At 37.0% G+C, this 144179-nt stretch overlaps 1 protein-coding gene and 1 pseudogene across 2 annotated transcripts; one reads left to right on the top strand and one right to left on the bottom strand.

The window, feature by feature from the left end:
• The first annotated feature begins 24870 nt into the window (after window positions 1-24870).
• On the top strand, window positions 24871-29843 carry LOC149848683 (secoisolariciresinol dehydrogenase pseudogene; annotated as a pseudogene).
• A 12007-nt stretch (window positions 29844-41850) lies between these two features.
• LOC149848682 (TLD-domain containing nucleolar protein) lies at window positions 41851-128830 on the bottom strand. 2 transcript variants are annotated; one of them, XM_089996876.1, is made up of 8 exons: window positions 128672-128830; window positions 128472-128574; window positions 115037-115141; window positions 114548-114633; window positions 95594-95829; window positions 90787-90973; window positions 44046-44229; window positions 41851-42431 (listed from the first exon to the last, which is right to left on the bottom strand). In XM_089996876.1, exons 1-8 carry the CDS (start codon window positions 128722-128724, stop codon window positions 42123-42125), a joined length of 1263 nt encoding a protein of 420 aa, XP_089853002.1. In that variant the 5' UTR covers window positions 128725-128830; the 3' UTR covers window positions 41851-42122. The 2 variants fall into 2 exon arrangements, with proteins under 2 accessions (XP_089853002.1, XP_089853006.1); XM_089996880.1 differs by having other exon boundaries at window positions 95594-95694.
• Window positions 128831-144179: the final 15349 nt, after the last annotated feature.

Below are 144179 nucleotides of genomic sequence, written 5' to 3'. Positions count from 1 at the left end.
TTAAGAGTCCCAGCGTGGGTAGCATCATTCAACTAAATGAGTTGTGGATCCTGATTCAGAATTTTTACCCTTACAAGAGAGGGGTCTGAGGGCTCCTCCCAGCGTGGGTAGCATCATTCAACTTGAAGAGTTGTGGAGCCTGATTCAGATTTTTTACCCTTACAGAAGGGGGGTCTGAGAATTCCTCCCAACGTGGGTAGCATCATTCAACTTGATGAGTTGTGGAGCTTGATTCAGAGTTTTTGCCCTTACAGGAGGAGGGTTTGGGGGCTCCTCTCAGCGTGGATAGCATCATTCAACTTGAAGAGTTGTGGAGCCTGATTAAGAGTTTTTGCCCTTACAGAAGGGGGGTTTGGGGGCTCCTCCCAGCGTGGGTAGCATCGTTCAACTTGATGAGTTGTGGAGCCTGATTAATAGTTTTTGCCCTTATAGGAGGGAGTTTGGGGGCTCCTCCCAGCGTGGGTAGCATCATTCAACTTAATGAGTTGTGGAGCCTGATTCATAGTTTTTGCCCTTACAGAAGGGGGTTTGGGGGCTCCTCCCAGCGTGGGTAGCATCATTCAACTTGATGAGTTATGGAGCCTGATTTAAAGTTTTTGCACTATAAATCGTTGAAGACCCAAAAACACTACAAATCACTATAATGATTTGCGGAAGACACTACAAATCGTTGTTGAAAGGCCGGATAACACTATAAATCGTTGTGGGGCTCGTTGGACACCCGAAAATACTATAAATCGCTGTAGGAAAGCCCGACAATACTACAAGTCGCTGTTGGAAGGCTGGATAACACTATAAATCATTATGGGGCTCGTTAGAGACCCAAAAACACTACAAATCGTTGTAGGAAGACCCGACAATACTATAAATCGTTATTGGAAAACCGGACAACACTATAAACCACTGTGGGGCTCATTGGAGACCCGACAACACTAAAAATCGTTGTAGGGGAGTCATTGAAAAAATCGTGTGAAAGAAACAGAAAAAGAAAAATTGAAAAGATGTGGGAAGGGGTATTACGAAAACCTCGATCAAGAAACAACCGAAGGAAACATGAGCCCCACGATTAAACAGAACGCTTTATTGCTCTTTTTATATAGTTAAAAGAGGGAAAGAAAATAAAAATATTATACAAGGCCCCAAAAAAATTTGGTCCGGGGGGGCGCTGCCCCTCGAGCCCCCGCCATAGGCGCCCCCCCCTGGACCCCCGCCCGCTGACCGCGCAGCAGGACCCGCGCCGAGGGGGGGGAGCCCCCGGAGCCCCCTCCTATAAGGGCAAAAACTCTAAATCAGGATCCACAACTCATCAAGTTGAATGATGCTACCCACGCTGGGAGGAGCCCCCAAACCCCCTCCTGTAAGGGCAAAAACTAAGAATCAGGCTTCACACCTCATTAAGTTGAACGATGCTATAGTCAGTGTGCAGGTCAGTCGGTGTTTGATGGAGCAATGCAGGATCGTATGTTGGATGTACATAGAAGTAGAAAGAGAAGGGAGAGAGAGTGAGAGGGTTGATGTTCATGGCCTTCTCCAGGGGGAACTCTTTGCCTCCCTTGATTTCTTCTCTAAAGAGAGAGAGAGAGTTTTACAGTGTTTTACGGAGAAGGAAGAAAAAGAAGATGACGATGAAAAGTTCAAACAAACATTTTTTATGGCTCAGGTTCGTTTCGTCGGATGACCATCGGATCGCCGACTCACCATCGGATCGTCGGCTCACCATCGTTTCGCCGGATCACCATCGGATCGTCGGCTAAGATTCGTTTCGCTGTGTAGACTTTGAAGAGTCAACATCATCCTCGACTTTTTGGATGAATGACATGTTTGTGCTTTTTTTGAACCGTTTGTTTTCCTTTTTTGAATGAAAGACATTTTTGTCATTTTCTCAAACCGTCGTTTTATAGCAAGAATAGCAAGAAAGAGTAATTAAGTCTTTGCAACCGCACCAGACTCCAATGCTGAGTGATGTCAGCATACACGGTAATACGAGCCCCATGTGCTTATATACGTAGTGCTTTTTGGGACCCCCGAACAAGACGTGGGATTCAGTGAATCATCGGGGGTGAACATACACCACCCTCTCCTTCAATTGGAAACCCCAGCTTGACTATTAAAAATAAAAAATTAAACTGAATGATTGCTTGGAGAAGGCGAAAGTTGTAATAAAAAATAAAAAACCCCAAAAAGTGGCCCCCTCTTACCATGCTTTTGTTTTTTATATTATTTGGAATCTGCTTTGCTTAATACAGAAGACAGCTTGGTTGTTGAGTTACCAAACATGAAACGTCTTTTCTCTCGTCCAATTTTGCCATGCTTCATGGATTAGTAATATAGAATTACCAAACATGAAACCCAACAAACTGACATTTCCTTGAATCAAGGATTATTAATACAGATGGAAGGGGGCGGGGTGTGTGGATGTGAAATTTGAACGTCACCCAGCGTTTGAATCTGACCCATTGTGGAAATCAGATATGGAGAATCCATTATCGAATCCAGATAAACATTTGTCAGTCGGTCAATATCCAAACCATACCAATCCATTTGACATATCTAAATCCAGTAATTAACTTAGTTCTTAACAAGCAATTGTCCAAGATTATAGCCTAGAAGCACTTTTAAGATGCTAAAATTTTAATTTCTCATGAACCAATCAAGGCCGATTCATGCTGATTGTTGGAAAATTTGATAGTAACAACACCACCAACGGCAAGAAGTAAACATTTGAATGGGAATTTGGTAATGACTTTACATTATAGGCAGCGACCTGCCTGACAGCTATGCATCTTGGCAATTTTCCAGATGTGTGTGTTCTCCATCTCAAGAAATGTTGAGATGGATGGTCAGCAGTAGTGGAGCTGCATGCTGCAAAACAAAAATTGGCCTCTTTTCGGTAATAGCGACAAAGGCCTTGTTGGACAGCGGGTTATATATCCACGGAATGGTCAGATGGGTTGAAGGGTAAAATATTAGTAGTTTCATAGAGTAAAAGCAATTCACGCGGTCATCATTGAAATTTCTTGAAAGATTAGGCGTCTCTTTTAAATATTTGAAACCTGAGGCAGCTGAACATCAATTCTCCATAGGCGCCTATGCGTGAATGACCTTTAAAACTTCTTGTTTTGTTGTTTTTGCTCCTCGACTTCAACTATTATTACAGTTAGAGCGATATAGTGATGCTGTGCTGTACTAGAAACTAACCAAACATCATGTTCTCATCATGGTCAAGCTGCCATTTGCTGAAAACAGGATTACATTTGAAATGAGAATTGTGATAACTTCATATATAGTTGGCATAAAACACAGATGTGGAAGCGTTTCTTTTCCAAACTCACCAGCGTGTGAACATCTCATTGAATTTCCTTGTAGTAGTGTTGTATATAGTACTGTTGCAAGTAGTATATATATCATTAGTATAGTAATCATCTAAGATTGCATGAACTGCAGATTGAAAGGCAAAATAGTACTAATAACCGGAGCTGCAAGTGGGATTGGTCGCGCTGCTGCCTAATTGTTCCATCGCCATGGAGCCAAAGTCTCAATCCTGGACATCCAGGATGAACTAGGCCAAAAGGTTGCCAGCGAATTAGCTTCGATTGATGATGATGGCATCTATATTCATTGCGACGTCACAAGTGAGGATGACATGCGTTCTGCTGTCGATACTGTCATCACCAACTACTGAAAGATTGATGTCATGTTCAGTAATGCAGGCATTTCAGACAAATCAAGATCCCGGCTGCTCGAGTACCAGAAGTTAACTTTGAGGAAATCATGAACGTAAACACAACTGGCATGTTCTTGGCTGCCAAACATGCAGCAAGAGTGATGATTCCAGAAAGGAAGGGCAGCATAATTTTCACATCAAGTCTGTGCTCGGTGATGGGTGGTATTGGTGATCATGCTTATGTTTCATCAAAACATGCAGTGGTAGGCCTGGCTAAGAACTTGGCTGCAGAGCTAGGGCAGTTTGGGATAAGAGTGAATTGTTTATCACCACATGTGATCAAGACTCCATTTTCCATAGGTAAAATGGTTTGAGTGATGAAGAGTTTGATGAGTGGAACAAAAATCTTTCATATTTACAAGATTAGTGCTGCATGCTAGAGGATGTAGCAGAGGCTGCGCTTTATTTGGCTAGTGATGAATCAAAGTTCACAAGTGGGCTCAATCTTATGATAGATGGGGGCTCTTCAGTAATTGATGCAACATTGAAACAAATCTAATGGTTCCTATCCAGGAAGGTCACAAGTTTAGTACTACTTGTAATTAAAGTGAGTGTTGGTTGCTTGCTTTCACCATTGCAACCAAGCTTACCAATCAATTGTAGTCATGTTGTTGTAGCAATCAACCATGTGTCTATGGCATGCTGGACTTAGACTTTCTCTTCTACGAGTTATTACCAAATAAACTGCTTCACAAGATGTCTTGTGAGATTTCCTTGTCTGTCTATCAAACATTTGAAAAATGATTGGTGGAGAGTGGATCGGTAATTGAAAATTTGCATCCAATTCAGCCTCCGAATTGATTATGATTATGCTTCCATGCTATCTTTTTCTCAAACAAATGGTGATCAAAAGTTGTTACATTCATACTCAGGTAACCTATAAACTAATAAAATTTATATATTATAATGGATATTATTAATTGATCATGGTGGATCACTTTCTTTTGTGAAAAAAAATCACCTCTCTTTTTTTTTTTACTTTTCTTTTATGAGAAATAATCATATTTATGAGAGAATTTATGAACTCATACATGGTTATATGACGACAATTTAAATATGCAAATGCAATCTCCATGCTCAAATCAGTATTTTAAATTGATATATTAGACTATCTATAATCGGTTAAAACATATAAGCATATTTAAATGGATCTAGTTTCAAATCATCTATACTATATAATTATATTATCAACAATAATTAAATCAAACCATTAAATAATTAACAGTATTTTAATTAAAATTATAAATTAGATTAAGCTCACTTAAATGAGTAACTTAACCTGCTAAAATATAAATCATTTAATTGTCATGCATTTTGGGATATAAAAGAACATATTTTGTTTTCCATGTAAATAATACAAAATTTAGATATTATTGAATAAGCTTTCCAACACGTCAAAAATCATGGAATTTTGATATATGGTTACAAGGTTATAGCTTCTGCAAACTAGCTATGTTAACTGCAACCCGATTTCGAGTTATGATCTGACCCAAATTTAAATATAAGTTTCATGAACAAATTTGTACATGTAATATACTTAAATTAATAATGGCATCAAAAGATAAAAAAAAGTACATCTTTCAACAGTTAAGGCTCACCAATCCATGTTGATTGAAATGAAAGAAAAATATTTGACACAATAATAGATTTACTTACTTGAACTTGTATTAAAAAAAGAATCGAACTCAAGTTTTTATGTCCACCTTAAGTTTAAGAGCATACCAAATGCGCAAAATTAAGCTTACATCTTGAATACATGGTACAAGGCTATCTATGTTAATTTTTAGGCTCCTCACTAGGGTGAAACCCTTTATTTATAGAGTATAGAGACCTCAATCTTCCATTAAGAAACAAAGTCTTAGTTGATGCCAACCTCGACAATACCTTCCTTTTTTTAATAAGACCATTCTTCATTAAGTAATATTTTATTTAAAATAAGACTTTTTTTAGATTGTAGAGACTTTGAAGATATCAAAAACAAGGTTTAACAAATACAAATTTTATAAATATATCTTGAAAACAATATTTGCAGAGAACTTGTTTGGCAATAACATGTTTTTTAACTCAATATATACATATTTATTACTATATTAACATGAATCACAATGGAAGATGCAATAGAGGTCTAGTTTTTGTATAATGTGGTCACACTAGTCACCATAATGAAAAGTTTTGCTCACCTAATATATAGACATATGGTATTAATAAAGAACATGATGATTGTCTATGACCAAATTTTGCATAACTAATCTTATATATCTTGAAGACTATTAGCGAGTGTCATTATTAATCATTGTTTCTCATTAGAGCTACCCACCTTTGCGTATATCAAATTGTCTAATCATTATGGAGAGACAATATTGGTTTTGCCGCAAGCATGTGTGCCGCATGTTTCATGGTCTCCATTTGGTCCTCAAGTGATTTCTCCATACTAACACCTCAAATAAGTTCATCTCTATAACCTGAGTAATATGCAGGCTAGATTTGGGGTATGATTTTCTCCAGATATCTTATCTGACCCATCTTTTTTGTCAGATATTCAACCTTACCCAAGTGTTTTATATGATCGACTGGGGCTCCACTTGTCTGGCAGGAGCAGTTAGTGATTGTCACCTTGTGTTGGGACGTTGCAAGTTCGAATCCCAAATGGTATGGTTGTATAACTGGTATGGGTCTGCCTAACCCAAGCTTTCTCTGTTGAAAAAAAAATCTTATAAAAGTAGAAGCAAGGGTAATAGGTAGAAAAACTTAGATGCTTCAATAGTTTTTTTTAATGACATTCTTGCCATATGTTCCTACAGTGTAATTCAAAATTTGTTTGGCTTATCTCTATATAGTTTAAAAAAAAAAAGTCTTACATAGCATTTTTGAAATCCTCATGAGTTACAACAACAACAACAACTACGCCTTCATCCCAAAATAATTGGGGTCGGCGATATGAACCAAAAAAGAAAATCATTATGGGTCTTCCACATGAATCCTTCTCCTTCAATCATTTTTATCCAATGCCATGTCCTTGGTGAGGTTCAAAGCATTCATATCCTTTCCTATCACCTCCATCCATGTCTTCCTAGGCCTACCCCGACCTCTTTTAACTAATATATTTTCCCATTTCTCCATCCTTCTAACTGGAGCATCATTAGGCCTTCGCTGAATATGTCCAAACCACCGTAAACGATTCTCTCTCATCTTATTTTCAGTGGGTGCAATGCCTACCTTCTTACGTATCTCCTCGTTCTGAATCTTATCTTTTATTGTATTTCCACACATCTATCTCAGCATACGCATCTCAGCTACACTCATTTTTTGAATATGATGTCTCTTGGCAGCCCAACATTCTGTACCATATAGTAAAGCATGCCTAATAGTCGTCCTATAAAACTTTTCCTTCAACCGCAATGGCATTCTACGATCGCACAACACTCCAGTTGCACTTTTCCATTTCATCCACCCAACCTTTATCTTATGATTTACATCTCCATCAATTTCTCCATACTTTTGAATGATAGATCTCAAATATTTGAAACAATCATCCACCGGTATTTCTTACTCACCAAGCTTCACTACACTCTCATCATTACTTCGTGCTTACTAAACTGACATTTCATGTATTTTGTCTTACTCTTACTCAACTTAAAACCTCTTGCTTCTAATGTCTGTCTCCATAATTCTAACTTAGCATTAACCCCAGCTCTAGACTCATCAATCAAAACAATATCATCAGCAAACAACATACACCACGGCACATTTTCTCGAATTGATCTCGTAAGCTCATCCATCACTATAGCAAATAGGAAAGGGCTTAAAGCAGATCCTCCTTGATGTAACCCAACCGTTATAGGAAAATTGGTTGTCACCCCTCCACAAGTGCGGACATTGGTTACTACTCCTTCATACATATCTTTAATTATAAATCCTCATGAATTCTCATTTATAAATCTTCTCCCTCTTAATTGTTAAGATAAATTCACATTAACAATAATAATAAGACATGAAATGGGTGAGCACACCTTTGCTTTCTCTCTGTCACCAGTAAAAATCCTTTTGCGCAAAAAAGATGTTGCGTGCTGGACACTCAACGTGAGTGACCTTTGTTTGAGCACCTAACGACTGAGCAGCTAAGCATCACTCTATATGTATATTTGTGTGTGTGTGCAATTGAATTTATGCAACCTGGATCTTTTTTCAGATTGTTAGGTAAGGTGGTGTTAATAACCGGTGCGGCTAGTGGGATTGGCCTAGATGCTGGCAAACTGTTCTATCGCCATGGTGCCAAAGTTGTGATTGCTGATATGCAAGATGATCTAGACCTGAAAGTTTGCCATGACATGAACTCCAATGGTGACCGAGCCACCATGTATGTGCATTGCAATGTAAGCGACAAAGATGGAATCCACAAAGCTGTCGAAGCTGCAACCAATGAGTATGAAAAGCTTGATATCATGTTCAGCAATGTGGGCATCACCGAAATAACAACGCCAATGCCTAGCTTAGCAGACTATGATACATCCACATTTGAGAGAATCATGCATGTCAATGCAGTTGGAATGTTCCTAGCTGCGAAACACGCTGCGAGGGTCATGATGCGAGCAAAGAAAGGCAGCATAATCTTCATATCAAGTTGTGCATCATTGCAAGCTAGCCTTGGGGGATATGGCTACTGCACCTCTGAGCATGCAGTAGTGAGCTTGACAAAGAGCATTGCTACAGAGCTGGGCAAGCATGGGATTAGAGTGAACTGCATTTCACCATATGTAACAAATCACATTCACGTGGATATTGATCTGACTCACGCTCACACAATGTAGAGAAATACAAGCACAATAAGAACACCGTTTTTCGTGGTTTAGTTAGAAAATAACTCACATCCACGGTGCTTCTGTTCAATCTTGTATAGAGACTATTTTCTTCTTCTTATTTATATTTTGATTACAAGGTGGGTTGTTCTCTTCACGATTTTTACATTTGGAAGTTTGTTGAACTTCCTTAATTGTAGGATTCAATAATCCTGACGGCTTCAACAACTTATCATTTTCCTTGAATTTAGGTGAGTTACCATCCTTTCTTTGATCAGCTTTAGGTAAGTTGATATCCCTTCCTTGAACAACTCCATCATTTAAGTTATCTTGAGAATCCATTTTGGATATCTTCTCACGAGAGGCACATACCATATCCATACTGTTAACATACCCCTGCAAACTCAATGGTCTAGGGCGAACATTGAGATTGTCACGTAACATAGAAAATCGCTGAGTAGATAACGATTTGGTGAAAATATCTGCAAGTTGATCATTAGTGTAAAGATATTGCACTTGAAGTTCCTTCTTGGCCACCTTATCTCTGTTAAAATGCACATCAATTTCAATATGCTTTGTCTGAGAATGAAAAACAGGATGTGAGGCAAGATATGTTGCTCCAATATTGTCTCACCAAATAGTTGGAGAAGAGCCATATAATCCTAGTTCTCGCAAGAGATAACTAACCCACGTAACTTCGGCAACAAAATTTGAAAGAGCACGATATTCCGCCTCAGTGCTTGAACGAGAAACTGTGCTTTGTTTTTTCGAACTCCATGAATCCAAATTATGACCAATGAAAATCTTATATCGACCAGTGGATTTCTGATCATCAAGGCATCCTGCCCAATCTACATCGGTATATACATAGACATCAAGATTGTTGGAGTGAACGATAGTGAGGCCATAGTGAATAGTAGCTTTGAGGTAGCATAGGATCTTTTTGACAGTTTGCTTCTGTTCGGAAGTTGGCCTATGCATGAACTAACGTACCTTATTGATAACAAAGGTGAGATCCAGCTTAGTCAACGTGATGTATTGAAAAGCACCAACAATACTACAATAGAGTGTGGGATCTTCAAACGTAGAACCAAAAAATGCTTATAGAGATGTGTTAGTAGCCATAGAGGAATTGATAGGTTTGGATCCAGTCATATGAACACGATTTAAGAGGTCCAAGATATATTTTCGTTTACACAGAAGTAGACCATGTGGAACAGAGAGCACTTCATTAATACCCAAGAAGAAGTGGAGTGGACCCAAATCGTTGAGCGCAAATTTTTTACTCATATCAGTGATCAGCGATCAAACTTGAGAAGTAGAGTTGCATGTTACTATGATATCATGAAAATATATGAGCACAAAAATGACCATCGAGGATCCACGATAAATAAACAAAGAGGCATCCAGCGTGGAGTCGACGATTCCAAGTCCCAAAAGAAGCAAACTGAGTTGGTGAAACCGGGCACCTGTTTAAGACCATATAAGGTTCTCTGAAGTTTGCAAACATAGTGTGGAAACTGTAAATCTTGAAAACCTGGAGGCTGAGACATATATACCTCTTCATTTAAAAGTCCATGAAGGAAAGCAAGTTGCCTGATAGGCCGATTATTTTTAATGGCTAGAGCAAGAATGATCTGGATGGTGGTTGATTTGACAACCATGCTAAATGTTTTGAAGTAATTCACATCCACTTATTGACTAAAACCATTGGCTACAAGGCAAGTCTTGTACCATTATAAACTCCTATCAGAACGATGCTTGATCTTATAAATCCACTTGCAACCAATAACATTATGCGATGGCAGAGGAACAAGAACCCATGTGCCATTTTTTAGAAGAGCATTGAATTCTGAGTATATTGCTTGACACCACTTGGAATATTTATTAGCTATGGAAAATGAGGTGGGCTCATTATCCTGATACAGTTCAGAAAGAAGAACCATAGGTATCAGATGCTTGGTAGAGAGATAGAGTTTAGGTTTAAGGATTCCATCCATACCCCTGGTTATCATATGATGAGTGCAGGCAACTGATGGGGGAGGAGACAGTATAGATTCAAAAGTAGTAGTCGGCAAAGGTAATGGGGCTGGAACAACAGGAGAAGGAGGCGAGATCTGTATAGGGATGGGTGAGGCCGATATGGGGTGGGGTGAGACGTCTATGGGTGATGACTGCACATATTCAGTTCCACATGGCTGAGACGGGTTGGGTGGGCATATTGGAAGTAAGGGTGGTGAAGGAATAGTCATTGGGACATATTTAGAGGAGGAAAAGAGGGTTGAGTGATAGCAGTTTTGAAAGAAAATCGAGTCTCATTGAATACCATGTGTCCAGAGATAAGGACTTTGAAGGTGGACATGTTGAGTCGCAAGTATCCTTTGTGACACAAACTACATCCCAAAAACACGCAGAGGGTTTACCTGGCATCCAACTTGTGACGTCTATAAGGTCTTAAGCAAGGAAAACAAGCACAACTAAATATGCGCAAAAAATTATAATCGGCAGCCACCTTAAACAATAATTCAATAGGGATCTTTGGAGCATTAGCCACCACGCCATTTTTTATTTTGATGTGTAGAAAGATTAACCGATGGGCTGGTAGCGTCAGTAATAGGCTCACTCTCACTCAGTTGGACTTCTTGTATTAAGAAATGAAATTGACATTCAGGGTCAGGTAATGATTGTAATAGGGAGAGTGGTGATTGTTTTAGAGATAATTAGAATTGTGGAAGGTCGTCAAATGCGCAATAGTGCTCTTGCGGATCTTGTGGATAAGTTTTTCAATTATAAAAGAATACAGATTAAATACAGAAAATGTAAACCTAAATTCGTGCGTAAAATGTTATCTAAGTTAGCCAAAGTTGGTCTCGAAAAATCTTAGAACCCCGATTGGCAACCAATATTGTATACAGATTTGTAAAGCCTTCAATTGGAAACCCCAGCTTGACTATTAAAAATAAAAAATTAAACTGAATGATTGCTTGGAGAAGGTGAAAGTTGTAATAAAAAAAAAAAAAAAAAGTGGCCCCCTCTTACCATGCTTTTGTTTTGTATATTATTTGGAATCTGCTTTGCTTAAGACAGAAGACAGCTTGGTTGTTGAGTTACCAAATATGAAACGTCTTTTCTCTCGTCCAATCTTGCCTTGCTTCATGGATAATTAGTAATATAGAATTACCAAACATGAAACCCGACAAACTGACATTTCCTTGAATCAAGGATCATTAATACAGATGGGCAGGGGCGGGGTGTGTGGTGGTGAAATTTGAACGTCACCCAGCGTTGGATAGTATCCGCTCTCTCAGATAACAGCAAGCACAAGAAAGAAAAAAGGTTCAGTATCTTGACTGAGAATGAGCAGCAGCAAGCTCCCTTGCATTGCCCAAAGGTACCTACCGATGTATGCTACTTGAATTCTCTTGCTTATTCTTAGTGATATTACTCCAATTGCAACATCTTTTTCTTTTTCCTTCTATTTTGGTTTTAAGATAATCATAATTAAGGATCCCTACCAAAACATTGAACTATTGAAATTTTTGCAATATCTCAACGGCAATTTGAATCTCGCATGATGTCATGTTGACTAATCAGATGAGAAATGGGATGTGGAAGGGAAAGGCTAATGCTGACATTTGGATCCAGACAGCTAGTTATGCTAATCAGATACACTTAAATATTTATGTAGTTTTAAGTGTACGTACGTAATGGATAAAACTCTAAAATTGAATCTGACCCATTTAGGCAATCAGATATGGAATCCATTATCGAATCCAGATAAACATTTGTCAGTCGGTCAATATCCAAACCATAGCAATCCATTTGACATATCTAAATCCAGTAATTATCTTTGTTCTTAAGAAGCAATTGTCCAAGATTATAGCTTAGAAGCACTTTTAAGATGCTAAAATTTTAATTTCTCATGAACCAATCAAGTCCGATTCATGCTGATTGTTGGAAAATTTGATAGTAACACCACCACCAACGGCAAGAAGTAAACACTTGAATGGGAATTTGGTAATGACTTCACATTATAGGCAGCGACCTGCCTGACAGCTATGCATCTTGGCAATTTTCCAGATGTGTGTGTTCTCCATCTCAAGAAATGTTGAGATGGATGGTCAGCAGTAGTGGAGCTGCATGCTGCATAAAAAATTGGCCTCTTTTCGGTAATAGCGACAAAGGCCTTGTTGGACAGAGGGTTATGGGGGTATATATCCACGGAATGGTCAGATGGGTTGAAGGGTGAAATATTAGTAGTTTCATAGAGTAAAAGCAATTCAGGCGGTCGTCATTGAAATTTCTTGAAAGATTAGGCGTCTCTTTTAAATATTTGAAACCTGAGGCAGCTGAACATCAATTCTCCATAGGTTCCTATGCGTGAATGACCTTTAAAACTTCTTGTTTCGTTGTTTTTGCTCCTCGACTTCAACTATTATTACAGTTAGAGCGCTATAGTGATGCTGTGCTGTACTAGAAACTAACCAAACATCATGTTCTCATCATGGTCAAGCTGCCATTTGCTGAAAACAGGATTACATATGAAATGAGAATTGTGATAACTTCATATATGGTTGGCATAAAACACAGCTGTGGAAGCTTTTCTTTTTCAAGCTCACCAGCTTGTGAACATCTCAATGAATTTCCAGGTAATAGTGCTGTATATAGTACTGCTGCAAGTAGTATATATATCCTTAGTATAGTAATCATCTAAGATTGCATGAACTGCAGATTGAAAGGCAAAGTAGTCGTAATAACCGGTGCTGCAAGTGGGATTGGTCGCGCTGCTGCCCAGTTGTTCCATCGCCATGGAGCCAAAGTCTCAATCCTGGACATCCAGGATGAACTAGGCCAAAAGGTTGCCAGCGAATTAGCTTCCATTGATGATGATGATGGCATCTATATTCATTGCGACGTCACAAGTGAGGATGACATGCGTTCTGCTGTCGATACTGTCATCACCAAGTACGGAAAGATTGATGTCATGTTCAGTAATGCAGGCATTTCAGACAAATCAAGATCCCGGCTGCTCGAGTACCAGAAGTCTAACTTTGAGGAAATCATGAGCGTAAACACAACTGGCATGTTCTTGGCTGCCAAACATGCAGCAAGAGTGATGATTCCAGAAAGGAAGGGCAGCATAATTTTCACATCAAGTCTGTGCTCGGTGATGGGTGGTATTGGTGATCATGCTTATGTTTCATCAAAACATGCAGTGGTAGGCCTGGCTAAGAACTTGGCTGCAGAGCTAGGGCAGTTTGGGATAAGAGTGAACTGTGTATCACCACATGTGGTCAAGACTCCATTTTCCATGGGTAACAGTGGCTTGAGTGATGAAGAGTTTGTTGAGTGGAACAAAAAGCTTTCATATTTACAAGGTCAGTGCTGCATGCTAGAGGATGTAGCAGAGGCTGCACTTTATTTGGCTAGTGATGAGTCAAAGTTCACAAGTGGGCTCAATCTTATGATAGATGGGGGTTCTTCAGTAATTGATGCAACATTGAAACAAATCTAATGGTTCCTATCCAGGAAGGTCACAAGTTTAGTACTACTTGTAATAAAAGTGAGTGTTGGTTGCTTGCTTTCACCATTGCAACCAAGCTTACCAATCAATCGTAGTAATGTTGTTGTAGCAATCAGCCATGTGTCTATGGCATGCTGGACTTAGACTTTCTCTTCTACGAGTTATTACCAAATAAACTGCTTCACAAGATGTCTTGTGAGATTTCCTTGTCTGTCTATCAAACATTTGAAAAATGATTGGAGAGTGGATCGGTAATTGAAAATTTGCATCCAATTCAGCGTCCGAATTGATTATGATTATGCTTTCATGCTATCTTTTTCTCAAATAAAGGGTGATCGAATGCTGTTACATTCATACTCAGGTAATTCAAAAGTTAGTTGTGTATATATTTGTTGTTTTTATAACAAAGGAAACCACCCGTGCAATTTGTAATTGATTCACCAGCTCACCCTCTTAGAGACCTCAACCGTCCCTTTGCCAACTCTCATAAATGTAAAACCTTCTGAGTACCCTGGTCCTGCCTAAAGTAAGCATAGATTTTCACCTTGATTTGGCCTTGCAGTAAGGGATGCACACCTCAAGTATTGGAAAACTTGGTAGGTTAGGATACTAAAGGAAACCTATAAACTAATAAAATTCATATATTATGATGAATATTATGAATTGAGCGTGGTGGATCACTTTCTTTTGTGAAAAGCAATCACATCTCTTTTTTTTTTAATTTTCTTTCATGAGAAATTATCATCTTTGTGAGAGAATTTAAGCACTCATTCACGGTTATATGACAACAATTTAAATATGCAAATGCAATCTCCATGCTCAAATCAGTATTTTAAATTGATATATTGGACTATCTATAATCGGTTAAAACATATAAGCATATTTAAAAGGATCTAGTTTCAAATCATCTATACTATATAATTATATTATCAACACTAATTAAATCTAACCATTAAATAATTAACAGTATTTTAATTAAAATTACAAATAAGATTAAGCTCACTTAAATGAGTAACTTGACCTGCTAAAATGTAAATCATTTAATTGTCATGCAATTTGGAATATAAAAGAACAGAGCTTGTTTTCCATGTAAATAATACAGAATTTAGATAATATTGAATAAGCTTTCCAACACATCAAAAATCGTGGAATTCTGACATATGGTTACAAGCCTATAGCTTCTGCAAACTAGCTATGTTAAGTGCAAGCCGATTTTGAGTTATGATCTTACCCACATTTAAATATAAGTTTCATGAACAAATTTATACATGTAATATACTAAAATTAATAATGGCATCAAAAGATAAAACAAAGTATATCTTTCACCACTTAAGGCTCACCAATCCATGTTGATTGAAATGAAAGAAAAATATATGACACAAGGATAGATTTACTTACTTGAACTTGTCATAAAAAAAGAATTGAACTCAAGTTTTTATGTCCACCTTAAGTTTAAAAGCATACCGAATGCACAGAATTAAGCTTACATCTTGAATACATGGTACAAGGCTATCTATGTTAATTTTTATGCTCCTCACTAGGGTGAAACCCTTTATTTATAGAGTACAGAGACCCCAATCTCTCATTAAGAAAAAGAGTACCAGTAGATTGATGCTAACCTCAACAACACCTTCCTTTTTATGATAAAGCCATTCTTTGTTAAGTAATATTTTATTTAAAATACGAATCTTTTTAGATTGTACAAACTTTAGAGATATCAAAAGCAAGGTTATCTATGGATTAGGACCCGAATACAACGTTATCTATACTATCTTATCTTGTTTTGATGAACTACCAACTTTTGAAGCTTTACGTGCTATGTTGCTGCAATTTGAAATGAATTTTGGAGGAGGCTCTATTGAGAATCCTATAGGGGCAACAGACAATCATCTGGTATTTATTTTAAGTACAGTTTGGGAAAGGAAGATCTGACATGAGAGGACAAGGCTGAGGGCGAGGAAATAATCAGGAAGGATCTGGGCTGCTCACACATTATAATACACCTCCCATTTTTTAGTAGGGAAATAAAATACCCACATGCTACACTTGAAAGAAACCTTAACATCTTAAAGAAAATTTCTAGTGTAAAGATGATCCCAAGTATGTTGGAGAGCAAAGCTCACAGAGTAAAAGTGTACCAAATAAGACTGAGGGATCTGGGACAAAACCGGTGGATAGACAACTTCTATTGGTCACCTTAGCAGGGTCGAATTTAAAGAAAAATGATCAAGGAGTTTGGTACATTGAATTCGGAGCAGCAAATCGTATTACTGTAGATAAAGATAATCTTAAAAATGTGTTTTACTTTGGTAGAGATAGAGTTATTATCGGAGATGGCACTCGTCACCTCATCACACACTGAAAATGATTTCATTCCCATGTTCAATTTAAATCTTTGCTTATCGAATGTTTTTCTTGTTCCCAATATAAAAAGGAGCATTATTTTTATTTCTAAACTTGTTGATGATACAAATTCATGTATCATTTTTACTTTTTATGTTTGTGTGAATGATCTTCACATAAAAAGGACATTCGTTGAAGGAGAAAGATGAGGAACATATATCTCTTGAAAGAGAATTCATTGGCTTGTGTTCTAGTTGAAGTTGATGAAAAGTCACGTTTGGTCAATGAATTAGAGTCCAATAGGTCAAGTGTCTGGCATAATCATTTAGCCCATTGTAACAAGGCCTTAATTGAGAGGCTTGTTTCCAATGATTTGATTACAGCATCTAGTTTAAGTCTTGAGTTAAATAAAATTTATCCTACTTGTCAAGTGTCTAAGAGTCATGTACTCCCATTAGTTTCGAAGAATGAAAGAACTTCTAAATTGTTTGAAATTATGCACTTTGATGTATGGGGACTGACTCCAACTGTTTCTTCTTCTGGGAGTCGATACTATGTCACTTTCATTGATAATCATTCTCGATATACATGGATATTTTTTCTGAAACATAATCATGAAGTTTTCATAATTTTTAAGAACTTTCATGCTATGGTTCACACTCGGTTTTCTTTACCCATTCTTAATTTTTAGTATGATGGTGAGGGTGAGTACTTTTTAAATCACCTAATTTGATATCTTGAGGAGAATGAAGTTAATAGAAGGTTATCTTGTCGCCCAGACACCTCAGCAAAATGAACTTGCTGAGAGGAAACACAGGCATATTGTTGAAAGTGCACTAGCCATGATCCTTTATTCCTTTGGAGAGAGGCTTTCCATATAACAATGCATACCATAAATATGTTGCCTATAAAATTGATGCAATATAAATCTCCATATTATGAATTGTTTGGCTAACACACTGATTATAATTATCTAAAGGCATATGGTTGCACGTGTTATGTTTACATTGATGCCTCACTGCAGATGAAAATAATTAATTATCTAAAGGCATATGGCTGCACATGTTACTTTCACCCTGATTATAATTATCTAAAGGCATATGACTGCAAGTTTGACAAAAGGGCTCATGTTTACAAATTTATTAAATATGCATAGATCTATAGAAGATATAGATGCTATGACATTGAAAATAAATGCATTCGTATATCTAGAAATATTGTTTTTTATGAATCTGATTTTGTTTCAAAAGACAATAATGTACAAAGTGTTCAACTACAATCAAAACAACTTTATCAGCCTTGGTTAGATGACGGTATGTTCTCTATCCAGGCAACAACAACAAATAATGCAAACAATGATAGATTAGAAGGTGCACATGTGGGGTTAGACTAGCCAAATGTTGAGGGACAACAAGTTGATCATGTTATTGGCATACATAAAAGGTTCAATGGAATTACATATAGTTGCAGGATTCAAAGTATTAAGTCTGAAAATACATCCAAGTGCAGTTTAGAACAAGAAAATGTTGAATCTAAAAATGATCCCAATGAACAAGGACAAATAATCAAAAGATCTGGAAGATTGCGGCACCTCATTGATAGATGGGTAATTTATTAAAATTTCAGCATGGACCATCAAATATTTATAACTGCAATCCCACCATGAAGAACCTCGATCATATAATCAGGCCTCAAAATCCAACAAATGGATTAAGGCAATGAATGGAGAAATGCAGGCTTTATATGAATGTAAAACATGAGATGTCTAGGAACCCTTTTTCAAAGGGTAGTGGAAGTGGTGACTTGTTGACTATACTCCACTCAGATATCGGTAGCCCTTTACCTATTGATACCCATGAGAAAAAATCGTATTTTATTACTTTTATAGATGACTACTCGAGATATGGGTATGCTTATCTGATTTTTAGGAGATCAAAAGTTTTGGAAAAGCTCAAGGAGTATAGATACAAAGTAAAAGGGTTGTTAGGTAGGAAGATAAAGGTCATTAGATTGGATCGAGGAGGTGAATACAACTCTAATGAGTTTAATACTTTTTTCTATGACAATCATATTACTTGTAATACTACTATGACACCCCTTAATAGAATAGTATAGCCGAAAAACGAGATTGAACCCTGGTAGACATGACTCGATCCATGTTGTTACATGTGAAACTTTCAAAGACGTTTTGGGGAGAAGCTATTCGCATTGCCATATATGTTTTGAATAGGGTTACCTCAAAGTCTGTTAAGTTAACACCTTATGAGTTATGGACTAGAAGGAAACTAGATTTGACTCATCTTCACAAGTAGGGTTAGTTTCTCATGCATTAATTCTGAGATGTCTAAGGAACATGTTAGACAACAAAACACTAAGGTGCATTTTTGTGGGTTATCTTGAAGGTTCAAAGGGTTATAGATTGTATAACCCTTAAAAAGGTTTTATAGAGAGTAGGAATGTTGAATTCTTAGAAGATAAGAAATGTGAATTTGATCATCAATAAGGTGATGTACCACTTGACATCTTACATGATGATGGTATATCATTAAGTGAATCAGAGATCTCTATGCCATCTATAGAGGATCAAGAGACAACTATAGATATTGAGTAGTCTCCACAGTATATAATTGGACATAAAAGGTCTAGAATTCCTCCATCCTATTTGGATGTCTATTATGTGTTCTTGGCAAAAGAATTATGTTACTCCATTGATTTGGATGAAGCTATTGATAATCTCAGCTTTCAGGATGTGATTAGTTCGCATGAATTCAATGAATAGATTGGGGCAATGAAAGATGAAATTGACTCAATAAGAAAGAATAGAGTATGAGAACTCGTAACATTGTCTGATAATCGTAAAGCAATTGGTTTGAAATGGGTCCTAAGAAAGAAATATAAAATTGATGGGATCATTGGCAAATTTAAAGCAAGATTGGTTGCAAAAGGTTATACTCAACGTGAAGGCATCGATTATGATGAAACTTTCTCACCAGTGGAGAAATTTGCTTTTATTTTAATTATATCAGCATTAGTGACATTTTATGACCTTGAATTGCATCAAATGGATGTAAAAATAGTCTTTCTGAATGGTGAACTAAAAGAGACTATATACGCAACAACTAGAGTTTTTTATTGTAGAAAGTAAAGAGGATAAGGTGTACAAGTTGAAAAAAACCTTGTACAGGCTTAAGTAATCATCCAGTCAATGATACATGACCTTTCATAAGGCAGTTACCAAATTGGGTTATGTTACAAATAAGTTAGACTACCGTGTGTGTATGTCAGAAAAATTGGGAGTAATTTCACCATTCTATTCTGATATGTTGACGTTGTGACTAGGCTCGAGTCTCCGAGAAGGTCAACGTAACAATGTGCTTCACTTTGATCTGTCCTTATCGAAGGTTTTTAGTGCACAATCTAACAACAAGACTTGGCTTTCAACAAAACTTGATGTTTGAGGGGTTTTCTTTGCCAAGCCAAGTGCACACACCATGTTCAATGGTGTTGCTTGCTCTTTGTTGTGGTAACATCCTTGGGTGATAAGAGAAATTTTCTCGATTATAGAGGTCCCACGCATTGGCAAATCGAATTGCCTTTTTCTTGGTAAGATGTAATTCCATTTCCTTGTTTTAGTTTTAGAAAAATACAGTAAGGAGCACAAAATAAATTTTACCTTTAAATGTCACTTCTAAAGTTTTTTTAGCAAAAATGGGAAAGGAGTAAATAGAGAATTTTTTTTATACAAAAAATGCCAAATTGCAAATAATTGCATCATATTGCACATTAATGTAACATTTTTGCTATATTTTTTATAACTTAGTTTTATGAACTTCCATATTGTTTTTGGTTTCATTGTTATTTATTTTAACAATTTGCAGACCTGCAAGAAAATCCATTATTTCGACTTCTTTTGAGAAAAAACTTCTCGGAGAAGACAACAAATGTATATTTAAAGTTGCAATCCCATGTATAATGATTGGTAGCAGTAAATAATTTCAATATAGGCAGTGCTAGTCCAATGAGTTTATTACAGTTTTGAGTAGAGGATTGTAGTTTAGAGTTATCTACACCATGCATGGGTTTTCACCATTATCCATATGTCTTGATTTTAAATGCTCCCTTAAAATGTAGTTTCAAAGGCATTTTTGTGTGTGAAGCTCCATGTTTGTGTTGCATTATGGGGGCCCGAGGACCTATGCATTTCTATGTATAACCTCTATTTTCTGTCACATGCAAATGGGCCCCATGTGTATATACAAATAAAAATACGTTTTTGCTATAGTTGCATCTATATTTAGGTTAGTTTCGAAAAAAAAATTTATTCTTTGTTAGACTCATATATAAAGTATTTGCTTGGCATACATTTAATTTCCAGAATTTTTTATCATGATAATTTCTTGTTTGTTCATTAATTGTTAGTAATTGTATCTGCTAAGTGAAATGAAACATTAATGTGTGGTTGTCTCATATTAATAACAAAATATGACTGTATACGACAAATTTGATGTTTTTTTCGAAATGCTCTATAATTTACCAAATTTGTCAAATGGACAAATTTGCAGGTTCTTAATTTTTTTTTTAACCTTTTTACCCTTCTCATGTGCGGACCTCATGAATTTCGTAACCCCCATTCGAATTTTTTCAAAAATCTGGATAACATCCTCTGTTCTCATTCCTATATCTCAGTCATTCGACATTAAAAACCTATATTTTTATAACCGTTGAAAAACTGAGACACATATCTCGAGCTTTCTTGTTTTGAGTTAGAACCGAAAACCCCTCTAGTGTTATCGTTTCTGAGATCCAAAACTAGAACAAAAAAATATTGTACAGACTGTTACAACCGAAAAGTCTGTGTTCCAAAAGGCATTTCTTTCCAATTGTTCATTAGGCTGATGTGATCTTGGTGGCATTAAAAAAATTAACGTCTTGATCTTCCTCAAATTCTTGGCACAAGTGGCTAGAAAATAGCATACAATCACCATGATAGGTGCAACTATGCTTGTTTATCTCCTATTTTAAGAAGGTTTTCATGGTTGTGTCTTCATTTTCTTTAGTTATTTTTAATGATTGAAATATCATTTGAAAGATGTTTTCATCTAAAATCTCTATTCTTTTTTGTGCTTTTTCATATTCCATCATTTTTGGGGTCAAAAATCAGGGACAAGGTGAAGTACCACTAATGGAGTGTCGTTGATGTGTGTTTCACTGGAAATAGCTATTGAAAACAAAACATTGCATTTAATATGGCAGTAATTTGGTACGCTGAAAAGAAATTTTGCATCACTACATGCTAAACTTTGTAAATTTAGTAAATATTTCAAGAATTTCACAAACTTTTCCAGAATTTTGCAACCAACAATGTGAAACTCTTGACGAACTTCACAAGTAGTATCATGATTTTTGTACTATAAATGAAAAAATCGCGAGGAATTTCGCAATTCTTGTGCGAAATTAAGAAGTTGTGCATGAGGGTTGCAAAATTTCTTTTTCGTCTCCACCACCTGCATGAGATTCGCCAAAAAATTTGTTGATGGGGAGTTGAAATTCCACCACCATTATTTCTACCAAACCCACAATTTCCACCACCATTATTTCTACAACTATAACCACCACGCCATTTTTTATTTTGGTGTGTAGAAAGATTAACCGATGGGCTGGTAGCGTCAGCAATAGGCTCACTCAGTTGGGCTTCTTGTATTAAGAAATGAAATTGACATTCAGGATCAGGTAATGATTGTAATAGGGAAGAGTGGAGATTGTTGCAGAGCTAATTAGAATTGTGGAAGGTCGTCAAATGCGCAATAGTGCTCCTGCGGATCTTGTGGATAAGTTTTTCAATTATAAAAGAACACAGATTAAATACAGGAAATGTAAAGCTAAATTCGTGAGTAAATTGTTATCTAAGTTAGCAAAAGTGGGTGTCGAAAAATCTTGGAACCCCGATTGGCAACCAATATTGTATACAGATTTGTAAAGCCTTCAATTGGAAACCCCAGCTTGACTATTAAAAATAAAAAATTAAACTGAATGATTGCTTGGAGAAGGTGAAAGTTGTAATAAAAAAACAAAACAAAAAGTGGCCCCCTCTTACCATGCTTTTGTTTTGTATATTATTTGGAATCTGCTTTGCTTAAGACAGAAGACAGCTTGGTTGTTGAGTTACCAAATATGAAACGTCTTTTCTCTCGTCCATTGTTGCCTTACTTCATGGATTAGTAATATAGAATTACCAAACATGAAACCCAACAAACTGACATTTTTTGAATCAAGTATTATTAATACAGATGGGCGGGGGCGGGGTGTGTGGTTGTAAAATTTGAACGTCACCCAGCGTTGGATAGTATCCGCTCTCTCAGATAACAGCAAGCACAAGGAAGAAAAAAGGTTCAGTATCTTGACTGAGAATGAGCAGCAGCAAGCTCCCTTGCATTGCCCAAAGGTACCTACCGATGGATGCTACTTGAATTCTCTTGCTTATTCTTAGTGATATTACTCCAATTGCAACAACTTTTTCTTTTTCCTTCTATTTTGTTTTTAAGATAATCATAATTAAGGATCCCTACCAAAACATTCAACTATTGAAATTTTTGCAATATATCAACGGCAATTTGAATCTCGCATGATGTCATGTTGACTAATCAGATGAGAAATGGAATGTGGAAGGGAAAGGCTACTGCTGACATTTGGATCCAGATAGCTAGTTATGCTAATCAGATAGACTTACATATTTATGTAGTTTTAAGTGTACGTACGTAATGGATAAAACTCTAAAATTGAATCTGACCCATTTAGGCAATCAGATATGGAATCCATTATCGAATCCAGATAAACATTTGTCAGTCGGTCAATATCCAAACCTTAGCAATCCATTTGACATATCTAAATCCAGTAATTATCTTTGTTCTTAAGAAGCAAGTGTCCAAGATTATAGCTCAGAAGCACTTTTAAGATGCTAAAATTTTAATTTCTCATGAACCAATCAAGTCCGATTCATGCTGATTGTTGGAAAATTTGATAGTAACACCACCACCAACGGCAAGAAGCAAACACTTGAATGGGAATTTGGTAATGACTTCACATTATAGGCAGCGACCTGCCTGACAGCTATGCATCTTGGCAATTTTCCAGATGTGTGTGTTCTCCATCTCAAGAAATATTGATATGGATGGTCAGCAGTAGTGGAGCTGCATGCTGCATAAAAAACTGGCCTCTTTTCGGTAATAGCGACAAAGGCCTTGTTGGACAGTGGGTTATGGGGGTATATATCCACGGAATGGTCAGATGGGTTGAAGGGTGAAATATTAGTAGTTTCATAGAGTAAAAGCAATTCAGGCGGTCGTCATTGAAATTTCTTGAAAGATTAGGCCTCTTTTAAATATTTGAAACCTGAGGCAGCTGAACATCAATTCTCCATAGGTCCCTATGCGTGAATGACCTTTAAAACTTCTTGTTTCGTTGTTTTTGCTCCTCGACTTCAACTATTATTACAGTTAGAGCGCTATAGTGATGCTGTGCTGTACTAGAAACTAACCAAACATCATGTTCTCATCATGGTCAAGCTGCCATTTGCTGAAAACAGGATTACATATGAAATGAGAATTGTGATAACTTCATATATGGTTGGCATAAAACACAGCTGTGGAAGCTTTTCTTTTTCAAGCTCACCAGCTTGTGAACATCTCAATGAATTTCCAGGTAATAGTGCTGTATATAGTACTGCTGCAAGTAGTATATATATCCTTAGTATAGTAATCATCTAAGATTGCATGAACTGCAGATTGAAAGGCAAAGTAGTCGTAATAACCGGTGCTGCAAGTGGGATTGGTCGCGCTGCTGCCCAGTTGTTCCATCGCCATGGAGCCAAAGTCTCAATCCTGGACATCCAGGATGAACTAGGCCAAAAGGTTGCCAGCGAATTAGCTTCCATTGATGATGATGATGGCATCTATATTCATTGCGACGTCACAAGTGAGGATGACATGCGTTCTGCTGTCGATACGGTCATCACCAAGTACGGAAAGATTGATGTCATGTTCAGTAATGTTGGAATTATAAGCTAGACTCTTCGTATTCCTCCCTCATTTTTGGAAAACTCATTTTACTTTAAGGCTTGTTGGAATTATAAGCTAGACTCTTCGTATTCCTCCCTCATTTTGGGAACTCGTTTTACATTAAGGCTATTTGAAGTTTTCTATGCAACTCTTTGGGTTCCTCTCCCATTTATTTCTTTTCCTTGAAAATGTAATAGTCTTTTAGTTTTTCTATGGTAGGAATTTATTATGTAATTAAATTCTAGTTGGGCTTGAATGCTATATATATAGCAGCCATGTATCCTCATTTTGACAAGCCATTGGAATGTATTGAAGTCTTTTGTAGCCTTCTCCTTCTCTTGCACCATTTCTGTGTGTTTTTCATTCTAGAGAACAATCTTCTTCTCTAGTTTGTTGCTTTATTTCCAACATAGTGGTATCAGAGCTAGGATGACTTCCAACAATATGGTGCAACCACAAGTTCCTTGCTTTGCTGGAAAAAATCACAACAAGTGGAGTATTCAAATGAAGGCATTCTTTGGCTCTCAAGATCTATGGGACATCGTTGAAAGTGGCTTCGATGAGATGGACAACGTGGAGGGCATCACTCAACGACAACAAACTGAGTTGAAGGAAAACCGGAAGAAGAACAATAAGGCTTTGTTCTATATTTATCAAGCGGTTGATGAAGGCATTTTCGAAAGGATATCTACGGCGAAATCGGCAAAGGAAGCATGGGATACTCTCTATACAACATATAAAGGAGAAGACAAGGTAAAAATGGTGAGACTCCAAACTCTTAGAAGTGAATTTGATTCTTTAAGAATGAAGGAATCTGAAACGATTGAAGCTTTTTTCAATCGAGTCTTCTCCATTGTTAATCAAATGCGAGTAAATGGTGAAAAACTTGAAGATCAAAGAGTTGTTGAAAAAATATTGAGGAGCTTAACTCGCAAGTTTGAACATATTGTTGTTGCTATAGAAGAATCCAAAGACTTATCCACCTTGTCCATTGATAGTTTAATGGGATCACTTCAATCTCATGAACTTCGTATAAAGCAATTTGATTCTCCTTCAATCGAACAAGTTTTTCAGACACAACTCTCTATTCGTGGTGGTGCTCGAGGACGAAGAGGAAGAGGAAGAGGATATGGAGGTGGTAGAAATCAAGAAACTAAAGAAGATGCTTGTGATTCATCTTATTCTATGCGAGGAAGAGGTCAAGGTAGAGGTCGAGGTCGTGGTCGCTCTTTCTCACAAGTTCAATGCTTTCATTGTCAGAAGTATGGTCACACCATAAAGTTTTGTAGAAAGAGATTGGCAGAAGAAAACCAAAAAGAGGTAACTTTCATGCATGAGAAAAATGAAATTCTTGATGATGATATTCTCTTTCTTGCTTGTGATACCAAAGAAGAAACACATGATGAAGTATGGTATATTGATAGTGGTTGTAGTAACCACATGACTGGAAACAAAAAATTATTTGTGGACTTAAATGAAATGGTTCAAACTGAAGTTAGAACAGGTGATGATAATAAGCTTGCTGTCAAGGGACGTGGTGATATTCTTGTTAAAACTAACCATGACAACAAGCACGTCACCGATGTTTTCTATGTTCCAGGCCTCAAACACAATCTTTTGAGTGTTGGGCAACTTATTCTAAAAGGATATGATCTTCATTTCAAAGGAGAAATATGTGAAATTAAGGATAAGAAGAATGCTCTCATAGCCGAGGTGAAAATGACTCAAAACAAAATGTTTCCATTTATATTTCAAAATGTTGTTCTTCCTTGCTTCAATACTATTATTAAAGATCCATCATGGTTATGGCATCTTCGATATGGGCATTTAAATTTCAGTTCTTTATCTCTCATGTGCAAAAAATATATGGTCAGAGGCATGCCTAACATTCATCAGCAAGACAAAATTTGTGAAGGTTGTGTTCTTGGGAAACATCACAGAGACTCTTTTCCTGGTGGCAAATCTTGGCGAGCATCAAAACCACTTGAGTTGGTTCATTCTGATCTATGCGGCCCTATGCGCACCACATCTATTGGAGGTAATCATTATTTTTTAACTTTCATTGATGACTTCAGTCGAAAGACATGGGTTTATTTTCTAAAAGAAAAATCTGAGGTGTTCAAATGTTTTAAGCAATTTATGACATTTGTTGAAAAGCAAAGTGATCTTTCTATTAAAACCTTGCGTACTGATCGTGGGGCTGAATATATGTCAAATGAGTTCGAGGAATTCTTGAAAGAGAAGGGCATCCGTCATCAGTTGACTACTCGATACACACCTCAACAAAACGGCGTTGCGGAAAGGAAGAATCGCACGATCATGGAGATGGCAAGAAGTATGTTGAAATCTAAAGGTATGCCTAACATATTCTGGGCTGAATCAGTGGCATGTGCTATCTATCTTCTTAATCGTGCCCCCACTAAAAGTGTTCAAGACCTAACTCCTCAAGAAGCTTGGAGTGGGCAAAAACCATGTGTTGCTCATTTGAAAGTATTTGGCAGCATATGTTATTCTCATATTCCCGATGAACGAAGGAGCAAGCTTGAAGATAAATCTGAAAAATGTATCCTTGTTGGGTATAGTGAATGCTCAAAGGCTTATAAGTTTTACAATCCAATCACCAAGAAAATTATCATAAGCAGAGATGTAAAATTCAATGAAGAAGAATCTTGGAATTGGGATGAAGAGAATGAAAATAAAAATTCACATTTCATTAATAAGGAGGAGAGTCATGAACCAAGTGGTGATGGAGATACTTCACTCTCCTCTCCATCTACACATTTATCACCATCTTCCTCATCTTCAAGGAGTTCTGAATCTCCTCCTATGAAGACAAGAAGTCTTCAAGAAATTTATGAAACAACAAGAAGAAATCTTGAAGAAGACTTGGTGAATTTTGCTTTATTTGCAGACGCCGATCCAATTACTTATGAAGAAGCATCTCAAGAAGAGAAGTAGAGAATTGCTATGAATCAAGAAATGAACTCCATTGAAAAAATCATACTTGGGAGTTGACTGAGCTCCCAAATGGACACAAATCTATTGGCGTCAAGTGGGTATATAAAACAAAATTCAACTCAAATGGAGAAGTTGAAAAATGCAAAGCTCGGCTGGTGGTAAAAGGTTACAAGCAAAGGTATGGCGTTGATTTTAATGAAGTTTTTGCTCATGTGGCTCGCCTTGAAACAATTCGCATGGTGTTAGCTTTGGCTGCTCAAAGAAAATGGAAGGTCTTTCAAATGGATGTAAAATCAGCATTCTTGAATGGTCTCCTTGAAGAAGAAGTGTATATTGATCAACCTCCGGGTTATGTAAAGAAGGGTGAAGAAAACAAAGTGTGTTGATTAAAGAAGGCTTTATATGGGCTAAAACAAGCGCCAAGGGCTTGGTATAGTCGCATTGATGGATACTTCTTGAGGAATGGATTCAAAAGGTATTTTTTTGAGCATACTCTATTCATCAAAGAAGGCAATCAAGGGGAATTCTTAGTCATATGCTTATATGTTGATGATTTAATAATTACCGGCACTAGTGCAAGCATGCGTGAAAATTTCAAGAAGGATATGATGCACGAATTCGAAATGACTGACATGGGGCTTCTCCATTTTTTTCTGGGCATTGAAGTAAAGCAAGCCGAAGATGGAATATTCATATCTCAAAAAAGGTATGCTGAAAATATATTAAAGAAGTTCAGAATGGAGGGTGCTACACCTCTTAATACTCCCATGGAAGTTGGCTTGAAACTTAGCAAAAATGATGGTGAGAGAAAGATCGATGAAACTCTCTATAGAAGCCTTGTTGGTAGTCTTATGTACTTGACTGCTACAAGACCTGATCTTATGTTTGTTGTCAGCATGATTAGCAGATTTATGGAATCTCCTTCTAATATTCATTGGGACATAGGCAAAAGAATTTTGAGTTATGTGCGTGGCACTATCAATTATGGAATTCATTATAAATATGTCGAAGATTCAAAATTGGTGGGTTTTTGTGATAGTGATTGGGGTGGCAATAGAGATGATAGTAAAAGCACTTCAGGTTTCGTTTTTCACATTGGCTCAGGTGCAATTTCGTGGGCATCAAAGAAGCAAGCAGTTGTGGCTCTCTCCACAACCGAAGCTGAGTATATTTCATTGGCTCTTTCTAGTTGTCAAGCTCTTTGGCTAAGGTGGATTCTTCATGAGCTGAAGCATCCTCAATATGAAAGCACTCCTTTGTTTTGTGACAATAGTTCAGCCATAGCACTCACCAAAAATCCAGTTTTTCATGGCAAAATCAAGCATATTCGAATCAAGTATCATTTCATTAGAGACTTGGTCAAAGATGGAGATATCAATGTCAAGTTTTGCAAGACCCAAGACCAAGTGGCTGATATCTTTACAAAAGCATTGAAGAATCAAACTTTCAATAAATTGAGAGAGAAATTAGGTGTCGTTATAGTCTAGCTTAAGAGGGGTTGTTGGAATTATAAGCTAGACTCTTCGTATTCCTCCCTCATTTTTGGAAAACTCATTTTACTTTAAGGCTTGTTGGAATTATAAGCTAGACTCTTCGTATTCCTCCCTCATTTTGGGAACTCGTTTTACATTAAGGCTATTTGAAGTTTTCTATGCAACTCTTTGGGTTCCTCTCCCATTTATTTCTTTTCCTTGAAAATGTAATAGTCTTTTAGTTTTTCTATGGTAGGAATTTATTATGTAATTAAATTCTAGTTGGGCTTGAATGCTATATATATAGCAGCCATGTATCCTCATTTTGACAAGCCATTGGAATGTATTGAAGTCTTTTGTAGCCTTCTCCTTCTCTTGCACCATTTCTGTGTATTTTTCATTCTAGAGAACAATCTTCTTCTCTAGTTTGTTGCTTTATTTCCAACAAGTAATGCAGGCATTTCAGACAAATCAAGATCCCGGCTGCTCGAGTACCAGAAGTCTAACTTTGAGGAAATCATGAGCGTAAACACAACTGGCATGTTCTTGGCTGCCAAACATGCAGCAAGAGTGATGATTCCAGAAAGGAAGGGCAGCATAATTTTCACATCAAGTCTGTGCTCGGTGATTGGTGGTATTGGTGATCATGCTTATGTTGCATCAAAACAGGCAGTGGTAGGCCTGGCTAAGAACTTGGCTGCAGAGCTAGGGCAGTTTGGTATAAGAGTAAACTGTGTATCACCACATGTGGTCAAGACTCCATTTTCCATGGGTAACAGTGGCTTGAGTGATGAAGAGTTTGTTGAGTGGAACAAAAAGCTTTCATATTTACAAGGTCAGTGCTGCATGCTAGAGGATGTAGCAGAGGCTGCACTTTATTTGGCTAGTGATGAGTCAAAGTTCACAAGTGGGCTCAATCTTATGATAGATGGGGGCTCTTCAGTAATTGATGCAACATTGAAACAAATCTAATGGTTCCTATCCAGGAAGGTCACAAGTTTAGTACTACTTGTAATAAAAGTGAGTGTTGGTTGCTTGCTTTCACCATTGCAACCAAGCTTACCAATCAATTGTAGTCATGTTGTTGTAGCAATCTGCCATGTGTCTACGAGTTATTACCAAATAAACTGCTTCACAAGATGTCTTGTGAGATTTCCTTGTCTGTCTATCAAACATTTGAAAAATGATTGGTGGAGAGTGGATCGGTAATTGAAAATTTGCATCCATTTCAGCGTCCGAATTGATTATGATTATGCTTTCATGCAATCTTTTTCTCAAATAAAGGGTGATCGAATGTTGTTACATTCATACTCAGGTAATTCAAAAGTTAGTTGTGTATATATTTTTGGCTTTTATAACAAAGGAAACCACCCGTGCAATTTCTAATTGATTCACCAGCTCACCCTCTTAGAGACCTCAACCGTCCCTTTGCCAACTCTCATAAATGTAAAACCTTCTGAGTACCCTGGTCCTGCCTAAAGTAAGCATAGATTTTCACCTTGATTTGGCCTTGCAGTAAGGGATGCACACCTCAAGTATTGGAAAACTTGGTAGGTTAGGATACTAAAGGTAACCTATAAACTAATAAAATTCATATATTATGATGAATATTATTAATTGAGCATGGTGGATCACTTTCTTTCGGGAAAAACAATCACATCTCTTTTTTTTTTACTTTTCTTTCATGAGAAATTATCATATTTGTGAGAGAATTTAAGCACTCATACACGGTTATATGACAACAATTTAAATATGCAGATGCAATCTCCTTGCTCAAATCAGTATTTTAAATTGATATATTGGACTATCTACAATCGATTAAAACATATAAGCATATTTAAAAGGATCTAGTTTCAAATCATCTATACTATATAATTATATTATCAACACTAATTAAATCAAACCATTAAATAATTAACAATATTTTAATTAAAATTACAAATAAGATTAAGCTCACTTAAATCAGTAACTTAACCTGCTAAAATGTAAATCATTTAATTGTCATGCAATTTGGGATATAAAAGAACAGAGCTTGTTTTCCATGTAAATAATACAGAATTTAGATAATATTGAATAAGCTTTCCAACACATCAAAAAGCGTGGAATTCTGATATATGGTTACAAGCCTATAGCTTCTGCGAACTAGCTATGTTAAGTGCGACCCGATTTTGAGTTATGATCTTACCCAAATTTAAATATAAGTTTCATGAACAAATTCATACATGTAATATACTAAAATTAATAATGGCATCAAAGGATAAAACAAAGTATATCTTTCACCACTTAAGGTTCACCAATCCACGTTGATTGAAATGAAAGAAAAATATATGACACAAGGATAGATTTACTTACTTGAACTTGTCATAAAAAAAGAATTGAACTCAAGTTTTTATGTCCACCTTAAGTTTAAAAGCATACCGAATGCACAAAATTAAGCTTACATCTTGAATACATGGTACAAGGCTGTCTATGTTAATTTTTATGCTCCTCACAAGGGTGAAACCCTTTACGTATAGAGTACAGAGACCCCAATCTCTCATTAAGAAAAAGAGTACCAGTAGATTGATGCTAACCTCAACAACACCTTCCTTTATATGATAAGGCCATTCTTTGTTAAGTAGTATTTTATTTAAAATACGACTCTTTTTAGATTGTACAAACTTTAGAGATATCAAAAGCAAGGTTATCTATGGATTAGGACCCAAATACAACGTTATCTATACTACCTTATCTTGTTTTGATGAGCTACCAATTTTTGAAGCTTTACGTCCTAAGTTGCTGCAATTTGAAATGAATTTTGGAGGAGGCTCTATTGAGAATCCTATAGGGGCAACAAACAATCATATCAGGTATTTATTTGAAGTACAGTTTGGGAAAGGAAGATGTGGCATGAGAGGACAAGGCTGAGGGCGAGGAGATAATCAAAAGGATGTGGGCTGCTCACACATTATAATACACCTCCCATTTTTTAGTAGGGAAATAAAATACCCACTTGCTACACTTGAAAGAAACCTTAACATCTTAAAGAAAATTGCTAGTGTAAAGATGATCCCAAGTATGTTGAAGAGCAAAGCTCACAGAGTAAAAGTGTACCAAATAAGACTGAGGAATCTGGGACAAAACTGGTGGATAGACAACTTCTATTGGTCACCTTAGCAGGGTCGAATTTAAACCAAAATGATCAAGGAGTTTGGTACATTGAATTTGGGGCAGCAAATCATATTACTGGAGATGAGGATAATCTTAAAAATGTGTTTCCTTACTTTGGTAGAGATAGAGTAATTATCAAAGATGGCACTCGTCACCTCATCACACACTGAAAATGATTTCATTCCCATGTCCAATTTAAATCTTTGCTTATCGAATGTTTTTCTTGTTCCCAATAGAAAAAAGAGCATTATTTCAATTTATAAACTTGTTGATGATACAAATTCATGTATCTTTTTTACTTTTTATGTTTATGTGAATGATCTTCACATAAAGAGGACATTCGTTGAAGGAGAAAGATGAGGAACATATATCTCTTGAAGGAGAATCCATTGGCTTGTGTTCTAGTTGAGGATGCTGAAAAGTCATGTTTGGTCAATGAATTAGAGTCCAATAGGTCAAGTGTCTGGTATAATCATTTAGCCCATTGTAACAAGGCCTTAATTGAGAGGCTTGTTTCCAATGATTTGATTACAGCATCTAGTTTAAGTCTTGAGTTAAATAAAATTTATCCTACTTGTCAAGTGTCTAAGAGTCATGTACTTCCATTAGTTTCGAACAATGAAAGAACTTCTAAATTGTTTGAAATTATGCACTTTGATGTATGGGGACCGACTCCAACTGTTTCTTCTATTGAGAGTCGATATTATGTCACTTTCATTGATAATCATTCTCGATATCATGGATATTTTTTCTGAAACATAAGCATGAAGTTTTCATAATTTTTAAGAACTTTCATGCTATGGTTCACACTTAATTTTCTTTACCCATTCTTAATTTTCAGTATGATGGTGAGGGTGAGTACTTTTTAAATCACCTTATTTGATATCTTGCAGAGAATGAAGTTAATAGAAGGTTATCTTGTCCCCCAGACACCTCACCAAAATGGACTTGCTGAGAGGAAACACAGGCATATTGTTGAAAGTGCACTAGCCATGATCCTTTGATCCTTTGGAGAGAGGCTTTCCATATAACTATGCATACCATAAATATGTTACCTATGAAATTGCTGCAATATTAATCTCCATATTTTGAATTGTTTGGCTAACACACTGATTATAATTAGCTAAAGGCATATGGTTGCACGTGTTATGTTCAAATTGATGCCTCACTGCAGATGAAAATAATTAATTATCTAAAGGCATATGGCTGCACATGTTACTTTCACCCTGATTATAATTATCTAAAAGCATATGGCTGCAAGTTTGACAAAAGGGCTCATGTTTACAAATTTATTGGATATGCATAGGTCTATAGGGGATATAGATGCTATGACATTGAAAATAAATGCATTCGTATATATAGAAATATTGTTTTTCATGAATCTGATTTTGTTTCAAAAGACAACAATGTACAAAGTGTTCAACTACAATCAAAACAACTTTATTAGCCTTGGTTAGATGACGGTATGTTCTCTATCCAAGCAACAACAAATGATGCACACAATGATAGATTAGAAGGTGCACATGTGGGGTTAGACTAGCCAAATGTTGAGGGACAACAAGTTGATCATGTTATTGGCATACATGGAAGGTTCAAAAGAATTGCATATAGTTGCAGGATTCAAAGTATTAAGTCTGAAAATACATCCAAGTGCAGTTCAGAACAAGAAAATGTTGAATCTAAAAATGATCCCAATGAACAAGGACAAATAATCAAAAGATCTGGAAGACTGCGGCACCTCATTGATAGATGGGTAATTTATGAAAATTTCAGCATGGACCATCAAATATTTATAACTGCAATCCCACCATGAAGAACCTCGATCATACAATCAGGCCTCATAATCCAACAAATGGATGGAGGCAATGAATAGAGAAATGCAGGCTTTATATGACTGTAAAACATGAGATGTTGTAAATAGACCATCATGAGATGTCTAGGAACCCTTTTTCAAAGGGTAGTGGAGGTGATGACTTGTTGACTGTACTCCACTCAGATATTTGTAGCCCTTTACCTGTTGATACCCATGAGAAAAAATCATTTTTTATCACTTTTATAGATGATTATTCAAGATATGGGTATGCTTATCTGATTTTTAGGAGATCAGAAGTTTTGGAAAAGCTCAAGGAGTATAGATACGAAGTAAAAGAGTTGTTAGGTAGGAAGATAAAGGTCATTAGATTGGATCGAGGAGGTGAATACAACTCTAATGAGTTTAATACTTTTTTCTATGACAATCATATTACTTGTAATACTACTATGACACCCCTTAATAGAATAGTATAGCCGAAAGACGAGATTGAACCGTGGTAGACATGACTCGATCCATGTTGTTACATGCGAAACTTCCAAAGATGTTTTGGGGAGAAGCTATTCGCACTACCATATATGTTTTGAATAGGGTTACCTCAAAGTCTGTTAAGCTAACACATTATGAGTTATGGACCAGAAGGAAACTAGATTTGACTCATCTTCACAAGTAGGGTTAGTTTCTCATGCATTAATTCTGAGATGTCTAAGGAATAAGCTAGACAACAAAACACTAAGGTGCATTTTTGTGGGTTATCTTGAAGGTTCAAAGGGTTATAGATTGTATAACCCTGAAAAAGGTTTTATAGAGAGTAGTAATGTCGAATTCTTAGAAGATAAGAAATGTGAATTTGATCATCAATAAGGTGATGTACCACTTGACATCTTAAATGATGATGGTATATCATTAAGTGAATCAGAGATCTCTATGCCATCTACACAGGATCAAGAGACAACTATAGATAATGAGTAGTCTCCACAGTATATAATTAGACATAAAAGGTCTAGAATTCCTCCATCCTATTTGGATGATTATTATGTGTTCTTCGCAAAAGAATTATGTTACTCCATTGATTTGGATGAAGCTATTGATAATCTCAGCTTTCAGGATGTGATTAGTTCGCATGAATCCAATGAATAGATTGGGGCAATGAAAGATGAAATTGACTCAATAAGAAAGAATAGAGTATGAGAACTTGTAACATTGTCTGATAATCGTAAAGCAATTGGTTTCAAATGGGTCCTAAGAAAGAAATATAAAATTGATGGGATCATTGACAAATTTAAAGCATGATTGGTTGCAAAAGGTTATACTCAACGTGAAGGCATCGATTATGATGAAACTTTCTCACCAGTGGAAAAATTTGCTTTCATTCTAATTATATTGGCATTAGTGACATTTTATGACCTTGAATTGCATCAAATGGATGTAAAAATAGTCTGTGGATTTTGTTTCAACTATTGAAAGTTATGCAATCCATCACTATCAAAAATTTGTTTGGTGCATATTAGTATTTAGATAAGCAGATTGACACCTCTTAGGATTCAGACCACAGATCTGATTCAGTTCAGATTATCGAAACGTTGAATCTCACATAACGCCATGTTGGCTAATCAGGTGAGAAATCGGATATTGAGGGGGAGTGCTATTACTGAATTTGGATCCTGATAGCTTCTTCTTTTATTGAAAGGCAAGGTGGGGTTAGGCAGACCCCCACCAGTTATTATTCAATGTGTCACTGGGGTTTTGAACCTACAACGTCCCATCACAGGGAGACGTGCACTGACAGCTCCTACCAACTACGTGGAGCCCCTGTTGGTTTGGATCCAGATAGCTATTTAAACTAATCTGATGCACTTTCATATTTATTTAGTTTTAAATGTTATTCAGATTTTCTTCAAAGAAGAAAATGTTAGTCGGATTCAAATTCTTAAATGGATTTAGTTGTTAAACTCTAAAACCGAATTTGACCCCATTTAACAAAGCATATTTGAAATATGTTACCGAATGAGGGTAAACATTTATTCAGCTGGTCCTTATACAAACCAAACCCCATTAAAAGGAGAGATGAAGATTTAATAAAATATAGGTCAGAAAGAGAAAGTCCGCATAAAATATAGGTAGACTTGAGAAAGTCCACATAAAATATGTGTGGAGTTCCTCAAGTTCGCATAAAATATATGAGGACTTAAGAAAGTTCGCATAAAATATATGACTTCCTCATTTTGTTTAAGTTTAACAGTCGTGAAGTCTGCAAAAAAAACATGCAGACCTCATTTTAAGTGGGCATATGAGGCACCCGAGGAGCGAAGCGATATATTGTGTGAACTTCATCAATTCCGAGCATGCGAAGGATAAAAATGACATTTCAATGCTGGCTATTTACGATTTTAAACATGAAAAAAATATCACAAATTGGGAGGTTTTAAAAAAACATGTCAAATTATTCGTACAGTTCGATCATTTTCGGTTTAATAAATCCCACCAACCCCCACCTAACACTTAAGTGTTTTAAAATCCGAATTTGGGAGACGACAGTGGTAATGAGTAGATATGACAGTGGAGAAGGTAGAAGTGTCAAAGGGTCGGGTTTGTATTGGGTACCCAACATGACCCAAACCCATATTTTTGGGTATGGGTATCGAAAGTTCTGACCTGAATAATAGTTGGTTCAACTTGAACTCGACCTGAGCAATATGCAATTTGGTTTGGATCATGATTTTTGTTGGGTACCCAACCTGACCCGGTTTTTTTCGCCAAGTATCCGACTTGACCCGAGTATTTTGTTTTATATATATATTTTTAATAAAAATAAATTTCTCAAATTAACTAGATCCAGGTTTGGAATTCCATTTTGGACCCGGAAAAACCCAGACCCAAACCTGGTAATTTTTTATTTAGACGGGTTTGGGTTTACCCTTATGGATCGGGTACCCAACCCGTTGACAGCCCTAGGAAAAGGTCTTTCCAGCTGCATCCTAACATGGGTGTAGTAATTGACAACTCTAACCTCATCACCCATTTGCTTCTCCACTCCCATCTCGAGCTCCCAAACAAAGCCTAAATGATCCAGCAATTACATTATTTTCTAATATTACAGTGCTTAGAAACACTTTTAAGTTTCTTACAAGCCAATCAAAGTCAGATTCGTGTTGAGTCTGGGGTTAGCTCAAGCTTAATCAATGGAAAAAATTACAGTTACACAGCCAACAACAACGATAAGTAAACATTTGAAAAGGAATTTAAAGATAGAGTCAAAAGGAATTTAAGAAAACTTCTTGCGTTGTTCTTCTTGCTCTTGACTTCAACTATTACTACTATTAGAGATAGTGATGCTGCACTACAGTAAACCCAAACAGCATAATCTCATCATTTTCAGCCTGTCACTTGCAGAAAGCACACTACAAGGATGAGGGTCAATAGCAGCCATTTTTCTCTCAGCTATTGCCTTATTTCTCACTGCTATTGGCCTATAACGGCGATATTTTTTGCCGATAAATTATCATAAAAGAAATGACTATTGTTGACCAATAACGGCGATATTTATAGGTTGTCGTTAAAGGTAACCCAACACTAGCAAGATTACTCACCAGAACTGAAAACACTAAGAGTGGCAAGGTACAACAACGAAGTTGCTTTAATGTGAGATACCCTATAATGACAAGATCTCTGGCTTGCCATTATAGACTACCTATAAGTTATAACATTCATATCTCATAGTCATAGCCTATAACGGCAAGCATTAACTCATCATTGTAGGATATAACGGAGAGAATTAACTCGTTGTTATAGGCTGGCTATAACGACGAGACCGGGATCTAGCTTATAACGGTGAAACAAGAATATCACTATTATAGGTTCTAAACCAACAAATTAAACACTAAAAATTAGTTTTAAAAAAATTACATTTAAAAACTTGCAACTGAAACATACATTCAACAAAAATTCTTGTGAAGAATATGGGCCTTGGCAAATATGTCTCGTTGCAGCATCGATAAGCCTTCTTGTGAAGAAGATGTTGAATTTTTTATCTCTATATATATTTCAGCTTCGTATACATGTTAATAATTGGTTATCAGTAATTAATGATAATGTACAAAATAGAATGAATGAATGTGGCACTACAAAGTGTGAGTTACTTACAAATATGTCTTTTGCTTCACTACAAATTAATATTGTGTGATCTGAATGGGTGTGTGTCTCTGTGTAGAACGCACTCACCGTCAGTTCTTGCCCATCTATTTCAGTCTGCAAATAACAAATTAAAAATCTATTAAAGCAAACATATTTAGCACTATACTATATAAAAAATAAACTTAAGAAATAAAAAAATTATCCTTGTATAATATCTCTAAATGTATAAAAATGATTCACTGGTATGTTGGACCGTTTGCAAAAAATAGAGCAATAAGATATTTACTTAAACTATACTTCATTTGTGACCCTAGATACTTTGTCAACTTTTTAATAGGTAGATGTTCAATTACACTTATATGAGTTCTCCAACCAATTAAGACTTTCTAGCAACCCAAAATCTTTCTTCTCCGCTTGTGATAATGATATGTTGCAGTAACAAAAATACCCTAAAACTTAAATCATAACAAATATCATTCATATATGTAATAATTAAAAAACTAAATCCAAACAAACATTTTTTGTTTTTTGAAACAAAGGAAAACAACAAACAATATGCATTAAGCCAATTGAAAAAAAAAACAATAAACTAAATCAATAACCTAAATCTTATTGAAACTATTTCATAATCCTAACATTTCACACTTTACTAGACCAACAAGTAGGAGAGTTCAATAAATAGCTTTAACCTCTCATGAAATTAGGAAGGTTAGAGAGGATTTAGGAAGTTAGCTTTAAAAGGTCATAGATTTTCTATTCTAATGGATTTTCAGTTTGATATTGGTTGGCCAAGATCCCTAATCTTTAATTAGCAAAACTTTGAAAATTTTCTTCACCAATAAAACTTTGTAAACCACAAAAGCAAAAGCAACTCCATCTTTTTCAAAATGTTGGCAGAAAAGCTCCTTCGATTGAAATGTCTACAACCTGAAGAGCTATATTTAGAAAAATAATTTTATTAACATTAAATATGGATAAAATTGATTAGATCTCAGGTTCGGATATATGTGTGTCTGTGTGCGTCTCTAAGTTTTTACCTTCATTTTTATAAAAAAGTATTATAACTTTTGGGTGACTTTCATAAGTATTGTTGTTTACAACCTGAAGAGTCTTTTTTAATACAAATACACTTTAATTAACTATTGTTGTTTAAAAATTTTTGCTAGTGCTTAAAATACTATGAATTACTTTGTGGTGAGGCTTAAATGTACGCGCTTCTTCAAAAAGTCTAGGATAAGTTGGAATATTGCATTAGAGAGTCCAATTCAATATCTTCGCGTATCCTAGCTTTCTATCTATACACAGGCAAGTGCATCCAGTCACTCCTTAATAGTAAATGTGATTGAATATGTTGTATAAGCATTCTCGAGGAAAAAAACATCATTCACTCAATTGAAATGGCATGCATTCACTAACAAGACAGAAATGAAGATTAGAATTCAAACAACCCCAAAATCTGCCAAAAATATTTCGGATTTAGCGAGAGAACCTCTAGTGGGAGGCCAGTGAGAGGAGGATCATTGGCAGGTGGAGGGAGGAGGAAGCAGGATCAGGGGTCTGCGGCGGTCTGACAAGATTGTAGAAAGAGAGAGAGAAATATAAAAAGGACCCATCAATCTTTTTTTAAATACGACTCTATAACGGCGACATAACCGTCACCATTATCAAATAAAACCTAGAACGATGTGATCCAGATCGCACTGTTATTGATCTATAACTGCACGATTTTGTGGCCGTTAAATATTGTCGTTAAAGTGTTTTAACTGCAAAGAATCTCACTATTATACATATGTCTTTAATGGCGATATAACTCTCGTTGTTATAGAGTAAAACCCTATAACTGTTATAGATCTATAACAACATAATCTCCTACCTATTAAATATAACTATTAAAGTGTTTTAACAGTAATATTTAATGGCTAGCTAATCTCATCGTTATAAACATATCTTTAATGGCGACATCTAGATGTCGCCGTAACGATGAGATGTGTGCAAGGGCAAGGCATTCAAGGTCCGGTCCAACTCGCCGTTATTGATGAAGCAATAACGGCGAGATTCATGGCTGTAGTAGAGTAATAACGGCACCATATTTATGTCGCCACTATTAACTATCAATTGGCGGGGACAACACTCTCACCGTTATGGCTTGATCAATAGCGGTGAGTTGTTTGCTTGCAGTTAAAGAGTGGCAGCTTTATGTTTCAAACTAACAGAAAAGAGAACAGAGATTTTGGTTAGAGAAATTTTGTGCATATCAATTTTAATCAATGGCATTGAGAAAATTAATTCTCTTCTATTAATTTGTACCAAATAAACTTTGTAGCAAGATATTTTCTTCCTCTACCCAACATTTCAGAAATGAATGGTGGACAATGGAACACGAACTTAAATTGAATCCATATCAGGACCCGCACAACATTTATTTTTTTCTTAGATAATCCAAGGGGAACCCCCCCCCCCCCCCAAATCACTTTACATTGGCTGGACTCCGGTTGGTAAAACCATTGAGGTCCCCCTGCCCACTGGAGAGTACACCCAGCTTTGACCTTGTGGAAAGGGATGCCACACGTGCCTCCCGTCAGCTTAGTGACATTCACAAGTTGCTCCTACCAGATGACTGGAGCCCTTGTGGGCAGGATCCACTCTAATCTGCCCGTACACTTTTTTTTTTTTGGCTTATGTGTTCTTTGTCGGTCTGGGTTATGTGTGTTTTGTTTGCCGGTTTCAACGTCTGTTGAACCTGTCATATTGTTGATATTCTTAGTTCGTCTCTCTCTCTCTCTCTCTCTCTCTCTCTCTCTCTCTCTCTCTCTCTCTCTCTCTCTCTCTCTGCGTGTGTGTTGCCAAGGACCAAAAGTTGATGTAATGGGAGGATGGCTGGCAGTTGCACCTCACATGTGCAGATACTAGTTGGACAGTTTTGCAAGACGTGTGTAGATTCTCAAGTAACTATAATGCTTCTTGCTTGTGATTCCTAGAACTAATTCTCAAGCTTGACTCCAATTTTGCTCATTAAGAGCTTGTTTGGGATTGATTTCTTAAGCTAACAATGCAAGCTCAAATGCTGATCTTAAGCTTTAAAAAAATCATAATTAATCAACAATCTTGAATTTGTTCTACTCAGCAGGGTTGTTATGTGTATGTGTCATGCACCTGGGCATTTTGAAATAGAAATTTTGAAAGCATCGTGGTCCACTGGTAAGCCTTGGCAGCAACTCTTTTTTTTTTTACTCGGAGAAACCACTCCAGGCACAGAGACCTAACCGTGCTGGCTCAGCCTGACGTACTTACAGTCTGTCCATGTCAGCGTGAAACTCCAAGGGCTTACCCCTCTACCACATGGAGTCGCCAAGCTTCAGCTTACGCACAGTGTGACGCCCATGGGATTTGAACCTAGACTGCCCGTCAAACTGTCTAGGCTCCATCCCACTATGCCAAACCCCTTGGGTCTACTTTGGCAGCAACTCACCTATGCACCAATTGCAAGCACATCCAAGGCCCCAGTGCCCAGCACCATGGGAGAAGCCTAGTCTGATTTGAAGAAGTTCGGTCTCCTTAAGGAGAATGGAACAAACAGTCTACTCCAGCTCCTGAGAGAAAGCACAACTAGAAATGGGTCTTCCAAAATCCAATTAGTAGTTAAACTCACAAATGATCATCTACCTCTGCTCCCCCATGAGAAAACAATTTTGGGAGCCAACGCCCTCCACTGACAAATGTGAGGCAATGTTGGCTTTCGAAAATATCGCGATAAAACACATTTAAAAATGTTGCTGATATTCGTTACGTAGATTCAAAGTTAGACTAACCTCTTACGATCTCATGCTCCCAAAGGAAAGTAGAAACACCTTGAAAGCAAATATCATTAAACATGAAGACCCACGCTTTCAACGCTCTAATAAAGCTTTCATAAAATCGTTTCCTAGTAGGGCTACAATGATTCCAGTCATCTGATGATATCCGATGCAGTCAGATCCCTTTACAGAACATTATGGGAAAATGGCATTTATCCATGAAGTTTGAGAGAGAGAGACCTGCAGGAACGGTTTGTTCAATCAGAAAGAATCAATCAAATATAATGCTAACAATGATAGCAATACAACTTAATATCACTGGATTAAATTCTTCTACATTTCTTCAAACTGATTTAAACTGATTCATCCACTGGAATTAGCGAGTCCAACCATATTCAGCATATGGCGGTCCTCTTTAAACCTCTGCAATACACTGCCCTCAACACCTTCAGGTTTTCCCTGTTGCTGTGCTTCTTTCACCGTGACCCCCCAGCACTCTATTACTTCAGGAAAGATTTGGTTCCCCACTGATAAACAAGGACTATTGAAAGTGCTGCACTGGAACGAATGACCTGCATCAAAGCTTGCTGACAGAAAAAGTCCAAAATGATTCACTCTCCCACCAAAACCAATGCCATTTGGGATGTTCTCTGATGTGAAGTTCACAGCAAACTGCCAAGACAACGTGAAACTTTAGCTCATCAGTTTGTGAGATTCATACCAATCGGTTGAAGTAGGAGGATTTCTCAATATCTGGTGATGTGTGTCAACTTTATACTAGCATCATGCACTATCTCAAAAGTGTGTCTATGTAACAGCAGAGCAACAATAAACTGTGCCCTTTTATGGAAAACCACGTCACAAGGATATGGAAAGGGACACAAATACAATATTGATTTGAGACACGAATAGGTGAATATTATGAAAACTGCAGCAAAACATGCATCTTCCGGATTCTGATGTGTGAGTCTCAATGCTTATTCTTGTAATCTGATAAGGGCTCCGCCTAACCCCAGCTTGCTAATCGAAAAAGAAATGATAACTTTAATAAAATATCCTGGAATTATGATGATTAAAAATATTTTACTGATTTATCTCCTATGAAAAGAAAGACAGGCGATGAATGTATGTGCCTCCTCTTTAGTTTACTAAATGAAAGAAGAGGTAGTTAATGACAATGATACATGAATACATGATTGGCTCACAAACACGATTATGGTAACAATTAATTCGTTAAAAAAATTTAATTCATTCCAGTTTGAGGTTTTAAGTTGAGTAAGAGTAAGACAGAATATATGGAATGTCGGTTTAGTAAGCAACGAAGTAGTGATGGGAGTGTAGTGAAACTTGGTGAGCAAGAAATACCGGTAGATGATTGTTTTAAATATTTGAGATCTATCATTCAAAAGTATGGAGAAATTGATGGATATGTAAATCATAGGATAAAGGTTGGGTGGATGAAATGGAAAAGTGCAACTGGAGTGTTGTGTGATCATAGAATGCCATTGCGGTTGAAGGGAAAGTTTTATAGGACAACTATTAGGCCCGCTTTACTATATGGTACGGAATGTTGGGCCGTCAAGAGACATCATATTCAAAAAATGAGTGTTGCTAAGATGGATGTGTGGAAATACAATAAAAGATAAGATTCTGAATGAGGAGATACGTAAGAAGGTTGGCGTTACACCCATTGAAAATAAGATGAGAGAGAATTGTTTACGGTGGTTTGGACATATTCGGCGAAGGCGTAATGATGCTCCAGTTAGAAGGATTGAGAAATGGGAAAATATATTAGTTAAAAGAGGTCGGGGTAGGCCTAGGAAGACTTGGATGGAGATGATAGGAAATGATATGAATGCTTTGAACCTCACCGAGGACATGGCATTGGATAAAAATGATTGAAGGAGAAGGATTCATGTGGAAGACCCAAAATGATTTTCTTTTTTGGTTCATATTGCCGACCCCAATTGTTTTGGGATGAAGGCGTAGTTGTTGTTGTTGTTGTATTCCAGTTTGAAGCGTGACAATCCCCTTGAATATTTAAAACCTAAAGGAAAAAGGCCCTTCCTAGTTTTATATTAAATCAGATGTTCCTATAAAATGAGTTTGTTAGTCTTAGATATGATGAGCATATTAAGATGAAAACAAGGAAAGAGGTAGAAAAAGACAATCTATCATGTGACACAATACATGGATATAAAGCTTATCATGCAACAAATTGCAGGAATAGTAGGAAAAAAAAAGGTACAGTTTCAGGAGATGGGAGACAATAGATAAAAGGTTTACCCATTGCAAGTTATTGTTTAATCCTGAAGGCCGGAAGACAGAAGCACGTGGATATAATGTGAAGAGAAAAGACTTCATATCACCATAGAATTCGCTGTGCTTCTCCCAAGGCTGAGAAGCATAGCCTCCATAGATGTAGCCTGCGTTATCTTTGACAAGTAGAATGGTAGGCCCATCACCAAGCCTGTATATGATAAAGGTATCAACCCAGTTAGATTTATAGCAGAAGTATTGCAGTATTTATGTTAACATCATAACATGCACTTTTCCATCAAAAATAAATTAATGATATCATTTTTTATCAACAGTATTTATTAGTGAGATAGAGTGTAGCTCTTTGCGGAAGTGTAAACATGTCCAAGGGCCATCAATCACCTTGAAGAAAAGCAAAATTTGTATAATAGTTCCACATTACCAACAGGAATAATTGAAGAGCAATGTATAAGTCTAATTAGGGCATCTATAAAAGTATCCCATTTATGAAGTAATAAGAAAATGCTTCAATCGGCATGAGCTCTATACCTTTAGATATATAACTTTTATCATATGACAAAAAAGATAAGAAAAGGCCATATAGTGGCACTATAAAGGCATTTATAACAGTAGAAACACCTTCTTCACTATGTCACACGGACTCGGCTAGGGGGTCGACGCACCCGCGTCGACACGCCCCGACACGGGTGCAGCTTCGGACACGGGGGGCGGACACGGTCAACGAAAAGTCGATGTAACGCCCCAAATTTCAAACTTGCGAACCTTTTCAGAAAAACAGGCAAGAGACTAGAAATATCTCTTTCCTTCAGAGTTTGTTTATGAAATCAGCGGAAGATTTTTCTTTTGATAAATCATAAGGCAAGCTGAACACTTTAGGCACATTAGCTAAAAGAACCAAAATTCACAAGATTCGGATATCCTAAGGAAAATCCGATACAAACCCAAGCGTCCAAGACGCGAGCTAAGAGCAAGAAGAAGAAGTCTTGAAGCCATCTTGCAATCGCGCCATTGCCCGTAGTGTACCTAATCATCACCTGTACCCATAGAATGGGTTAGTTTCACGAAAAACTAATAGGTGCACAAGAGAGACTAACAGGAAACTGAATTAAGTACATTTAATTCAGTAGGCTACGCAGTTTAAAGCAGATATGCAGTTAAACAGGTAAGCAATGCAAGCAGGTGAATAGTGCAAACGCGTAAGTAGTACAAGCGAATAAGTAGTGCAAGCGAGTAAGGCGTGCAAGCGAGTCAGCAGTGCAAGCGCGTAAGCAGTGCAAATGCGTAAGTAGTGCAAACAGTAAGCAGTTCAAAGCAAGTAAGCAGTTTAAAGCAAGTAAGCAGTGCAACTGACAAACGCAGCATACGATTTAATTGATCGTAGGCTGTGAACCACCACGCAACTAGCTTGTCCTCGTTGCTAGAACGAGGTCACAACATCTAATCACCATCAGGACATCGTTTGTCGCTCACTACTTCTAACAAACGCGTTGTCCTGAACAACCTTAATCTATTCTCATCTCTCAAAACCTTACGCGGCCAACTGCCACCTGTTATGACTCACTAGGGCGTCATACTTTCTCAGAAAAGCTCACCCTTCCGTAGAAGGTCCAAAACATAAACACTAAGTCAAATCGCTAACGATCTGATTCTCACATCTGAGTCCTGCATGTAATCATGCTAAAACAGAAAGTCGAAACTATGAATTCATAGTTGGCTATCACAAACAATCTCAGAAGATCATCACAGCTCACCATAACTTTTTATGGTAAGCAAAAACACAAGATCCACATCGGATCGCTCGGTCTGGGAGATATACGACCTGACAAGGAATTACCACCCTATAGGGTATACTTGGTCTTGGACCATACACTTCCTCACAGGAGTTCACCGTCTTTGCGGCTACCCGTTCGTGGATAGTGTACGTCCTCACAGAGAATCTCCCACTCTAGCCGGGTCACCTGATCTTGATCACAGATACCCCCACAGCGAAACCTTTGGGAAGTCTCTCCCCAACAAATGCCATATCCAATGAAAATCATTGTGATACACGCATCAATACGAATGATCGCTCTCAGGGTCGATAGCCACTAATACAAATGACAAGATCAACGCCGGATCACCTGGTCTGGGAAATGTATAACCTCACAAGGAATTCCGCCCTAGATGGTATACCTGGTCTTGGACCATACACTTCCTCACAGGAGTTCACCGTCTTTGCGGCTACCCATTCGTGGACAGTGTACATCCTCACAGAGAATCTACCACTCTAGCCGGGTACCTGGTCTTGATCATACACGCCTTCGCAGATAATCCTTTGGAGATCAGGCCCTCGACAGACACCCTACTCAGTGATACATGCATCAATAATCGACTGCTCTGAACCATTGACTGTCTTGGGGTCAATAGCCACAATATGGGCACAAGCATGCATATCAGCAATATACATTGTATCACTTCACATAGAAGCATATAGTCCTACGTATCGTGTTGTTGCCACAAGGAATATTGCAATCCTCAAATAGGACCTCAAAGCATGCGTAAACGACACATGAGAACACGCAGATATGGCAATCCAGTTGATTCTATGGGCGAAGAGTAACTAACTCTACCTGTCAGCCAAACAAAACAACTGAATAAGACGAGCACTCATAACAATGCTCGTAAAACATACAATTATCATCAAATGGTTCAGTCCATCAACAAGTAATTAAATTAATCGTAAGGCATAAACCATTGCATCACAAGTCATTCATAAGCAATCATACGACAACAGTTTTATCACAATATATAAGCGGCTTATAAGACAAGCGGTCACATCAATCCTAGTTGCCACCAGTTCGTAGAGTACGAGTTGTATGCAATCACATCAATCATAAGAGATGCAAGCCAACAGGTGCTACGCTACAATAAGCACCAAAACAGTTCGACCAAGGGATAAAGCAAGTCACATGCTAATATGTAGCAACTAGCATAATGCTATTATCATAAGCATTTAATTAGCATGAGAAGATCCTTATTACTTCGCAAAGAACTGTGTAAGCAGTTTAACAACTAAAGTAACGTCTTGACAGGCGTGCACACTCAACGAGTGGCATACTGAACTACCGAGCAAGCAAGCGATTCAGTAGTGTAAGCGAGTCAGTAGTGCAAGCGAATCCGTAGTGCAAGCGAATCAATAGTGCAAGTGAATCAATAGTGCAAGCGAATCTCACGACCCAATGACCAGTGTGAACAGACCTTATGTTTCGATAATTACGAACCTGCGGGTATGCGCAGGCAAAACGTAGAACCAACTGAGACTAGTTCGGGCGTCTGTTATTCTATGTATTTTCAATAACCCGAATAGCTAGTTCAGTTCGCTCCAAAGGGACGGCTTTAGCCGAGAGAGGATTCCCCAAAGAAGGTTGTGCCACGGACGCATCCAATCTCTGCAGAAGTGTTGAGCAAACTAATGTAGCCCCTTTCCCCTAACTTCAATGATTGGGGAGGTCGGATCGTTGCCCGTAGGGTGGTTGTTAACAATCTGTCCATTGGAGTTTGTACCGCTCTGTCCTCTCCCTTGACAGACACATAGAAGCGAATAGGTACGTTAGGGGTTGCTTAACTAACGACCCATCCTATGCTGTGATCTTTAAACCACTCGAGCATCTTGCCTGTGAAGGCGAATGTGAGGCCATTTATGTGATTATAGCATTTTGCATTTAGCGTTGTTCGAGGTTGCACGACCGTCTCATCCGATCATCGCAGTACTAGACGTGTCGTGCACGACTACAAGTACTCTAGGATGAAGGGGGTATAGCTCCTCAATAGAAGCCTCAACAGGGGTATTTCACAAAAATGTAAAGTTTATCAACTTTACTTTATCTTTTAAAACAGCAGTACCTTGTGCCAACATTATGCATGTGATTATCTCGAATCACATCCACTATCGGGGTATCTACATGTCTCGCATGACTCGATACCGGCCTCGATAGACGGGATACGGGTTTCTCAACAAAACACCCGCTAAGAAGTTCGCCCGAACCCCCAATTCGGGATCACTCGAGATATGTCAAAAAGGCGAGCAGAACCAGCCATTCACATCCTTCCAAATGTTTCGATTTGGAGCAGTCTTAGATGCTTTTGCGCAGCTCCCTAAAATCTCAAGTCGACTCTGCAGAACTGCGCACGCGAAGAGCCAGGATCCTTGTGAGGTATCCCTCTCCTTAGACGAGGATGTGTCGCTCGCTCCCGACTGAACTCTTGTCGCAAGAGGGAGAATGGTAAATGCCCCTTGCATCCTCCACGAGAATGCCCTTAAGGCATACGCAAAGAGCAAGAACCTGCACGTCATCTGCAATAGCAAGGCCATACCAACACATATGCAAAAGCAAGAGCCTAAGCGCAAAGCGCGACGGCAAAGTAAAGGCGGTAAGCAAAAGTGCAACGCAAACCCTCGGCCAACACGCAACGGCAAGTAAAGACTGTAAGCAGGGGTGCAACGCAAAACCTTTGCGTGATGCGCAACGGCAAGTAAAGGACAAGGATCGCGAAACCGCGTCCTGGGGTTAAATGCGTATTCGTATAAATAAATATATATATATATATATATATATATATATATATATATATATATATATATATTTAATGGTCTCTTTTTAGTTAATTGAACTTAATTCAATTGTCCAAGTCTTCTGTGCAATCTTCCCCTACCTTGGAGAGTTGCGAGCTCGCTGGCGTCTACGGATATACACGATTGACGGCTCGGGTCGCGGAGCGCGAGTGGGATCCGTCGTAGCTGCAAATATGCGATATTAACATGCAACCCAGACAAAAGCAAAAGCAAGGAGAAGCTTGACTTCTCCGATAGATAGGGTTGGGGCCAATCGTCCCAATTGCCTTGAAAAAAAGAAAGGATGGGGCAGGGCCAAATGACCCTTGCTGCCAAAAGAGGGATGTAGTCAATGCGAGCAGATGACTCACGTTTACTAGGAATTCCTCGTTTGAGACCAACAATTGTAATGATCTGTCCCCATCACGATGTAGCTTCCAAAGATTTCTCGGGCCTGCCGGCCAAGGGTATAGGCTCGCGCACAAAGGGCAGGGGGCCATCGGCCCCTGCTGGCAAACAAAAGGGCAGGGGCCATCGGCCCTTGCTGGCACAACAAAAAGGCAGGGGCCATCGGCCCCTATTGGCACATCAAAAAGGGGACAGAGAGGAGGGGCTCGGCCCCTCCCCTACCGTAACAGAAGCAAGGAGGGGGCTCAGCCCCTCCCCTGCCGTAACGAGAGAAGGGAGGAGGCTCAGCCCCCCTCCCCTACCGTAACGAAGAGCAGGGAGGGGTGTCATGCCCCTCCCCTGCTAAAAGAGGGCACAGGGAGGGGGGTTTGACCCCTCCCGTGGCCACACAGAGAGGTGAGGGAGAGAAGAGACGGGAGAGGTAGAGAGGAGAGAGAGTGGCGAACGAAAGAGGGGGAGGTGCGTACCTGGTGGTTGCCGGCGGCGGCATCGTCGGCGTCGGAGGAAGGTCGCAGGTGGCGGCAGCGTCGACGTCGGGTTGACAGGGGTCTCCAGAGGGTGCAGAGATGATAGAGTCAGTCGGGGGAGAGAGACCGAGAGACGAGAGGGGGAAGGAGGTTTCGAGAACCTCCTCCCTCAGTCGCTGCGTGCTTTTAAAAGTACGCAGCCGACTGATTTACCCGGGTCGGATCCGGGTCCGGATCCGACTCGAATCCAAACATTTTTTTTTGAGTTCTTACAGTCGAACTCGGTCAACGTTGACCGAGTCTATATTCATTCATTTTTTAGGGCAAAAAACTAAAAAAACGATTATATATATATATATATATATATATATATATATATATATATATATATATATAACCAGACTGTGCTGTGTGCACAGTTGCACAGTCACAGACTATGTTGTGTGCACAGTCACAGACTGTGCACTTTTTTTTTTAAATATATAAATATATATAGCCGAGTCCCAGTGTCCAAAAATTTTGAAATTGCGCCGCACCCGTGTCGCACCCGCACCCGCACCCATGTGACATAGCTTCTTCACCATTGTGGAAGCATCAAACAACACAGTTTGTTACTAGGCAAAAAAAGGAAAAAGAAGAGTCTGATGCAAAACTATTACATAAAGCAAGAAGCATCTAACAAAAATAGATCGTGCCCTTGCATCGATACGATAAGGACAACATTGGTTTGGACATTGTTATCATTCTTGTCCTTTGCTCCTCAATTTCCCCTCCTACAAGGGCAAGCACTCTTTCTTTGTTTGTCTGCTCCTTTGTGTCCAACATAGTCAAGAGTCTAGACCTATTGACAATTTTTAGGCAATTTATTTGTTGATCATCTTGTCCCAAGGTGCCACAGAAATTAAAGCAGTACATGGCAATCATCCACACGAAGGTCTTCAATAAAAGCATATTTGTTCCATCCAACTCCAACAAGCATGTTTTAAAGTCTAGCTCCATAGAGTCACCCCTCTTCATCACTTCTTCACAGTTCATACTCTCCAATTATGCTTGCTCCCTGAAATTGTGAATAACACAAGATGGAAGTTGTTCAGTAGAACGTTGAGCTGAGGCATATCTAAATTTGAGCACTTCAACATGAAGCTCTTGCTGATATTTTTTTTGCCACCAAGAAACAAAATGGATACAAGTGATGCATGAAGCGGAAGCGGGGAAGCAAGTGTTAAAAAGTAGTATGAAGTGGGAAGTGAGATATGGTTGTAAAGCGAATATGGAAGCGTATATGAAACAAGAAGGAAACGCATAGAAAATGATATGAAGTGTTAGGGAACGACTCTTCAAACCATTGATAGATCAAAGAAACAAACACGGGTAAAAGCAAAAGGAGAAAACAGCCACACGAAGAACAAAGATTTTACATGGTTCGGCAAAAATTGCCTACATCCACGACTGCACTGAGCCTTTTTCTTTATTGATTAAGATACAATACAAAATCTGGATTGCCTCCTTTAAACAGAAGGAGTCTGAAAGTTTTACAAGGAGTCGACTAGTGTTGTTGAATATAATGAGTTTAGGGTAATTACAAAACTACCCTCCAAAAAAAATGTCTCGGTATGGGCAGGGGGGCACGACCCCCTGCCAACTTACCGCGAAGTTGGATCCACGAAAATTAAGGATTTATATGAGGCTCCACACTCCAACAATCTCCTACTTGGAGACTGTTATCCTTTCAGCAACCTTATCTTGTAACTTCTCTCTTCATGCAATCCAGAATCTCAGTGTGAGAACTCCAACTACTATCCATGAAGGCCAACTGAGGTTGTACACAACCTCAACTTCTCCGCTATAACTGCCTTGGCCAACATATTTGTCTGGTTATCTGATCCACATATCTTCTCGAGTGAGAGTGCTTCATTGCTACGAATGTAAAACCCACGTAAAAAAAATCGGACCCGGGCCCGTCCTCGTTAGGGCTTTAAAACCCGACGCAGGGGGAGGATTTGTTTAAAAACAAACCCTCTCCCCTGTGCGCCGCACCCCCCCCCTCCGTGCCGCTCCTCCCACTCGACAGGATAAGGGGAAACCCTTGAGGGTTTCCCCGATTTTCGGCCCTCCTCGATCTCTTTAAGAGCACCGTAAGAGGGAAGGATAGACGCACCCCCTCTCTTCTGCGTTTCTGGCAGGTGGCGGGTTCCTGTCAGAGATCGCCGCAGCCAACCCCAGCCCCTTTGGCCAACGTCCCAACCTCGCAACCCGCGATGCCATCGGCTCCCTGCGGGCGACGGCGACTCCAACGCCATCCTCACCCTCTCTCTGTGTTCACCCACTCTCCCTTTCTGATGGACCTTTGAGCTCCGGCCTGCGAGCCATCGCCGGTGACGCCGACCTTGTCGGCCCCTTCTCAAGTAACTCTTTCTCTCTCTCCCTTCATTGTTTGCTTCCTCTTCTTCTTCTCCTTTCGGCAGGGGCGCCGCCACTGTCGCCTGAGATTTCTAGCAAGCAGGGTGACGCCATGCCTTCCCTTGGTCGAGCAGGGGCTTTGCCCCTGCCGATTTCTTTTTCGCTTGCCCTCCGACAGGCTGGCAGAGGTCGAACCCCTGTCGCATGGGTCTTCTTTCGATAGGTCGGCAGGGGCCGAGCCCCTGCTACCTTCGGTTCCTCTGACAGGCCGACAGGGCGATGGCCCTGTCGCCTCTTTTCGGCAGACCGGCAGGGGACAAGCCCCTGCCACCTTTACCTTCTCTGCAGGGGCTTCGCCCCTGCCCTTTATGTCTTTCACCAGCAGACAAGGGCAAGGCCCCTGCCGCCTTTGGCTTGGTCGGCAGGGGTGATGCCCTGCCCCTCTTCTGCCTCCCTCTCTGATTCGCGTACCCTACAACCCAATGTCGGGCTCAACCTGACAGCCGAGCCCACCACTCCTTGCAGACCAAGGACAGGATTGGCCTGAGGGTCGAGCCTGGCCTCCTCTCCTGCCCTTGTTTGTTTTTAACGGTGGGGCTCTGCCCCTGTTTCTTTTAGGCTTGAGGAAGGGGGGTGAGGCTCCCCTGCTATTCCTGCGTTGATTGGCAAAGGGCTCCACCCCTGCCTCTTATTAGTTTTCCTGGCAGGGGCATATCTCCCTCCCATCTTTTCCTGTTTTAGCAAAGGGGTGCTCTGGCACTCTCTCTTATTCGCGCAAGGCCGACGGTCGGCGAGCAGGGAAACACTCCTGCTCCCTGCCTCTTCTTGGTCACTTTCATACTAACATTGGTTTTCCTGTAGATTTCGTGACGGATTCCACTTGTGCCCCGCGACCCGAGCCCTGTATTGCCTACACTCTCAAACGCTCGCAGCAACGCAACCTCATGAGGTAGGGTAAAGTCGCATAAAGGGCAATAGATGAACCTAATTAAGTTGAAATAATTAAGATGCTCATGCTAGACATGCTTAGAGTTATATTGCTTCTGCATTGCGTATTTTCTTGTTTGTATGCTCATGGGTCGAGGTACAATTTCATTCTTCGATTATTATTTTGCGTAGTTGTTTATGAGTTTGAGAATACATATGCCCTTGTTTGTTTGCATATATTTTTGCTTGCACATTGCCTTTGAGTGAGGTATGACTTCGTGTCTCATGTATTACTTATGTCCTTATGTGTTTGCCTATCTAAGTGGTCAAGGTATGGTTTTGGTACCTCATGTGTTACTTATGTGCTTTTCGCTCGATGTGCGGCATCACAAGTTGAGAGTTGCTTGTCGTCATGTTATAACATGCATATGCTCACATTTATGGTAAATATGTACTTATATAAATGTAGTCTTATGCCTATCCTGATTTTACTTGTTTTCAAAACACTAGAAGTTGTGCTCGTGCATTGCAGTTCTTTAAAAGCGAGTTTCCTTCTGCGAACCCGGTGCTCTTCAAAATGCACAACTTTTGCAAAGTTAAGTTTAAGTCTTGCAGGATTGCGAAGTCACATTTGGGCCCTCCCAAGTCCACACACTTGAGAGAAATGTTTTATAACCTCGATTCGAGTTGCGACTCAATTTGAATTACCCCGATCGGGGGCATGAGCCTATGATCGAGTGGGGTTCTGTTGAAGGACCCATTCTTCATTTATCAAACCTAGTGTCGCGTGTTGTGCGAATCATGTTGATATTAAGATAAATTTTGGATGCAAGATCGATAGCGATGTGCTTTGTGTGAATGACTCAATGTGGTATTGTGGCTTTTAAGAATGAATCATGCCAAATGAGCACCTCTGTATTCTTTGGATCGTTATGAAGTTGTATGTTGGGGGTTTCTGTTGAGAAGCCTACGCACCCCTTTTTTGTGTAGCGTACTTTTAGACATGCACAACATGTTAAGTACTTTGTTGATCGGATGACAGATCCGAGACGACCTTATATCATGAAATATGCAAAATATTGTTGAAATGAATTCAAGACTTATCTTGCCAAACTGCGTTGTATTACTTCTTTTGCAGATAATATCTATTGGGGTTTCTTTTGTGAAACCATTTTCCTTTTCATCGTAGTCGTACTTATGATAAGTACGACCATACTTTTTGACAAGTACGTCTTCTTACGTTGCGATGATTAGATGAGTAGGTTGTGGCAACCTCGATTAGTGCAAATAACAAAATGCTGAGATCACCTAAATAGATAGATGATTTTGCCTTCATCGGCAAGATGCTCGAGTTGGGTCGAAAGACCAGAGTATGTAGAATGGGTCTTCAGTTAACTAACTCTGATGTACTTATTCGAACCGCTGACTCCTGTCAGGAGAGAGGATGGGAAGGTACAAAAACTTCGATAGACAAGCCATTAATGGCAGTTACGAGCAAAAGACTCGGCTTCCCAGTCATCGGAGTTAGGGGAAGAGGACTACCATAATTATCCTAGGTGGTAGCCCTCAATGTTCAGGATGCATCTATTGTTTATGCTGCTTTGGGGATTTCTCTATTGGTCACCGATCGTCCCCTTAGGTGCGGACTCAGTCAGCTATCCGGGTTATCATAAAATACATAGCATAATAAACCCCTGGATCAGTCTAGGCTGTTTCTAGACTCGTGCCTTGTGCCTACCCACTTAGCCAGTTAATATCAAAACATAATTTAAATCCGATCACACAATCTGTTGAGTTATGCACGTATGAAAGTTATAGCATGCAACGAGTTTCAATACTTATGGAATTGTGTGTGCGGTTGATGTAGCATTGTATTTTGCTAGTTAAATTGCTTATGCAATTCTTTGCTTGTAATAGTTAGCCTACTTGTGCCAGTAAAATGTTTGTAATAATTTTAGCATCGTGCTCATGATAGTTTGCTCTATGACTCTGTTGAAAGCAAATTGCTATTTAATTGCTTGTCTACATGACATATTAAATTATTCTGCTTAATTATGTTCTATATTGTCCTATCTGCGCACCTACCAGTTTTTTTTTGTGAAACTGACCCATTTTATGGGCAGGTGATGGATAGGTGATACAGTCTGCGATGGCGTGATGAGATCAAGATAGAGCTTTTTCCCTGACGTTTCGCTCCTAAGGACGTATTGGAAAATTTGGTATAAAGTGTATTTTAAAAATTCTCTTTTAATTAAACCTTGAGTTACTAAAACAGTTTTAGTAAACTTCTTTTTTGTTTCAACAAATATAATGAGTCGGAAAATCCCATGAACAAATTCTCAATTATTGAAACTGCATTTTGAAACCATTTGATTTCAATAGTTGTGCGGAATTCGACAAAGAAAAGTTTACGCTGTAATGCGCTCAAGGTCCATTGACTTGTTATAAAAATATCATTTTCCGCTGAAGTACTATTTAAACTCTGATAATCGTATGATTTCAAAGCTTTCTAAACTATTCTAAAAGTTACAAGTCCTGGATTTTTGGGGTGTTACAACGAACCGCCCCAGATCCAACCCCATCCAGATCTAGACCCGACCCCAAGAGCCCCCCAACCAACCAACCGTAGAGGACGTTTATCCTAGATCCTTGGTTTCTTGAAGTTCTTTAATTAAGAGTGTTACTTTCTTTAGGTTTCTTGGCTTTCTTGAATTAAGACTCTTAGCTTTCTTGGGTTGGGATTCTTGGTTTAGGAGTGTTGGTTTCTTTAGACTTTTTAGTTAGGTTTTATAAATATGTACTTTTGATTTTGATTAGAATCAATGAAGTTTATTCAGAGGTTCTTGGTTCTTGGTTCTTGGTTCTTGATTCTCTGAGAGAACGTATTTCTCCCTCGCCTTTTCTTTCACGTTCATCATCGACTTAGAGGAAACGTTTTTTCTCCCTCTCTTTTTGTCAACCACCATCCACCTCACTTTCCAGTGCAGTTGTCAAGGAGAGATGACTCTCTCTCTCCCCCAACGATGTATGCCCCTCCTTCACGTGGTGCATGTTAAGATATATATGCTTATATGTATATATTAATATATATATATAAACCGGAATACCCATTAGGGGTAGTCCGGTCATTTCACTTGTATAAGGCATCAACCCATTAGAGGATTACTGTGTTTTTTGTTTTATTTTACTTTTTACCTTTTTACTTTTTTGATAAAGGTGAATGGGCAGCTCCAACTGGCTCTTGGAGCCAAGAGCTAGTTGGGTTGCTCCCTTGTAGCTCCTTGTATTATAGATAGGCCTTTAAGGCCTATGTATTTCTCATGTTTCTTGAGAGCATTTCTATGCAATACAAGAATATTTTTGACCCTCGTGTGGGTGGTGTGACTTGATCAATCAAGTATTCTTGATTGATTTTGTTCTTGCAAGTCCACAAGTGACGTCTCTTTATATTTGTTACATTTCATTACATGGTATCAGAGCTTTGGTGCTCTTGAGATATTATTCATTCAGATAAGACCAAGAGGAAGATCGTGAGCTTGGTATAGCATCGGTTCATGGATCATTGCATTGGGAAACACACTATCAAATAGCTCATTAACAAATATTGTGTTATCTTCCTCTCTCTCTCTCTCGTTATTGTAAAACATGGAGAATGAAAGAGAAGTAATCGTCTTCATTCCCGTGCGACTCAATGATACGAAATATGTGATGTGGGCATCCATAGTGAAGCACAAAATATGAAAAAAGGGTCTATCGGGTTTGGTTGATGGTACTGAAAGAGCGCCTAAACTTATTCTTACCAAAATTGAGAATGAAAAGGAAGTAGCTCTTCAAGGAGAAAAGATGTCTAAGGCTATCTCCGATTATGAAAAGAAATGAAAAGAGTGGAGGATGGGTCATTCCAAGATAATTGGATGGCGCATCAATAGTGTGGATATCCACAAGTGCTCTAGCTTAGCGAAATTTGATTTTGCTAGAGATGCATGGAAATATCTTAAAGATATATATACTCTCAAAGATATTGCTCAAATATGCAATGTGCAAACAAAAATGAGAACTATGATCTAGAAGAGATGGGCATTAGGGAATATTACAATGCACTCTCTCTTCTTTGGGATGAATTGGCTTTTCTAGAGCCAAAATAGCATTGCCCTCAAGATATAAAACTCCGTGAAAAACAAATTAGAACAGAGCATTTCTACCAATTTGTTAATGGACTTGGACCCGAATTTGAAGAGACCAAGTCGTCCATTCTTCATAGAGGAGGTGTACCTACCATAGTTGAAAGAGTTAACTATAGAAGAAAATATGTTGAAAAAACCATCTGCCTCAAAAGATAAAGAATATGTGTTTGCTATGTTAAAGCCCGAAAATCACACCAGGAGTTATAAACCTCCTCACTTTATAAAAAAAGAGAATGGAAGAAATTCCAATGACTATGAAAGAAGTTAAAGTGATAAAAGAAGTGATCATGAATACAAGAAGGGTGGCAAAATCATATGAACCAGAACGCATCAAGCCATTTTGCCCCAAAAGAAAAAAAGAAGACCAAAGGGATGATAAAAGGGTTTCTTCGGTAGGACCATCCTTTAAAAAAAATGGCGTAGATGAGTCCAAATGCATCGGCTCATTGTGTTTGGCTCAACTAATGGAGGCACTACAACAAATCTTCAAAAATCAAGCTTCTTCCTTCTCAGGAGTAGCCGTATCCACAAGTGATGACCTTGGTAAAACTTCTTGGATCCTTGACTCTGGTGCCTCTTTCCATATGACTCTAAATGAGTTCATATTATCCGAATGTCATACTAACTCAAATAACTCTTATGTTTTAATTGCCGATAGAACTTCTTTAAAAATTAAAAGTTTTGGGGTTTTTCAAAAACCACAAACCTTTTTTATACCAAATATTAGAGTAGTACCAAAATTGAATTTAAATCTTTTATCTGTTTCTCAAATTGCGGATCATGGATGTAAAGTTTTGTTTTCATCTAATGATTGTTTAATACAGGATCTTCAGTCCAGGAAGCCAATTGAGTGAGGCCATAGAAAAGCAGATCTCTATGTTATGGACAATCTTGAGTTATCAAAACATGCCTTTTGTAATTTTGTGGAAAAGAAAGATATAGAAAATTGGCACAAAAGAATAGGACGTCCTAGTGTGTCCAAATTACATTTATTTTCATTTCTTACAAGTTATAAAGAAAGAGATTTTGTTTGTGAAGATTGCATCCTTAGTAAAATGAAGTCTTTACCATTTGGGCCAAGACATTTTATATATAAAAATTCATTTGAGTTAGTACATTCGGATGTATGGAGACTGGCTCTAGTTGTATCCAAATGAGGAGTATCTTATTATGTTGTGTTTATGGATGATTATAATAGACACTCTTGGATATTTTTTCTCAAACAAAAATCTGAAGTATTTGATTGTTTTAAAATTTTAAATTGTTATACAAAAACTCAATTTAAAACCAATATTCAAATCTTTAGAACCGATTTCGGAGGAGAATTTGTGTCAAAAGAGTTCAAAAATTATCTTGACCTACATGGAATTATCCATCAAAAATCTTGTTCTTATACTTCTCAACAAAATGGGCTAGCCGAAAGAAAGCATAGACATATTGTTGAGACCACTAGAACACTTCTTATATCAAGAAATGTTCTAAAAATGTTCTGGGCCGAAGCCGCACTTACAACGGTTTATTTGATAAATAGAATGCCTTCAAAAAACATTGAAAACATCTTTCCTATTGAAAAAATATTTAAAACATCTCCCGATTATAAAAAGTAGAGATTATTTGGTTGTAAATATTTTGTCCTTACCAATAAAAACGAAAAACTTTTCCCAAAAGCAATTTCTTGTGTTTTTTTAGGCTATGCCAAAAATCAAAACGGATATAGATGCTATGACACTAAAAGGAACAAATTATATGTTTCAAAAAATGTTACTTTTCTTTAAAACAAAAATGGGTTTAGCAAAGAGAAAATCCAAGAGAATTGTGATTATTCATTTCTTTTCTACCTTTTCAATGAACATGAAAGATGTGAAAACATTCATGATGTGTATGAGAGTGATAACGAGGACACTCATGATGCACATGAAAATGTGAATGAGGGTCTTGATGATATAGACCTATCTCATAATGAAATACAAACCTATACTCGACGTACCGAAGATCATCCACCATGTGCTTTAGAAAGATATTCCCAAAATCAAGATATATATTCTTCTAGTATTAGAAAATCCATAAGAATTTCAAAGACTCTTAGTAGATTTGTATCCTATGATTCTTTTGAACCTAAGTATAGATCATGTCTAATGGCTATACACTCATATATAGAACCAACATCCTATCATGATGCTAAAAATTATCAAGAATGAATCAAGGCAATGAATGATGAATTAGAATCTTTAGAAAAGGCAAAAACTTAGAAAATTCAAATATTACCTAAAAAAAGAAAAATTATAGGATGTAGATGGGTCTACAAGATAAAAACTAAATGGGATGGGATATTAGAAAGATATAAAGCTAGGCTAGTAGTCAAGGGATACAATCAAGAATATGGGATAGACTATGACGATACATTTGCTCCAGTCGCTTGAATGATCACTGTTAGAACCTTTTTTTCTATAGCATCAATTAAAAAATGACCAACCTTTCAAATGGATGTAAAAAATGTCTTTTTGAATAGTAATCTCAACGAAGAAGTTTACATGGATCCTCCACCAGGTTTAAGTTTAGCACATGGAAAAATCTTTCGATTACGAAAAGCTTTGTATGGTTTAAAACAAACCCCCAAAGCTTGGTATGATAGGTTCGGTAGTGTGATGACACAACTTTATTTTAAATCTTGTTATATTGACAATGCATTGTTTGTTAAGTCTTCTAATGTAGGAATCGTAATATTACTTCTTTACATTGATGATATGATTATCACAGGAGGTGACAAGCAGGGAGTTAATCATATCAAAGATGTGCTCAAAGACAACTTTGATATGACAGATCTTGGTTTTTTACAATACTTTCTTGAAATAGAAGTGGCTTACTCACCTTGTGGTTATTTTTTGTCGCAGACTAAATATGCAACAAATATCATAGAATGGTCAGGACTCTTAGATAAAAAATGAGTTGATACTCAAGAGGTCATAAATGCACAGAAAGATGATAGAGAACCTCTGAAGGATCCAACTCCATATAGACAAATGATTAGAGCTTTGTCTTATCTCTCTATTACTCGTCCTGATATTTCTCATGTTATTCATTCTATTAATCAATTTCAGCATGCTCCCACTATAGTACATATGAGTGCGGTAATAAGAATTATTGGATATATTAAAAAATGTATTAATTATAAATTATTTCTGTCATCCTCTTTCTCGTTAGAAGTCATTGCATATTATGATTCTGACTGAAGGGGATGTAAATGATAGACGTTCAACCACTAGTTCCTGTAATTTTGTAGGTGATTCTCTAATTTTACGACGATGCAAGAAGCAGCAGAAGGTGTCCCTCTCTTCCACTGAAGCAAAGTACCGTGACATGGCAACAACTATGTCTGAGTTAGTATGGTTGAGACAATTATTAGAAGATTTGGGAGTTCACATTGCAGAACCCTCAAGATTATGTTATGACAACAAGAGCGTTGTATACATTGCAAGCAATCATACATTCCATAAGAGGACAAAACATATTGAAATGGATTGTCACTACGTTCGTGAAGAATTCCTGAGGAAGTCCATCACATTGCCTTACGTTCCATCTGAGTATCAACTAGCAGATTTTTTCACTAAAGCGCTCACGTCACCTAGATTTTGTAATGAGATATGCGGAAATAGAAATAGTGCTATAAGCACTTACAATGTCCACCAACGGACAACAAAAAAGATAATAGCCAAGTCCACAAAGGGATAACACAACACAAAATATAAATGTCTCTTTATTGAAAGAGAGGGAGCTCTCAAGAATGAAAATATACAAAGGGGTTCACCCCTATTTATACAAATAAAAAGAGAGAAGGGGGAGGCCAAATGGCCTCAAAAGAAGAGCCACAAAGGGGGCTCCCATGGAATCGTTGGGAGCCCCCAACGGTCACAAGGGCCCCAACGACTCAATGGTGGGGCCCCCTTAAGTGGATAAAAAGGAAGAAAATAAAAAAGAAAATAAAAAAAATAAATGCAAAAAATAAAAAGAGGAGAAAAACAAGTACCTCTATTGGGTACATGTGAAATGACTAAAATACCCCTATCGAGTATGATTGAATATTTATATATATATATATATATTGATTACATGTATTTTAACACCCTCCCTCAAGCTTTACGGGGATATAACTGAAAGCTTGTTGAGAAGGAACATAAAACGAGGAGCTGAAGGGCTTTAGTGAAGAAGTCCGCCAACTGGTACTCGGAAGTAACGTAAGGCAATGCTATGGTTCCTCTTAGGTATTCATCACGAATGTAGTGGCAGTCCATCTCGATGTGTTTAATACGTTCATGGAAGGTGTGATTGCTTGCGATATAGATTGCGCTTTTATTGTCACAACACATCTTCGAAGGAGTAGAGATGACTATGCCCATATCACTGAGGAGACTTCTTAGCCACACAAGCTCCATGGTTGTAGTGGCCATAGCATGATATTCTTCTTCTGTTGAGGACAATGATACTTTGTGTTGCTTCTTGCATCTCCAAGAAATCATAGTCACCTAAGAAAACACAAAAACCAGTAGTTGAGACTCTATCATTGAGATTTTCTCCCCAATCGGCATCAGTATAAGCAATTAAATCAAGTGATGAAGAAGAGGAAAGAAAAACTCCCTTAGTTATGGTGTTTTGGATGTATCTGACAATCCTTGCACTCATGTGCACAGTTGTAGGTGCATGTTGAAACTGACTGACTGAGTGGACTACATGAACTATGTCTGGCCGAGTGATGGATAAGTAGGTTAGAGACCCAACAAGTTGGTGGTAGGGAGTAGGATCCTCGAGGAGTGTTCTATCTTCCAACTTTAACTTTGCATTGATAACTTCAGGGGTTTTTGTCTTCTTATCATCGGAGATACCAGACTTGAAACAAATGTCAGCAACAAGTTTCATCTAAGAGAGAATGTACCCTCGAGGAGAGTACGCTACTTCAATTCCTAAAAAATATCTTAAGAAACCAAGGTCAGACATGTCAAAATTTTCTTTTAAAACTTTCTTAATATCATTGATTCCTTACTCATCACTTCCAGTGATGATCATATCATCAACATAAAGTAGTATAATAACTACTGAAGACCCTGCACTTTTCACAAACAAAGCAGTGTAAGTATAGCATGAACGAAAATTCAAACTTGTCATTACATTGCTAAATCTATCATGTCAAGCCTTTGGAGCTTGCTTTAAACCATATAATGCTTTTTTAAGTTTGAGAATCTTATTTTCACCAATACATACTCCTGGTGGAGGATCCATGTAAACTTCTTAATTTAATTCACCATTTAAGAATGCATTCTTAACATCTAATTGATAAATAGGCCATTTTTTAATTGACGCAACCGCAATAAGAGTCCTAACACTAGTCATTCTAGCTACGGGCGCGACAGTTTCTTCATAGTCTATACCGTATGCTTGAGCATATCCTTTTGCTACCAACCGGGCTTTATACCGTTCTAATGATCCATCACTTTTAGTTTTAATTTTGAAGACTCATCTACATCCAATAGATCTCTTTCCAGTGGGTAATGAAGTTATTTCCCAAGTTTTTGTCTTTTCAAGGGCACTAAGTTCTAAGTTCATGGCTTTAACCCATTGGGGAATGTTTTTGGCTTCATTATAATGTGAAGATTTATGAAAAGAGTGTAACGCAATTAGACATGCACTATACCTTGGGGTTAGAGACTCATAGGAAACAAACCTATTAGGAGGATTGGAGATTCAGCCGGATCTCCTTAAAGAGGTTTCTTTTATGTTAGAACCTTGAGAGTATTTTTCTAAGGCACTCATTGGAGCTTGTTGACCACGCCTAACATAGGTTTGGATGGTTCTATCACTTTCATTTTCAACATTGTTAAGAGGAATATCCTCTAGATCATTCAACAAATCATTAGAGATTTCCTCTTCTTGAGGAGTCTCATCTTCTTGAGAGAGAAGATCAAATAAGAGATATATTCGCTTTCGTCAATATCTTTAGTTTTCTCAAAACCATTTTCATTTTCTAAAAAGGTTACATCTTTGGATACATAGAGTTTGTTATTTTTAAGGTCACAACATCTAAAACCCTTTTGATTTTCTCCATATCCTAAGAAAACACATTCAATAGCTTTAGGAGATAATTTGTCTCTTTTATGTGTAAGGACAAAACATTTACACCCAAAAATTCTTAATCTATTGAAATCGGGTGTTCTTTCAAACAGTTTTTCATATGGATATGTGATATTAATCTATTTATCAAGTAAGTTGAAGTTAAAGCGGCTTCGGCCCAAAAACTTTTTGGAATTTCTTTGGAAATAAGAAGTGTCCTAGTGGTTTCCAAAATGTGTCTATGCTTTCTTTCGGGTAGACCATTTTGTTGAGGAGTCCTAGAGCATGATCTTTGATGACAAATTCCATTTGTTTCCAAATAACTTTGAAATTCATTTGATAGATACTCTCCACCCGAATCGGATCTAAGAGTAAAGATATTACTTGAAAATTGATTTTTGACTATCATATAAAATTTCTTGAAGTCAAAGACTTCGGATTTTAAATTGAGAAAATAGATCCACACATATCTAGTATAGTCATCAATGAAAGTAACATAATAGGAGTATTCTCCTTTCGATATGACCGAAGGACCCCAAACATCCGAATGGACTAACTCAAAAGGTCTTTTGGACACAAAAGTTCGATTTGGAAAATGAGTGAATTTCATTTTTCCAAAAATACAATTCTTGCAAACAAAATATTTCTCATTACAAAATTTCTTTCCAAAAGGAAAGGAGTATATTTTTGAGAAACTTGGATGTCCAAGTCTTTGATGTCAAGTATCAATATTTTTATCTTGGACATGATTACAAAAAGAGTTAGTGAGAAGTTTCAAATTGCTCATATAATAGAGATCTCCCCTCCTATGGCCTTGCCCAATCTGCTTCCCGAACCGGAGATCCTGTATAGAGCAATCCTTAGTTGAGAAGGAGATTTCACATCCATGATCACATATTTAAGAAACAGAGAGAAGATTTAAATTAAGTTGAGGTACCACTCTTATGTTTGGCACAAAGAAATCTTTTAAAAAATTTAAAGTTCCAAAACTTTTTACTTGTAAAGATGTACCATCGGCGGTTGAAACATAAGAGTTTTTAGAGTTATTACACAAATCGAAAAGCCCATTTTCAAGAGAGGTCATATGAAAGGAAGCTCTAGAATCAAGAATCCAAGAAGACATACTGTAAACACCCCAAATTTTTTAAAATCTTGTAAACATCCTCTTTTTGCCCCTGGACCCCGTTTTCTAAGTATAATTGAGTCATTTTCACTCAAAATTTCAGATTATTCCTCAGATTCACTGGAATCGAATTCATTTTATATATCTGACTCAATTTCGGATCCGGATCCAATTCAAAATCCAAAATTGAGCCCCGTTGTCTAATTTTCAAATTAAAATTACCAAAAATAATTTTTGAAAGGCTCGGACAGTCCATCCGGCATCCGTTTGGATTCATTGCTCTATATTTCTCAATTCAAGGTTTAAAACTCGAAAATTTTCTCAAATCCTGAATTCAAACCAGCTTTCTGAAGAATTTTTCAGAGAATAGCCTTGAATTCTCGAAAAACCTTCCTTTTGTAAATATTTTCAATTTTTACAAAAATATGTCAAAAATCCATTGTTTTCTCGTAAATTTTAGAGTTTTATTGTCAAAATACAAAAAAAATGCGAAAACATGAAGAAAAACAACAAAAAAATTTAAAACATAAAAATTACAAAAGATAAAGTTTTAAAACCCTGTTTAAGAAAATTTTTATTTTTTAGAACCTTGTTTTAGAAATTTTGAAAGTTTACAATGGCCGATTGCCTCGCGCTTTTTCTCTCTCTCCTGATCACGAAACGGTTCTTCTCATCTTTCATCGCCCTCGCTCTTGCTCGATGGCCATCTGTCGATCGCCATCCTCGATCGATGCCCTCCATCTCCAACCATCGCACCTTCGCCTCCCTCAGTCCGTCGATCTCCAACGAACCTCCCTCTTCTCAATTCTTCTCCCACTTCTTATATAAGCAAAGCATAAGGGTCTGGAGGAGGGGGCATCGAGCTTTCATCCATTGCTCACCTCTCCGCTGAGCTACCTATCTTTTCTTTTCAACAACCACTGAAGAAGCTCATCAGAAAGACCGAGAAGATCCATTTTCTCAAGCCCGTCACGGTAAGTGCTCTTTCTTCCCTCTCTAATCTTTGATTTCCTCTTTATTCTTCTTATCTTGGCCCCCATTGACGCACCTCTGGTGAGGTTGAGTTGCTTGTGCAATATCAGCCCACCCCTGCGTAACAGTAGTGGAACATTCGTTCCGACAATTCCCCTTATTCTTATTAAATTTTCTCTCATTTTGATCAAGTATTTGTTTATATCCTGTTCTCTTGCCTTCATTTTCGTTATCTGGTTTCTTTCTTTTTTTTTCTTTCTTTTCTTCTTCTTTCTCTTTCACATATATTTTCATGGTAGATATTCATACTTGGTTATAGCCTAAGCATTCATTTCTACAGTTTTGACGGAAGTATACACTTATGCCCTGTTATGGCATAATTATATACATCCTCACCCCCCTGAATTCCCATTATAGCATGCAGTTAATCCCCTGTAATGGCAGCATCGTAGATGTCGGTCCTGACGCCACCCATCCGATTCAACCAAATTAATTTTGTTCTTGCCTCTGGTCCTCGCTTTCTTCCTTTTTTAGTCATGAATTACTCTGATCTTTTTGCAGATTGTTAATGCCTGTCTAGAATTCTCTTTTTTTTTTATTGCCTGTTTATATACATGATTTCTCATTTTTTTTATATACTCATGTCAATCTTCAATTTGCCATGAATCCTCAGTTTCAATTGCCTCATGCATGTTTAGCCAACATCAGAATCGCTACTCTTATCTCCCTTTTTTTTGGGATGGTTTTGAGTGTACTTTACACGATGATGAATCATGCTAGTAGAACAAAGAACGACCTTGAATTTAATGGATGTTAATATCATGGGGGAAATAATCTGGGCCTTGGGAAACTAGCGTTAGGTCATTTTAGTTTAAACTGTGTCCAGGGCGATTTGCAGGAAGCTAGAAAAAACCCAATTTAATATGCCATCTGCTGCTCATTATCATCTTGTTGCTCTTCACATGCTGCATCTCGTTCACTAGGTTGTTTCATTTTACACCTTCGTCGGTATCCTTGATTCATTTTTATCGTTTACTGCAACTCTGCATTCATTATGAGATCCCAAGCCAACAACCTTTGCTCTGGAGTCGCCCGAGTTAGAGCTGGAGGTTTCATCGTGAGTCTCACTTGCTCCACGGTGGGGCATCTTGAAGTTTATCAGTCGAGCTCCAAGGAATACATTATGTGTTGAGATGCCCTCCAACAATGGTCAAATTCATTCTATAATCGATTATAAAAGAAGAACTCTCGATTTCTGTAAGTTGTAGTTTGCTGAATAGGCAAAGCATACGATGGTTTCTGCAATGTTCATTGTTCATTTCACAGTATTTAGGTGTCAATTTCATGGCTACAATTTCACAACTCCCTTTTCAATATATTTCATGTTTTAAAGTATTTCTTTTTCATAGATCTTGTTGGCATTTGCTTTCTCGGGTTTGTTTTATTCTACCTCATCTCAACCTTCATTTGTTTCTCGATGATCTTTGTTTGAACTTTCATCTGGGTGTCAAAATTCTATTTCCATTGAATGAATTTTCACTAATTCCCAGCCTTGTTACTGAGTTATGCCAAGATTCACTTCATTTTAGTTTTTTTTTTCTTTCTTGCCAGCAATGATATTGGGTTTTGTAAGTCGTGTGTGCAATATTCTCTGCAAGTATATTTGATTCCTGATTAATTTTGCAAACCATGGGAAATCGGTGGGGAAGAAATTGCTATTTCATAACATCTGTGTGAAGTTGATTCCAATATATATATATATATATATATATATATATATATATATATATATATATATATATATATATATATATAAATTTTTGTCACTATCAGATCTGTGTATATCAGTTGGAAAACTCTGTTACAACTTCTAAGGATTGCATATCAGTTAGACAAGCAGGATACTTGCCATCATATTGAGCATATCCATTTCAGATGAATTTTTTTTTCTTGTTATCTTTAAATACTCTGTACTTGAATCATTTCTGCGCTTAAATTTTTTTTTTCTTCTTTCGCCCTGATTAGCATGTTTTGTTCAGAACTATGGAATGAATGGTTCATACTTAGCATTGTTATAATGTAACAGGAGTTTTGTATTAGATCAAATGGCTTTAGTCCCTGTCTCAATTGCTCTGTCTCCTCCGACAGCATTTGTTATGGGCTTAAGCCATCCTATCTTAACCAATAGTGCCTCTCATCGCATTATGTGTCGCCATTTACCTCACCGTTGCCCCTTTTGTCTCTCACCACTTCCATTACTATCAGCTCCTCCCTCATGCTCACTGTGTAAGGTATGTACATAGCACCATCTTTACTGACCAGTCCATTGCCTCACCATACCCACCTTCTACCATTAAGGATGAAACCTGTATTCCTCGATGCTCCCTAGGCACTTTCAAGTGCTCAGTGAAGTTATGATCGAAAAAAAAAAAAGGAAGAAAGGGGAGTTCATTCAGTTAGCTCCCATGGATCAGCAAGCATACATTTCTGTAGCTATTGGCCACTCTTTGGAGAAGCTATCTAGAGAAGATGTGGCACTGTTGTGCTGAAACACAAAGCAAAGATGAGGTTAATCATTCTGGTCTTATGTCGGATATTAAGTTCAGTGTTGAGTCTGATGATAATGAACATGAACTACATGAAGACACTATGACTAAAGCCTCTAAACATGCTAGGAGCAAGGGTCCAAATGGAAGTATACCTGACAATCTGATTCCACTCTGGTGGATCTGGATGAAAGAATAAACCCAGCAATGTTGTGTAACAAGTATCGTTCTGCTGAAGATGATACTGAGTGCGAGTGTTCGGAGGCTTCCAGCCCTCCATTGCTGCGTCTACAGTGGCAGTATTTACTCCCGTATGCCCATTGATAGTCATCCTCATGTCATTTCCCAACCTGCTGTAGTTTTCTAGTTGCAGTTCTCACAGCACCCACATGCAGCAACCATAACCCATCCCCAGCCCGCTGCTGTGCTTTGCACTGCCAGCACCATCCTTTTTTTTTCGAGTATAGGTTGCATTAAAACCCCCTCTAGGACTGGTCATGACACCCAATAGTTGTAGCTCCTTCCCCTTTCTATCAACCTAATGAAGGCTGGGGTGTTCCTTTTTATAATATGTCTTCATCATCCATAGGCAAGTATGTATATGCAACTTCCTACCAGCTTTTCACATAGCCCATAGACAGCATATGCATATTTCCCCTTTTCTTGTCTAAGACATGACATTTAGCATATTGTATATATGTTCTCCATTTAGAGCAAGCATAAGCATTTACATTAAAATGAGACATTTCCCATTACCTTTTACCTTGTGACTAACTTTGGTTTTGCAGGAATTATGTAGAAAAGTTTGTTTTTCTTCCTTAGTTAGGAATTGTAATTTTCATTCGGAATCAAGATTGTAATAACTAGGTTAATGAGAATTTTATATTTCTGGTATAGATTAGAATGCATGAGCATATATACCTTCTAGAAATGTATGTTTCATATCATTTTCCACTGTTATTGCAAAATGTCATAAATGGGAACACGAATGGCACGTGCACCAGTTTATAAAAGGTGATTAATCCTAAGTTGATGATTTGTATCAATGGTCATAGTCAGGATGTGAACAAAATTTACGATTTTCATCTTTTATGGAATAACACTGGATCTACACTGGATCCTTTTCAAAAAAAAAATCATCATATTTTCTAAATATTTCCTTCTTTTATTAAAGTTTAACTTAAAATTAACTCAAAATATATATCAATGGCCATAGTCAGGATATATTGAGAGTTAATTTCATTTTAAACTTTATAAAAGCACCAAAATATGTTTTATTCTTCACCTGAATTCAAATATGATTATTATATAATACATTCAATGACCATAGTCAGGGATGTATTATATCTTCAATCTTATTTCAATTCATTTAAAGAATGAAATATGCTTTTCAAATCCAGTCTCAAATTCTTTAAGTTCATTCATCATTTAGGATAGAATTGCATCATATTTTCAAATTCTTTTTTTCAAAATCCAAGTGATCTTGAATATCTTTCTTCAAATTTTCATTTCAATTCATCAATTCTATCTCATTTCAAAAGTTCAGAATCCAATTTCAAAGTCCAATTTGACTTTGAAAGTTCAAATTCATTTTCAAAAATTCACACTCAAATCAAATTTCAAAGTTCAATTTGACTTTGAAATTCCAAATTCATTTTCAGGATTCAATTTCAAAATTCAAATCAACATCTCAAAATTCAATTTCAAAGTTTAATTTAACTTTGAAATTTCTAATTCATCTTCTGATTTCAAAACTCAAGCTTTAAATCAAGTTCATCCTTTATTTTCATTGAGTCTTGATTCTCAAAATTCAAAATCAAAGTTTTGAGATTGATTCTGAATCTCAAAATTCGATTTTTCCTAAGTTTTAAATTCAATCTGGGTTTTCAAAACCCAGATCCATCTTCAAAAGTCCCATTTTGGACTTTCAAACTCCAAATTAGAACCCAATTCCACTTAGGATTCCAGATTTCAAATTCAACCCCATTTTGGATCTCAGACTTCAGATCCAGATTCCATTTAGGATTTCGGATTTCGAATTCAACTCCATTTTTGGATCCCAGACTTCGGATCCAATTTCATTTAGGATTCTAGAATTCGGATCCAACTCCATCTTGGATCTCAGACTTCGGATCCAATTCCATTTAGGATTCCAGATTTCGGATCCAACTCCATCTTGGATCTCAGACTTCGGATCCAGTTCCATCTACGATTTCAGACTTCGGATTCAATCTCATTTTGGATTCCAGACTTCAGATTTAATTCCATTTAGGATTCCAAATTTCAAAACCAATTCCATTTTCAAATCACATCTGGACTTCTTAAATCCAATGTTCAAATTCCATTTGGATTTCTCAAATCCAAATTCCATTTGGATTTCTCAAATCCAAATTCCATCCTGATTTCAAATTTTAAATCTAGAATTCAATTCCATTTCAAATTTCATCATCTACTTCGAATTCCAGATTCAAAATTCAAATTCAAAGTCTATTTTGACTTTAAAAACTTCATTTTTTCTATCTCAGCTTCAAAATTCCCCTTTTCTTCGTTCTTTTTAAATCAAGATTTATTTCTCCAACTCTGATTATTTCAAAACTTAGAACTCTAAATACCTTCCCAAGATCTATCTCAAAGTTCTAAGTTAGATTCAACTTTCAAAAATCATTTCTTCATTATTATATTTATTTCAGAATCACTTGAAAAATCTCAAACTTCCAAATCATTTTTTTCTCAAAAAAGCATGCATCCTTGCATTCACACAAGCATGATTCTTTGTGCATTTTAGACTTAGGATAAATTCTTAGATGACATTTTAGCAAAGCAAAAAGGCATAAATTTGATCATTGATTTGATTACCCCTGGTAAAGGCGCCGGGAACGGTCAAACCTCGTACCGACGAGCGAATCCTGTCTCTCCATTTTCCCGCAAATTTTCAAAACGGAGGTGAGTAATTTTAAAACATTTTCAAAATTTTGGTCAGATGAGACCCTGCAAAAGAGTTCCTCTCTCTTCTTCCTTTTCTTTTCTTTTCTCTCTTCTTTTCTATCTTTTATCCCCCCTCAAAAAGGGAATAGAGGCTAGAAAGGTGAAGAGAAGAAAAAAATGAACGAGAGGAAATTTTTTGCGATGATCACAGAAGTTGGCGACCGTGATGGAACTCGTCTCCGTCCGGTCGAATTTTTGCCTTTTGCTTTGCTTTGATATTATCTAAGTATTTATTCTTCCAATGTCAGCTTCATTTCCATGCAAACCTTAGGAGCCTAGACTCTGTCCTAGCTAACATCATTGCATATAGGATTTAAGTATGGTTTGGTAGGACCATATAGAGGAAATATATCCATGCTCACTTAGACTTAGGTCTGAAATACAACTCTCCTCAATTCTAGGGATTGAATGCAAACAATGTATGCAAGTGTATGCTTCACTTCATTTAAATTTTATCTTTTTTAGGACTTGCATTAGAGCTTTCTGGTTTTATTGCATGTTGAACATGTTTTCGAAAACATCCCTACCTATATTGTCCCGGTCTTCACGTTGCTGGGCTGTCTCACTGAACCATAGTTCGGGAAAGAGCCTCACAACTGGGCCACTTATTTGGGTTCGCGCCCCCCTACCACGTACCTAAGGGCCATAGTCCGAGGTATATCGGTAGGCGCTCAAGGATGTTGGGAAGCTATTTACCTTAGAACCGAAGAAATATTTTATATGCCACGTACTTCGGCTTGAGTATATCGGCATACCTTGATTGGAATCAGATGATCTAAATCTTAGAGTTAGGATTAAGGTCCTACAAGCCATTTCAAATATTGCATTTAGAGTCAGCCATTAGGGAGTGTTATGTGCGCATCCTTGTTTGTGCAGCTGTGGTGTTTCTTGTATACATATATCAACCTTTTTCAAAACCCTGGGTATATTGTCCAAAACTTCCCTTTATTTTTAGAAACCTAGGTGTATATTTTTCCTCTATCTACATTCTTTTTCCCTTTTATATCAATTTTTTTTAAAAAAACATGGAAATCCCTTTTCTAAAATTCCCTTGATCTTTCAAAATTTCCAGGATTTGTATTTATTCCCATTTTCTTCAAGAGTCTATCCGTAAGTCCTGCATTTTATCTGATTCTTCTCATTCTTTTTACCCTTGCAAAAGAGTTTCTCTCTCTTCTTCCTTTTCTTTTCTCTCTTCTTTTTTATCTTTTATCCCCCCTCAAAAAGGGAATAGAGGCTAGAAAGGCGAAGAGAAGAAAAAGAGGAACGAGAGGAAAACTTTTGTGATGATCACACATACCTGGAGGAAAAGAAGAAGCTATGGCGGCACCCGAGGTTGATGGCGATTTGAGTAGAATTTGAAGTGCTTCTGATAGTTGAGCAAGAGAGAAGGACTCCTTCCCTTTGATAGTTTCCTCCTTCTTTTGAGAAATTTCTTCAACGAAGGCAACCTTATTCTTTGGTGCTTCATTTAGCTTAGGGCAATTAGGTCTTATATGACCCGATTCTTGGCAATGATGGCAAATGGCTTTTCTATAGTTGCCATTATAGTTATTTTTCCTCCCAAAGTGTGGAGACTTATAGGTTTTCACATGATTGCAGAGTTTAGACACGGCCAAAATCATCTCCTCCCTTAATCATGCCAAGACGAGTTTCTTCTTGGCATATTTCGGCTATGGCATCTTCCAAAGGAAGAGGCTTAGATCTATGAAGAAGGGAAGATCTAACTTGTTCATATTCGGGCCTGAGCCCATGTAGAAATCGAAAAAAGTGTTCTTTTCCATTTGTTCTCTTCTTAGTTCCACATCTACACTAGAAACCCACTTTGGTTTTAGTAAAGATAGCTCATCTCATAAGGGTCCAAGAGTGCTAAAGTAATTTCTTACACTCATTTCCCCTTGCTTAATAGTCCGGATTTTTTCTTAGAGAAAGAATTGACGAGCAAGGTCTTTTTGAGTGAGTATACATACCTTTTATAAAGAACCATGCATCATTAGCCATCCGAAATTTAGCAATGTTGGCGCAAATTTTGAGCTCCACATTGTTCATGAACCAAGCAAGAATCTTTGCATGCTTCCTTTCTCAATCTTCCACTTTAGATTGGTGATCTTCAATGGCCTTCATGCGGGCATTTCCTTCAAGAGCTTTTTCTTGATCACCATCCATCTTGGTGAGTTGGAGTTGCGGTTCCGGAATGGTACCCATAACATATCCCCAAAGCTTTTTGCCCTTGAGATTGTTCTCCATGGCGGTGGCCCACATCATGTAGTTGGAACCATTAAGTTTGAAAGAGAGATCAATCTTTTGTTCTCCTTTCATTTAAACCTCTCTTAAGAAGATAAACCAAGAAAGAGAGATACAAAATAAAAAATATAACTAGTCAACTAGTTATATCAAAAACCAAGAGCATACACAAGGCTCTGATACCATGTAATGAGATATGCGGAAATACAAATAGTGCTATAAGCACTTACAATGTCCACCAACGGACAAACAAAAGAGATAATAGCCAAGTCCACAAAGGGACAACACAACACAAAATATAAATGCCTCCTTATTGAAAGAGAGGGAGCTCTCAAGAATGAAAATATACAAAGGGGTTCACCCCTATTTATACAAATAAAAAGAGAAAAGGGGGAGGCCAAATGGCCTCAAAAGAAGAGCCACAAAGGGGGCTCCCATGGAGTCGTTGGGGGCCCCAACGACTCAATGGTGGGGCCCCCTTAAGTAGGTAAAAAGGAAGAAAATAAAAAAAAAATAAATGCAAAAAATAAAAAGAGAAAAACAAGTACCCCTATTGGGTACATGTGAAATAACTAAAATACCCCTATCGGGTATGATTGAATATATATTTATATATATATATATATATATATATATATATATATTGATTACATGTATTTTAACATATTTAACTTCCTACTTGGCAAAGTCTCACTTGTTACACCATGAGTTTGAGAGGTGGTGTTAAGATATATATATATATATAAACCGAAATACCTGTTAGGGGTATTCTAGTCATTTTACTTGTAATAGGCATCAGCCTATTAGGGGTTGACTGTGTTTTTTGTTTTATTTTACTTTTTACCTTTTTTACTTTTTTGATACAAGTGATTGGGCAGCTCCAACTAGCTCTTGGAGCCAATAGCTAGTTGGGTTGCACCCTTGTAGCTCCTTGTATTATAAATAGGCCTTTAAGGCCCATGTATTTCTCGTGCTTCTTGAGAGCATTTCTATGCAATACAAGAATATTTTTTACCCTTGTGTGGGTGGTGTGGCTTGATCAATCAAGTGTTCTTGATTGATTGTGTTCTTGGAAGTCCATAAGTGATGTCTCTTTATATTTATTCCATTTCATTACAGTGCATGCCTCTCTCGTGAGTCGTGCCTCATGCCCAGCTCGCAAGAATACGCAATACCAACCTCCCCTGAGTTCAAGTCCTGACACCCATCAGCTAACAGATCACAAGTAAAGTGATACTTCATCTGAATGTGCTTTATTCTGGCATGGAATGTTGAATTCTTTGCCCGATAAATCGCACTTTGCCTACTACAAAAAATGATATCATTGCTCTATTTTCTGCCAAACTCTTCCAAAAATTTCTTAAACCAAATCATCTCCTTGCTTGCTTCAGTAACATCAACATATTTTGCTTCAGTGGTGGAGAGAGCCACAATCTTCTGCAACTAAGAGACCCAGCTTATAGCAGTGTCACCCAACGTGTAAACATAACTTGTGGTGCTTTTATGATTGTCAACATCACCACCTAAATTTGCATCAACAAAACCTTGCAAAATCATGTCACCTTTGTCAAAATAAAGTGACAATGCCTAGGGTACCTCTCAAGTATCGAAGGATCCATTTCACAACTTCCCAATGTTGCTTTCTTGGATACGACATGTACTTGCTCACGACTCCCACTGCTTGTGCTATGTCTGGCCTGGTACAAACCGTAGCATACATCAAGTTGCCAATTGCTAAAGCATATGAAACTTTAGACCAGTGTTATTAAAAGCGCGCCTAGCCTCAAGGCGAGGGGCTTTGTGCCTTGAGGCGCAGGCATAAGGCACAAAAGCCCTGAGGCGCCTCATACGCCTTGAGGCATATGCCTCAGGGCGAGGCGTGCCTCAAGGTGACGCGTACACGCCTCACGCTATCCAAATCTATTGCATTAGCGAGCTTCGAAATGTCGACACCATAGGAAACATCGTCAATGGCCGCATCGTTCCAAGTGTAGAGAACAACGACCTGGCTGTTTTTGTTGCTAAGATCATGCAAATGGATCGGTCGATGGCTGTCGACAACGAAAACATGAGCGAGCGGCCCCAGATTTAGAATCCGCCGCAGGTCACAGTGGCACCACCAATTAATCAAGAGGATAGAGATGGGCTGATCATCAGATCGAAGGCTAGATCCAGCCAGTCGGTCAACCTCAGTAAAGGATGAGACAGGGTAGCAGGAATACCGAACTGAATTGGAGGTCAAAACATGGATTACGATCTTCAGGGAACAGAGAGAATCAACATCGGAGGTTGAAGGGAAGATCAAAAACGGCGAAGAGGATGACAAGGACGCCGATTCGCACAGTCGATTGTAGAACGACACAGGATATGATTCCCTGACCATATTTTCTTAGATAGGCCGTCTGAATTTCGATAGAAATGGTGATTTTGTGATCGGAAAACTCATGGGTGACTGATAATAACTTTTGAGCGATCAATTATAGAGAACTACATGAACTAAATTCGAAGGAAATAAAAATTTATGTTGTCTCTAGACGAACCAACGTACCTTGAAATCTGAAGAAGGGTTTTTGGGAGAAGAAGGAAATTTGGAGAAGGGTTTTTTATTTCTTGTTGGTTGTTGCTTCATCAATAAAGCATTTTTTATTTATTTATAATTTTAGATATTTTTTATAGTTTTTTTAAAGTTTTCAAAAAAAAAATTGAGGCTTACGCTTTACGCCTCGCCTCAGATTTTGGTGGAGCGCCTCGCTATGCCTCAACGCTTTTCACAACACTGCTTTAGACATTTACTCATAGTCCTCATCGGACTTGAGTCACTGCTCTTACGATAATTTGAAATGACTTGGCAAAGGAGTACTTACAGGTTTTGCATCCTGCATACAAAACCTTCTTAATACCTTTTCAATATAATCTTCCTGAGTCAACTTCAAAGAGTCAGCTTCTCGATCTCGAGAAATTCTCATCCCAAGTATTTTCTTTATAGCTCCTAAATCCTTTATTGCAAACTCCTTTGATAATTGTTGCTTCAACTTGTTGAACTCTTGAATGTTAGATCCTGCAATGAGCATATCATCTACGTACAAAAGCAAAATAATATAACAATCATCAAACCTCTTAAAGTAACAACAATGCTTCATCAGACATCTTATGAATCTGTGGTTACACATGAATCCATCAAATTTCTTATATCATTGTCTGGGGGCTTCCTTCAAACTATAGAGGCTTTTATTTAGCTTGCACACAAGCTCTTCCTTACCCTACATGGTAAACCCTTTTGGTTGCATTATGTAAATGTTTTCTTCTAGATCACCATGAAGAAAAGAAGTTTTCATATCTAATTGCTCTAAGTGTAGATTTTTAATTGCAACAATACTTAATACAAACCTGATTGTAGTCAATTTAAAGACAAGAAAGAAAATCTTAGTATAGTCAATACCTTCCTTCTGTTGGAATCAAAGTTATCAGAAGCGCCTAGGCATATGGGGAAGCGTGTTTCGGAAGCGCGAAACATCACGCTTCCGAAATGCGCAGGGAAGCATTTCCCTTTTTTGGGAAGCGTGCTTCCCCCACACTTCCCCCTCTCTTCCCCCTTTTTTCATTTTTTTTTATTTTTTTTATTTTTTTCCTCTTTTTTCGCTTCCCCCTCGCTTCCTAGGTTGCTTCTGGTTCGCTTTCAAGACGGTTTGTGATTCGCTTCTAAGTCGTCACACGCTTCCCGTTTCCTAAAATTTTGAAAGTGCCTCGCTTCCCGCTCATGCTTCCTATATCACTTCCCGCTCTCGCTTCCTCGACTGGCAACCATGGTTGGAATCCTTTTACAACCAGCCTCACTTTGTATCTCTTGTTGCCATCAAGTTCTTCCTTGATTCGATATACCCATTTGTTATGAAGTGCCCTTTTGTCCCACCTTACATGCAGGGGGCATGACCCCCATGCAACCCCCCCCCCCCCACCCCCACCAACTTACCTCGAAGTTAGATCCACGAAAATTAGGTGTTTATATCAGGCTCCACACTCCTCTACCATGAAGTGGGAGCAAAAATGAATAAAAACAACATGAAAACGAGTAGAAAGCAATATAAAATCAACATGCAAGCTTGCTATAAAAATTTATTTTTTTAATATGAAAAAGATAGGAAGCGGGGGAGAAACGAGTCAAAAGTGATATGAAGCGAGAGGAAATCAATTTGAGAAATGGGTTTTTTATTAAAGAGAAGTGGGTTTCCCAAAGATTCGCCTCATTTTGGGGAAGCAAGCTTCCCCATCTAACAAGAAGTTTCTGGTAACTATAATCCTTCCCAATGTTTTATGTATCGTACGATACGTATCATTACTATAAAGAATATTTATATGATACACACTCGTATCACGATAGGAGTATGTATCATAGTTGTATCTTATTGTATCATACGATACAGGGTGTATTGTACAATACGGGATGTATCGTATGATACACCTCTTAAAAATGGCCAAATCATAATTTTTCAATTTTATGTTTTAAAGACTCCTTCATTTGTGTAGAAGCCATTAGAGAGGTATTCACACACCCTAGGACTCGTGAGAGCAATTTGAGGGGTGATTTGTGCACAAAAGAGGGTTTTTACAGTTTGCTAAATTAAAAGTGCATTTCCACCATTTTTTCACTCAAGGAAGTGGGTTAAGGTAAAAAATATTTATTATGAATAAAATAATAAAGTTACCCTCTAAAAAATTGCTTTGGGGGGGCGCTCCCCTCCCCCAGCCAACTTACAGCAAAGTTAGATCCGCGAAAATTAGAGATTTATATCAAGGTATAAATCAAACTCCATACTCCAACAAAGATGGCATCAGATGATCTGGCATAGCAATGGGGCACTCAAGTAATGAGTAGAAACTGATTGAAAATCGAGTATAAATATTGCCATAATATTTTTGTTTATATAATATGAAAGTATGAGTCTTATGGCATGTTCTTAATTGCAAGATATTTAATGATTGCATTGTTCTTATGAGATAGTTGATGTTTTATGATGTCTTATGCAGCTCATAGAGACATAAATGCATTATATGTGATTTTCTGGTTATATTTTGTGCAATTCATCATTGTTTCATGTATTCTAATTTTTTTTTAACTTAAGCTAGTTTTTTCTGATTTTTCATTTTTTTTTTTTTGAAATTTTTATTAAAAATTTATGATTTTTTACAATGTGATATGATACATATCTTATTTTAGGCCTGACTGATACGGATAACGATACGATACTTACAACCTTGAATTCCTGCCCATTAAAGGGGTTTTTGTCCAATGGGCCACTTATTTTCGTAATTTTGTTTATCCAAAATAAACACACGTTTTAACCCCAAAAAAAACACCAATTGTCCATAATGATGTATTTATGGGTTAGATATTTCGTTGAGGGGCATAGAATTTCCATGAGACAAATACACAAAAAATATTAATAACAATCTTAGCGACCAATGGAATTAGTAAAGTAACCTCATAATGGGTGATAACAAGTGAATGTAAAGGCCATGTAGTAAAAAATAATAGGCATTGCCTAGGTGCCATGCCCCTAATGGGACAAAAAGTCTCTAAAGACTATTTGTCCTAGAGGCAAATTTACTTAGAGATTTTGTCCTAGTGACAAATTCTCCCATGTTTGATACATGCATGGAAAAGGATGGACAGTTTTTATCGAGTTTGATTAGTGTCAAGAAATATGTACTTGTCTTGTAGTGTATTGTATTTATCTTTCATTTTGTTTTGTATTCAAGGTATACTAATGTATACCTATTGTTTGTATCTTGCTTTTTAGTCAAGGTATAGACAAAGGTATACCTATTAACTTAGGATAAGTATGCCTATTGCATACATGTAGGCTAGAATAGGGCTTTTCATATATCTTTATTTTTTTATTTTTGCTTTTTTTATTTTTATTTTAGTGTTTGTGTAGCTAGTCCAACTAGTTGCGGGGTCCTACTAGTCGCTAGGATAGTTTAATGGCTACTAGTCTAACGGCTAGTCAAACTAGCCATTAAGCACTTAAACTATCCTAACGGCTAGTATGCTCACAGCCTATATATACGAGCCATATGCCTCATTGTAGATTTTGAGAGAGAGGATGGATGTAAATGTCACAAAAATGGCACAGAACCGGAGACACAAGAAACTAAAAATAACAGATGAAAATACAAGAGAAGAAACAAAATATAAAAAACTAAATACTTTATTGATGTGAAAATAAACAAAATATATACAAGAAAAACCTCACTACAAACACACTCATACACACACCTAAACTACCCATCCCTCTCTCACTGTACAAGGCACACACCTACCCATATATATATAAGAGAGGAAGAGGGAGTAAAAGGAGGGACTAGCCCAACGGCTAGTTGGGAGAGGTCCAATGGCTAGTTGAACCTCTTCAAACTAGCTGTTGAGACTAGTCCAACAGCTAGATTGGTAAACATATTTTGACAAAAAACTATAAAAATAAAGAATGAAAAATAGTCATTTAAGTAATGACTAGTAAATAAATAAAAATTCCTATTCTACCTGATGCAACTTTTTCAATAAAGCATTTTAAAACAATATTTTCAATAAAAATGTTTGTGCAAACCCTGCATCAAATAATAAAAACCGATTCACACTAGTGGTGAAGTCCGGGTCGAACTCAGGGAACGGGAAAAATACTTTGTATTCCACAAAAAAGCTAAACTACTCTTTATTGCCTTGAAAATAAAAATTAATTAACTAAATGAGAGTGCGGCCCTCTGCAGAGGGCTTAAACAAATAAAAATAAAGTACCTTATTACAAACCTCAAATTGAATTGAATAAAATAAAATAAAAGCCTAATCTAAAAAGAAAAGGTCTTCAGTGCTTGAGCTTTTTGTCCCTTAGTGTTTTAGCTATTTGATAGAGTTGAGGGCTCCTGAAGGGCTTTGAGAGGCCTGAAGGGCTTTGAGGGGCCTGAAGGGCCTTTTGAGAGGACCTTTTCGGGATCTCAGAGGGCTCTTCAGGGGTACTTTCGAGGGCTCACCGCACTTCTAAACGCTTCCCTGCAAGAATCAAAAGACGAAACACAAAACAAAACACAAAAACTCACAAAAATTCAAGGTTGGTTTCAGCCTATGTCACATGGGTGCGGGTGCGGGTGCGGGGATTCGGCACTTCCAAAAAACCTGGGTGCGGGGGTGCGGCAGGGGCAAAAATGTAAATATATATATGGGGGTTCCCCCGGCACGGGTCGGGGGTCCAGTTTTTTTTTTTGCTGGTGTGTTTGTTTGAAGACTTGTTACCCACGTTCTGCTTGTTGTGTACTTTGGCGCAACGGGACAAAATTGATGAACCGAAAGGATTGGCAATCTGATCGACCCAGCCTGCTGCGTTCTACTGACTATCATGATTTAATCATGTCTAAAACTCCCTGGTCTTCACAAAAAAAAATATAAGCGAAAGGTTTGATGTGGTTTGTTGGAGAGAGTCTTCACGAGGCCTACGGCTCCACTGCCAAGCCACTGTCTAGGGTTCTTCAAATTTCATTTTATATACAGTTGCACACAGATGACAGCTACAAAAAATTATTGGATTTGACATGTGGAAAAGAGAGGTCTACACAAGGCTACGGCTAGAGTACCCATCTCGTCAGGAGAAAAGTGAATACTAATAGCCACCAAGGCTACCACCACCATTATCATTTATTATGGAGAGAGAAAATCCTTGACGAAGAAGGATCTGGATGGTTGAAGCCTTGAAGGATAAAGACTTCAAAAGGCTCTTGAATTTTGGTTTTAATTTTTGAGGAAGATGGATCATCATTTCCAAGTTAACAGTATGTTTTCCAATGCTGCGAATTAATTGTTTGGAGGCAGGAATAGCATGGGATGCCAACAAAGCTCGTCAGATGTTGTGGACACAAGTGCCCCTTTATAAAACAAGAGCAGCAGCAACAAGCAGCTGTCAGCAAAAAAAAATTTAAAATTTTGCAGCCCATTTCGTAGGGCAAATTTTTTATAAAAAAAATCCAAAAAAATGGACCAAAATGACCCTGGGTGCGGTCAACGCACCCATAATCGGATTGACCGCACCCGGTGCCGCACCCGCGTCGACGCGGGTGCGTCACCCTGCTAGCCGAATCCCTGTGACATAGGTTTCAGCCAAAAATCACAAAAACCGTGAATTAAACTAACATGAAATAAACTCATAACATGTAACTAACCCTACACTAAAAGACAAAATAACAAAATAAATTAACTACAAATCAATAAACTAATTCAACTACTAACAAATTAATGACAATCTAACTAAGAGATTAAGAAAATACACTAACCGAATATCAAGAATCAATTAAAACTAACATATTACTAAACTAACTAGCTAACTTGCTGTATGGAATTTAGAGTTTGACAAAAAACAATTAATTAATAAGCAATCCAGAATAAAGCTAACCGACTACTCAAGATTCAAAAGATTAACAAGAGCTAACTAACTACAAGACAAAGACGCCGTGAATAGCACTCTATTTATAAAATCTAATTAAGTATGAACTAGGCTAAAACAAGTTAATAGTCTTAATGCAAGAAAAAACATAAACTAAATTTAACTAAACAAAGACATGACACAGACAAAAATCTAATCTAATCTATTTAAACTAAAAACTAATTTGATCGATGAACTGATGCTAAATTAAATTAACTAATCAAGTAATTAATTATCAAAATGTGAACTTGAACAACCAGTTTGATCAGGAAACTAACACGGTCTGGCTATGCATGGCTGTATTAATCTACACTAAGAGTCAAAACACGCTAAACGTGATCTAACTAAGAGAAAACGTCAACTTAAAATAAATTAACTAAAACGATAAAATAATATTATCTAATCCAATCAAATAACCTAAAGATTAATTCAGATATCTATTGCTGCTGGAATATAACCGCTAACTAACAAGAATCAATGTCAATCATGCGTTTTTCGTGTTTGACATTGATCGCCCAATGTAAACAGTGTCTAATGCTATTTTTTTTCTGCTGCGTGATATGAAAAAAAAACACATAACAATGGCTGATAATCGTGCATCCCACAGCCCATGATGTAGGGAGGTTGATTTGATTTTTTGGGTCTGCCCCAAACCAGCTGTGCCAAGAATAAAGCTTTGTGGTAAAACAGGGCTGCCGGCATGATTTCACGACCACGCTGGTTTTGAAATTACGTCTTCGTGGTTGATGCTCTGCTAGAACTCCTGACAATAAGCTATGCAATACGCAATCACAGCAATTTGTTTGATTGAAGAAATCACTCAGCTTTCGTTTGGTTGCGGGCAACAGAAATTTACGCTAAAAGAAACTAATTTAACTATGCAGCTACTTCTATAAAAGATTAAGATTAACTAGAGTCTCTACGATGCAATATGCTAGAAATCTAATATGCTAAAAATAAAACAAGTTCAAATCGTGCAATATGTGATGAGAATGATAAAACTAACTATGATGCATGCCATGATACTAAACACTACGGAGAAGGGGGAGAAGTATAACTTGCGGCTTACCTCCGACGGAAGGGTTGAGAAGAAGAAGGTGGTATTTCCCACTGCAATCAAATGAACTCCACTCTCTCTCTCTCCGACAGAGGGGATATGAGGAACCGGCAACGACGAGGTTTAGAAGAATGATTGAAAGCATAAGAAGCAAGAAGAAAGAGGTAGGCAACTGGTCGACCGAACAAAGGGCGGAAAGGAAGAAAGGGAGGCAGAGAGGAGAGAGAGAGGGGGGCGTAGGCTACAGGAAGGGAAAAACTTGGATTCAGCCATGAAAAATACTATTTATAATATGAGAATTAGGTCTACACATTTTTTCAGAAAAACTCCACTTAATTTTCAGAAATTCCAAATGGTTCTTCTGAGAAAAACGTGTTTCACAAAAAAAAGGGGTGTTCCTAAACTAATTAAAATTAATTAATTAAGTCCTAATCTAACTAAACTACAAATTAGAAAAATTCTAAACTAGCTAAAACACTGAAAAACGCAGGGCCGAACTAGAAAATGCAATTTTTTTCCGAAAATTCAATTTAATACACTTTCTCGAAAACAACGATAAAAAATGAATTTTTAACATGATTTTTCCATGAATCATGCATAAATATGGATGAATAAAATGCAAAATATATGCATGATCACTACCCCTAATGGCATACCTTAAGTATACTCAATCTATACAATACCTATGCTACACTTGATAGGTATAGCAAAAATATACCTAGAATACAAAAGGAAATTCAAAGAATATACGAAGAAAAAGGATATACCAAGTACACCTACGTATACTTTGGTATGTAAATACATACCCAACAATACATATATCTTACCACCACCCCTCAAACTTACGGTGAGTAACCGGAAGTTTGCAAACAATACAAAGATAGGTCTTCAAATGCCTTTTCAAACTATAATCATAATGGGAATTAATCTTCATATCTTCAAGGAACTTTGGCTCAATTCACAACTTCCGTTAGATCCTGTAATGAGGAAGCAACATAAAGCAACAACTACAACAAAGGGACTATAACACAATATATATAGACATATATGTAATTCTGTAAAGACAAAATAAATAGTTATAATATTAGATATATATATATACATATAGAGAGAGAGGATGGTCAAGCATATTTTTTTTTCTTTCCTTCTTCCATTCTTACCATATTACTTTTTTTTTCTTTGTTTGTTAGCCCATCCTAGAGAGCCTTATAGGATGGGACGCCCCCCCTTGGGAGGGTTTTCTCATTATCTAAATTGATCAAATAAGATTCCTTGTCCAAAGAAAAATCACTCAAATAAGAGGGGAGAGTAGAAAAACAAGAGGTAAAAATATTGTAATGGAGACAAATCATTCGTAGGTGCAGCTAACTCCCCTAATGTCAACAAAAATAAGCAAGAAGATTGAGAACAATGTTCAAAAGGCAAGAGCAATAAATTTTTCAATATTATAAGCTTTAATCCATAGGGACCAACATAGACACAAGCAAATAACAGTTTAGTGATCACTGATAAAGATACAAGCATACAACATAATAACAAGGGTCAAATAAGCAAATGAATGGTACAACACACTCACAGACGTAAAAATTAAACAACAGTCAGTTAAAGCCAAACTAAATGCCAACATGACACTTATAAATTGGCAAACTAAACTGACAAAACAACAAGGTGTACGCAACTCACCTCCAACAATCGAACATCTTTGGCTCCATAACAACAAGGTGTACGCAACTCACCTCCAACAATCGAACATCTTTGGCTCCATAACAACAAGGTGTACACAACACACCTCAGAAGGCCAAAGGAAAAGTAATGGATGCATCAAATAAAAAGGGATGGACTAAGCCAAAACTAAGGGGCAATAAAAAAGCCTTAGACATCTCTTTTCAAAGGATGAAGCAAGCAAGAACCAATTTGAAAATAAAAGTTTCAAGTCAAATAACAAGAGTTTAAATCCTCAAAGAAGTTTTAGCAAATCCGTGCAATAAATTGAGGTGCAATCATATGAAAAGATCATGACAAGTTACAAGCATAACGTTTAAATCCCCATGTGAAGCAATACACGATGTAAAAACATATAACATGATGTTCATTAAAGAGGCACGAGTCCAAGAAATAACATACTCACAAGGCACAAAAGCCACTAAGGTCTCCAAAGAGAGCCCTCACAAATACCTATTAAAAAATAATATTTTACTAATGATAACGTTACACTAAGCATGTAATCCCTTAAGAGAAAGAATACACAAATCATTCAAGTGCAATAATTACACACAAAATTACTAAGGTCATAAAAACAAGCTAATAAGTCAAAGTCAAAAGAGTACAAGCCACCAAGGGCAAGAGAGATCACACACAAAGTAAAAATATTGTTTTTATTATTCTCACAAAATGCACAAAATATTCAATCATAAATTTCATAGAAGAGTTCAACATAAACTCCACAAAGTGTTGGAGAAGTGTGGAGCTTGTGTCCTACCTAGATAAATCCACAAAGTGTTGGCGAATTTTTTTGGAAGGTAGTTCTGTAATTTTACCCTAGACTCCTTGTTATATTTGGCAACACTAGTAGACTCCATGTAAAATTCAGACTCCTATTTAAGGAAGCATCCTCTTCTGTATTGTGTATCCCAATCAATAAAGAAGAAGGCTCAGTGTAGTTGTGGATGTAGGCAATTCTTGTCAAACCATGTTAAATCCTTGTTTTCGTGTGTGGTTGTTTTTTCTCCTCTTTCTTTTTTCGTACTTGTTTCATCGATCCATCGGTAGGTCGAAGGGTCGTTCCCTAACACAAAGTTGAGTGCATAATTCTCATAAAAAACAAGTCATGAATGAAGAAAACATGCTTAAAAGCTCATGCATGAATAAACAGAATCATTCATTAATGTGTATCTAAAATATAAGACAATAGCATGTGCACAAAGATCATAAATCAATAAGACAAAATCATGTATACAAACTCAAATTTCTGAGAAATAACAAAATACCCATGATCACAAAGAAACAACCACATATAACTTTAATACTTTTAAAATACTCAAATAAAGTATCTAGGTTTCACATAAGAGCATATCAAATAAAAGAAAATTCAAAGGCAAATTAAGCAAGATCTCATAAGATCACACATGTGAATAACACAAAAAACCATTATACAAAATTAAAATAAATATTTTAAATCATATTAAAATATTTAACGAGATTGAAAAACAATACTAATACGAGTTTAATTAAGTCCAAGTTTATAACAAACTACGAAGAAAAAGGATATACAAAAGGACATACCAAGTACATCTAGGTATACTTTGGTATGTAAATACATACCCAATAATACATATATCTTAACAGTAAATAGTGTGTGTGTGTGTGTGTGTGAGTGTTGTTGTGAGGTTGCCTTGTAAACTTTGTGAATATTTTTAGTAATAAAATATTTGTTCTTTATGTTCTTGTCGGCTATATATAGCTTGTTGCATTTAGCCAAATGTATTACGACAATGCATTTGGATTTCATTTATGTTTGATGAAATTATTATTTTTCTTCATTTTCTTTTTTTTCTTGGATTCCGTGACAATTAGCACATCAAAAACAGAAAAAATAGGGCTTAGTAGGAACCCAAGCACCTGAAGAAGGCCAAAGAGGTGGCTGTGATAGACAACATTAGATGCCAAGATCAAGTCCACAACACAGTGGTTTTGGCAGTCATCACGGTTACCCCATTGCAGGCAATCAACAAACAGGTTGTCTCCAGGGCCGCTAGCTTCATAACCTCCTGATTGGTCACAGCGCTGAAAAGGAGGTTGGGCAAGATGTGAGGGAGGTCGGTAAGGACGACTTGAGCACCTGGGAGAGCAGACACAAAGATAACCACCAAACCCATGCCTAATCCCAATTCTGGACTCTGGAGCCTTGATGGGTCGGTTTTTAATTCTTTTCAAATTTTCAATGCAAGGGATGGACAGATGCTGCTGATCAGTGAGGGAAACTATGACTATGGTCACAACTGAAAGGAAAGGCATTTCCTAGAGAGTTGCCTGATGATGAGTTTGCTACCCTGATAATGGGAGTCAACCACTGGTGATGAGCTTGCCTTTGGAGCACATGGCCAGGAACAGTGAGGTAATGTAAAAACCAGTAAAAAAAAATTTTAAAAGTTTCGGACCCGGGTCGGGTCCAGACCTGACCCGGATCCAACTCGTGCACAGCCCCTCAAAAAGGGTTTTCGAGGGGACTGGCAGCCCACGCAAGGGGGGGGGGGTCTCTGGCGACACAAGGGGCGGGCCCTGTGTGCACCCCTCCCTTTAAAAAGGGTGAAAGGGGAGGGCTTACGAGCCTCCCCCAACACCGACTCTCTCTCTCATCCCTCTGTCTCTGCCCTCTCTCTCCCTGACTCCTTCTCCCCCTCGTTCCCTCACTCCCCTTCACGGCATCCACTCGCCGGCGAGCCCCTCCCCGGTGACCTCCTTTCTCCTCGGCAGCCCAGGTAAACACCCCCGCCCCCCTCTCTTCTTCCGTTGGTTCGCCGGCAGCCCCTGCCGAGCCTTCCTCCTCTTTTTCGACAGGCAAGGGGCTCCGCCCCCTTGCCTTCCTCTTTTTTTTTTTTTTTGACAGGAAAGGGGGCTCCGCCCCCCTTGCCCTCATCTTCTTAGCAGGCAAGGGACTCCGCCCCCTGCCCTTTCCACCATTCCGGCAGGGGCCATGGCCCCTGCCCTTCCCTTTCATGTAGGGGCCGATGGCCCCTACCCTTCTCCTTAAGAAAGGAGGCAGGAGCTGAAGGCTCCTGCCTCACCACTCAGAAACCGAGCAGGGGCCAATGGCCCCTGCCCCTCTTTTAACCGACAGGGGCCTGAGGCCCCTGTCTCTTTTTCTATCGAGCAAGGGCTCGGCAGGGGCCTTTGGCCCCTGCACTCTCCCCCACCCTATTCATTTCCTTGGCAGGGGCCTTTGGCCCCTGCCCCTTTCTTTTAAAAAGGCTGGCAGGAGCCGAAGGCTCCTGCCCCTCCTTTTAAAAACCAGCAAGGGCCTCGAAGTCCCTTGCCCCTCCTTTTGAAGACTCTGCAGGGGGCAAAGGCCCCTGCCCTCCTTTAGGTATCCGGCAGGGGCCGATGGCCCCTGCACCCATCTCCTTTAACGGCATGGGTCATTGAACCCTACCCCATTCTCTTTCGTAACGGTAGGGGTCGATGACCCCTGCATTAAGTTGCGGAGAAACCGAGTTTTCTCCCTACATATATTCATTTTATGTATGTTAAACTACGTACCTGTGCAGTGTTACGCAACGGAGCCCGTTCGCGCCCCGCAAGCTAAACCAACAATCACCTACATTCGTAGACGACTTCCTCGCAATACCCCAAGGTAGGAGAAGTTGCACAAGGACTTAAATAATTAAATCAAGCTTAAATAATTAATGATCGAAAGGACTTAATGATATATTTATATACTTATACGTATATAAGTACACTTTTAAATCAAGGATGCGGTTTCGCGATCCTTGTCCTTTGCTTTCGCATTTCCTTTTTCAGTTTGTCGTTGCGCTTTGCGCCCAGGCTTTTACTTTCGTATTTACTGCTTATTGTCTTTTAATTCAAGGACGCGGTTTCGCGGTCCTTGTCCTTTGCTTGCGCACTTCCTGTTTCTGTTGCCGTCGCGCTTTGCGCCCAGGCTTTTGCTTTCGTATTTACTACTTACTGTCTTTTAATTCAAGGACGCGGTTTCGCGATCCTTGTCCCTTGCTTTCGCAGTTCCTGTTTGCCGTCGCGCTTCGCGCCCAGGCACTTCTTTTTTCGCATTATTGTCTTTCGTTTTTGCCTTGCCTTTGACTCAGCGTATTCGGAAGGAATACCTTTTCCTCTTTTTACCCAATATGTTTTGGGAGAACCCTTGATCTGGGGCAAGATCAAGTTGTTGGGTGATGGGTTCATTTGTGAAACCCATTTACCAAAACTAGTGTCGTGACTTACATAGCACCCAGACACTGCGTCATCGGATGTCAGATTCGAGAAAATCACATGCCATATGTTGGCAAGTTGTGTGTCATTTTGAAAGATTTAAAATGTTAAAATAGCTTTTAAAAACATTATATCTTTGCGAAACACACTCCCGAGGCTCCTATTAAGGACATGTATCCCTTTCCTCGTAAATGTACTTCTTGAACATGCGAGACATGTTAGTACTACGACGATTGGATGAGAGAGTCTTATGACCTCGATTGATGCTTAGTGCACATTGTTGAAAACACATATAAAAAAAATGGGATCGCCTTCATAGGCAAGATGCTCATCTCGGTCTAATGGACCAGAGCATGAAGAATGAGGCAACGGCTAAGAAACCCCCTCGCGCTCAATTCAACTTGGCTTCGTCAAGAGAGAGGACGAAGGGTACCAACTTCGATGGACAGACCATTTATGGCTTTTTAAAAGGGAAAAAGACTCGTTTTTCCCCAGTCATCGGATGTTAGGGGGAGGGATAGGGGCTACATAAGTTAGCCTAACACTTCTGCAGAAGTTGGATGCATCCCTATCAGGCCTTGGGGACTTACTCTCTCGACCATCGGTCGTCTCCATAGGAATAGGATTCAGTCAGACAACCGAGGTATATTAAAATACTTAACATAATGAACACTCAGCTTGGACTCGATTGTTTCGACTCACGTGCCATGTATGTACCCGCATGGTCGGTTATCAAGTAATAACTAAATTGAGCATGCACACCCTTTTCAGTTTGTTGTACTTAGCTTATTCCTCCAATCTATCTGCTTAGTTTGCTCGTTACTACCTGCTGCATAAATTATCTATGCCTAATTTAGTTCTTTCTGTCTTTGTACTCTCCTGCTAGTTTTTCGCAAAACTAACCCATTTCATGGGTACAGGTGACGATTAGGTGCATCAGAAGATGGCGCGACTGCGAGATGATTTAAGGATCCACTGTTTCTGCTCGTAGTTCTTCTCCTGGACATTTTGGTTTTTGATAGGGTTTTCCCTTTAGGAAACCCAAATTTTGTACAAACTTGATACTCTCTTTAAATAGAAGAAATGGTTTCCTAAGTATTATTGCAGATCGTCCATGGTAAATCTTTGTTTTCTCGCTAACGTGCCCAAGGTTGTCAAACCTGTCCTTTTTCTTTTAAAAGAAATCGTTTCCGCTGATTTTAGAAATAAACTCTGTAAAGAAAAGGAATTTTCCAACTATTTCAAGGAAATTATAAGGTTCGAAATTTTGGGGCGTTACAGGTAAAGGGAGGGATCATCCAACACAACCTGATCATGCCCTAGATGATACTTGGGAATAATTTTTCAGGGAGAAATAATCAATTTTTTCTCCACTTTTTGCAGCATTTTGTCTCAAAAAACAAGGACAACTTTGGGAATGTTTTATTGCACAAATCAAAATAGAGACAAATAGTCTCAAGCGACTATTTGTCACCACAATCAAATAGACCCTAAAAGACTAGTGGACACCTAAGTGTCATCTAAGTGATGACCAAGGACCCAAACATTTTTTTGTCTAAAAATAAGCAAAAAAACAAAAAATTCTACAAATAATAAAGCATCCTGCATCCCCCCCCCTTCCCCCTTCCACCAGAGAGAAGAGCAGAACAGGAACCAAAAGAAAAAGAACGGCAATAGAGAAGGAAGAAGAACCAAAAGAACAAGAGAAATGGGGAAAAGCAAGAAAAAGAACAAGGAGAAGAATGAGAGAGAGAGAGAGCTTCTCTTTCCCATAGGGGAGGGGTCACATAGTGTTACTACTCACTCACGTAAGAACCGTCACCTAGGACCCTTGTGACTAGTCACTCAAGGTCCACTAAATCGATTATTTAATTGATTAGCTAACTACTATGTGTAAAAGTGTAGCTCACCAAATTGGTCAGACTGAATGTGCCAAAACTTATTGAAAATTATTTTAAATTACATAGCATAACTCTTCAAAAGCACAAAAAGGAAAGTATGATATGTTTAGCAAGACCTGTAAAATAGCTCTCAAGAGTTCTAAGGCACTTAAACTCATATAAAGTGGTACCTCCTATTGCAGTCAATGCACCCCATACATCTTGAAGCCCCAAGTTCGTCTTGGAGTAAATGGTTTCAACACTAGCTCAAGCTGGCTCAAGCTGGCTCAAGCTACTAAACTTATGTATTCATTTGTCATCAGTCATAAATCATTGGATCCATTTCTGCACTATTCAAAATCAACATTCATAGAACCAGCTAATCATGTATAAGTTTAAAGCATGTACAACAATGTTGCAAGCATATTGAAATTGATGAGTATGAAAGGAGCTTACAATATATTGCCCAGGAAAGTATTGAAACTCAGGCCATTAACTGCACTATGGTACAAAAGCTTCCATTCCTTCAACTCATGTTGAGAGAGTGCCCCACCAATATGCCATGCATACTCTTCCCTCATAATGAGTACCGAACATAAATCTTCCGAATACAACAGAAGAGGTACTTGAGAACCTAAACTCCCTGGGGAGAATAAGTATGCCAAGGAAATGCTTTTAGCAGGATATCTAGAGTTTTCTTAAATAAATATGAAAAATAAAAATAACACAATGACAAGTGGGCCACAAACTGCCATATCAAAAAGTTGACATTGTCAAAGTTTCAAGCAGCACTAGAATAGAATCAGTATGTAACAAAATAAAAAGTGCTCACACATGCACAAGCATACACATACACACATACACATGCATAAACGTGCATGCACCAACACACACACACCCTCCCACCCACCTATAACTGCACATGGATGTGCAGAATACATGCACGTACACACCCATACATATTTATATTTATATTACTGTTTATATTTATATTTAATACACTTATTTATTTGCATTTACATATATGGAAAATATTGGCTAACGTCACTTTTAAATTTTTTTGTAGGTCAGATCCTCCAGATGTGATCTACATCTTTGGTTTAGGGACCAGCCCTTGGATCATGTTTCCATGACATGTATGCAGGATTTTCAGAGGGGGTTGAAAAATCAACAGCATACCATGCACTGAATTTTCACCCTTAAAAAATCATATTTTTACATTGAGAAAACATGATCAAGGGTCGAGTCCTACTATTTGGATTATGCTTAACACATCTATGGAGTCAGATTGATCTACACAACCTATCCCTATGAGTTTCAGCTAGGGGGGCTCCAGAACCTATGAGTGTAGCCAATATTTTCCCCATATATATAGATATATAATTTTTATACACCGCCGGTCCCAAGCCTGGATAAAGGAGGAGGGTTGCGGTAGGCCTGTGACAGCCAGCATAAAAACTTTGTCATACCCTATGAAAATGAACCAATATGAGAATTTCGTTGGGCCGTTCCCTACTGAGCGACGCGCTGTACTCTCTAGGCCTGGAGGCAGTGATAAATGGGCAAGGGTTGCTAGGTCATCGCCCAGAAGCGACGCGTCACACCGGCGCCCGGGTGTGGTGTCAAATAGGCAAGGGTTCCCTCACTTTGTTGGACGGGTGGGGGTAAAGAAGTTAGTCCAAGACCATAAAATTAGGTTAGCCACTTGGAACATAGGGTCTTTAACTGGTAAGTTGGTAGAGTTAGTAGATGTTATGTGTAGGAGAAAGATTGATATTTTATGTCTTCAAGAGACCAAATGGGTAGGTGAGAAAGCAAAAGTGATAGAACCTTGGGGATATAAGATTTGGTATACAGGAATAAATAGGAATAGGAATGGAGTAGGGATTGTTATGAGTCGTCAGTTTATAGATAATGTAGTTGAGGTCCGTAGGAAGGGTGATAGAATTTTACTTATTAAATTAGTATTAGGTACGGATATTATTAATATTATTAGTGTTTATGCACCTCAAGTAGGTTTAGATGATTCCATTAAGCATCAATTTTGGGAAGATTTAGATGAAGTAGTACAAGGGATATCTTATGGAGAAAAGCTTTTCATCGGCGGTGACCTTAATGGACATGTAGGCATTAGTAGGGATGGATTTGAGAGTATCCATGGAGGCTATGGTATAGGAGAAAGAAATGAAAGTGGAGAAAGGATTTTAGATTTTTGTTTGTCCTATGATATGATCTTAGCAAACACTTGGTTTAGGAAGAGGGAGTCTCACCTAGTAACATTTAAAAGTGGGGTTAATACGAGTCAGATAGATTTTTTCCTACTTAGAAAGAGAGATAGGGGTTGTTGCATCGATTGTAAGGTTATACCAGGAGAAAGTGTAGCTACACAACATAGAGTCTTAATTTTAGATCTTAGAATTAGACAATGCCGCAAAAGGGATAGACATAGGATAGATCCTAGAATTAAGTGGTGGGCACTGAAAGAAGCTAAACAAGGAATGTTTGTAGAGCAGGTAGTTAAGGAAGCTGATTGGTGTCTCGAGGAGGATTCAGAATCAATGTGGAATAAGATAGCGGGTGGCATGAGAAAAGTGGCTAAGGAGGTATTGGGTGAGTCTAAAGGCGGTGCACCACTAGGTAAGGATACATCGTGGTGGAACGAGGATGTCAAATTAGTTATTAAGGTAAAAAGAGAGTGTTATAGAAATCTAAGTAAGAGTCGTGATAATGAGAATTTAGAGAAGTATATGATAGCAAAGAAGGAAGCTAAAAAAGTTGTTCGAAACGCCAGGGCTAAGGTATATAAGGAGGTTTATGACAAGTTGGATACCAAAGAAGGCGAGAAGGATATTTATAGGCTTGCAAAGATGAGAGATAGGAAATCGAAGGATTTGGGTATGGTTAGATGTATCAAAGATGAAACGCAAAGGGTTTTAGTCAAAGATGGGGAGATTAAGGAGAGATGGAAAGATTATTTTGATAAGCTATTTAATGATAGTCATGCTCAAGATCTTGGAGACTTCTCCATTCCTTTTCATGAGATAAATCGTGACTTCATGCGCAAGATTCAAAAGAAAGAAATTGCAGAGGCTTTGAAGAAAATGAAATCAAGAAGGGCAGTTGGCCCAGATAGTATACCTATCGAGGCTTGGAAATGCTTGGGAGAGAAAGGTTTAGAATGGTTGACAAATCTTTTTAACTTGATTTGGCGAACAAATAAGATGCCTAATGAGTGGAGGAAGAGTACTTTGGTGCCTTTATATAAGAATAAGGGTGATATACAAGATTGCACAAACTATCGTGGTATAAAACTCATGAGTCATACTATGAAACTTTGGGAGAGGGTGATTGAGTCTAGGTTGAGGAAGGTTGTCACGATATCGGAGAATCAATTTGGTTTTATGCCTGGAAGATCAACTATGAAAGCTATACACCTTCTTAGACAACTTATTGAAAGATATAGAGAAAGGAACAAAGATTTGCATATGGTTTTTATTGATTTAGAGAAGGCATACGATAGAGTACCTAGGGACGTTCTCTGGTGGACAATGATGAAGAAAGGTGTTTCTCTCAAGTACATTAGTATAATTAAAGATATGTATGAAGGAGTAGTAACCAATGTCCGCACTTGTGGAGGGGTGACAACCAATTTTCTGATAACGGTTGGGTTACATCAAGGATCTGCTTTAAGCCCTTTCCTATTTGCGATAGTGATGGATGAGCTTACGAGATCAATTCAAGAAAATGTACCGTGGTGTATGTTGTTTGCTGATGATATTGTTTTGATTGATGAGTCTAGAGCTGGGGTTAATGCTAAGTTAGAATTATGGAGACAGACATTGGAAGCTAGAGGTTTTAAGTTGAGTAAGAGTAAGACTGAATATATGGAATGTCGGTTTAGTAAGCAACGAAGTAGTGATGGGAGTGTAGTGAAGCTTGGTGAGCAAGAAATACCGGTGAATGATTATTTCAAATATTTGGGATCCATCATTCAAAAGTATGGAGAAATTGATGGAGATGTAAATCATAGGATAAAGGTTGGGTGGATGAAATGGAAAAGTGCAACTGGAGTGTTGTGCGATCGTAGAATGCCATTGCGGTTGAAGGGAAAGTTTTATAGGACGACTATTAGACCTGCTTTACTATATGGTACGGAATGTTGGGCTGCCAAGAGACATCATATTCAAAAAATGAGTGTAGCTGAGATGCGGATGCTTAGATGGATGTGTGGAAATACAATAAAAGATAAGATTCGGAACGAGGAGATACGTAAGAAGGTAGGTGTTGCACCCATTGAGAATAAGATGCGAGAGAATCGTTTACGGTGATTTGGACATATTCGGCGAAGGCCTAATGATGCTCCAGTTAGAAGGTTGGAGAAATGGGAAAATATATTAGTTAAAAGAGGTCGGGGTAGGCCTAGGAAGACTTGGATGGAGATGATAGGAAAGGATATGAATGCTTTGAACCTCACCGAGGACATGGCATTGGATAGAAATGATTGGAGAAAAAGGATTCATGTGGAACACCCAAAATGAATTTCTTTTTTGGTTCATATCGCTGACCCCAATTGTTTTGGGATGAAGGCGTAGTTGTTATTGTTGTTGTTGTATATAGATATATAATTTTTATTTATTTATTTATTTATTTATTTATGCTGACTTTGTGAACAATGCATCTCAACCATAGTCACAGATATCAGCAATATATTCAAAATATCATGATATTATCGCTGTAAATTCAGAAAATAATAATATAGGTAAAATATCGCCAATTTGATAATATCACAATATTTTCATGATATTATCACGATATTATCACGATATTATCAATTAGTTTTACTGTTTTTATTTATTTTTTGCATTTTAAATAAGTTTTTCTTCTTTCTTTTACATTTTTTACTTATTTCTTTTATCATTTATGTGTTTTTTGTCTAATCATGATATTTTCTTACTTATTTTTTATATTTTTTAAGCCCCAAAATTTATCACTAAACCTATAATATCGAGAGAAATAGCCTCACTGAGATAATAGCTAATACCGATATTTGTGACTATGATCTCAACTGATTAAAGTGGCTTATGGACATATATCCCAACCTTCCCTTCTTGAAACAACAAAACTGAAAAGGAACTTGAAATATTCTTGTCTACGAAACTGTGAAACTTCATAGCTGCCATCTTAAAATGTCATGCTTATAACCAGAATTAATATACATGGATTATTCAACAGAAAGAGCCAAATGGATATTCAAATCACGTACCTGAGTTTGCAGTTAACAAGCCACCAAGAAACTTTCTCACTGATGGGAGTAGGTTGCACCAATTCCTAAAATCATCAAAAGACATGGTATCTCCAACGTCCCTGACTTCTACAGAAAATGTTGCAGCATTTAGTAGTGCCTCCATAATATCCGCAGATGAACTGCACCCGTTCTTTATACATTTCGAAGAAAAAATAGTTTCATGAATTGAAATTAAAACAGCTTCCAAATCAGACCTGAAATAGAATATTATTGTATGAAAGTCCATATTCACATTCAACAAACTTCAATAGTCCATGACATCAAGCTTCAAACTTAAGGTAAACTAAGAACTACTTTAATTACTTTTCCTGTTTAAGTGAGCAAATATCTTGGCATGTCAAGTGAATCAAGCATCACAATTTTCACAAAGACCAATCATTGGCCTTAAAAAAAATTAAACATCTAGATATAAAAGTTAATAGAAAAAGTACCCAATATCCCATCCTCATAAATCTAAACCTGAATCACAGATAGCATGGATTGGCATAATATTCCCCCTTTTAAGTGCGCAGGATGCTCTAAAGTGTGAAAATATCTCAAAAGAGATAATGTGCACTATAAGCACAACCACCACAAAGGGATATGTGCACAAGGGCACAAGAATACTTGAACAACAATGTACACAAAGGTACAAATGAAGAGCACAAATGCAAAAATAAATAATCTTTATTGAACAAAAAAAGAGAACAATGCTCCAAGTAAAAAGCATACATTTAAGAGGGGAGATTCCCCTATTTATAATAGAGAGGATGCCTTGGAGGGGCGCCCACTAGATGTTGGAGCCCCTCCAACGGTTAGAAATCTAACTGTTGGATGTTGGACCCCCTCCAAGTTTGACTCGGTCAAAAAAGGAAAAAGGTAGAAAGAAAAGAAAAAGATAAAAGGAAAAATAAAAGAAAATGAAAAATAATTACAATCATATTCATTAGTATGAATATGCATAAAATGGAAAGAAAGACAGAAATACCCTTGGGGGTTACATAAAGGAGAAGATAAATATATTTATATATATATATATATGACGATAGATACATATACATATATTGTTAAAATATGTACCTAATCATTTAATGTAATATATATATATATATATATATATTTTATATATATAAGGTAATACATATACATATATTAATATATATGTATATGTATCTACTTATTATATATATAAAATATATATTTCTACTTTGTTTAAGCCGTAGGGGTAGTTTAGTCTTTTCCCATGTTTTACGCACATTCACTTTATGAATGTGATTGTAATTTAGTTTATTTTTCTTTTTCTTTTTATTTTTTATTTTTTATTTCTTTTAATTCTTGTACCAAAAGTACCTTGGGGGGCCCACTCAAATAGACGTTGGGCCCCTCCAACGGTCACATTTGTGACCGTTGGAGGGGCTCCAACGTCTATGAGTGGAGCCCCTCCAAGGCTCCTTTTTGTGGTTATAAATAGGGGCTCTCCCCTTTGTATTTCTTCATGGCTTTGAGTCAAAGCCCAAGTGTTTAATAAATTGATTCCATTGTTTTTATGCCTTTGTGCATTTGTGGGTTATTTGTGAGTTGTGCCTTTGTGCACAAGTGTTCTAAAGTGTTCTTATTGTGCATTCGTGGTGGGTTTATTATCAAGAATATTAAGGTCTTGATCTTAGTATATTGGTGGAGATACTTTTACATGGTATCAGAGCCTCGTTGAAGAAGGAGGATAGTGCATCCCGCCACTTGTGAAGTACCTCGGTAATCGCGCCCTCAAGTAAGTGAAGTTTTGAAGTATATCATCTTCTTCGGGGGATATTTTAGAAGCAACTTTTGTCAAGAAAAGTTGGAAAAACTCTTAAGGTACACATTATTTTCTATCATCTTATCTGTCTAATGGGTGAAAAAGACTCTCACTTCTCCCTTGGGTTTAAACTTAGTGGTTCGAACTATCATGTTTGGGCCGGCAATATGGAAGCCCATATCAAAGGGAAAGGCCTTTGGGGATACGTTCAAGGTTCCATATCGGAACCCGAACCCAAACTTTCTATCATAGAGAAAGGGGATATTAAGATTCTTGAAGGTGAAGATAGACAAAAGGCCCTTGAAGAAAATTCAAAAAAGCATGATGAGTGGGAAATGAAGAACTTCAAAATTTTATCTTGGATTTTTTCGTCCGTTGAAACCAAGATCAATGCCAACATCATTAAGTTTAAAAGGGCCTCCGAAGCTTGGTTGTACCTTGAAAAAATGTATACTTCAAGGGACTTATCACACAAATATTATCTCCAAAAGAAAGCTTTGACTCTTCAACAAAATGATTTGTCTATTCGGGAATATTTTGCCGAATTATCATCTATTTGGGACGAGTTTGCTATGCTCGAACCAAAATGGAGCAGAGAAGCTATTGAATTAAGACACAAGCAACTAGAGGAAGATCGATTTTTTGATTTTTTAATTTTTTAAATGGTCTTAGACCCGAATTTGAGCAAATTCGGTCCTCTCTCCTATCCGCTTTCACATCCCCTTCTATTGAAGATGTCATCACCAAGCTAAGTGGTGAGGAAACACGTATGGGGATTAGTAAAAATAACCCGAGTATTCTTGCTACCCCTTCTCAAAGTGATTATGAAGTGGTTAATGCCGTGTCAAGACCCAGAAATAATTTGAAAACCTACAAACCTCCATATTTCAAGAATCAAGGGCAAGGAGGAAATGATCGATATGGCAAGAGAGACTATAGCAAATTAACTTGCCATTTTTGTAAAGAACCGGGGCATATCAAACCCCTTTGTCCTAAATGGAAGAAATTTCTTGCCGCGGCTTTAGCATCCCAATCAGAAGAACGACCTTCGTCATCAAATGAGTCTCTTTCGCTTCAACAAATTGTGGATGCTCTTCAACCTATTCTCAAAGGAGGCATTTCTGTAGCCGCTATGTCATCCTCATCCTCTCTCGGTAAGTCATCTTGGCTCCTTGATTCTGATGCCTCATTTCATATGACTCCAAGTCCTTGTTTTCTTTCTGATTATTCTAAAAAATTTCTTCCATCTTTTGTCTCAACGGCGGATGGAACACCTCTTGAAATTAAAGGAATGGGCAATTTTGAAAAACAAGACTTCTTTATCCCAAAAATTCGTCTATACCAAAATTAAACTTAAATTTACTTTCTGTTTCTCAACTCTCGAACCATGGTTGCGATATAAGGTTTTCTTCTAATAAATGTTGGATACAGGATCGCCAGTCCGGGAAGTTGATTGGGGAAGGCTCTAGGAGAGGCGACCTCTACTATGTTGATTTTCTTAAAATTCCCAAGGATCAATTTTGTAATGTTGTTCAAAACAAAGATATTCATGTATGGCATAAGAGATTGGGTCATCCCAACATTGTTAAAATCTCTTATTTGCACTTTATTAAGCATCTTTGTAATGAAAATTTTGTTTGTAATGAATGTATTCTTGGAAAAATGAAAAGTCTCCCTTTTCCTCAAAGATCTATGTTTACAACAAGACCTTTTGAAATTGTTCACTCCGATGTATGGGGTCCAGCTTCGGTGATATCTAAGGGAGGTTTCTCATACTATGTTATCTATGTGGACGATTTCACTAGGTTTAGTTGGATATATTTTCTTAAACATGAAGTTTTCTCAACTTTTAAAACCTTTCATATGATGGTTTTAAATCAATTCAATAGAAAGTTAAAAAATTTTAGAACCGACTCGGGTGGCGAATATCTTTCCAATGAATTCAAAAGTTATCTTGAAAATTATGGAATTCTCCATCAAAAGTCTTGTCCTAAAACTCCCCAACAAAATGGGTTGGCGGAACGAAAACATAGGCACATTATTGAAACAACACGAACTTTGTTCATTTCACAAAATATTCGGAAAAAACTTTGGGCAGAGGCCGCCCTTACTTCTGTCTATCTCATAAACAGACTTCCATCTAAAAACTTGAACAAAATTTCCACATTTGAAAAATTATACGAAAAAGAACCTGATTATAGCAGGTTAAGGGTTTTTGGATGCAAATGTTTTGTCCTTACTGATAAAAATGACAAACTCTCCCCTAAGGCCATTCCTTGTGCCTTTCTTGGTTATTCTGAAACTCATAAAGGTTTTCGCTGTTATGATACTAAAAGTGATAAACTATATGTTTCCAGAAATGTAAGCTTCTTGGAAAATGTTAGTGGTTTCGAGAAACTTGAAACTAATGACGAGAATATAGACTATTCTTTTCTGTTTGATTTATTAACTGAAGATGATGATACTAGTGATGATGAAACAAATCAAAATGACTTGAATAATAATGAAACTCATTTTGATTCCTCAACACATCAATGAAGAATCACATAGAGATCCTATAACCTACTCTCATAGAGATAGGAATTCTTTTAGAAGTGCCCTCGAAAGATATGATAGTGAGCCTACCCCTTCGAGTGAAGAAAATCTTCGTAGGACCGAAAGGTCAAGAAGACCCCCTTCTAGGTTCATCTCATATGAGTCATTTTCACCGAAATATAGAGTCTGTCTAAGCGTCATTCACTCTTACATAGAACCTAGGGATTTCGAGGAAGCACGAAAATGTCCGGAATGGATAGTCGCTATGAACAATGAACTTGAAGCCCTAAAGAAAGCAAAGACATGGGAGTTTCAAAACCTCCCTAAAGACAAGAAAGCAATAGGGTGTAGATGGGTGTTTAAAGTCAAAACTAAGAGTGATGGGTCTCTTGAGAGATATAAGGCCCGCTTAGTTGCAAAAGGATATGGTCAAAAATATGGGATTGATTATGAGGAGACCTTTGCCCCGGTTGCTCGGATGGTCACTGTCCGATGTCTTATAACCGTTGCCTCAATCAATAAATGGAACATCTATCAGATGGATGTTAAGAATGCGTTTTTAAACGGAGATCTAAACGAAGAAGTATATATGGATGCTCCTCCTGGAATGGAGTCTCCTAAAGGAAAAGTGTTTCGTCTTCGGAAAGCACTTTATGGTTTAAAACAAGGTCCCAAGGCTTGGTATGATAGGTTTAACTCTGTTATGTTAGAAAATGGTTTTTCATCCTGCTTTACTGATACTGCTTTGTTTGTTAGAAAATCTAATGCAGGGATTGTTATTCTACTACTTTATGTGGATGACATGCTTATAACTGGGAGTGACTCTAAAGGGATTAAAAGCATAAAATCCATTTTAAAGGATAAGTTTGAAATGTCTGACTTGGGTTTCTTAACTTATTTTTTGGGTATTGAGGTAGCATACTCTCATAGAGGATATTTTTTGTCTCAAACTAAGCTTGGATCTGAGATTATTGACAGGTCAGGTATTACAGATGATAAAATTTGTGAAACTCCTACTATAGTAGGAGCTAAAATGAAGATTGATGATGGTGTTCCTCTCTCCGATCCTACTCCCTACAGGCAACTCGTAGGATCGTTGATGTACCTAAGTATCACCAGACCAGATATCTCACATGCGGTGCATACTGCAAGTCAGTTTCAGCATGCACCAACTTCTGTTCACATGGGTGCTATCTTACGTGTCGTAAGATACCTAAAGACCACTATTAATAAGGGAGTTTTTCTATCTTCTTCTTCTGAGTTAAAATTAATCGCTTATACTGACTCTGATTGGGGAGGTGACCCAAATAACCGTCACTCCACCACTGATTTTTGTGTTTTCTTAGGAGACTCATTGATCTCGTGGAGATGCAAGAAGCAGCAAAAGGTGTCTCTATCATCAACTGAAGCCGAATATCGTGCCATGGCGACTACTACCTGTTAAAACATATGTAATAATATGTAATAATATGTAATAATACATCTATATATATAAATATAGATGTATATTCACCATAATACCCGATAGGGGTATTATGGTCTTTTCACAAGTACCCAATAGGGGTACTTGTTTTATTTCTTTTATTTCACTGTTTTTTGTTTTTTGTTTTTTATTTTTTGTTTTTTATTTTTTAAATGCTTTTTTGGATAGCGAAAAGGGGCCCCACAATGGAGTCGTAGGGGCCCCCAACGGTCACAATTGTGACCGTTGGGGGCTCCCAACGACTCTATTGGGAGCCCCTTTGGTCTCCTTTTCTTATAAATAGGGGGAACCCCCCTTGTATGATGTATTGCTCTTGAGAGCTCCTCTTTAATAATAGTGATATTATTTTTCATGTGTGTAGCCTTTTTATAAGGCCCTTCGTATATCCCTTAGTGGATTTCCTCTCTTGTGCTTGTTGCACTTGTCCGTGTGGGACATAGTGAATGCTTTAGCATTCTTGGATTCTTCCGCATATTTCATTACATGGTATCAGAGCCATACGGTCTTCTAAGGTAAATCGTGTATCTCTTTGCTTCCTTTTTTCTCTCACACCTAAATTTTGTAGCAATGGAAGTCAAGATCGATCTATCATTCAAGCTCAATGGGAAAAATTACATGATGTGGGCATCCGCAATGGAGAATAATCTCAAAGGCAAGAAGCTTTGGGGTTATGTAATGGGAACCGTTCCGGAACCCCAACTTAAGCTCACAAAGATGGAAGAAGATGAAGAGAAAGCACTTGAAGGCGATGCTCGTCTCAAGGCTATTGAAGATTATCATCACCAAATGGAAGATTGGGAGAGCAACCATGCAAAAATCCTAGCATGGTTTATGAATAATGTTGAACTTAAGGTATGTGCAAATATTGCAAAATTCCGCCGGGCAAATGAAGCTTGGTTTTTTATGAAGGGTATGTTTACCCAAAAGGATCTTGCAAGAGCTTATTTTTTGCAAGAAAAAGTGAGAACCACAAAACAAGGTGACATGAGCATACAAGACTATTATAGTGCTCTAAATCCTTTGTGGGATGAATTGGCTCTATTAGAGCCTAAATGGGTGTCTATGGAGGATGTGGTACTAAGACAAAAACAAATGGAACAAGATAGATTGTTTCAATTTTTATTTGGGCTTCGTCCCGAATTTGAACAAGTTAGATCCTCACTCCTCCATAGATCTACGTTTCCTCCCTTAGAAGAGGCTATTGTCGAGATTACTCAAGAAGAGACTAGGCATAATATGGGTAAAAGCATTGATGAAGTTCTTGCCGTATCTAAACCCGGCAATCATGTCAAAACATACAAACCACCTCATTTTGGTAAGCAAGGGAGTGGTGGAAGAAAAATGATTATATGTCATCATTGTTATGAGCCGGGGCATATTAAACCCGTTTGCCCAAAGCTAAATGGAGCATTCAAGCCAAAGGTGGCTTCCGTTGAAGAATCATCCACCAAAGAAGATGAAGGCAAGAACGGGGATCTCAAAGATACTCTTGGACAAATTTCCTTGGCTCTCCAACAAATACTAAAGGCTACTTCTTCCACCTCCGGTACCGCCATTGCCTCATCATCACCTCCTGGTACGTACTCTTGGATTTTAGATTCCGGAGCCTCTTTTCACATGACTCCTCATGAAAATGCATTAACCAATGTGCACACCAATTCAAAAATATCTTGTGTCTCTACGGCCGATGGAACTTTTCTCAAAATAAATGGTGTTGGAACTCTTGATTCTAAAAATGTTCAAAATTTCCTTGTTCCAAAAGTTAGAATAGTTCCAAAATTAAATCTTAACCTTTTTTATGTTTCTCAAATAGCCGACCATGGATGTGAAATATCTTTCTCATCCCAAGGGTGCTTTGTGCAGGATCTCCGGTCCGGGAAGCGGATTGGGCAAGGCCATAGGAAGGGAGACCTTTATTTTATGGATAACTTAATGCTTCCAAATACCTCATTTTGTACTTATGTCCAAGACAAAAATATTGAAACTTGGCATAAAAGGCTTGGACATCCAAGTTACTCTAAAATGTATTTTTTTCCTTTTGGACACAAGTTTTGTAAAGAAAAAGATATCAATTGCAAAGATTGCATTTTTGGAAAAATGAAGTCTACTCCTTTTCCTATTAGAACCTTTGTGACAACAAGACCTTTTGAATTGGTGCATTCCGATGTTTGGGGACCATCTCAGGTTCTATCCAAAGGTGGTTATTCGTATTATGTTACCTTTATTGATGATTATACTAGATATGTATGGATTTATTTTCTTAACTTTAAATCGGAAGTTTTAAACTTCTTTAAAGAATTTCATGCAAAAGTTCAAAATCAATTTCAAAGTCAAATATCCATTCTTAGATCCGATTCGGGTGGAGAGTACTTATCAAATGATTTTCAATCATATCTAAAACAACATGGCATTTGTCATCAAAAATCTTGTCCAAGAACTCCTCAACAAAACGGTCTAGCAGAAAGAAAACATAGACATATTTTGGAAACCACTAGATCCTTACTCATTTCTAAAAATATTCCTAAAAGTTTTTGGGCCGAAGCCGTGTTAACCTCCACCTATTTAATCAATAGGATGCCATCATCAAAATTAAACAATATCTATCCTTATGAAAAACTTTTCAATATGACACCCGACTACAATCGTCTTCGTATTTTTGGGTGTAAATGCTTTGTTCTTTTACATAAAAGAGATAAATTGTCACCTAAAGCAATAGAATGTGTTTTTTTAGGGTATGGTGAAAATCAAAAGGGCTATAGATGCTTTGACCATAAAAACAATAAATTATTTGTCTCCAAAGATGTGACTTTTTTAGAAGATGAAAATGGATTTGAAATATTGGAAAAACCAAATGAAATTGATTATATGTTTATCAATGATCTTTTAGAAGATTCAAATGATGACTCTTTGAGTCATCCAGAAGTTTTAGAAAATACTCATGATTCTCATGATAGTGATGTATCACCAACTAATGGTGACAATCTCCAAGTTTACACTCGGCGTGAGGAAGCCCAACCTATTAGTGCTTTAGAAAAATTCTTGCGGCTCAATGAACCCCTAAAAGAAACCTCTCTTAGGCGTTCTTCTAGAGAATCAATTCCACCTAATAGGTTTGTCTCATATGAAACTCTCTCACCTAACTATAGAGCTTGTCTAATAGCCTTGCATTCTTACTATGAACCTTCCCATTATAATCAAGCAAAAAATATATCTCATTGGGTTGAAGCAATGAAAGTTGAACTAGATGTTTTAAATAAGGCTAAAACTTGGGAAATAGTTCACCTTCCTCCAAATAAGAAAGCTATAGGGTGTCAATGGGTCTACAAAGTCAAAACAAAAAGCGATGGTTCCATAGAACGTTATAAAGCTAGATTAGTTGCTAAGGGATACTCCCAAGAGTATGGCATCGATTATGAGGAGACTTTTGCTCTCGTGGCTCGCATGACAAGCGTTAGAACTTTAATAGCGGTAGCATCATCTAAGAAATGGCCTATATTCCAATTAGATGTTAAAAATGCCTTTCTTAATGATCAGTTGAATGAAGAAGTATATATGGACCCTCCGTCGGGAATTAGTGTTAACCAAGGTCAAACTCTTCGGTTATTAAAAGCTTTATATGGTCTTAAACAAGCCCCCAAGGCTTGGTATGATAGATTTAGTGCTATCATGTTACAATTGGGATTTCGCTCATGTTATACTGACACTGCTCTTTTTGTTAAACGTGCAGGTAATAGTATCATCATCCTTCTGCTTTATGTTGATGATATGATCATCACTGGCAATGATGAAAGTGGTATTTTTAATGTTAAAAATATGTTAAAACATAATTTTGATATGTCTGATCTGGGTTTTCTCAGGTACTTTCTTGGTATAGAAGTAGCATACTCTCCTCGAGGGTATATATTGTCACAGATGAAGCTTGCTGCAGACATATGTTCCAAATCTGGGATTTCAGATAACAAAAAGGTGGAGACTCCCGAGGTTATCAATGCTAAACTACGACTGGAGGATGGAGTTCTGCTGGATGACCCTACGCCCTACAGGCAACTCATAGGCTCCCTCACCTATCTGACTATCACCAGGCCGAATATTGCTCATGTTGTGCACTCTGCAAGCCAATTTCAGCATGCTCCTACATCTGTGCATATGAGTGTTGTGCTCCGGATCATTCGATACATCAAAAATACTTTGACTAAAGGGTTATTCCTATCCTCACTCTCTTCCTTAGACTTATTGGCTTATACTGATGCTGACTAGGGAGGAAACCCAAATGATCGAATCTCAACTACTGGCTTTTGTGTTTTCCTAGGAGATTCGCTAATTGCTTGGAGGTGCAAGAAACAGTAGAAAGTCTCATTGTCTTCTACTGAAGCAGAATACAGGGCTATGGCAACTACTACAATGGAGCTTGTGTGGCTTCGAAGTCTTCTTCAAGATATGGGAGTCGAAATTACTGGTGCTTCGAAGCTTTGTTGCGACAACAAAAGTGTCATCTACATTGCCAGCAACCACACATTTCATGAGAGGACTAAACATATTGAAATGGACTGTCATTATGTACGTGATGAATATCTTTGGGGAACAGTTACACTGCCATATGTCACTTCAGAATATCAACTTGCAAATTTCTTTACCAAAGCCATGCCTGCTCCTCGCTTTTTGTTCCTTCTTGGCAAACTTTCGGTCATTCCCCCGTAAAGTTTGAGGGGGGTGTTAAAACATATGTAATAATATGTAATAATACATCTATATATATATATATATAAATATAGATGTATATTCACCATAATACCCGATAGGGGTATTATGGTCTTTTCACAAGTACCCAATAGGGGTACTGTTTTATTTCTTTTATTTCACTGTTTTTTATTTTTTATTTTTGTTTTTTAAATGCTTTTTTGGATACCGAAAAGGGGCCCAACAATGGAGTCGTTGGGGCCCCCAACGGTCACAATTGTGACCGTTGGGGGCTCCCAACGACTCTATTGGGAGCCCCTTTGGTCTCCTTTTCTTATAAATAAGGGGAACCCCCCTTGTATGATGTATTTCTCTTGAGAGCTCCTCTTCAATAATAGTGATATTATTTTTCATGTGTGTAGCCTTTTTATAAGGCCCTTCGTATATCCCTTAGTGGATTTCCTCTCTTGTGCTTGTTGCACTTGTCCGTGTGGGACATAGTGAATGCTTTAGCATTCTTGGATTCTTCTGCATATTTCATTACACTACCATGGAAATTGTTTGGATTCGTCAGTTGCTGGAAGACATGGGGATCAATATTGAAGGGCCTACCAAGCTTTGCTGTGACAACAAAAGTGCGATTTATATTGCTAAAAATCACACTTTTCATGAGCGGACCAAACACATAGAGATGGATTGTCACTATGTTCGGGAGGCGTATCTCAAAGGAACCATTGACCTTCCATATGTCACGTCCGAATATCAATTGGCGGACTTCTTCACTAAAGCCTTGTGTGCACCGTGCTTCAACTTTCTTCTTAGCAAACTCTCGGTCATCCTGCCCTAAGTTTGAGGGGGGGTGTTAAAATATGTACCTAATCATTTAATGTAATATATATATATATATATATATTTTATATATATAAGGTAATACATATATATCTACTTATTATATATATATAATATATATTTCTACTTTGTTTAAGTCGTAGGGGTAGTTTAGTCTTTTCCCATGTTTTACGCACATTCACTTTATGAATGTGATTGTAATTTAGTTTATTTTTCTTTTTATTTTTATTTTTTATTTCTTTTAATTCTTGTACCAAAAGGTACCTTGGGGGGCCCACTCAAATAGACGTTGGGCCCCTCCAATGGTCACATTTGTGACCGTTGGAGGGGCTCCAACGTCTATGAGTGGAACCCCTCCAAGGCTCCTTTTTGTGGTTATAAATAGGGGCTCTCCCCTTTGTATTTCTTCATGGATTTGAGTCAAAGCCCAAGTGTTTAATAAATTGATTCCATTGTTTTTATGCCTTTGTGCATTTGTGGGTTATTTGTGAGTTGTGCCTTTGTGCACAAGTGTTCTAAAGTGTTCTTATTGTGCATTCGTGGTGGGTTTATTATCAAGAATATTAAGGTCTTTATCTTAGTATCTTGGTGGAGATACTTTTACATATATATGGTATATGTATATATATATATATATATATATGTATATGTATCTTGCTTTATATATATAAATATATATATATATATATACAAGGAGTGATACAATTTAACACCCTCCCTCAAACTTAGGGAGCAATGACCGAAAGTTTGCCGAGAAGAAAGTTGAATCTGAGAGAGCAGAGCGCCTTAGTGAAGAAATTTGTCAACTGGTATTCTGAAGTCATGTAGGAAAGATCTATAACCTTTTGCAAGTATGCTTCTCTAACATAGTGGTAGTCAATTTCAATGTGCTTTGTGCGCTCATGAAATGTGTGATTTTTAGCAATATAGATTGCACTCTTATTATCACAATATAATTTCGTGGGCCCTTGAACCTGAATTCCCATGTCTTGTAGCAATTGATGAATCCAGACAATTTTCATGGTTGTAGACGCTATGGCTCGATATTCTGCTTCCGTAAATGATAAGGACACCTTCTGTTGTTTCTTGCATTTCCATGAGACCAGGGATTCACCTAAAAAAATGCAAAAACCTGTGGTGGAGTGGCAGTTATTTGGGTCACCTCCTCAATCAAAGTCAGTATATGCAATTAAATCTAATTTAGATGATGAGAAAAGAAATACTCCGTTATTTATTGTACCCCTTATGTATCTGATAACTCTGAGAATGGCCCCCATGTGAACAGATGTAGGAGCATGCTGGAATTGGCTTGTAGTATGCAAATCATGTGAGATATTTGGCCTTGTGATACTCAGATACATTAGTGACCCCACCAGTTGTCGGTAGAGAGTGAGATCCTCCAAAGGTATCCCATCATCAATCTTTATTTTTGATCCCACAACTTCAAGAGTCTCACAGATTTTATCGTCTGTAATGCCTGACCTGTCAAGAATCTCGCATGTTAGTTTAGTTTGAGACAAAAAATAGCCTCTGTGAGAATAGGCAACCTCAATGCCTAGAAAATATGTCAGATACCCTAAGTCTGACATCTCAAATCTTTCTTTTAGAGTGTTTTTGATATTTTTGATTCCCTTAATATCACTACCTGTTATCAACATATCGTCAACATATAGCAGTAAAATAACAATTCATGCATCAGACCTTTTGACAAACAGAGCAATGTCAGTATAGCATGAAGCAAATACATTTTGAACCATTACTTCGTTAAATCGATCCTACCAAGCCTTGGGGGCTTGTTTCAAACCATAGAGCGTTTTTTGAAGACGAAGGACTTTACCCTTCGGTATATTCAGGCCCGGAGGAGCATCCATGTAAACTTCTTCATTTAGGTCCTCCATTTAATAATACATTTTTAACATCCATTTGGTGTATGTTCTATTTTTTAATAGATGCAATAGTAATCAAACACCTTACGGTGATCATTCGCGCAACAGGAGCAAAAGTTTCTTCGTAATCTATATCGTACTCTTGACTATGTCTTTTTGCAACAAGACGGGCTTTATATCTTTCAAGAGTACCATCACTCTTGGTTTTGACCTTAAAAACCCATCTACATCCTATTATTTTCTTTCCATTTGGAAGATATTGAAAAACCCAAGTTTTGGCTTTGTTGAGTACTCTAAGTTCGTTATCCATTGCATCCCACAACTCTATTCTTTTTTTTGCTTCTTCGAAGTTTATAGGTGCTTTATACGAATGAATGGCACTAAAACATGCCCTATATTTTGGAAAAAAGGACTCATTGGATATAAATCTAGAAGGATTCCTCCTAGGTCTTTTGGTTCTTCGTGAAGGTTCACTAAGATCACTATACTTTTCTATTGCACTTTTAAAGGTATTTCTAACTCTATACGTATATGTAATTGGTTCATCGGTTGTCTCTTCTTCATGTTGGATTGGTAGAGGAATACTTTCACTTATACGACCATCATCGTTCATTTCATCATCACTAGAAAGATCCTCATTTCTAGATAATAATTCAAATAAAAAGGAGTAATAGGCATTATCTCCATGAGTTTTATTTTCTTCAAAACCACTTATATTTTTCAAAAAAGTCACATTCCTTGAAACATATAATTTGTTATTTTGGATATCATAATACCTAAATCCTTTTTGTGTTTCCGAATATCCAAGAAATGCACAAGGAATAGCTTTGAGAGATAGTTTATCATTTTTGTCGATGAGGACAAAACATTTACAACCAAAAATTCTTAGTCTATTGTAATCGGGTTCTTTTTGATGTAAAATTTCAAAAGAAGATATTTGATTCAAGTTTTTAGATAGAAGACAATTTATGAGATAGACCGATGCGAGAGCCGCTTCGGCCCAAAATCTTTTTGAAATTTTTTGAGAAATAAGCAAGGTCCTTGTAGTTTCAATTATCTGTTTATTTTTCGTTTGGCTAAACCATTTTGTTGTGGTGTTTTGCGACAAGATCTTTGATGACTAATCCTATTATTTTCAATATAACTTTTAAATTTGTTTGAAAGATATTTTCCTCCAGAATCGGTTCTAAGAATTTGTAATTTACTATTAAATTAATTTTGTATCATCATATAATAAACCTTAAAGGTAGAAAAAACTTTATGTTTATGTTTGAGAAAATATATCCAACAATATCTTGAGTAATCATCAATATAAATAAGATAATACGAGAACTCTCCCTTAGACACTACGGGTGCCGGTCCTCATACATCTGAATGCACAATTTCAAAGGGCTTAGTTGAAAACATGGTTCTTTGTCCAAAAGGTAAGCTTCTCGTTGTTCCAAGAATACAATCATTACAATTGAAGTTGTCTTTACATAGATTTTTAGCAAAATGCAAATAAGAAAGCTTGACAATATTTAGATGCCCAAAGCGTTTATGCCAAACATTTATATCTTTATATTGGGCAACATTACAAAAAGAGTGTTTAGGAATTTGGAGAAATTTCATAAAGTATAGATCTTCTTTCCTAGAGCCTTCCACAATCAACTTCCTGGACCGGCGATCCTGTATCCAACATTTATTTGATGAGAATTTGATATCACACCTATGATCTGATAGTTGAGAGACCGAAAGCAAATTTAAATTTAACTTTGGAATAAATCTAACTTTAGGGATAAAAAAAACTTTGATTTTCAAAATCTTCAATTCCTTTTATTTCAAGAGAAGCCCCATCCGCGGTAGAGACGAAAGAAGATAAATTTTTTGAGAATTTACAAAGAGTAAAAACATTTGGAGTCATATAAAAGGATGCACCTGAGTCTAAGAGCCAAAGAGTCTTACCGGGGGGAGAGAAGGTTGACATGGCGGCTCCCAAAACGGATCTCATGAGGAGAGGTTGAAGAGCTTCCATGATTTGATTTAGAGACAATGAAGCATTGTTGGAAGTTGATGGTCTCTCCTCCTTGGTTGGTTGGAATGTTGTAGACATAGCCACCATCTTTTTTCATTTAGGACAAACTGGCTTAATGTGTCCCGGATCTTTGCAAAAGTGGCATATGATTTTACTATAGTATCTTCTTCCATATTGCCCATCATTTTCTCTTTCTCCTTGATTTTTGTTGAAATGAGGGGGTTTATATGTTTTTACATTATTCCCCAGTCTTGAAACGGCATAAGCTCCCTCATCCTCATCTTTAGAGGGAACGACCAACACACTTTGACTGGTTTTATTCATTCTCAATCTAGTTTCCTCTCTACATAATTTGGTAAGAACATCTTCTAGAGGAAGGGAAGAAAAAGAAGACAAAAGAGAGGATCTAGTTTGTTCGAACTCGGGTCTAAGCCCGTTTAAAAAGTTAAAGAAATAATCATCTTCTAATTGTTTGTGTCTCATCCCAATTGCCTCCTTGCTCCATTTGGGTTCTTGGAGAGCAAGTTCATCCTAAATAGTAGACAATTCGGCAAAATATTCTCTAATGGACATTTCCCCTTATTGGAGGGCTATGTCACATGGATGCGGGTACGGGTGCGGGGATTCGGCACTTCCAAAAAACCCGGGTGCGGGGGTGCGGCAGGGGTAAAAATGTAATATATATATAGAAGGGGGTCGGGGGTTCCCCCGACGCGGGTTGGGGGTTCCCCCAGCGTGGGTCGGGGGTTCCCCCGGCGCGGGTCGGGGGTCCAGTTTTTTTTGCTGGTGTGTTTGTTTGAAGACTTGTTACCCACGTTCTACTTGTTGTGTACTTTGGCGTAACGGGACAAAATTGATGAACCGAAAGGATTGGCAATCTGATCGACCCAACCTGCTGCGTTCTGCTGACTGTCATGATTCAATCATGTCTGAAACTCCCTGGTCTTCACGAAAAAAAATATAAGTGAAAGGTTTGATGTGGTTTGTTGGAGAGAGAGTCTTCACGAGGCCTACGGCTCCACTGCCACGCCACTGTCTAGGGTTCTTCAAATTTCATTTTATATACAGTTGCACACAGATGACAGCTAAAAGAAATTTATTGGATTTGACATGTGGAAAAGAGAGGTCTACACAAGGCTACGGCTAGAGCACCCATCTCGTCAGGAGAAAAGTAAATACTAATAGCCACCAAGGCTACCACCACCATTATCATTTATTATGGAGAGAGAAAATCCTTGATGAAAAAGGATTTGGATGGTTGAAGGATAAAGACTTCAAAAGGCTCTTGAATTTTGGTTTTAATTTTTGAGGAAGATAGATCATCATTTCCATGTTAACAGTATGTTTTCCAATGCTACGAATTAATTGTTTGGAGGCAGGAATAGCATGGGATGCCAACAAAGCTCGCCAGCTGTTGTGGACACAAGTGCCCCTTTATAAAACAAGAACAGCAGCAGCAAGCAACTGTCAGCAAAAAAAAAATTTTAAATTCCGCAGCCCATTCCACAGGGCAAATTTAAAAAAAAAAATATGAACCGAAATGACCCTAGGTGCGGTCAACGCACCCAAGATCGGGTTGACCGCACCCGCACCCGCATCGAGTCGCGTCGACGCGGGTGCAGCACCCTGCTAGCCGAATCCCTGTGACATAGTTGAAGGGTTAATGCCTTCTTTTGGAGAGAGTATTTATGGGACAAGTCATTCTTTCAAGATATTCCCATACTTGAAATGCTTTCTTGAATTTCAATATATTTGCATTTATTCTTATTTCAACGGAAGAGAAAAACCATAAAAGAATTTTATAGTTTTTCATCTCCCATTCTTCATGCTTTTTGTTGTATTCTTCGAAAGCTTTTTCTCTCTCTTCACCATCAAGAACCTTAATTTCACCATTTTCAAAGATTATGATTTTAGGTTCGGGAATGGTGTCTTTGACATATCCCCAAAGGCCTTTCCCCTTAATGTGAGCCTTCATGTTGCCGGCCCAAACATGGTAGTTGGATCCATTTAATTTGAACCCAAGGGATAAATGAGAATCTTTTTCCCCCATAGAAGCAATCAAGAGAGAAAGATTCCAAAAAAAAAACTTACCACCAAGGATCTTCAAACGAGCAAGATGAGAGGACACAATCTTCTAAGCAACCTCCAAGAGAGCAAGAAAAATCGAGCTCTCCTTCTATAAGCCTCGCTCTGATACCATGTGAAAATATCTCAAAAGAGATAATGTGCACTATAAGCACAACCACCACAAAGGGATATGTGCACAAGGGCACAAGACTACTTGAACAACAATGTATACAAAGGTACAAATGAAGAGCACAAATGCAAAAATAAATAATCTTTATTGAACAAAAAAAGAGAACAATGCTCCAAGTAAAAAGCATACATTTAAGAGGGGAGGTTCCCCTATTTATAATAGAGAGGATGCCTTGGAGGGGCTCCCACTAGATGTTGGAGCCCCTCCAATGGTTAGAAATCTAACCGTTGGAGGGGTCCAACGTCTAGTGTTGGACCCCCTCCAAGTTTGACTTGGTCAAAAAAGGAAAAAGGTAGAAAGAAAAGAAAAGGATAAAAAGAAAAAGAAAAAGAAAAGAAAATGAAAAATAATTACAATCATATTCATTAGTATGAATATGCGTAAAATGGAAAGAAAGACAGAAATACCCCTGGGGTTACATAAAGGAGAAGATAAGTATATATTTATATATATATGAAGATAGATACATATACATATATATATGGTATATATATGTATCTGGATATATATATATATATATATATATACAAGGAGTGATACAATTTAACATAAAGATCATACTACATTGTATATCCTAAGCAAAAGATACAAGTAAATTATACCATATCAACTCATAACATGTTCTAAATTAAAAACCAGAAACTTTAGAAAATCAAGAAAAAGAAAAGAACATTAAAATTGTAAAATAGTATATACATAAGAACAAAATGAAAAAACTATCAGCAAAAGTCATATATATTTATAATTTTATTTATTTATTTATTTATTATATTATATTTATATTCCTAAGTAAAAAAAAACATGAGGATATATGCCAAAGAAAATATAAATAAACCATGACATCGATAACAATATTAAGCAAAATCCAAAAACATATTTTGATAATAACTATTTCACCGCACGTATAAATGTATAATTAAAATATAAACAACCACGTACTAAGATCTAAAAGTATAAAAGCTTAGTCCATAGTCATCCATCCATTGTAGGAAAAGTAGGAACCAAAACTATTAACCTATTGAATGCACATAGCTAATTCTTCTACATTATGAGCCAAAGTTCTAGACCATTACCAATGTTTATAGTCTCTCACAATCCAGGATATTAGAGTTTTTGGAAGATACTAAAAAAAAAACTTTGGCATTCATATTAAATAGAAACATCAGAAGACCAGACCAGTCATATTTGTTGCAATTATTACAATATTCAGATTACTAACCATCTTTAAGTTAAAGAGATTTCTTTTATTTTCATAATGTTGACATAGATTTAAGTATTTTTCCAAGTTATGAGTAAAAGCATTACTAAGCCAATATTTTTTTGTCATGTAAACAATCTAAGAAATCACATGTTTGTGCATATACCTGAATTGTCAGGAATTAGAAAGAAAGAAACAGGAAGGCAAGAACTCAAATAGATGTTTTGTAAAGATCTTACCTATTCACAAGACCATCTCCAGTTACATCCAAAATTTGATATAAAAAATCATCAATGTCATCCCGAGTCCCTTTCTCATATGATGCCTGTAGTTAACAAATGAAAAAATCTCATATTATGGAATTTCTGAAACATCTAGTAACTTGGGATTTCTACAAAAAGTATTTCCTAGAGCATTGCAGCTGCAGATACAATGTATCAATATCATTATGAAAATAGAGAAGATTCCAGGGTGATATAGTGATGCCAACGCAAAAAAAAAGGTTACATCTAGGAAATAATGGCAGCCCTTCTTTCATTGATCTGCTTACATCATTTGATGAGGATAAATTGCCTCATCCAGTTTACAATACAGCATTTTTTTTTAAGAAAATGCTCCCACAAGAACAAACCCACAAAAAACCAATTATAGACCAAACTTCTACAAGGCATACATTAAATCAGTAAGAACAGAACAGAAAAAAACCACAAAAGCAGTTGAAAACTCACTTTAGCAATTACCAGATCCTGATATGTAAGCTCCTGGTCATTCCGCTTTTGAGTAACCAAATAAAAAATCCTCTCCCCAAGAGGTCCATGGATCCCAAAATATACCTAACATAATCATTCCAGTACATCATTATCCGAAATATTCATAACTGGATGAAAAGAAAAAGACAAGCCATTTAAACTAGTTTTCTAAGGTATTAAAGCCTCAAAAGTACTAGCACCATTGTTCTTTTTTACCCTTTTTATTAAAAGAGCACAAGTTAACGTGGTTTGGTGGGAGACCACCTACGTCCACAATATCTCAGAGCTCTCACACATGTCTGTGAGTTGCCCACTATTCTTAAATAACAGGATTACAAGAATCAAGGAGATCTCTATCAACATTTACCAAAAGAGTCTCCTATAACAGTGTATACATTTTGGAAAACAATATCATTAGATTTTCTGTTAAGTTGGCCAGCCTTGTGGCTTTTTGTTCCTTGTAAATCCGTATTCCTCTCATATGAGTCCTTATCCCTTCCTCCTTTTGGATCTATGGATCCTGGATCATGCTTATCTCCAACATCCCCCGCAAACTTATCGGATCAGAAGAGACATTGAGTTTGGACCTGAGACTATCAAACTGAACCATGGGCAGTGGTTTGGTAAAGATATCCCCAAGCTGATCTTGGGATGGAATATGTCAAACCACAAGTTGGTTCTTTGCTACTCGATCTGACAAAATACACTTCAATTTCAACATGCTCACTTCTTTGGTGGAAGACTGGATGGACAGCCATGTACGTGGCATTGACATCGTCGCACCAGAGAACAAGCGGTGAGGACCGAGTGATGCCAAGCTCCTTTAGCAAGAACTGAACCCAAATTAGCTCTGTAGCACTATTGGCAACGGATCTATACTCAACTTCAGTACTGAATCTAGCCACCGTGTGTTGCTTTTTGGAACTCCATGAAATATTATTGGGACCCAGAAAAACTGCATATTCCCCAGTGGGCTTACGGTCGTCGGGACACCCAGACTAGTCAGCATCTGAGTAAGCAGAGAGGGTGAGACAAGTAGTGGGCCTAATAAGAATGTCATGTTGGATAGTAAATTTAACATAGTGAATGATCATCTTGACAGCAGACCAATGATCATTGGTGGGTCGGTGCATAAACTGACACACCTTGCTAACATCGAAGGCCATATCTTGACGGGTAAGAGTCAGGTACTGAAGTGCGTCAACAATACTTCGGTACTGGGTTGGATCATGATAAGTGGTCTCGGTATTGGCCGTAAAGGAGCAAAGGTCAGCATAGGTGTATGGACCGGTTTGGCTCTAACCATATCTGCACAATGAAGGAGATCCAGAGCATATTTCTTCTGGGAAAGATGAAGACAGTAAGATGTCCAAACAGCTTCAAGACCTAGAAAAACATGCAGTGTACCAAGATCCTTAACAGCAAAGGCATCTCCCAATTGTTGAACAAGAGTATTAAGATATTGAGATGAATTCCCAATGACAAGGATGCTGTCCACATAGATTAGAATGAATACAATTGATGTCACATGGACTCTTCTTAAGGGTCGTCGCACCCGCGTCAACAGGGGCGGGGGCGGCACCCGGTATGGCTACCATAAGAATCAATCGCACCGGGTGCAGTCAACCCGCACCCAAGGTTATAAATGGCCAAAAATGTGTTAAAATGTAAAATGTAATATATATATATATATATATAATATAATAATGTAATATTTATTTTTCTTTTTTCTTTCTTTTCTGTATTTTTATTTTTATCTAGTTCTTTTTGAACTAGACTTAGAATCTAGTCAAGTTCCAAATAGAACTTGACTAGACTTACAGCCGTTGGACTTCCAACGGCTATAATTAGAGCTGTTGGACTAGGTCCAACGACTCCAAAGGAGAGCTCTCCTCTACTCACCCTTCTTGTATAAATAGGGGTGATCCCCTCTATTGTAAATCAATGCTTCCTAAGCATTTCTTGTGAGAAATAAAAGATTATTATTTTTATTGTGTTCTTCCATTTATATTCTTTTGTGGGTTATGCTTGTAGTGTCTCCAATAGACACCCCTTTGTGAGTTTTAGTGCTTTTGTGGAAGACCACCATTTCATTACATAGTATCAGAGCCTTGAAGATTTTTAGATCTTGGAGAATTTTCACCTCGTTTTTCGTGCCTCTTTTGCAAAGGGCGACTCATCTTCTTGTTCGTGATTCAAGTGATCTTTTTTTAAGAAGGAAAGCGTTTGGAGGAATATTGGCTACGAAAATTTGTGAGTGTGCTTGTTTTCCTCCTCTCTTATCTCTCTTTTTCTTTCTCCTACCTATCCTTTTTTTTCTCACCTTTGTAAAAGATTAATGACAATGATAAAATCACCATCATACCCATGAAATTAAATGACACCAACTATGTAATGTGGGCTTCAATCATGAAGCACCACATTTGAGAAAAAGGGTTATGGGGTATAGTTGATGGTTTCAATTCAGAACCTAAACTAGTTCTCATAAAAATTGAGAATGACAAAGAAGTACCTCTCACGGAAGGAGAGAAGAATAAGGCTTTGGCAACCTATGAGAAAAAATGAAAAGAGTGGAGGATAGGGCACGCCAAAATTATGTCATGGCTAATTAATAGCGTTGACATTAAGAAATGCTCTAGTCTTGCCAAATTTGAGCATGCCGATAAAGCTTGAGAATACCTTAGAAGTATATATTCCCTTAAAGATATTGCACGTGTGTGCAATTTGCAAAATAAAGTTAAAATGATGACTCAAAAAGACAAAACTATTAGAGAATACTACAATGAGTTATCCGAACTTTGAAAAGAATTGGCTCTTCTTGAGCCAAAATGCCATTGTTCTGAAGATATCGAGCTTCGCCAAAAGCAACTCGATATGGAACATTTTTATCAGTTTATAAATTGTTTAAGGCCGAAATTTGAGTCAATCAAATCAGCTTTTTTACATCGTGAAAATGTTCCTTCTATCATTCAAACTATAAAGGAACTGACTATCGAGGAAAATATACTTAGAAAAAATACTCCAAAGCCTAAAGATGATTTCGTTTTAGTTGTATCTAGACCGAAAAATTATGTGCGTACTTATAAGTTGCCCCACTTTAGAAGACAAAATAGTGATTTTGATAAAAGAAAAGTCAATTGCCACCATTGTCATGAGCCGGGGCACTATAGGCTTCAATGTCCTAAGTTAAAAAGAAGAGAAAAAAAGAAAGTTGCATCTGTTGGATCAGAATCAAAAGATCAAGATGCACCTATATCTATGGCTCAACTAATGAGGATCCTTTAACCTCTTCTCAAAGGAGCATCCTCATCAACCGAAGCCTCGATTGGAGCAGTTGTTTCATCCTTCTCCGATCCTGGTAACTTTTCTTGGCTCCTTAACTCTGGTGCTTCTTTTCGTATGACCCCAAATATCAAAATCTCCTCCATTAAACTTTTTCTCAAAGTGAGGAGGCTTATATGTCCTCAACAGGGTTCCCGGGTCTTGACACGACAAGAACCTCCTTATTGTCTTGTACATTCCAAGCCTTGTTTCTTCTTGACACACTTCGGCAAGAGCCTCACTTATAATTGGTGGAGATATTCTATGAAGGAAGGATGACTTCACTTGCTCGAATTCCGGCTTCAGCCCATACAAGAAAAAAAAAACTCTCTCAACTTGTTTTTGTGTCATTTCTATTGTCAGGCATTCCCACTTAGGCTCAAGCATAGTTAATTCATCCCATAATGGTGATAAGAGACCAAAATAATTTATAATACTTTTATCTCCTTGTTTGGTAGTGCGTACCTTTTCTTGGAGAAAATACAAATGCACCATGTCTCTTTGAATGAATGTGCTCTTTAGAAATATTCAAACATCAATTGCCTTATTGAATTTAATGATATTGGTGGCAATCTTGAACTCCATGGTATTCATGAACCATGAGAGTATTTGAGCATTAGTTGCCTCCCAATCCTCGAACTTGTCTTGGTATTCTTTCAAGGCTTGTTTTTCTTTCGTTGGAGAGAGCTTTTACTTGATATCCTTCTTTGCTTGTCAACTTTAATTGAGATTCGGTAATTATTGTAAAATTGTCTATGAAGAGACAATATGCATACAAGCATAAATACTTTATAAAAGAAGTGCACGAAAGCACTCTCACAACACTTGAACAAAATACGCAAAAAGCGTAAAAACAATGAACATGCAACAATGCATGTATTTTATAGAAAGAGCAAATGCTTGAGACTCTCAAGCTTAAGGATTTACAAGAGGAAACACCCCTATTTATACAAAATGAAAGGAGTGCAAAGGGGGGCTCCCAAAGGAGTCGTTGGGGAGCCCCCAACGGTCACATTTGTGACCGTTGGGGAGCCCCCAACGACTCTATTGGGGGACCCCCAATGCACTTTATGAAAAAATATTAAAAACAAAAAATAAAGAAATGTAAAAGGCAAGAATAAATTACAACATATTCCAAAATGGAATATGTGCAAGATTACAAGAATACCCTTTTAGGGTAAGAAAATAAAATTATGAATAAATATATATATATATATATATATTTATATACGTAGAGATACATATACATATAATATACTATATGTATATGTATCTCTAAGTATATAAGTATATATATTTATACTTACAACATGTTTTTGGAGATACATTTTAACACCCCCCTCAAACTTACGGTGCGATAACCGCAAGTTTGTCAAGAAGGAAATGAAATTTGGGCGAACATAGTGCTTTTGTGAAGTCTGCAAGTTGATACTCAGACGTCACGTATGGTAGATCAATGATCTTCTTCAAATATTCTTCTCTGACATAGTGGTAGTCCATTTCTATATGCTTTGTTCGCTCGTGAAATGTGTGATTCTTGGCAATATAAATTGCGCTTTTATTGTTACAGCACAGCTTTGTTGGTTTTCTTATCAGTACTCTCATATCTTCCAAAAGGCGTCGAATCCATACAATTTTCATGGTAGTGGATGCCATGGCTCTATATTCGGCTTCGGTGGATGACAGAGAGACCTTCTGTTGCTTTTTACATCGCCATAGATCAAGGACTCACCTAAGAAAACACAAAAGTCAGTGGTGGAGTGACGGTTACTAGGGTCACCTCCCCAATCTGAGTGAGTATAAGCAAGTAATTTCAATTCAAAAGAAGAAGATAAAAATACCCCCTTATTTGCAGTTCCCTTCAAATATCTGATGATGCGAAGCACAACACTCATATGAATGGTTGTAGGAGCGTGCTGGAACTGACTGGCGATGTGTATAGCATGTGACAAATCAGGTCGGGTATGAAAGTGCACTAGGATCGAGGCAACGAGCACTAGAGGGGGGGTGAATAGTGCTTTAAAAATTTTCTGCGGAATATTGAAGGATTTTGCAAATCTCAAAGCAAACACACAAAGAACACAAGATTTTATCCTGGTTCGGTCAAACCCGACCTACATCCAGTCCCCAAGCAAAACCCGCTTGAGATTTTCCACTATCAACCTTGTAAACTACAAGATCACACAGACCATAACCGGTCTCTCTTTCAGTAACAATCCCACTGAAAGCAAACAACTCCTTTACACCAAGGAGTCCTTCTTTTTACACAAAAGAAATAACAACTTACAATACTACCTATGAGCCTTCCTTTTGAATGCAAATGAGATGCAATTGGCTTTTGAGGTTGTTGAAACACTCTACTCACGAATTCACTATCTCTCAAAGTGATTTGAGTGAAAAAACTGAAGTGAAAATATCACGTGTGAGAAAATCAATACTTGACTGAATAAGAGTGAAAAGCAAGATTCAAATCGATTGAATTGTTGTTTTTGAGTGTAAAATGCACTCATATTTATAGTTAAAAGATTCCATACGTTGAGAGTATGAAAGGGTGTCAAAACGGTCCATTTCGAACGATCAAAACGTTTGAAAAATGAAAAGACACGCCTTTTTGAAGTTTCAGGAAAACGGCAAAATTAGTCGACTGAAACATCAGTTAGTCGACTAATAGTTAGTTATTAGTAGACTGACAGTTATCGTCGGTCGACTGATCTGTTAATCGAGCCGTTTGAAAATCTGAACTTTTGAAACTTTAGTCGACTGGAGAAAAGTTAGTCGACTGATAATATCATCAGTAGACTGAAAAACCTTTTAGTCGACTGCTGCTAAAATCTTCTGAAAAACAAACATTCTGTTCGGTCGACTGATAAAAAGCATTAGTCGACTGCTGCTAATTTTCCAGAAAACATACATTCTGTCCAGTCGACTGATAAAACCTTCGGTCGACTAATTTGACAAAAATGACTTTTTAGAAAATATGGCGCGAAAGGATTAGTCGACTGATAAGTCTATTGGTCGACTAATAAACATGAAAATTTAAGAAAAGAGTTTTCTAAAAAGAGTTTCAAAAGAGTTTCTTTTAGAAAAGTTTTTCTAAAGACTTTTAAGGTGAAATGCAACCTAAATATGCACTCTAAGTAAGGCTCTTACAAGAATCTAAGACTTTTAATGAATTAAACATTTGCACACTAGTCTTCAAGGATTCTTCACTGAATTCTTCAATTTCTTCATAGCCTTAGCTGAAATGCAGTTGATTCTACTTGTTCATCATCAAAACCTTGTACTTGAAGTATCATGTATGGCTTCATTGTCGTAACAGGGTAATGCTAAGATACATTAAAGAACCTACCAACTGCCTGTAAGGAGTAGGATCGGTTAGAGGAACACCGTCGTCAATCTTCATTTTTGCTCCCACAACTTCAGGAGTTTCGCATACTTTGTCATCAAAAATTCCTGACCTGTCAATAATCTCGCAAGCAAGTTTAGACTGAGATAGAAAATAAACACGTTGCGAATAGGCAACCTCAATTCCAAGAAAATATGTCAGAAAACCCAAGTTTGACATCTCAAATTTTGAAGTCAAGACGGACTTAATACCCTTGACTCCTTGAACATCATCACCTGTAATTAACATGCCATCAACATATAGTAATAATATCACAATCCATGTCTTAGATTTTCTAGTAAATAGAGTAGTGTCAGTATAACATAAGGAGAAACCATTTTCCAGCATTACACTGGTAAATCTGTCATACCAGGCTTTGGGGGCCTATTTCAAACCATAGAGGGTCTTTCGAAGACGAAGAACTTTATCTTTAGGAATCTTCATGCCTGGTGGAGCATCCATATACACTTCTTCATTAAGATCACCATTTAAAAAAGCACTTTTCACATCCATTTGAAAAATATTTCAATTCTTAATAGATGCAATAGTGATAAGACATCTAACTGTAACCATTCGGGCTACAGGAGCAAAAGTTTCTTCATAATCAATTTCACACTCTTGCCCATACCCTTTTGCAACTAAGCGAGCTTTATACCTTTCAAGGGATCTGTCGCTCTTAGTTTTAACCTTAAAAACCCATCGACAACCTATAGTTTTCTTTCCTATGGGTAGAGTTTGGAAATCTCAAGTTTCAGCCTTTTTAAGAGCATTAAGTTCATTTTGCATAGCTTCTTGCCATTCTATACATTTTTTAGCTTCTTCAAAATTTCTTGGTTCAAAATAAGAATGAATGGCACTAAGACAAGCCTATATCGGGGTGAAAATGAATCAAAAGAGACAAAACGAGTTGGAGGTCTCCTATTCCTCTCAGATCTTCAGTGATCGAGAGCAGGAACAAGTTCACTATATTGATCAATAGCACTTCTAAAGGTATCTTGGTTTCTGCGTGAGTAGGTTATTGGATCACTTGAAATTCTGTTTTCTTGTTCATTGAGTGGGTTATGTTCTTCAATATCACCATCAATTTCCTCATCATGGTTTGATGATACATCATCATCACTAGATATATCATCATTACTAGACAATAAGTCAAAAAGGAAGGAGTAGTCAAAATTTTCTTATTGAGAAACATTTTTTTCAAATCCACTTTCATTTTCCAAAAAAGTTACATTTCTAGAGACATACAACTTATCATCTCGAAGATCATAACAACGAAATCCTTTTTGAGTTTCAGAATATCCAAGAAAAGTGCAGGGGATAGCTTTGGGAGAGAGCTTGTCATTTTTATCCGTAAGTATGAAACACTTACACCCGAAGACTCGTAACCTATTATAATCAGGTTCGAGCTTATATAAAATCTCAAAAGGGGATATTTTCCCTAATATCCTAGAAGGTAAGCGATTTATCAGATAAACAGAAGCAAGAGCTGCTTCAGCCAAAAAAATTTATGAATGTTTTGGGAAATAAGAAGGGTTCTAGTGGTCTCAATGATATGCCTATATGTTTTTTTTCGGCCAACCCATTCTGTTGAGGGGTTTTAGGACAAGATCTTTGGTGAATGATTCTGTGATCTTCAAGATATATTTTAAATTGGTTGGAGAGATATTCTCCTCCAGAATCACTTGTAAAATCTTTATATTACTGTTGAATTGATTCTTGATCATTGAATGGAAGGTTTTAAAGCATGAAAAAACTTCATGTTTGAACTTAAGAAAAAAGATCCATGAATATCTAGAGAAATCATCCACAAAAATGACATAATAAGAGAAGCCTCCTTTTGAGACAACAGGTGCGGGTCCCCAAACATCGGAATGAACAATTTCAAAGGTTTTAGATGAGAACATAGTTCTTTGCTCAAAAGGTAAACTTTGCATTTTTCCGAGAATACAATCATTACAAGAAAATAAACTTTTACATAGGTCCTTCGCAAAATGTAAATAAGATAACTTGGTGATATTAGGATGACCAAGTCTTTTGTGCCACATATTTATATCTTTGTTTCGGGCAACATTACAAAAAGATTTTGGAACTTGAAGAGATTCCATATAGTATAAGTCTTCTTTTCTAAAGCCTTCCCCAATCAATTTCCCGGACCGGCGATCCTGTATTAAACATTTATTACACGAAAATTTAGTATCGCAACCATGGTCAGAGAGTTGAGAAACAGAGAGAAGGTTTAAGTTTAGTTTAAGTATGAATCTAATTTTTGGAATGAAAAAATCTTGAGTTTCAAAATTACCTATTCATTTAATTTCAAGAGAGGTTCCATCCGCAGTGGAAACAAAGGATGGAGAAACATTTTTTGAATAGTCGGAAAGCGAAGACATGTTTGGGGACATATGAAAAGATGCACCTGAGTCCAAAAGCCAAGAGACTTTACCTGGAAAGGAAGAAGTGGACACGGCAGCACCGGAGGTAGCTCCCTTGAGAAGAGGTTGAAGGGCTTCCACTATTTGATTTAAAGAGAGTGACCCACTTGATGATGCCTCTTCCTTTTGTGGTACACCGGTTGTAGCCATGGCGAGAAGTTTCTTCCATTTGGGACATATGGGCTTGATATGCCCCGGTTCTTTACAAAAATGACAAATGATCTTGCTATAGTCTCTCTTTCCTCTTTGTCCACCATCATTTCCTTGATTTTGTAATTTGAAATAAGGAGGACGATAGGTCTTTACATTATTTCCGGGTCTTTATACGGCATTGACCTCATTATTTTATTCATAATTCTAAGGAACCGCAAGAACATTTGATCCTTGTTTACATAGACTCATACGAGTCTCCTCACCACTTAATTTGGTGAGAACATCTTCAAGAGAAGGAGTAAATGAGGATAGAAGTGATGACCTTATTTGCTCAAATTTCGGCCTTAACCCATTCAAAAAATTGAAGAACCGATCTTCTTCAAGTTGCTTATGGCGGAGTTCAATTGCCTCGCCACTCCATTTTGGTTCAAGCATGGAAAGTTCATCCCAAATGGAGGAGAGGTCGGCAAAATATTCCCTAATAGACATTTCACCTTAAGTAAGGGAGAGAGCCTTCTTTTGAAGGTAATACTTGTGGGATAGATCTCTTGATGTATACATTTTCTCGAGATAACGCCAAGCTTCCGATGCTCTTTTGAATTTGACAATATTGGCATTAATCTTTGTTTCAACGGATGCGAAGAACCATGAAAGAATCTTGAAGTTCTTCATTTCCCATTCGTCGTGCTTTTTGGAGTATTCTTCAAGAGCTTTGATCCTTTCTTCTGCCTCAAGAATCTTGATTTCACTTCCGTCCATTATGGTTATTTGGGGTTCCGGTTCCGGAATTGTGCCTTGCACATAACCCCATAATCCTTTGCCTTTTATGTGAGCCTCCATGTTCCCGGCCCAAATATGGTAGTTGGACCCATTCAACTTGAAGCCAAGAGCGAAGTGAGACTCTTTTTCACCCATTAAGGAGTTAAGAAAAGGAAAGAAGGGCGTACCAACACAATGCTTCAACTTCTAGCTTGCAAAAGATCCTTCTAAAATATTTGAGAAGCAAGATCCACCACTTCAACTTCTAAGAATCCAAAGGCACGGTTATCAAGGCAATAAAAAAAAAGGAGAATCCCACGATCATCAATCACCAACCTTGCTCTGATACCATGTAAAATTGTCTATGAAGAGACAATACGCATACAAGCATAAATACTTTATAAAAGAAGTGCACGAAAGCACTCTCACAACACTTGAACAAAATACGCAAAAAGCGTAAAAACAATGAACATGCAACAATACATGTATTTTATAGAAGGAGCAAATGCTTGAGACTCTCAAGCTTAAGGATTTACAAGGGGGAACACCCCTATTTATACAAAATGAAAGGAGTGCAAAGGGGGGCTCCCAAAGGAGTCGTTGGGGGCTCCCAACGACTCTATTGGGGGACCCCCAATGCACTTTATGAAAAAATATTAAAAACAAAAAATAAAGAAATGTAAAAGGCAAAAATAAATTACAACATATTCCAAAATGGAATATGCGCAAGATTATAAGAATACCCTTTTAGGGTAAGAAAATAAAAATATGAATAAATATATATATTTATATACGTAGAGATACATATACATATAATATATTATATGTATATGTATCTCTAAGTATATAAGTATATATATTTATACTTACAACATGTTTTTGGAGATACAATTGTACCACTAACGAAACCCCATAGTTGTTTTCCTTTGATGTGGTTTTTCATAGTGATTGATAACATCAAATAGTTGTTTTTGTTGAACTTGAAAGAGATAACAGAAGATTCCCTCTCGGCCATGATCACGATCAATGTGGAGTGGATGACTTGAGGATAGCGATCACCAAAAAGAGAGCTCGGATTAAGTGATTTTCAGATTACAAGAGCCCGTTGCTCTTATACCATGAAATGAAACAATAAATACAATAGAATGTCAATAAATGGCTACAAGAGAACTCAAATATAAAAGGGCCACCAATAGGCCAATCACAATCTCACAATAGAGATGAACACAAAATACAAACCGCAAGTAACAACAAAATATATATATATAGATATATATATTGTATTTAGTCACAAGAATTCTTAGAAAAGCATGCCAAACAACATGGAGAATGGCCCTATTTATTGAGCCAAGAAAGAGCCAAGGGAGGCTGCCTCCAACGATCATATTTATTACTGATGGAAGCAGTCCAACGACTAGTTGGACTGTCCCAACAGTCCTATTGACTGAAATAATAAAATACAAAAAACAGAAAATAAAAAAGACAAAAATACAAAACAGCCCCTAGTAGGCTGTCCCTATTACAACAGGGAAAAGACCAAAACACCGCTGATATATATAAGTATATATATATATATATATATATTAACAGTCGAATGATGATTGTGGTTTTGATACCATCAAAGAGCACACAGGAACATAGAATGCAAAAGCATGAAGGAACATGAGTTAACGTGGTTCGGTGGGAGACCACCTACGTCCATGATATCTCACAGCTCTCACACACGTCTGTGAGATGCCCACTATTCTTAAAGAACAGAATTACAAGAATCAAGGAGATCTCTAACAACATTTACCAAACGAGTCTTCTATAATAGTGGATACATTTTGGAAAACAATATCATTAGATTTTCTGTTAAGCTGGCCAGCCTTGTGGCTTTTCTTTCCCTTTTGTAACTCCTTATCCCTCTCATAAGAGTCCTTATTCTTTCCTTCTTTTGGATCTATGGATCCTGGATCATGCTTATCTCTAACAGTTTATACCTCTAGGGTTGTGTTTCTGTTTTTTACACTTGCATCTCTGTGATAATGAAAGCCCTGACATAAATGAGAGAACATGGTTGTTTCTTTCTGAAAATTGCTAAATGCTAATTCCTTATGAGTCATATTCAGGCAAATTATGGTTTTAGCTTTTATCTATTTTCCAAAATGTAACTATTGATAAATCGTTACTCATGCTCCAATTTATGGTTTTAGCTTTTACATATCCAATCTAAAAGGTCATGACTGATGAATTGACATGTTTTTCATACATGTTCCAACTGTTCTTCTCTATCACTCCCATGATATCATCAAAAGTAGATAAGATCATATTCACAAAGAACCATTCAAGCACAACCATTTTTCAAGAGAAATAGTAAAGTTCATTGATATATTAAAAAAAAAAAAAAGATAACAACAAGCAACAAGCTTCATTCTCTCAATACACTCCCAATTGTATATGTGTGTGTGCGCCTGTTACTCCCGCTATACCAATGTAATAAAGTTCGAATGCTCAAATAAACGTGTGGTCTTACTATCCGATGTAATAAAGTGCAAGTGAAACAAATGCCAAAGACTAGAAGCCCTTTGTGGCAAGGAGTCAACCTGGATGGAGTATCAGGGATGCTCAAGCTTGTTTACTACAATTTGGTGAGAAAACCACTAGCGAACGAGTGATTCAATGAAAGGACTTCAGCTATGACAAATCAAACAGTTTAATACTCAACAAAAATGATGAAATACAGGAATGGCGTTTATCTTGTTTTGCATTGAAACAGAACAACCATCAAATTTACTCAATACAGAACTAGCACGCTGGTCAATCACGTCATCTACCGACTTAAGATACTCAATTTCTCACTAGACCCAAGATTTCTCCTGCGAAAAATGCTGAACTTCGGTAATGTACTGTCCATCTAAAATTTACCTATTAACACTTTCATCAACAGATAAAGGATCACAAAAAGCAAATGAACCCAAATATTTATCAAAGCAATACAACACCAAAAGAAATAATTTCTGGCATATTATTCCAAACAGTATTTTCATATTATACAACACATGAAATGGAGGTGGCCTCTATGGAGTATTAAGATTCAATTAATTCAGGGCGTGTTTGGATTAACTGGGCTTCAGTTTCCTGAGTCAAAAACACATAATTCCAATGTTTGGATCGATACCCAAATTCGAAACTTGCCCAAATTCCATCTTTTAAACTCCAAACCGAACAGTTTGGAGCTTAAAAACGTGGAATTTGTAACAGAACACAAAAAAAAATCCACTCGATATAATCTAAGTTCAGGAATTCAAAGATCGAGATGACCCAACTTCGAAATTCCATAGCAAAATATCCAAACACTCCCTCATGCCTAGAGAGAGAGAGAGACCTGGAACACCGAGGGGGTGATGTAACGGAGGTTGCTTTGTGATTGTGCAGCAAGAGAAACAAAGAGTGAGTGGAGATCCTCCAGCTCCTTCTTCGTGAAGCTCCTGTGTGAAGACGAAGAGAAGAAAAACAATGAGAGAGAGAGAGAGATCAACCAAAACCAAACATAAAGGAATTCTGCTGGGAAAAGAGAATTCCTACCGGGAAGCAGAGAGGAAACGCGGGTCTGCATCGGACGACTCGGAATTGCCCATCGCCCCCTCTCAGACAGATTCAGGCCGTCGGTTTCCTGACGGGAAGAACTCTTCCTTCAGCAGAGAAGGTCACCAAACGGCGGTTTCTGTGTCTTTTCTCAGCGGAAAAATGAATTCCCTGACTCGTTTGAGTTTGAAAAATAAGCTACTTAAGTATTCATTTGCCACGTTCGAAGTTGAAGAAGTGGGGGAGAGCATACATTTATAGTCTACTTGACCTTTAGGTTACCTCCCTCTCCCTAAATCTCCTTTTAACGGGCTTGTTTTAGTAAGAGAGTTTGCTTAACCCTTGGCGCTTTTGTGGCATTGGTGTTCACATCAATAGTGCCATTAATCTCTAACATTGACGACCCCAATGGACTGTGGGACTGGGGCTCACCGGCGAGCAAAAAAGATGGTAAATCCAATGCAGCAAATTTTCTGTTATTTATCAACTTAATATTGACAGAATTACTGAGAACCATAATTATTAACCTAAATGTTTTATTACATACTCATCGCAATTCTTTAACGTTTTATGATTTTTCAAAACTTGTCATGATCTGATCGCAACGTGCCCCTTTTTTTTATTTTTTATATCTAATTATTTATTTGAACATTTTTTATATTCTAATCCTCTTTGACTTCTTTGAGATTTTTTAATAAAATGTCGCCATGTCTCAGAAAACACTGATATCTTAATATTGAGAATTATTAAAAACCATAGTCATGAATATCAATGATTTATCACAAGGTGATCGCAACGTTTTAATGTTTTATCAATATTTTTTTTGGCTGTGACAACAGAGAGGGCATCGATTAGCAAGGTGTTGGCCAAGTTTTTGCAAGCCATTTTGTGTGTAAATGAAAATAAATAAAGAATTTAGCTTTATCAATGAAATGAAAATATATTTCTACAATATATTTCTACTTTTTATTTGCAACTATTGGTATTAAAAGTGACCATTGAACAAGGGTAAAATTAGTATTTTTCAAAACTAATTTAGATAAAATATTGTTAAATAATTAAATTATCATGCAAAATAATGGTGTTAGTGAGTCACTAATTCATCTAGGTATTTTCAAAGTATTTTGAACTTAATTAGATACATTTTAATGGTTTTTAGAAAAAATTCTTAAAAAGGGTATTTTGATCATAAAACAAATTTTGGCAAATATTTTAATCAATAAATTATGATTTTAGAAAATACCAAAACCCTTAAACTATTTAAAATTAGATGAGTAATTAATGTGAATAAAACGTAAAAAACTAATTTAAAAAAAAAATGAGATTTTATAATGGACCCTAACTCTATACTGGTTGGACCCAAATAGATTGATCCGAACATAGAATTTTAAAGATTTTTCACAATAAAACAATTATTATATTCTTTTTTTATCATGGCTTTGTTTTAAAACAAATTTTTTATAAAAAATAAATTGTTATTTGTTAATTAAGTTTAGGTTTTTAATTCTTAATTATTTATGCATGTCGTTTGGTTTGGGACCAAACCGAACCCAACTTGGGACCCAGTTTGGACATGCGCACCCACCCTAACACCCCTTAAGCTGTCTTCTGTTTCCCCTAATTTCACTCAGCCAAACCTCTTCATGCCTTCTCCTTCCTAATTTCCTCCCTCTCTCTTTCTCCTTGGTTGACCAGCCGAGTAGCAAAGCTCGACGGAGCCCCCACCAGAGTCGCCGCCCCTCATCCTCCCATTCCTCTCTCTCACCCGACAACCCTCCCCACCGTTATCGGCACCCCACTAGCGACGTTGTGCTCCCCTTTTTCCCCTGCCAACGGTCGGCCACCACTCGACCCCCACCACCTACGCTATGAGCCAAATGACCCCCCTCAAATTTCCTTTTTCTGTCGAAGACCAGGGCCGCAGTCGGTGTTTTTCACCTTCACCCCTATGAGGCCATCCTCACCAGCAGATCACTCAGCCCTCTTTGCTGAACAAGACCTACCATCGCCGATGGGACTTCCAACGAGTAGAACCACCACCCACTTCTCAAGGTGTTGACTGCCCTTTTCTCTCTACCATCATCGACATCCTCAGGAGAGTTTCCCCATTTCTCACCATTTTGGGGTTGCTTCTTCATAGCCGACCCAAACCACAAATTTTTTTAAAGACTTTTGCACGAAAAACCCCATTAACTCCCTTTCCCTAATTTTCACGCAGCACCTTTTGCTGCAAAACTAGTGGGATTCGTGAATCAGGTAAGCTAACCCGGTTATTTCTTCTTTCTTGTTTTCCTCGTTTTCTCTTGTATTCTCATTTGTCATGTTGTTTACGTTTAGCCGATTGGCCTAATTAGAGTCGATATAGGTTTTTCTTGCATTTTTCCTTTAAAACCTAATGTTAAATAAATGTAAATTTAAAGCTAAAATATTATTTGAAATTAAGATGAGAATTAAATTATAATTTAAGCATTAATTAAGATTCAAAATAAAGTTCAAGATGAGAATTTATTCTAAATGGGGTTTTTGATTTGTAATTGGATTTAATCTAAATTTAAGTTGAACTTAAATAGAATTTAATTTCATTTCAATATTAGTTCGAATTCAAATTGAATGTGTATTTGAATTTAGAGTCTTATTGAGTTTCGATTTTAATTTTTTGAGTTTATCGAAATTAGATTTCGGATTTGAATTTGAATTCGAAATTAATAAATATGTCTTGAATATTATAATTAGATTTGGGCTTGTGTTTAACCTAAATTTAGATTTAGTTGAATGTCAATTCAAGTTCGAATCATACACTAATTTGAATATTTATCAAAATTAAGTTTAAAATTTAAATTGAATTTGAATGTAATACGTACAATTCTTTGCGGTATTTTTAATGAATAAAATAATATTAATGATGAATTTTATGAGAAAAAAAATATAAAAATACAAATTGGCTTAAGATGAATTATAAGAGATATCTTATAAAAAATTCAAGTTGATTTTTGTAAAATTCGTATTCAGAATTGAATTTATAAAACATATAGAATTTAATAAAATAAAGTCAAATATGATTTCAAACGAATTTAGGATAATTTGATTATATGAATGAAATATAATTTCAATAAATTTGAATTTGGTTTTATGAGTTTGAAATCCAATTTATAAAAAAATGATTAAGTGTCTTGTCGGCCTAGCAAAAATCTTTCTTGAAATTAATTTCAATAAAAATGGCATTTCTAAGAAGGGAATCTAGATAATTAAGATAAATTAGTATTTGAAAGCATTTAATGTGAATTTGAAATAATTTGGTTTATATGTAGTGTCATTCTATTTAAAATTTAAAATTAGTTTTGAAAGAATTGAAATATAAAATAATAAATAAGGTTAATTAGAAAAAACAATTAAAATAAAATAGAAAATTTAGTTTAACTAAATTGTATTAAATGGTAGAGGTACATAGGTGGGGCCCATCCTATGTGGCACCTATTTGTTTACCTAAAAAAAAGTTAATTTAAATATTTAAATTAAAAACTTTTAAAAGTTACTGAAAAAAACATTATATGTTAAGTAGCAAGTCAAACTTGCTATATTTATATATATTAAAGGGAAGACCTCTCGAGGGGGGAGGACATCCCATCCTAGATATTTTTAGGATGGGTTGAATGTTAAAAAGAAAGGAAGGAAGAAAAAAAAGTGCAAAAAGGAAAAAAAAAGAAAAAAAAAATACTTAAGAAAAAATTAAATAAAATAACTTAAGTTGACAACCATGTAATATGGAAAGGTTGAAACCCCAAAGGGCAGGTGTCGACCAACCCATATACTTTAATAATGAATAGTATGTCATAAAGAGTATATGTTATATATATGTACTATACATTAATCAAGTTTATGTAATGTAGGAAAAAAAAGAAAAGTAAACAAAAGAAAAGGAAAGTTAAGGGGAAAAGAAAAAAAAAATTTACTAGAGGGTTAGATCAAGGGTTGAGATTTTTTCAGCCCCTTGATTTAATCTTTAAGCATTATAAAAATAGAGGAGGGCTTCACACACCCCTATTTGCCACTTTGATTTTTCTTCCCTTTGCTCTACCTTTTCCCCCTCTTCTCCCTTTATCCCCTTCTTTTTTCTCTCTTTTTCCTTACGTATCTCTTGTGCACTCCTTCTTGGTCTTGGCTCAATAAGGAGGACTCCCATGCGAGTTTTTGGAGTATAAGGAGTTTGTTGGCAAGGCCACCGTACGTGTTGGGCAACCGGTTCGTGATTAAAGTTTGATTTCACAAGCATATGAGTCAATTTCACAAAAGAAGTAGGGGGTTCTATTCTTTACACGTAAATCAGAATTCGTAGGCATGAGTTCTTCCAATTTTTCATAAGGACAGACCATATACCATGCCCCCCCCCCATATATGAGAGTGGCATGGGGTTTGTCAAAAAAAACAATAGAGAAGGTTTTCAAAACAAAACCCCCTTAAAATCGTTTATTGTAACAAACGGTTTTAAAAATTCGAATTGAATTATTGTAAAAAAAAGATTTATGAAAAAAAATCATATTGGACTTAATAATAAGTGGTTGAGTTCCATTTTCCCTAGACAAAATTGATTCACCCTGAAAAGTAGATGAATTATTGAATTAAAAACAAACAAAAAAACTATGTATGCATGTTATCGATTTTGTCAGAAATAAAGTCTATAATTCTTTAAAAATACATGTAATATCTAATTGTTTTCTTGCAATTTTTAGTTATAAATTATAAATAATATTCATGTGAATATACTGTAGTGATTAACATGATTTTTCTTATTTTTATCATGAAAATGTTCATATGTGATTTATTATAAAAATTATCGAAACTATTTTTGAGAAAATAGAGTTATGTTTTTCAGCCTAACCGTTACAAAAATGAGATTTGTCCATGGTAGAGTAGTTAAAAGCAGTGTAGTATCATTTTTATGATTTTATGTAATATGTTCATGTAAAAAAAACCAGATAAATGAATTCGGGTAGCTTGTTTTGGCTCACCCGAATGTATGTTTCCCGTAAGTACGTATTTTTGGCCTGACACTCAACTGGTAAATCGTTCGTATTTTTATTGTTCGGAGGATTCTTTATAAATGGCTTATTGCGTTGGAAAGCTAACAAAATTTTACAGTTTCTATGAAATTTTGAGTTGTGCTCATTAACTTAGCACTAATATGTGATAGTTGAAATAGAAAAATTGTAACGACTTGAAATTTAACCCAAAATTTGAGAATTTTTTTTCATCAACAACAAAAATATTCAATTTAAAATAGGTTAAGCATCTCGGGCACATCACAAAAAAATCAAAGCAAGTACCATCCATTTCATTTTTAATAATCAAGTGTTTGGAATATTCTAGTAATAGAATTAAAACTAACTAAATTAGTTCTAAACATCCCGAAAATATCAATAATTCATATATCACGGCTCATACATCACAACGCAACTGCTCTGATTCCTTTTATTCTTTTTCTGAAAAATGGTAGAGTAATTGAATCAAACTACAACCAGTCTAAGTAGGAAATACTATAATTTTTTAGATGTACTTTGCAACAAGCATGCAATATAATTGAATATTTAATGAAAAGCATAACTGAGATAAAACATGACATATTTAAACAAATAACAGGGAACCAATCAATTGCATGTTACATTTCTGATTTTGAAACTAGCATAAAATGAATAATCACATGTTTAAGTACATAATTCTCATAATCCTTCGTATGACTAAAATACATAAAAAGTTTAATTTAAGTTTCTCTTGAATTATCATGTGGGTACTCGCATGCCAAGGCAACCGTAACAAAAGAGAACATTCGAGAGTTTATTATACTTGGTGTTTTATTAACCTGAATGACTAATTGAAACTGAAATTCTAAGGGAGCAGTTAAATAACTGAGAGAACCTCCCAAAGTCCAAACAACATAATGCATCCATAACTTCTTCAAAAAAACTTAAAGCTACCGCTGAGGATAATTTGGTAGTTTGGGTCCCCTAACTCCGAGGACTGGGGACCAACGAGCCATTGCCGCTCGAAGTTAAAAAAAATACATGTCCCCGGAGTTGTGTACCACCTTCCAAGGTAAGCATGAGTCTGAGTGGGTTGCTCATCTAAATAATTTGGTTATCTCACTTTTCAGGGTTTATCCTGATTTGAACCCAGTGGCTCAAAGATACTATGATTCATAAAAATTATGAATCATATCACAATAGTAGTCCATTCTCAATCATTTATACCTTAGATAGTTATGTTACCAATTTTATTCATTTAATTGTGCAATCTCACCCAAAGTACTCTGGTACCTTCAAATCGGATAAGCACAAATGCCCCAGTACCTTTAAACTCCTCAGGCAGAAATTATCATATTTCAATTTATTTGTGTATTCATTTCAAACTCGAGGGCAACTACGCAATCGTCAATATCTTGAGTTGGCAACTTAGATGCCAATCTCAAACCGACCCGTAGGCTCGATTGTAAGTTCCCTTTTTTTTCACTTTGCATTCACATAGATACCGGTGACTTCTAAAAGAATCTTTTCGGCTAGACAGTCTATGTTTCCACATAAATCTAATTTTTTGCATACTTCATTGATCAATTCAACAAATTTACTAACTAAACATTTTGATCATAACGTGTGTTGTCAAGAACATAAAAATCATAATCCACACGGAAAAATCAATAAATATTGATGTTAATTGACAGATCTAATCCAAATGAGATTTTCAAAAAGTCATACTAAAACAAAATTTCATCAGACAAAAATCATCATTTGATATCAAATAACAATATGGTTGAAATGAACATTTCTATAATTTAGCAACATGAAAAATCGACATTATATGGAGCTACTTTTACACGCATATACTTAAGTCAAAGTACCTACTAGGTTTTGAACTTGTATGAGCAGTAAATTTTTGTAAAGGGTTATATTTTCAAAAGATAATCCCCAATTGAGTTATATGTTCAGTTTTGATAAAGCCAACCCAACATCTTTATGCTGTTTACAATAAGATTGCTATTTAATATTATAAAGGAAAAGAAGAAAAGCACCCCCAAGCATACACTTAATCATTGAGCCACGTAATTGATCATAGCTCTGCAACATAATGGTTTTTGTCCTGTACTCAATAGAACAAAAATCCCTGCATTGTTAAGTATTCACAGAATTTGAATACACAGAAATCCTCGTTGACATAGAGCCTAATCTATATTCTATTCGATCAATATTTATATTGCAGGTCAGCATTTACCGTATATACATATAGGTATACCAGAAGTAATTGTACGACACAGCTCAAGATTATTTTCCAAAGGCTAACACATTCGGCTGAATAGCAGGCTGGAAGTGTATAATTAACATGCCATTTTTTGGGGGAGGGTGGTGTATGTTCTCCTCCGATGATTCATTGAATCCCACGTCTGTGTTCGAGGGTCCGAATGAGCGCCATGTATGTAAGCACATGGGGCTCATATTCCCTTGTATGTCGGCATCACTTAGCATTGGAGTATGGTGCAGTTGCAAAGACTTAAGTACCCTTTCTTGCTATTCTTGCCATAAAACGACGGTTTGAGAAAATGACAAAAATGTCCATTCAAAAAAAGGGAAACAAACGGTTCAAAAAAGGATAAACATGTCCTCCATCCAGAAAGTCGAGGATGATGTTGACTCTTCAAAGTCTACACAACGAAACAAACCTTAGCCGGCGATCTGATGGTGATCCAGCAAAATGATGGTGAATCGGCGATCCGATGGTGAGCCGATGATCCGATGGTGATCCAGCGAAACCAACCTGAGCCATAAAAAATGTCTGTTTGAACTTTTCGTCGTCATCTTCTTCTTCTTCCTTCTCCGTAAAACACTTTAAAACCCTCTCTCTCTCTCTCTGGAGAAGAAATCAAGGAAGGCAAAGAGCCGACAATCTGATGGTGATCGTCATCCTCTTTCTATTAGCAGTGGCCAGAATGTTGCCCTTGTCTAGCGGGCAACCGACTGTGGCGGCTCCTCCACCTTCGAGGGACACCTACAACAAAATCTTCCTCTAGTACACCTACAACGGAATATGCTGCTCTCGTCCAGCGGGCAACCAACTGCGGCAGCTCCTCCGTCGCCTTCGAGGGACACCTACAACGGAATCTTCCTCCATTACACCTACAACAAAGTATGCTGCTCTCGTCCAGCGGGCAACCGACTGCAACGGCTCCTCCTCCGCCTTCGAGGGACACCTACAATGAAATCTTCCTCCAGTACACCTACAATGGAGTACAGCCTCTGGCTTCCTTATCATGAACCTCAAGACTGTCATCGGGATGGTTGGCGACTACATCCTGATCCGGGTGAAGATCGTGCTCAAGGGGTGGTGTTCGGCATCGCGATTTATAAAAATTGTGTCATGCAAAAAAAATGGCAAATCACAAAATCGAGTAGCGATTTATAAAAATCGCGTAGCAAAAAAATAAATAAATGGCAAATCGCTATGTGATTTTCGTAAATCGCTATATCGAGTAGCGATTTAAAAAAATCATGTAGCAAAAAAAAATGGCAAATCACTATGTGATTTTCGTAAATTGCTATATCGAGTAGCGATTTACGAAAATCACGTACCAAAAAAATGGCAAATCGCAAAATCGAGTAGCGATTTATGAAAACTGCGCAGGGAAAAAAATTGCAAATCGAGTAGCGATTTACGAAAATCGTAAAGCGAAAAAAAGCAAAAAAATCATGGGAAAGGGTGTTACGAAAACCTCAAGCAAGAAACAACCAAAGGAAACATGAGTACCACGATTAAACAAAACACTTTATTGCTCTTTTTCGATAGTTATAAGGGGGAAAAAAATTATACAAGGCCCCAAAAAAATTAGTCCTGCGTCGGGGGGGAGCCCCCGGACCCCCCTCCTGTAAGGGCAAAAACTCTGAATCAGGTTCCACAACTCATCAAGTTGAATGATGCTACCTACGCTGGGGAGAGCTCCCAGACCCCCCTCCTGTAAGGGCAAAAACTATGAATCAGGCTCCACAACTCATCAAGTTGAACGATGCTACAGTCAGTGTGCAAGTCAGTCGGTGCTTGATGGAGCAATATAGGGTCGTCTGTTGGATGTGCACAGAAGCAAAAAGGGAAGGGAGAGATAGTGAGAGGGTTGGTGTTCATGGCCTTTTCCAGGGGGATTCCTTTCTCGGATAATCCTGCAGTGCAGGGATTGGGTCTTAAATAACCATCTTCGGGGGTACTTAAGTCTTTACAACCACTCCTTTTCTAGAATCATCGTTTTTTTTTTTTGCACCAATGGAGGAAAGGGTACTTAAGTCTTTGCAATCACATCAAACTCCAACGCTAATTGATGCTGACAAACATGGGGATATGAGCCGCACATGCTTACATACGTGGTGCTCTTTAGGGACCCCCGAACATGAGATGTAGCTACCTACCCTGTTCAGAGGGGGGGCATATAACCTGCTTCGCATTTTCTGTATCTAAGCATGTAGCATCGACACATTTTTTATCGCATAAAAATAATAATTTCACACTGAAACTCAGAGCAACCATATCAGTTAGTTTACGCACAATATCCTCAGGATTTAACTCAAAACCCTCAATTACTAGTTCATCAGATTCCATCATGGTTCTAGCTATCATGATTTCGAAAACATACATATATGCGCTCACAGATTTTATTCCTTAAAATAGATTCAATCATAAAACAAGAGTCCAATTTGTCATACTCCAAACTATTACACTTATGTTGGACAAACTCTATTTCAGAGATTTTTAAAATAAAGTCCCAAGTTGAAACACGTTGATCTAATCACCTCTATTTTCTAATGCATGCAGAAAGTGGTTCTGCATTTACATGGGTTTCATCTCTTGTTAACAACCCTAATTTAAAACACAGTGAAGTTTGAGAGGGTGGTGTATGTTCTCTCCCGATGATTTACTAGATCCCACGTCTGTGTTCAGGGGTCCAAATGAGTGCCACGTATGTAAGCACATGGGGCTCGTATTCTCGTGTATGTTGACATCACTTAGCATCGGAGTCTGGTGCTGTTGCAAAGACTTAAGTACCCTTTCTTGCTATTCTTGCCATAAAATGATGGTTTGAGAAAATGACAAAAATGTCCTTCATTCAAAAAAAGTGAAACAAACGGTTCAAAAAAAGGATAAACATGTCCTCCATCCAGAAAGTCGAGGATGTTGTTGACTCTTCAAAGTCTAAACAACGAAACGAATTTCAGCTGGCGATCCGATGGTGATCCAGCGAAATGAACCTGAGCCATAAAAAATGTCTGTTTGAACTTTTCGTCATCTTTTTCTTCCTTCTTCGTAAAATACTATAAAACCCTCTCTCTCTCTCTCAAGAGAAGAAATCAAGGGTTGTTATAGCATAATTAATGGATTAGAAGTTGAGTTTTCATCTCCTTATTTGCTGCATTTCAATCTTTATTTAACATATTTTTGATTGAGCCAAAAGAATTGAAGTGATTTGATCTTTTTTAGATCAAATCCTTCTTTCAAATGGGCTCTAGCAAGTTAGATTTATGTCTCAGCCATTTTTGTTTTATTTTAATGCATTTTTTGTCTTAATTCTTCATCATCCATGCATTCATTCATGGTTTAAGGCATTATATCTCACGTTTGAATATCCATGCATGTGTAGTTTGCTTTTATCATGTTTAGTTGCATTTAGATTATATTTTCAATTCTATTGCATTTTATATCTATCAATTTGCATGTAATTAAAGCTCATTTTAATCTTAAGTTTTTACTGCAACCTCATGCATGTATTTTCAGAATCTTCACTAAAATACAGATCATTCTGAGGTCGTTTGACCCACTTTAAAAATCGAGATTCAGAACCTGTTATCCTGCACTGTTAGGATTTTAGCAGAATTATGACTGACTTGCCGGAGCGATTTCTCCCTAACCGGAGATGATCTCTCTGATCCGTAAAATGTAGTGTCTTTGGAATTGAATCTAGTTTGTTCATACCAAATTTCAGCGATTTCTATGGTGTTTTTATACCTATTTTTTGTTAAAAACTACAACTTTGTCACCCTGTGTCATTTTAACGGCTCAGATTTTGATCCATTTTGTCAGAGTTATATCTCTTTAATGGGAAATCACTTTCTAATTCCGTAAAAAAGGTTGTCTTTATTTATATGTCTAGTTTATCTTTACAAAATTTTAGCAATTTCTATGGTGAATTTCTATTTTATTTTGTTTAAATACCAGAACCCTTTATTCTGATTTTGTATATGTTGATTCTGGTCCCATGTTATGACTGTTGCACTCATTTAACAAATAGTCATTCTTTAGCAAAATTGTTATTATGATTTGGTGGGTTTCTAACGAGTCACTGTAGCGATTTATAGTGTTGTGAGGTCTCCAACAAGTCCCTATGGCGATTTATAGTGTTGTCGGGTTTCCAACGAATCCCTATAGCGATTTATAGAGTTGTCGGGTCTCTAACGAGTTTCTATAGAGATTTATAGTATTGTCGGGTCTCTAACGAGTCCCTACAACTATTTATAGCACTGTCGGGTCTCTAATGAGTCCCTACAGCGATTTATAGCGTTGTCAGATCTCTAACGAGTTCTTGTAGCGATATATAGTTTTGTTGGGTCTCCAACGAGTCTCTACAACGATTTAAAGTGTTGTCGGATCTCCAACGAGTTTCTGTAGCAATTTATAGTGTTGTCGAGTCTCCAACGAATCCATACAACAATTTATCGTGTTGTCGAGTCTTGAATGAGTCACTATAGCGATTTGTAGTGTCTTCCATAAATTACTGTAGCGATTTATAGTGTTATTCAGTAAATCATTATGTGTAAATCGCTATTGTGACTTACAATGTTTTCAGAAAATCTCTGTGCAATTTACAGTGTAAATCACTACTTGATTCATGACCAACTTATCGGAGGCATATCTCTCTAACCGAAGATCATATTTCAAATTTGTAAAAAGTGGTGTCTTTGTTATTGCGTCTAGTTTATTTATGCCGATTTTCAATAATTTTTATGGTCATTTCATTCCGCATTTTTATTAAAAACCAGACCCTTATTATGCATTATTTGAGTTACACAGGTATTTAGTTCATTTTGCAAGAGTCATATCTCCCCAATGGGAGATCATTTTCCAAATCTATAAAAATGATTTTTTTTATTATGTGTCTAGTTTATATCTGGAAAATTTTGTAACTTTGTATACTCGTTTCATATATCAAATCCGTTAAAAATCAGGACTAGTTACAGAAATTCAAATTTTGTAACAGGTTCATTTCCTGTTTGAAAATAGTGACTTTTCGAAGTCATCATTTTTAAACCAAAATAGATTTTTAAAATCTGTAAATTGGGTTAGTTTACTGATTAAATTTAAAAACTTCTTTAAATTTGGGAGAATTTTGAGTCAGTTTAGCTTCTATAACACCCAATTTACTGAAACCTATGTGTTGAAATCCAATTTCCTATTTTTAAAATTAATGCTTTGATGTTTTGATCATAACTTTAGTTTCAGGAATGATTTTGATATTCTGTAAAAAGAGAATGCTTTTTTTCTATGTTGTGAATCTATGGATTCATTTTGAGCTGAAACCGAATTGCTTAAGTCTTTCATCTGTTCGCAATGCTCTGACAGGTTCACCTACAAAATCCTGATTCTATAAAATCTTGTCTTATCTGGATAAAAGAATCCAAATTTGAGTTTTTCTCAGATAATTGCTTAGGATTTTCAATTCTACAACATTCATATGGTTGTTAGGCATCTGCATATCATTTTTAAAGAAATTTAAGGTTATTGACCATTCATTCATTGTATCTTTCAAAACCAATTTTATAAGAAAACATTGCTTCGTTAAAATGAAGTTAAAATGGGTATTTTATCACTTTTAAATTCAAATTTTCAAATATAATTCATGTATTTCATAAAAATAAAAAAATGAATTTTATAAAGTTTAAAATGACTTAACTTTATTTCAAACAAGCTTTGGAGTTTATTTGCTTTGATTTCAATCATTTTCAATATTTTTTCATAAAAATCTCAATTTCAAGGTTAAATTCACTTTGAATTCAAATTTTAAAGTGAATTTATATATTTTAAACCCCAATTTCAAAAGTTCAAAACTCCAAAGCACAATTTTCAAGTGCTTTACAAAGTCATACATCATTAACTTTTATTTTATCTGATTTTCTTTATTTTTGAGGCATAAAAGACTACTTTTGGATATATTCTTCAATTTTCAATAATTGAGGAAAAATCCATAAAAAGCCTACATTTATTTCTAACAAGTTTGTTTATTTTGCAGGATTTCCCCTTTGTTATTAGCTCAATTATTGTAATTCATTTAAGGGTTGTAATAAATCAATTAATGAGAAGTTTACTTTATGCCTAGTTTAGAATGAATTAACATATAGTTTAATTTTTCATTCTCCATAATTGATATGTTGCATTTTTATTTTCATTTTTCAATAACACTATGGTAAAACACGAATGACTCATGCACCATTTAATAGAGGATACATAAAACTAAGTAAGGTTTGTATTTATGACCATAGTCAGAATATGAATGATACTTAGAATTATTATTTTTTATTAAATAAAAATGGACTTACACTCTCAAGTCATTTTAAAAAAATCATCATATTTTCTAAAAATTCATTTTCTTTATTTATTAGGATTCAAAATAAAGATTAATTTTAAGTATATTTGTGACCATAGTCATGAATATATGAAAATTTAATCTTGTTTTAATTCTATAAAGGCACAAAATTAATTTCATTCCTTATTGAAATTTGATTAAAGATTAAATTAGAATATGTTTATGACCATAGTCATGAATATATTAAAATTTAATCTTATTTTAATTCTATTAAAGAATGAAATTTGCTTTCTAAATTCAATTTCAAACAAATTCTTTAAAGCATTCATCATTTAAGATAGAATTACATCACCATTTTCCATCCTTTTCAAATCATTTTTCAAAATTTTAAGTGAATTTTGAAATAATTTTTAAAATATTTTCATTCCTAAAATCATTGTTTTACTTTATTTCATAAATTTAAATTTATTTTTCAATTCCATTTTCAATTCCCTCTAACATTAAATCCTATTTCAAATACCTATTTTCAATTTCCAGCTTTCAATTTTATTTCTAAATTTCTATTTTCGAAATTTACATTCCAACTTTGAATTTTATTTCAATTTCAAAATTTTAATTCAATTCTTTACCCCAATCTCGATTCTCTATTCAATTCAGATCTCAAAATTCTAAAAACTTGACTTTGAATTCGATTTCCAAATCTTCGATTTACGAATCTTCGATTTCAAAACTTTCAATTCGAATTATGAAACTTTAAAACTATCATTTAATTTGTGATATCTTTCAGTAAATTGTTGTGCGATTTATAATGTCTTTTAGTAAATCATTGTGCGATTTACAGTGTTCTTCAGTAAATCGTTATTGCGATTTACAATGTCTTTTAGAAAATCATTGTGCGATTTACAATGTTCTTCAATAAATCACTATTGCGATTTACAATGTTCTTCAGTAAATTTTACTACAAAATCAATTTTTTAACTTCAAGGTCGTTTTCTAAAGGATATTTTCAGATCCATTTCTAAACTCACTTGGAAATTTTTAAATTTTCTGAAGCATTTCAAAAAAGCATACATTCTTCTCAAGTTCAAAATCATAGCACAAGACCGATTTAATGTGCATGTAGGACTTAGAATAATTATTTAGATAAATTTGGGCAAAACAAGCGCATGAATTCGATCCTTGGTTCGATTACCCCTGGTAAAGGCACCAAGAACGGTTGAACCTTGTACCGACGAGTGAATCATGTCTCTTCATTTTCTTGCAAAATTTCAAAACGGAGGCGAGTAAATTTTTAAAATCTTTTTCCAAAGGTCAAGTGAGACCTTGCGAGAAGTTTTCTCTTTTTTCCTAAAAAGGAAGAAAAATAAAATTTTTGCAATGATCACATTTTTTTAAAATTTTCCAAGTGACTTTGGGAATGGATCTGAAAATATCCCTTAAGAAACGACATTGATGTTCAGAAATTGATTTTGTATTGAAATTTACTGAAGAACACTGTAAATCGCATAGCGATTTACTGAAAGACACTGTAAATCACAATAGTGATTTATTGAAGAATATTGTAAATCACACAATGATTTACTGGAAGACATTGTAAATCGCAATAGTGATTTACTGAAAAATGTCACAAATCAAATGACGATTTTGAAGTTTCATAATTTGAAATTAATTCAAATTTGAAAGTTTTGAAATCGAAGATTTGAAAATCGAATTCAAAGTCAAGTTTTTAGAATTTGAGATCTGAATTAAATAGAGAATAGAGATTGAGGTGAAGAATTGAATTAAATATTTAAAATTGAAATAAAATTCAAAGTTAGAATATAAAATTTGAAAATAAAAATTTAGAGATAAAATTGAAAATTGAAAATTGAAAATAGGTATTTGAAATAGGATTTAAAGTTAGAGAGAATT

This window comes from Nuphar pumila, chromosome 1, assembly GCF_984573655.1.
Source record: "Nuphar pumila chromosome 1, dmNupPumi1.hap1.1, whole genome shotgun sequence".
Lineage (NCBI taxonomy): Eukaryota > Viridiplantae > Streptophyta > Magnoliopsida > Nymphaeales > Nymphaeaceae > Nuphar > Nuphar pumila.
This window is presented reverse-complemented; position numbering and strand designations above follow the sequence as displayed.

What these genes read in the sequence shown, in the direction of transcription:
- LOC149848682 (XM_089996876.1), bottom strand. Translation starts at nt 128,724, where the DNA reads ATGGGCAATTCCGAGTCGTCCGATGCAGACCCGCGTTTCCTCTCTGCT. An exon ending in AGGATCTGGTAATTGCTAAA is followed by an intron (nt 114,634 to 115,036) that starts GTGAGTTTTCAA and finishes TGTTAACTACAG; the next exon opens with GCATCATATGAGAAAGGGAC. An exon ending in ACTTTCCTGGGCAATATATT is followed by an intron (nt 44,230 to 90,786) that starts GTAAGCTCCTTT and finishes TATCATATACAG; the next exon opens with GCTTGGTGATGGGCCTACCA.